The sequence below is a fragment of the Pinus tabuliformis genome, chromosome 4_1, assembly GCF_031772625.1.
Source record: "Pinus tabuliformis cultivar Carrire ecotype Pingquan chromosome 4_1, CPIR1, whole genome shotgun sequence".
In the NCBI taxonomy this organism is placed as follows: domain Eukaryota; kingdom Viridiplantae; phylum Streptophyta; class Pinopsida; order Pinales; family Pinaceae; genus Pinus; species Pinus tabuliformis.
The window spans coordinates 979,929,246-980,073,424 of NC_142303.1; the positions used below are offsets into that span (position 1 = coordinate 979,929,246).

A 144,179-nucleotide genomic window follows, 5' to 3' on the forward strand; every position below is an offset into this window, starting at 1 on the left:
AGTTCAGAAATTTTATTGAAATTTCAATTATCATTTAAATATATATATATATATATATATAATATTTAAATCAAAACTTTATTTTTCAATCAATTTTATTTAAATTTAATTATAACATATTTAAATTATTAACTCTATACCATTAAAAATATTCCATTATAAAAAAATAATCATTTATGTATTAAAAATAATAAAAATTCAGAATATCACTAAATTACTTTAAAATAAATAAATATCTAATACTCAAACATTTACAGTCCACCTTTCGAATACATCCACCTAGAGAGAGAGAGTCAACAATTACTATGGATTGAAAAAACACCCTACTCTTTAATCGAACTTTCGTTAAAAGGAAAAAACAATGGAACAAAACTGCGCCCACTGTTTTGAGTCGTAGTCCAACAGTAATTGATTTCCCAGCAAACGGGTTTTCGAACAGTAATTGATTTCCCAGCAAACGGGTTTTCGACGTTGGTCAGCCGGATAAATTGGCTCATCTCCGAAGGTATCAGCACATTTGCTAACAAAGATATTAGACGTTTTCAGCAGGGCAAGGTCAACGAGGATGGCGGAAGTGAAGAAAATAATGGTGGCCGTGGACGACAGTGAATTCAGTCATTATGCTCTGCAATGGGCTTTAAACAACCTGCATCTTTATGGAAGCGCTGTTTCTCTTGTGATATTTCACGCTCAACCAGTGGTAGCCTTCAACACCGCTGCACCAATGGGGATAACAAGTATGCTTGTTTTTCCAATTATTGCTTTTATTTCTAACCTATCACCTGGATTTGTTCATGGAGTGCACAGCTTAGCTAATAAGAATTGATATATTTTTGCATCATTTAAAATTCTTTTATTTCTTTTTTTCCCAATCAATGGGTCTTTACATGCATGTGGATAGCATCATAGGCAAGCTGTCAGCATGGATTAATGTTTTCATCTCATCATCTATAGGATTCTCTTTGGGCACTTCTGAACAGCTGAATTTCCAATAACCTCATTGTTAACAATCAATTAAATAAATCTGGTGTATTTAAATCTTTGATATATAAATAAAATGCAGTTGTCGAACAAGGCTTCAAATTTGCTAGGAAAACCATGGAAATTCTGGCATGATTTTGATTAAATTTTGCTTAAATTTTTGCAAATTCAAGTTAGACTTGTCAAGCTGCAAGATTTTAGGTGCTCCTAGGGTTTTTGATGGTGCTGAAGATTCAAACACTCTTACTGCCAGGTTTTTTGAAAAAAAATTGCCAGATTCCGCCTTGGTAGACAACGCTTAACAAAAGTAGATAATAATAGAATACCGAGTAATGGAGTAGTTTTAAGTGTGACTTTTTGGAGTTTCTAGATAATAATAGAATACGAAGTAATGGAGTAGTTTTAAGTGTGACTTTTTGGAGTTTCTGGCTGAATCCTGGCGGGAATCCAAAGCAAAAATTTGTGGCCAAATCTTAATTTGTGTTGTTTCAACTGATTTTTTTGACTGTGCATATGGATTCAACACCCTCAAAAACCTTTGGGGCACTTCGATTGTGAAGAGTTCTCCTGTGAAAATTGTTATTTCAATGAATCCCTGTCAGATTCTAGACAAATTAGATCGGAAAATAAACCAAAAAACTGCCAAAAAAATCGCACTTAAAGACTACTCGATAGAATACATGGATAGTATGCAACCTATACGATGCATATCCGGAAATCAGTGGTTCTGCTCCAGACTTTTTACTCCAACTTCTGCAATCATGTTGGTCTCTGATTTTGATTTTGAATTTGAAACTCAGGGCTGAAACATAACTTCATCTTTTCTTAGGCACCCACAGTGTCGTCATAGGTTGGGAAGTCTACATCAGCCACTTATGAATTTGGATTTTTAATCATCATGGTCCTGCTACTTACAATTTCGCTCAAATGGGTCTTACAGGTTTATGAAATTCAGTGAAGTGTTCTAGCCTCTAGGGTTAGATCAAGCGCTGCCATGGTAACTTGTGATCTTGCCTTCAAGGCTTTGATTCCTCATATTCATGAGCTTATGTGTCCCATCAGCTACCCCTGACAGATCATGCTTAACTGTCTTTCACAGTTTCCTGCACCCCTCTTTTATCCTTCCCTTCTTCCCTCAAGATCGCCCGGATAGAACCTCACACTGCCATTCATTTTGATCATTCCTATTCTGCCACCTACTCCGTTCACCTTTCTTGGCTTATTCCTATCCCTCGCTTCTTTTCCCTTCTCAATGTTGTTTCCAATTTTGATTTCTTCTCTCATATTCTTTGAGAAGCGGCTCTTAACTCTTTTCCCTACTCCGTCTATAACCCCGAGTTTATTTGTTTTGCTGGGTATTGCCGTATGGAATATGGATGACTAAATCTATGCACAAACGTCTTCACTGCTTATCATCCGTAGGGAGTATTGTTGTTTGCCGTATCAAAGAAACTGAAGTTCCTTATGTCAAGAAGATTGGAACTAATTTCGATCCTTCGTACCTCCCCCAAGGCCTTTTGGCATGCTGTCCTTCTAAAAAGGCGTGCCTCTTAGTGTTGATCCTCAATCTAGGGTCTCTCGAGCTGCCACACTCTATGATATTACTGACCAACCCTCTTCCACTCCAACTTCATGTTGTTTATTTACTCCGGAGAATGTCGGGGGAGTTAATAAGGAATTGAGCACTAGTAACATTGCCTACGGCGAGGGTTTAAAGTCAAGGTCCTTAAGCCTGATATTGATTCTCCCTGCTTCCTTTTGCAGACTTCTTCAATGAGATGGTTTGTTAGGGTTTCCCACCCTCTTGGAACTCGGGTATCGTTCATTCTATTTATAAGCCACTTGACAAAACTATTATGTTTGGACATACCTTTGCCAAATTATATGATGCTATTCTTGACATTTTTCTTCTTGAGCGGTTGTGTGACTTTAGAGCTAGACTCCATCTTGGCTTTAAGAACAATTACCAAATGATTGGCCACATCTTCACTCTCTAGGCATAGAGGAGGAAGTTAGAGCACGATATTGTAAGGCTTTTTTTGTTGTTTTGTGGACTTTAGTAGGGCATTTGATTTGGTTTCTGGGCATTTCTTGTTCAAGGGCATTTCTGACATTGGTATTTTTAGAGCAAGAAATTGTTGGCATTGGGAAGTGTTATTAGACAATTATGAGTTAGCGTCAAACAAAACAGTGTCTCTTTGTTTTCATTATGAGTTTTGAGTCAATTGGGATGTACTTTTTCCTTGGCCTTATTTAGGATTTATATTAATGCTCTTAAGGAATTTGGCAGGAAAATCAGAGTGATTATTGATGGGTGTTTCATGCATCATGTCTTAATTTCCTTGTTCTTTTTGTTGATAATGTGGTTTTTATCTTTTCTTACTCGATGGTCTACAGAGATAGTTGGATGGTCTTGCATGTTTTTGCGACATTTTCAAATTTGTGGTGAACCTTAACTAAATTAGCGTTAAGGTTATGATCTTTAACCCGTCTAATCATGCATTGCCCAAACTCCATTTCTTCTTCAAAAGGAGAGCCAATGGATATAACTATGGCTTATATTCATTTGAGTGTATAGTTCATTTATGACTTGTTGTTAATTTTAGGCAACAATAGTATGTTCTATGCTTTTAGGGCAATTTTACTTGAATTTCTTTATTAGCTCAGTATCAATATTCAGATTAGCAATCACATCAAAATGATAGTAAAATGTAGATAAAACATAAACATAATCAGTAGAAGACAAGCCAAGACAAAAGGACACAAGATGTGGCACTAGCCAGGGACAAACCTCAATGTGGGGAAACCCTTGATCAAATCTTCTTCTAGTCTTCAATAGTTTAGCAAAGAGAGATAGTACAATTTACAAATCTGATAATTTATAACAGCAGCAAAAGAGCACTAACCAGAAAAGTCAACACTGGCCAACAGGGCAGATTTGACCCTCAACAAATTGGTCAACTTCGGTCTACAAACAACAAGATGAATCAACCCTCAAAACAACCCAAAAACTGCCTAGTCAAATCTGGTCAAACAACCAACCTGCGGTTAGGCCTAGCTACAGTCAACGCTGGTCAAAGTCAACGTTTGGCCTCGATTTCTGTGCCTAGAAATGCGGCCTGTCCAAACAGAAATATGTCACCCAAAAAAGCTGTCAAACAGGTCAATGCTGCTGGTCAATGCATGGTCAAATTGCCCCAGAATTTGGTCAACGCCCAAAACAAAAATTTCGTCCTCCTGAAATTTCGGCGTCTTGAAATTTCGCTGTCCTGGAATTTCAGCCTCCTGAAATTTCGCTGTCCTGGAATTTCAGCCTCCTGAAATTTCGCTGTCCTGAAATTTCAGTCATGTGGAGAGAGAGAGGCGAAAAATCCGTACCCAATCAATGAAGAGAGAGAGAGAGAGAAGTGTGAAGATGAGTGTGTCCAAATGAGGCTAAGTCACCTTCTATTTATATGCAACGTTGAGGATGAATAGACGTGACTATTGGGCTTCTGAGCCTACATAAGTTTGCTGGCCGACCTTGACAATTTGACCATAATCAAAATAAATTCATAACTTCATTTGTACATTTCAGAGTCGGATGATCTTTAGATCAATCCTACACCTCTTGGAGAGAGGAATCCAAGAAAAATATCAGCTGTCATAAATAAGATGACCCATGTGGAGTTTGGCCCTAGTTGCCAATTTTAACACTCCCTCTCAACTAGGGAGAACTCCATTTGCTAATCCATCTGCCAATCTGTACTATCTCTACCATCAATGCACTGCTCTGCATTGCTGAACTATGAAGAAGAAGAAGTGATCGAGAATGTATCACATTCGCTACTGACCCGAAGACAGTCCCAATCAAAGGAGAGTGTGTCATACCAATCTTACTGACCCGAAGACAGTCCCAATCAAAGGAGAGTGTGTCATACCAATCTTACTGACCCGAAGTCAGTTCCCATTGATCCCAAATCAATATCGATCATCCTAGCATAGGGAGTATGGTAGTACACGATGCGTCCATCGATAGTACTATGGTCCCTATCCTCAATTCCCTACTCATTGGCCAGATGAGAGGTACTTCCCATGAGTTCCAGACTGGATGGGTAGGATGTCTCCGCAGGAGAAGGATGAACCACTCTTCCTGCCTACATGTCGCAAAGGGGTATCGCAGGGGAAGGCTGAACCACTCACCCTGTACACAACAAACCACTAGGGGAAGGCTGGACCACTCACCCTATGGTTGCTCATCGCTCCAAGAAGTACCCCAAGCTCCCCGGAGCTCCCAGAGCTCAATGTCCATATCATACAAGACCCTCACAAGAGGATCTCTCCACGACTCCAAGTCGTTCTCGGAAGGCCAAGAACTTGACCTTCCCCAGGGGCTTTGTCAGAATATCGATGACCTGCTCATCAGTCCCAATGTGGTGGAGCCTTATTGCTCCTTGTTGTACCATATCTCAGATAAAGTGGTACCTGATATCTATATGCTTGGAGCTATCATGAAACATGGGATTCTTTGATAATCGGATCCCACTCTGGTTGTCGCAGAGGATCATGGTGGTATCTAGCACATGTCCAAACAACTCATTGAAGAGCTTCGTCAACTAGACAACTTCACAGGAGGCCATACTAACAGCTATGTATTCGGCCTCGGTGGTGCTCAAGGCAACCGATTTTTGCTTCTTGCTCATCCAGGGTATCGAAATAAAACCCAAAGAAAGACAACATCCAAAAGTGCTCTTGCGATCCACCACACTGCCAACCCAATCAGCATCAGAATAACCATGCAGCCTCACATCTCCGGCAGTGTATCTCATTCCATGAGTGATTGTGCCTCGAAGATATCTCAGAAGATTCTTGGCACCAATCCAATGTATATGATGAGGCTCAACCATATATTGGCTCAATGTGTTAACTGCAAAACGTATGTCTGGACGAGAGTCCACCAAGAACATCAGTGCGATGAGTTGACGATACTCAGAAGCATTTCTTAATTCAAGTCCAGCAACACTACCACATAACTTCTTAAAGTTAAGTTCCATCAGAGTAGTCACAGGCTTGCAGTCCACCATCCCATATCTTCTAATATCTTCACAACATATTTTCCTTGAGAGAGGAAAATTTCACTTGGATTTTGCCAGACCTCCAACCCTAGGAAATAGTGCATCGGTCCTAGGTCCTTCATCTCAAATTCAGAAGCCAACTCCCTCTTACATTTGTGAATGAGAGGGTCTGCACTTCCATCAACTCCATGCTTGATTTTGTAGAGCCACTTAGAGGTGACAACCAATTTGTCCTGGGGTTTAGGGACCACATCCAAGACATCATTCTTCATAATTGACTCGTATTCTTCATTCATAGCATCCTTCCATACTTGATGCTTCACGTCTTCTTCGAATGATGAAAGCTCATTTTGAATGATAGTGCTCATGGCGGTCAAATATCCTTGATACTTGTTTGACTTCTTGCTTTCACGGAAAGCCCCTCTTTGGTGCAATGTGTCTCTTGGCATCTTTGAGAGTCTCCCTAAGCAATGAGGGTCTCCTTTTTGAGGAAGAGGGCTCATGAGGAGGAGGATCAATAGGATCCATAGGTTCATCAACATCAGGCATCGTTTCGTCCTTCCTTAAGCTAGGAAGGTTGTTGATCTTCCTGAGGGCCATGTCTTCGTCAAAGGTGACATCATGACTTATCTCAACTTCCTTTTGACCAACCACATCAATTTTATATCCCTTAGAATTTTCACTATAGCCCACAAAGATTACTTTCTTCCCATATGTACCCAATTTGCTTCTTTTCTCTTTCAGCACATGAAAATATACGAGACTTCCAAAAATTATAATGAGAGACATCGAGTTTCTTACCAGTGAACATTTCTTCGGGAGTCTTGGAGTCCAATGTTTGATGAGGGCATCGGTTTTGAACATACACGACGATATTTGCAACTTCAGCCCATACGAACTTCGAAAGGCCTTGATCATGAAGCATGGCACAAACTGCTTCTACAATAGAGTGATTCTTCCTTTCAGCCACACCATTCTGCTTAGGAGTGTATGGTGTTGTAGTCTTCCTCTTAATGCCAGCGTCTCTGCAATAATCTTGGAATTCATTGGATTCGTACTCGGTCCCATTATCAATTCTCAATATCTTGATTTTCTTCTCGGATTGGTTTTCGATCAAGGCTTTGAAGTGTCGGAACCAGGTGAACACTTCATCCTTCTTCTTCAAGAAGTAGATCCAGGTCTTGCGAGAATAATCATCCGTAAAGGTGAGATAATATAAGTATCCTCCCAAAGAGTTTACGGGCATCATACCAGATATGTCGGAGTGGATCAATTGCAATATATCTGTGGTCTTGCTATTACTTGAGGGGAATGATCCCCTTGTAAGTTTTCCTTCGGCACATCTTGGACATACACCTTCATGCTCTACTTTGAACTCGGGCATACCTGCCACCATTTGTCTCACATTGGGTAGGGCCTTATAATGAAGAAATGCAAACCTACGGTGCCATAGTTCAGATTGTAGAGATGTGTCGCAAGACATGGCTCCCAATGGACTTCCTCCAACTTGATACAAAGTGTCAACCCTGAACCCAAGAGTAAAAGCATCTTTAAAATTTCTTTTCCAAACACGTACCTTTCCATGGAAATGACCTTTAGACCTTGCATTATTTGTCCTTTTGGCATGAGCGGAGAATGCAACGAGGTTGCTTCTATTAGAAGGCATTTCTTGCTCCACCATTCTTGTTTCTTCTTGAATGCATCTCGACATCAATTCTTCAAACCCTGGAATTCGATCATTGTTGAGGACGGTGGTTCTAAATACATACCACTCAGGTGGGAGTCCTCCAAGGGTGGTGAGAGTAAGTTCCCTGTCAGGAATGACTTCTCCAATCGAGAGTAGATCATTCTTGATCTCAGTAATCCTCAAGAAATAGGATTGAATATCCTCGTCCTTGCCCTTCTTAATATCCTTCAAATTATTCTTGGGAAATAGAAGCTGATTAGCATTATTAGCATTACTAACCTTGAACATGCCAACCAACTTGTTGTAGATCTCCTTGGAGGTCTTCAATTCAGAGATGTAGGCCACTAGATGCTTGTTAATGGAAGCCTTAATAATCTTCTTTGCTTGACTTCAGCCCTATTGTACTTGGTCTTCGCAGTAGCAGGTGCATTTGAAGGAGGTTCAGGGATTTTATCCTACACATAGTCCATCACTTCTTTTTCTTCCAAGGTCAAATCAAGAGACATCTTCCATCCATGATAGTCAGATTTATCATGGAGCTTGTCTTTAGTCGGGAAGTAGGATGAGGAACCCATTGAACCTTTTGTCCTTGTCCAACTGTCTTTGGTGATCGCTCTTTCATTCTTGCTTGAGCCTTGTCTTCACCTCCATTCTGATACCATGTTAATTTTAGGCAACAATGCTATGTTCTATGCTTTTAGAGCAATTTTACTTCAATTTCTTTATTAGCCCAGTATCAATATTCAGATTAGCAATCACATCAACATGATAGGAAAACGTAGATAGAACATAAACATAAATAGTAGAAGACAAGCCAAGACAAGAGGACACAAGATGTGGCACCAACCAGGGACAAACCCCAATGTGGGGAAACCCATGATCAAATCTTCTTTTAGTCTTCAATAGTTCAGTAGAGAGAGATAGTACAATTTACAAATTTGATAATTTATAACAACAACAAAAGAGCCCTAACTAAAAAAGTCAACGCTGGTCAACAAAGCAGATTCGACCCTCAACAAATTGGTCAACTTCGGCCTCCAAACAACAAGATGAATCAGCCCTCCAAACAACCCAAAAACTGCCTTGTCAAATCTGGTCAAACAACCAACTTGCGGTCAGGCCTTGCTACAGTCAACGCTGGTCAAAGTCAATGTTTGGCCCCGATTTCTGTGCCTAGAAATGCGGCCTGCCCAAACAGAAATACGTCACCCAAAAACACAGTCAAACAGGTCAACGCTGCTGGTCAACGCATGGTCAAACTGTCCCAGAGTTTGGTCAACGCCCAAAACAAAAATTTCGTCCTGAAATTTCGGCCTCCTGAAATTTTGTTGTCCTGAAGTTTCGGCTGGGTTGGGAGAGAGAGGCACAAAAATTCGTACCCAATCAATGAGGAGAGAGAGAGAGAAGTGTGAAGATGAGTGTATCCAAATGAGGCTAAGTCACCATCTATTTATATGCAGCGTTGAGGATGAATAGACGTGACTGTTGGGCTTCTGAGCCGACATAAGTTCGCTGGCCGACCTTGACAATTTGACCATAATCAAAATAAATTCATAACCTCATTTGTACATGTCAGAATCAGATGATCTTTAGATCAATCCTACACCTCTCGGAGAGAGGAATCCAAGAAAAATATCAGCTGTCATAAATAAGATGACCAGTGTGGAGTTTGGCCCTAGTTGCCAATTTTAACACTTGTGTCCTAGTCTCCTGATTGTAAAGTAAATGCTTCCTTATTTTTTTTCTAAACATTAGTGCTTTCAAATCCATTTTAATGATATGTAGACAAAAATGCATCTTTTTGATATTATTGTTGAAGGATTTTTCAGTGTGACGTTAAATCTGCATTCATAGAACTTCAACCCTACATTTGAAATTGAAATCTTCCGAAACACCTACCAAACTTTGAATTTTGCAAATGCCAAAATGTTGTGGGTAATTTTCACGAGTGTAGACACCGCATATTAAAATGTTTGGATCATTCCAACCTAAGTTATCGGAAATGTCTAGGAAAATGGAGGGGTATGCCATTTCCCATTTCAGACACTGAAATAGTAGGGATATAGCTTGGAAATGGCACTTAAAATTTCCAAGACGTATCCTAAAACCTGAAACATTTCCGTGTTGTATCTTAGTCGTTTCCAACCATTTTAGCATAATCCTAAAAAAAAATTCTGATTTTTGAAGCGTTTTAGCTGCTGCAGGGCAAGTTTCTAGCTAGGGAAAGTGAATTTTTGACATGGAATAAATAAATCTTAATCACACCATGAAACCCTAACCTAAATTGATCCTCAAAACTTACACATAAAAATTCAAAGCTAATAAATCAGGATTGAAACTTTAACCCTAAATTGATGAATGTTAGTTTGAATTTTTATGACTTTCTCTCTCACATTTTTTTTTTCTCATTGTATTTTTCTAAAATGGTCGAGGCTTACTTTTAATTGTAAAAATTCTAGTGAAAACATTAATTACTCATTTCACAAGAAGAATCTTTAAGACATTTAGCTGAAAACAATAATGCTTAATCACATAATGTTAATTGTAGGCAACAATGGTATGTTCTATGCTTTAGAGCAATTTTACTTCAATTTCTTTATTAGCCTAGTATCAATATTCAGATTAGCAATCACATCAACATGATAGTAAAATGCAGATAGAACATAAACATAAACAGTAGAAGACAAACCAAGACAAGAGGACACAAGAAGTGGCACCAGCCAGGGACAAACCCCAATGTGGGGAAACCCTTGATCAAATCTTCTTTTAGTCTTCAATAGTTCAGTAGAGAGAGATAGTACTGTTTACAAATCTGATAATTTATAATAGCAGCAAAAGAGCCCTAACCAGAAAAGTCTGGTCAACAGGGCAGATTTGACCCTCAGCAAATCGGTCAACTTCAGTGAACTTCAACCTTCAAACAACAAGATAAAACAGTCCTCAAAACAGTCAAATTAAGCCCAGTCAAAGTTTGGTCAAACAACCCACCTGCAGTCAGCACTAGCTGCAGTCAACGCTGATCAACAATCAACATTTAGCCTTGATTTCTGTGCCCAGAAATGCGAACTGCCCAAACAGAGATAGCCATCACAAAAACACAATCAAAGTAGGTCAACACATGTTGGTCAATGCTTGGTCAAACTGTCCAGAAATTTGGTCTCCTGAAATTTCGGCCTCCTGAAATTTTACTATCGTGAAATTTCGCTCTACTGAAATTTCGGACGTGTGGAGAGAGAGAGGCCCAGAAATTAGTACCCAATCAATGAGGAGAGAGAGAGAGAAGTGTGAATATGAGTGTGTCCAAATGAGGCTAAGTCACCTTCTATTTATATGCAACGTTAAGGATGAATAGACGTGACTGTTGAGCTTTTGAGCCTACATAAGTTCGCTGGCTGACCTTGACAATTTGACCATAATCAAAATAAATTCATAACTTCATTTGTACATGTTAGAATTAGATGATCTTTAGATCAATCCTAGACCTCTCGGAGAGAGGAATCCAAGAAAAATATCAGATGTCATAAATAAGATGAATCATGTGGAGTTTGGCCCTAGTTGCCAATTTTAACACTCCCTTTCAACTAGGGAGAACTCCATCTGCCAATCCATCTACCAATCTGTACTATCTCTGCCATCAATGCACTGCTCTGTTGAACTATGAAGAAGAAGAAGTGATTGAGAATGTATCATACCATTTTCTACTGACTCGACGTCAGTCCCAATCAAAGGAGAGTGTGTCATACCAGTCTTACTGACCCGAAGTTAGTTCCAATCAAAAGACAGTGTCTCATACCACTCTTATTGACCTGAAGTCAGTTCCAATTGATCTTAGATCAATATCGTACATCCTAACATAGGGAGTACGGTAGTACACGATGGGTCCATCGGTAGTACTATTGTCCGTATCCTCATTTCCCTACTCATTGGCCAGATGAGAGGTACTTCCCATGAGACCTAGACTGCATGGGTAGGATGTCTTAGCAGGAGAAGGATGAACCACTCATCCTGCCTACATGTTGCCAAGGGGCATCGCAGGGGAAGGCTGAACCACTCACCATGTACACAACAAACCACTAGGGGAAGGCTGAACCACTCACCCTATGGTTGCTCATCGCTCCAAGAAGTACCCCAAGCCCCTGGCGCTCCCAGAGTTCAATGTCCATCTCATACAAGACCCTCATAAGAGGGTCTCTCCACGACTCCAAGTCGTTCTCGGAAGGCCAAGAACTTGACCTTCCCTAGGGGATTTGTCAGAATATCGGCGACCTGCTCATCAATCCCAATGTGAAGGAGCCTTATTGCTTCTCATTGTACCATATTCCGGATAAAGTGGTACCTGATATCTATATGCTTGGAGCGATCATGAAACATGGGATTCTCTAATAATCGAATCCCACTCTGGTTGTCACAGAGGATCATGGTGGTATTCAACACATGTCCAAACAGCTCATTGAAGAGCTTCCTCAACCAGACAACTTCACAGGAAGCCATAGTAGCAATTATATATTCGGCCTCGACGGTGCTCAAGGCAACCGATTTCTGCTTCCTGCTCATCCAGGATATCGAAGCAAAACCCAAAGAAAACCAACATCTTGAAGTGCTCTTGCGATCCACCACACTACCAGCCCAATCAGTCCATGAGTGATTGTGCCTCGAAGATATCTCAGAAGATTCTTGGCACCAATCCAATGGATATGATGAGGCTCAACCATATATTGGCTCAATGTGTTAATTGCAAAACATATGTTCGGATGGGAGTTCATCAAGAACATCAGTGCTCCTATGAGTTGATGATACTCAGAAGCATTTCCCAATTCAGGTCCAACAACACTACCACATAAATTCTTAAAGTTAAGTTCCATCGAAGTAGTCATAGGCTTGCAGTCCACCATCCCAAATCTTTCCAATATCTTCACGACATATTTTCCTTGGGAGAGGAAAATTTCACCTGGCTTTTGCCAGACCTCCAACCCTAGGAAATAGTGCATCGTTCCTAGGTCTTTCATCTCAAATTCAGAACCCAACTCCCTCTTACATTTGTGAATGAGAGGTTCTGCACTTCCATCAGCTCCATGCTTGATTTTGTAGAGCCACTTAGAGGTGACAACCGATTTGTCCTGGGGTCTAGGGACCACATCCCAGACATCATTCTTCATAATTGACTCGTATTCTTCATTCATAGCATCCTTCCATACTTGATGCTTCACGACTTCTTCGAATGATGAAGGCTCATTTTGAATGATAGTGCTCATGGCGGTCAAATATCCTTGATACCTGTTCGACTTCTTGCTTTCACGGAAAGTCCCCCTTGGTGCAATGTGTCTCTCGGCATCTTCGAGAGTCTCCCTAAGCCATGAGGGTCTCCTTTTGGAGGAGGAGGGCTCATGAGGAGGAGGATCAATAGGATCCATAGGTTCATCAACATTAGGCATCGTTTCGTCTTCTTTTGCACCCTGATTTCTGGTGTCAGCTTCTTTGTCCTTCCTTAGGATAGGAAGGTTGTTGATCTTCCTGAGGGCCATATCTTCGTCGAAGGTGACATCATGACTTATCTCAACTTCCTTTTGACCAGCCACATAAATTCTATATCCCTTAGAATTTTCACTATAGCCCACAAAGATTCCTTTCTTCCTAGATGCACCCAATTTTTTTCTTTTCTCTTTCGGTAATTGAAAATATATGGGACTTCCAAAAGTTCTAAAATGAGAGACATCAGGTTTCTTACCAGTGAACATTTCTTCGGGAGTCTTGGAGTCCAATGCTTGATGAGGGCATGGGTTTTGAACATACATGGCTGTATTTGCAGCTTCAGCCCATATGAACTTCGGAAAGCCTTGATCATGAAGCATGGAACGCACTGCTTCTACAATAGAGCGATTCTTCTTTTCAGCCACACCATTCTGCTCAGGAGTGTATGGTGTTGTAGTCTCCCTCTTAATGCCAACTTCTCTGCAATAATCTTGGAATTCATTGGATTCGTACTTGGTCCCATTATCAGTCCCCAATATCTTGATTTTCTTCTCAGATTAGTTTCTGATCAAGGCTTTGAAGTGTCGGAACTAGGTGAACACTTCATCCTTCTTCTTAAAGAAGTAGATCCAGGTCTTGCGAGAATAATCATCCGTAAAGGTGATATAATATAAGTATCCTCCCAAAGAGTTTACGGGCATCATATGCTCTACTTTGAACTCGGACATACCTGTCACCATTTGTCTCACATCGGGTAGGGCCTTATAATGAGGATGGGCAAACCTCCGGTGCCATAGTTCAGATTGTAGAGATGTGTTGCAAGACATGGTTCCCAATGGACTTCCTCCAACTTGATACAAAGTATCAACCCTGAACCCAAGAGTAAAAGCATCTTTAAAATTTCTTTTCCAAACATGTACCTTTCCATCGATGAATGCCACTTTGAATCCTTTGTCCTCCATGGCTGAAATGAACACCAGGTTCTTCTTGAGATCAGGTACACATAGTACTTCCAAATGAATAGTGTTACCTTGATTCAATTGAAGGGTAACATTCCCTACTCCCTTCACGAGATAGGTGGCATCGTTTCCAAGGATGATCTCCAAGTTTGTCTCCTTTTCTACCAGATTAGAGAGGGCTTCCTTGTATCCGATGAAGTCCCTTGAGGCACCACTATCAATCAACCAATTTCCCAAAGTGTCCGGAGGAGAGGCAGTGGAGAGGGCTGATATAAAATAGTACTCTTTTTGTTTATTGTTAACAACATTTGATTCTTCATACCTGGAGTTCCTTGATTTCTTAGAGGGTCGACCATTTCCTTGATGTCCCGCATTCCTTTTTCCTTTGCCATTGGACCTGCCATTCCTTTGATCGTTGTTGTTGAAGTTGCCCCTGGAATGATTGTGATCATCATCATGCGATGTGTCCCTTCTATTTGGACACTCCCTTGCATAGTGGCCAAATTTATTGCAAACAAAGCACCTTCCCTTCCTTCCTCCCTTAGATCCAGGCTTTCCATGGAAATGACCTTTAGACCCTGCATTATTTCTCCTTTTGGCATGAGTGGAGAATGCAGTGGGGTTGCTTCTATTAGAAGGCATTTCTTGCTCCACCATTTTTGTTTCTTCTTGAATGCATCTTGACATCAATTCTTCAAACCCTGGAATTCGATCATTGTTGAGGACGATGGTTCTAAATACATACCACTCAGGTGGAAGTCCTCCAAGCGTGGTGAGAGTAAGTTCCCTATCAAGAATGACTTCTCCAATCGAGAGTAGATCATTCTTGATCTCAGTAATCCTCAAGAAATATGATTGAATATCCTCGTCCCTGCCCTTTCTTAATATCCTTCAACTTATTCTTGAGAAATAGAATTTGATTAGCATTACTAACCTTGAACATGCTGACCAACTTGTCGTAGATCTCCTTGGAGGTCTTCAATTCGGAGATGTAGGCCACCAAATGCTTGTCAATGGAATCCCTGATCTTCTTTGCTTTGACTTCAACCCTATTGTACTTGGTCTTCGCAACAGTCGGTGCATTTGAAGGAGGTTGAGGGATTTTACTTTGCACATGGTCCATCACTTCTTTTTCTTCTAAGGTCAAACCAAGAGACATCTTCCATCCATGATAGACAGATTTTTCATGGATCTTGTCTTTAGCCGGGAAGTAGGATGAGGAACCCATTGAACCTTTTGTCCTTGTCCAACTGTCTTTGGTGATTGCTCTTTCACTCTTGCTTGGGCTTTGTCTTCACCTCAGCTCTGATACCATGTTAATTTTAGGCAACAATGGTATGTTCTATGCTTTAGAGCAATTTTACTTCAATTTCTTTATTAGCCCAGTATCAATATTCAGATTAGCAATCACATCAACATGATAGTAAAATGCAGATAGAACATAAACATAAACAATAGAAGACAAGCCAAGACAAGAGGACACAAGATGTGGCACCAGCTAGGAACAAACCCCAATGTGGGGAAACCCTTGATCAAATCTACTTTTAGTCTTCAATAGTTAAGCTGAGAGAGATAATACAGTTTACAAATTTGATAATTTATAACAGCAACAAAAGAGCCCCAACCAGAAAAGTGAATGCTGGTCAACAGGGTAGATTTGACCCTCAACAAATCGGTCAACTTTAGTTAACTTCGGCCTTCAAACAACAAGATAAAACAACCCTCAAAATAGTCAAATTCAACCCAGTCAAAGTCTGGTCAACAACCAACAACCCACTTGTGGTCAACGCTGGTCAACAATCAACGTTTAGCCTTGATTTTGTGCCCAGAAATGCGCCCTGTCCAAACAGAGATAGCCCTCACAAAAATGCAGTCAAAGGAGGTCAATGCATGCTGGTCAACGCTTGGTCAAACTGTCTAGAAATTCGGTATCCTGAAATTTCGCTATCCTAAAATTTTGGCCTCTTGAAATTTCGGCCTCCTGAAATTTCGGCCTCCTGAAATTTCGGCCTCTTGAGATTTCGGCCTCCTGAAATTTCACTCTCCTGAAATTTCAGACGTGTGGAGAGAGGTAGGCCCAGAAATCTGTACCCAATCAATGAGGAGAGAGAGAGAAGTGTGAAGATGAGTGTGTCCAAATGAGGCTAAGTTACCTTCTATTTATATGCAACATTGAGGATGAATAGACGTGACTATTGAGCTTCTGAGCCTGCATAAGTTCGCTGGCCGACCTTGACAATTTGACCATAATCAAAATAAATTCATAACTTCATTTGTACATGTCATAATCAGATGATCTTTAGATCAATCCTACACCTCTCAGAGAGAGGAATCCAAGAAAAATATCAGTTGTCATAAATAAGATTACCCATGTGGAGTTTGGCCCTAGTTGCCAAATATAACACATAAAGTACTCAAGTAATTTTGGTCAATGACTAGGGGAAAACCTAGAGAATGATGGTTTTATTTTCTTCTTCTTCTCGGAATTTACACAGAAGAATTATCAGAGAACTCACAACAGAATTAATGAAAAAATTACAGCAAAGCCTAGCTGTACTATCATAAATGCACTGTCCTTTTTCCTAGAAGTTTGTGCCAGTAGACCGTACAACAGTAGAGCATAATTCCTCGTTGAATTTCCTACCCAATCTTCTCAGTTGCTATGCTGATAATAAACGTAGATGACAACACCGTACCTTATGGTTGACATCAACACTGTATGGTCCTTGTGCCAAAACTGCAGCAGAAAACTTGTCCTCCTCCATAAATTCAGCCTCCTTCAACCCTGTTACGTGCTTCCAACCCCTAAGGGGAGGTGGCATTTCCAAGGTCAACCACTCAATCAATAGGTGTTAGTGTAATATGAGTGGCAATCTAAGTCACTTGACACGAGGACACGGGACATGAAAATTCGAGTGTCCGACACGGGCACGTTGACCCCTTGGAACAAGACACGTTATATATATATATAATAAAATAATATATAACTTGTCCTATATATATATTAATACTAAATAGATATTTCTTACTCAAATTCTTATTCATGATACAAATTTAGACATTGATCTAGATTCTACATTGTAAATTTAAAATTTGTGAGTTTTACAAAGTAACATTATGCATACAAATACAATTGTGATGGATTTATCAATGATCCAATAGGAGAAAGACAAGAAACTGCAATTTTCTCATTAAGTCATTAGAATCGAAATTCCCATATGTGCTCCAATTCCTTTCGCAACAAGAGGACGAAGTCACTTGAGAGAGGAGCCTCATGTATAACTGTTGTAGAGGAGGGCTTGTTGCCCCATGAGTTGCCCACCAAGAATAGGGCTTCTTAGCCCCCTTGTCTCTAATCACATCATAACCTGCAAATTGCCCAGTGCTAGTAGAAAACTCTGCAAAGGCATCTTTCACCTCATCAAGGGATGCTCTATCCTGAAAAATCTGCCTCAATGCATCCTTCCTCCCCTTTGAAATTTCACCATCTATGTGAGGAGGTAATCTGCGAGAAGGTCCACCATTCAACCACTCATGGTTGTAGTATTTTGGGTTCAATGAGTGAGCCAAACAATGCAAAGGTGTGCAATTCTTGTCCCATCTGTTGACAAGAATATCCTGTGTGGTGGTGAAGAAGGCCTCAGATGATGTCTCATACTCGAGGCACTCACTCTATAAAATAATGGTCCTCACAGACTCAATCATGGAATTCCATCCCTTATAAACCTCCCCTAGGATGGGTTGGTTTGTATCTGCAAATCGTAGCAAAGTAATGATAGGATCCATGATCTTAATAGTGAGATCTACGCTCTCCCACCAAGCATCATCTAACATTGTGTCCTTCACTCTTTTTGAGGCTGCTTGATCTGTCTTTCTCCAAAAAAAACAAAACTCCGAAATAACCATGGCCCCAAGAGCGAGTTTGACCTCCCTTAATCTCTTCAACATGATGAATGAAGAGGAAAACCGTGTATTTACAATCTTCAACAATGATAGATGGGTGTACTCCAGGACACTCTCCAGGACACGCTGGACACGCTGGACATGAGAATTGGACACATGTTCGATTCATGGGATTCGAGACACTGGGGGGGGACGCATCCAAATTCATAGGTGGCAATAGAGGAGAAAAGGCTTCATGGCCAAATGCCATGGTTAAGGGGACCCATTGATGGGGGAGTCCACATCCTAAGTGTATAGATGTAAATGGAGGGAGCAATCATGGAGGCATGAGTTACCCTACTCAGCCTGTGTTTTCAAGCCCTGTAGTGCGTCTTTTACTTCTTTTTAATAATGCTTTTATTTTGGGTGCATAGCTCAAGGGTTAGAGCTTGCGCTTTATGTTGTAGCATTTAATATTACCCCTTAAGCTGAGACCGTTCATTGATCATTAGGGTTGGGACATGCAAAGGTTCATTTTTGATGAAATGGAGCATCAGTGCTCAAGAATTGGGTGATGGCCAAATGAGGAGGATAAAGCTCATGTTATGCTTTTTCCCATGCGCTAACTTATGTCTTGACCATCTTTTACATTTTGATTTTTTTTTCTTTCATTGTGGCCGTATTATGCTTTTCCATTCTTTTAGTTACATCAACCTCTAGAGCCATGTTTCCCGACCCTACTTAAGGATTGTGGACAAGAGGGTGCCAAATCCCAATGAACCAATGACAACTTAGACCCGAAGAATGGAGGTGGTATAAGGGGTTTGTAATGTGGTATGGAAAGTGTCAAGTATGATGTAGGGGTAGATGAATATGCTATCTCAATCCAAGTTTTCCAAGTAGTGTCCCTCTTATAACCCTAAGGCTTTGAGGGAGGTCCCACTAGATTAGGGCTAATTATTCACCTCTTGGTAAGGTGAGAGGACAAATTTATAGTCAAGATCGGTCAATCTTCCAGATCACTCGTTTATCCATATGAAATACCCAAATCAAACAAGTATAAGCACCTGATTGCAAAATGATCAAAGTACCCTTTGAATAACATCCCACCTTCATCCAAGAGGAAATGCTAGATGGTGAGAGGTATGTGGCTGATGCAGATGACGGAAGCAATGTTGTGAACATCTCGATAACATCCCGATTTTATCTCGAAATCACGATTTTTTGGCCTAGCTGATGTTTGCCGATTTTTAAAGTTATTTTTATGGTATCTTAATTTTGCCGATGTTTGCCGATTTTTTACCGATATTTTCCGAATTTTCCGAATTATCTGGTTTTCCAAACCCTTGCCGATTTTATCTTGATGCCGATGTTCACAACGCTGGGCGGAGGCACATGGCATATCATCATCAATAAGTGAATATCAGGGGCTGCTGGCTAGCTTGCTGTCAAATGTAGGAGAAAAAAATTCTGATATGGGGTTACCCATTTTGGTGGGTAATAGGGTTCATATCCACTAGGAGGAGTTAGAGTAAATGAAGCACCAAGAATGGCACCTGCAAGCACTAGTTTTGCAGTTTGGCTAGCTCGTGCTTTTGCTAGTATTACTACTATCACTGTAATTGTAGATGCCCCTAAGGAGTTTAAAGACTCTGAGCTAAAGGATGACTTTGTACCTCTAGCTGAAGATCATGTTGATATCTAGCAGTGGTGATGAGTTTGATGATTGATCATGTTGATCAATGATTTGTACTAAGTACTACATAGTACACCCATTGCTTGTAGCATGTTTTTTGGACTCTAGAGGTCATTTATAGCCTCATTGATTATGCACTTCGCTGTTGATATGCATTGAAGTTGGGTGCCATTTTCATGTATTCACACTTATATGGTATGTACCTAGGTTGCATTGAAATGATACGGGAATAGAGACGGATATGGGGTTTGAAACAGATACGACAAATTTTCAAAAAATCCAGATACGACACAGCGATGAAATCCTTCCTCCCCTGTGAAGTTTCACCATCTATGTGAGGAGGTAATCTGGGGAAGGTCCACCATTCAGCCACTCATGGTTGTAGTATTTTGGGTTCAATGAGTGAGCCAAACAATGCAAAGGTGTGCAATTCTTGTCCCATCTGCTAACAAGAATATCTTGTATGGTGGTGAAGAAGGCCTTTGATGACGTCTCATACTTGGGGCACTCACTCTATAAAATAATGGTCCTCACGGACTCAATCATGGAATCCCATCCCTTATAAACCTCTCTTAGGATGGGTTGGTCTGTATCTGCAAATCGTAGCAAAGTAATGATAGGGTCCATGATCTTAATAGTGAGATCTATGCTCTCCCACCAAGCATCATCTAACATTGTGTCCTTCACTCTTTTTGAGGCTGCTTGATTTGTCTTTCTCCAAAAAGGCCAAAACTCTAAAATAACCATGGTTCCAAGAGCGGTCTTGACCTCCCTTAACCTCTTCAACATGATGAATGAAGAGGCAAACTGTGTATCTACACTCTTCAACAATGATAGATGGGTGTAATCTAGGACACTCTCCAGGACATGTTGGACACACTCCAGGACACACTAGACACGAGAATTAGACACGTGTCCTAGAGAACTGTGTCCGATTCGTGGGATTCGAGACACCAGGGGGGGAGGACGAATCTGGTTTCATAGGTGGCAATAGAGGAGAAAAGGCTTCATGGCCAAATGCCATGGTCAAGGGGACCAACTGATGGGGATTCCACATCCTAAGTGTATAGATGTAAATGGAGGGAGAAATCATGGAGGCATGAGTTACCCTACTCAGCTTGTTTTTTCCACCCTCGTAGTGCGTCTTTTACTTCTTTTTAATAATGCTTTTATTTTGGGTTCATAGCTCAAGGGTTAGAGCTTGCGCTTTATGATGTAGCATTTAATATTACTCCTTAAGAGGAGACTGTTCATCGTTCATTAGGGTTGGGACATGCAAAGGTTCATTTTTGATGAAATGGAACATCCAGTGCTCAAGAACTGGGTGATGGCCAAATGAGGAGGGTAGAGCTCATGCTATGCTTTTTCCCACGCGCTATCTTATGTCTCCACCATCTTTTGCATTTTGATTTTCTTTTTTTTTCTTTCTTTCATTGTGGCCATATTATGCTTTTCCATTCTTTTAGTTACATCAACATCCAGAGCCATGTTTCCTGACCCTACTTAAGGATTGTGGACAAGAGGGCGCCAAATCCCAATGAACCAATGACAAGTTAGACCCGAAGAATGGAGGTGGTATAAGGGGCTTGTAATGTGGTATGGAAGGTGTCAAGTATGATGTAGGGGTAGATGAATATGCTATCTCAATCCAAGTTTTCCAAGTAATGTCCCTTTTATAACCATAAGGCTTTGAGGGAGGTCCCACTAGATTAGGGCTAATGATTCACCCCCTGGTAAGGTGAGAGGACAAATTTATAGTCAAGATCGGTCAATCTTCCAGATCACCCGTTTATCGATATGAAATACCCAAATCAAATAAGTATAAGCACCTGATTGCAAAATGATCAAAGTACCCTTTGAATAGCATCCCACCTTCATCCAAGAGGAGAAAAAAGTTCTCGTATGGGGTTACCCATTTTGGTGCGTAATAGGATTCATATCCACTAGGAGGAGCTAGAGTAAACGAAACACCAAGAATGGCACCTGCAAGCACTAGTTTTGCAGTTTGGCTAGCTCGTGCTTTTGCTAGTATTGCTATTACTACTGTAATTGTAGATGCCCCTAAGGAGTTTGAAGACTCTGAACTAAAGGATGACTTTGTACCTCATGCTGAAGATCCCATTTCTAGCAGTATCGATGAGTTTGATGATTGATCATGTTGATCAATGATTTGTACTAAGTACTACATAGTACACCCATTGCTTGTAGCATGTTTTTTGGACTCTAGAGGTCATTTATAGCCTCATTGATTATGCACTTTGCTGTTGATATGCATTGTAGTTGGGTGCCATTTTCATGTATTCACACTTATATGGTATATACCTAGGTTGCATTGAAATGATACGGGAATAGAGATGGATACGACAAATTTTCAAAAAATCTGGATACAACACGACAAGGAAACGATATATATATATATATATATATATATATATGACAAAATAAAAATTTCATATTACCATTTATAAAATTCCGTTTCAATAGCTCAATATTTGATGATATATGTAAGAGTTGCACATTGCAGCCGTGACATTTGCAAAACTTTTTTCTTTTTATTGATATAGTAAATGGGAATACAACATTATCTTGACATTGCAAAAACCTATTTGTGAGAGATTTTTCGGTTCGAGGTTATCATCCATTCCTAGTACAACTCAAAATTACCATTATCATCCATTCTCAATACAACTCAAAATTATCAACTCATTACAAAATTAAATTTATGATCTTGCTATGCTCTTGCTCCTACATGATCAAAGTATATAGAAACATGTTTTCTACATTTTTTTTTCCTACATGATTGAAACACCTCACATAATGCTCTGAAAGGATAAGCAACATTAAAGAGAATGATTCAGAGTAAGTGTCAACATCCTATGGGGCAGAAAAGTTCAATAAGCCTTTGAAGGAGAAAAGTTTCCTTCCAAACTACTAATTAATGGTAGAGTGTTAGATGCCTAGTTAGAGTGGAATGTGGAGCATAGCCAGGTCTTGATGGAGTTTTCTATCTCTACTATTCGCCTTAAAAGTGAGGAGAGACGCAAGGTACGGTCAGGTAGTCCACTTTCTTTTTGGATTCGGAAACGGATCCAAAAAAAATTAAAAACTGTTTCAACATTTCCATTTTTGGACCTGACATTTTCAATTTCTTCAAACGGCTCAAAAACGTTTTGAAGGCGGATCTTATGCGAATTGTACCTGTTTCCGTTTCAGAAACTCGGAACGACATTTCCGACAGTTTAGGGTGACGTTTCCAGTAACTTAGGTATATACATAAGTAGACTTCCCATATTTTGTCTTTAATGGTTTTCAATAAACAATTTTTTAATGTATTTTTTAGTAAATCGAGTCATTAAAATTAGATTGGTCTAAGTCAATATGAGTTTGAACTTCAATGGATTCCGAGTTTAAGTGAGTTTTTAAAATGTGGCATTGAAGTAGACATGAAAGACAAAGGAGGTTGGTAGGTTGTTGATGCAATATTCCTTTTACAAAAGGTTTTGACTTTGAAGATTCTTAAGAGAGTTTAGGGTACAAAAAGTAGTGATATAGTGTCATGTGAGTGGCCTCCTAGAGAACTACACCTACACTGGAGTAGGCTACACATGCACCTCATCTTCACCTTCTCCTTCAGAACAATCCTCTCTCTAAAACCTATTTAGTGCTCCTTTCCTAAAACTGGAAAATAAATCATAAATAGAAAAGCAACCCAAAATAGAACTGAACTGAAATAGGAAATTAAATTGAACTGTAATGTCTTCTCCAAATTGATGGGCCAATGGAGGATGAAATAGCCTATCCGACCGCATGGGCTATAGTCTTGATAAAAGGGTAAAAACCCAATTTTTCCTATGTTGGGGCAACATTGGGCAAACGTTGGGTCTGATGGGGCTAAAACAACTTAAATTAGGGGTTGCACCCACAACCCCTCACATTTTGGAGCCCATGGAAAGTGTATAAATAGAGAAGAGTTGAGATCAAATGAATCATCATCAATTGTGGATCAGATCATCTGTTTTCTTGAACTATAGCTTTGAGGATTTTAAGACCGCTTCTCTCCTACCAATTTCGGTGGTGAATGATTCCACCCTAGCTAGTAAACTTCTTTTCATTTTTTATCTTTCTTATTATGTTCCGGCACAATAGGGGAAATTCTTTTCTAAAGGGATCAGATTCTATGATTGAAGTTTGTGGCACTGAAATTCATCTAAGGAAGATACCTGAGTTCTCTGTGGCATATTGACGGGTTTTCTAAAGCAGACGAGGTCATTTGTAGGCAATAAAACGAAGTTTGTGGTAACAAAACATGGTTTGGGACGAGTTGTCCAAGTTCTGAGGCAAGGTGAGACCTGCCGAGGTTGATCTTGTTATGTCTTGGGCAGACCAAATGCATCTTTTGCAGATGAACGTCCTCCTGTAATGGTCCTATGAGAAACACGAAGTATCCTTCTATAGCCCTGAAGTTCCCAAGGCTCGAATCTTGTAGAGAGTAGAAGGCCAGAGAATACAACAGTCTCGAAATTGGTTGTGAAAGCACAAGAGTGGGTAATATGAAGGCAAAGATCAACTACGGACCTGAGGTAGTTTAGGAAATCATCTCGACAAAATTCGCATAAGGTCCATCAGTTTGTGGAAGTTGATCAAATCTTTGGTTAGGGTACTACTGCACTATCAAATTCATTCTAGCCAACCATTATTGAGCGTAGATTGTATTGTTGTGTGTATTTGTTGAACAATAACATTGTACAGACTTGGATTATACAGTTGTGCAGATATGTTGAACAATAACACTGTATTGTGGGTTTATTTCATTGTTGATCGAAGGATTGAATCTATTGAATGATAACTTTGCTTTGTTGAGAAAGCCAACACTATTCATGGAAGAATACATTATTTGTATTGGATTAAACTATTGTATCAAAGAAGAAATTTTGTTGAAACCTTAGTGCCCTAAGAAACCCTAGGATAAAATTACCCTAGATCATTATAATGGTATCAGAGTGAAGGCATCCTGCCAGCCTGTGAATTGTATGTGTCCAGAAGATACAAGAAACATCATAGTAAGAAGAAAGAGGAACACTCATCAGTCAACCATGGGGAATAAAACAGGACACGCAGAACAGGTTCTTGGTGTCCTACTAAATGGAATACTCCAACAGCAGCAACAAATGACCAACGTGCTAATGCAAGGACAACAATAGATGGCCTAGGTTATTGTCCCAACCATAAATGAGTTGGGTAGCCGTTGTGTGAACATAGGGAACACAGCTAGTACTAAAGGAAACAACAACCGTAGCCCTACCCTGCTCCTCCAATACTGTTGTTGTAACAAACCACCGAACAACAAATGGAAGGAGCTACAAACCACTACTCCCTCAATTTTTTAACCATAAATAGGCAGCAACCCAAGCAACAACAAAACCGAACAGACTCTTTGACAAATACTTTTGGGAGTATGCAACACTGGAAGAAAACACTCGAGTAGCCATGACTTTTTCGAGAATAAAACAACATCAGATACTAGAATAGACCTAAGGAACAACAAAATTTTGATCCGCAAGGTAAGTAAACTTATCCTCCCCTTCGTAAGAGCTTGGGTGCAAAAAATGGTCCCCTACGTTAGGCTCTGTTACCCCACCATTTTGTGGGTGATATCCCTAGATTTTTTTTTTTTTTTTAGAAGATGGTCTTCAACTGGCAGTCAACAGCCCCTTGCAGCCACCAACTAGCTCGTTGTGCCATTTCTCCGCCACCTGAGCCAACCATGTGGTCCCTCACCCATATGTCATGGTTGTATGTTTGAAGGCGGGCCTCCCAAACCTAAAGTTACGCCTTGTCATTTGCTATGGAGACTTATGGGCATGGATTAATGGGGGGATTCAGTGGAAAGAGTGGGTTAGGTTTGTGTTCTTGTCCCCTAGACCTCTTTTGGATGTTAACCTTGGACCTTAGTCCTGTGGTTTGGTTGTGTGGTCCCGCTCCCTCATCCACATATATTACTCTCCTCCCACTCATTATAACCCCATTCATCATTCCTCCCACTTGGGTCCACATTCCTCCACTGGGTCCACATAGGGTTAGCCTTCCCCTTCCCCTTGCCCACACCTTGGGTCGGGCTTGGAACGATGCCCCGGAGGTTGATGTAGATGAAAAGAAAAGTAAAAGTATGGCTGGGACAAACACATTTAGCACGTGGGCAAAAGCCAATACATGAGCTCTACCCCGTTATCATGTCCATCACCCTTTAGGGTAGGGCAGTTCATTTCCCACCATGGGTTGGGACAATCATGGGTTTCATACTCTTATCCTTTGAGCCCCGAGCAATGAATCAAAGAAAAATCATAAAAGGCAAAAGGCATATAAACAAGGGTGGAAAAATCAAGGCCGGGGCACTTCGTGTACCACGATTGCTCCCTCCTATAGATTATATACCCAAGTGTGGGCTTCCCTTTTGCTAGCTACCCTAGTACCCCAACATGTGGCCTAGGGTTGCCCCTTTTCATTCCCTACTCCATTCATTTCTTTATCACATGCCTCCACCCTTTGAAGGATGTACCTTGGACATACTATCCCCTTTAAAGGTAGAAACCACCTAGTAGGATACTTGGTTAACCCTAATTGGAGCTTGGAGATATTAACACATTCCAAAGCCCACTATGGAAGGGCATGCCATTATGAAGTGCCCACCTCTTGTCCATGGTTTGTAAGCTCTTTAACTCAATCTCCTTTGACTTTTTGTACTGGAAGGCTAGGGGACCCATTGGATCTTATGCAGGATTGTAGATGGTCTCCATTTTGGGTTTGGTCTCCCTATACGGGGTCTTAACCCTCTCGAGGGCTACATTGGCACATGTAGGGTGTTGTTGTAGTGGCTATAACCACCCTCCAAAATTTTGGCCTGCACCAATTTCGGAGCCTCCCTTGAAGAGTTTCACTTGATGATTGCACACACTTGGGTTCACTCCGTGAGCTCGTGTGAGTCTTTACATCCACCTTGCTTGTTCATTGCATTCAAGTCTCTGCATGCTAATGTCTAAGTCATGCTTGCGACCATGTTCTGGTTATGCTCAAAGTCTTCGCTTCGTATGTGCTTGTTGTGTTCGCTATGAAAGCATCTGTCGCACTCACACATGGAGTCACATTCACTGTTGCGCAAGCGTCGTCTCGATCAATGAACGATCAATCACGAGTGTCGCACTTGTCACTTACACCGTCGGTCAGTCATGTTGAACATGTGTGTTTGGATGGTTTGGTCGTTTCGTCGTCAAGTCATGCGAGTGTGTGTTCGTATGATCACCTATGCATCTTTCGATTGTTCACACACTTAGCCATTTTTTGTTAAAAGTTCTGACGACCAGACTCCCCTCTGACAGCCGGACCATCACCCTGCCATCGACTCGATCGACTGTCAACCAGAACAACGCAGAAGCACCAAGCTAGTATTTTCAAGTTGCGCTGCCCGCAAGCAATTCAATCAGCTCTCATGTTGGCCACTCAGACAGTCGGACCTGATAGTCACCCCGGGATTGACTCCCCTCAAAAATTGCGCAGAGGCCACTGACCTCACCTGCTCAACTGACTGAGGAAATTGTGCAGACAGGCCGGACAGACACCAAGTGCCTGTCCCTGTCTCCCTCAGAAAATTGCACAGTTTTCCCAGTCAGTCATCCCGACAGTCGACCAACTGTTCATCTCAGAAATTGCAGTGTTCATGAGCAGGCCTTCCGTTGCCCATCAGTCAGCTCAGCTTAGAAATTGCGCAGAGATGATCAGCAGGCCGGCCTCCCGGCCTGAGTGCAGTTTTCTTTGCAAGTAGATCCTAGCAGCAGACTTCTAGTTTCCTTTGGGATTTGCGTAGTTTTGCTGCCAGTCCCCCGGGCAGCCAACTGGCAGTTCCCTTTGGGAATTGCGCAGTTTTGGCTGCTAGTGACCCAACAGCCAACTGGTAGTTCCCTCTGGGAATTGCGCAGTTTTGGATGCTAGTCTCCCGGGCAGTTCCCTAGAAAAACTACGCAATCCCTGCCTGCTGACCCTTCATGCAACCCGACCCGTTCCTCTGGAAAATTGTGCAAATCTGGCTGTCCAGCTCCGTTGCCCATTCGTTCTGAAAAATGCGCAGAGCATGCTTGCCTTGCCTTCCAGCAGCCCGAATTGTTCCTCCCAAAATTTGCGCAATTTTGCCTCCCAGCCGAGCCAGACCTTGCAGATAGTCACTGTCAACTCAGATTGCTTGTCTCCATCTCTCAGTGACTCTTGCACAGTTTTCATCAGTAGTTGCCTGGAGCCATCATCCCGCATCACAGCCTTGCTGCCTCTCCCGGTCACCTGCATCCGAATGATCATGTGTCATGGTAGACTAGGAGGTTTTGGATTTGATGTCGTCTCGTCATGTGTCATTGCAGGTACAAGTACACCAACAAACATGGCAAGACGACGAAAGGGATGAACGAAGGGAGCACATGCAGAATGACAGGTTCACCAGCGGACGAACGAACGAAGCATGCGAAGCGAACAAGCGTGATGAACATGCTCCTTCGCGAACAGATGAGCCTGTCAAGCCTTCCAGCTTGCAAGCAAAGAACAACATGCTAAAGCTTCATCAAGCGAACCAAGGACCATCGAAGACTCCGCGCACTTCGCCATGCGGAGGTGAAGCTATGATACACCATGAAGACACCCACCACCCAGCGGCACTATAGCTCAACATGCACTTCAGCAGCAGCACGAATGTACCAACATTGTCATGTCAAGTCATGTTGAGTCACGTCATGAGTCATGTCGCTCACATCTCCACTATGGGCTTGATGTCAATTAATGTGATGTAACGTGGAAGTCCAAGAGACCGACTTGTGAACAAAGAGTCATGTAAGTCGAAGAGTCATGGAAGTCAAATGGTCATGAGGGTAGTCGAATAGCCACAAGGGTCAGTTTCACCCTTGGCTATAAATACCCCCTCATTTGTACATGCAAAGGACTTTTTCACCTCAGCTCCTCCTACATAGCCAAGGTGTGTGTTGAGAGCCATGGACCTCCATAGCTGTAGACAACACTCCATGGATATCTAGAGATGTTCAAAGATTTCTCGCGATTCACCTATTGGATGAGGAAGATGCACCCGGTTCACCATGCCCAGCTGGCCCCACAGTTGTACCATACACTTGGCAGATGACCCAGGACTTGTGTGTTGATGCGGCATCACTTACACCATCATCAGATCCCTTACAGATGGTCTACTGTCATCTTTGACCTACTTGGAGGCCCATAAGGTTATTTGTGTGCCCTCACGCCCATAGGGAGCACTATAGGTTTATTATTTGGAGAACAAGGGGCCAACTCCTTTTCCACTACTTTTGGGAGTCCTATTCATCATTGTGGCACTTGTGGACTTCATCAGGCTTCTTAGAAGGCCCAGTTACATGTATTATTGATCATTCGACCTCTTGAGAGGCTTATTCTTTTGTTTATGAGTTAGTTTGGTGGGCTTGTCACCAAAAGTTAGTTGTTTTGCATGTTATTTTATTTTAGGGGCTAATGTAGGCCCAATTAGCTAAATCGAAGTCATTAGAAATGTATAAATAGAAGTGACGAGGATTCATTTTAGCATTATCACTTGGATTTGGAACTAGTATCTCTTTAGATATTTTCGCTATCCTTCTTGGAGGACGTATTTTTGGATCATGGAATGAATTTTGATGTTTGGATAATTTTCACGTCTTGGAGCTTCTTGATGGCAAGTTTTTGGATGGTTGGATATATTGTTATACATGTAAGTATATTTTAATGCTATTCTTTCTTTCTAGTTTTGTCACATACATTGTTGCTAGGATTTCACTATACTAGGTCTTATTTGCTGCATCTCTTATGCGAAGTTGTGGAAATTTTGTTTCTGGATAGTGAATGCTTCATGTATGGGCCATGTATAATGAATGAATGTTCCTAGGGATGTCTCATTACTGAAATTCATCTTGACAAGCCACTCTCCAAGACACCATCAAGAAGACTCACGATATGGAAAATGCATCAATGAAATTTAAGGCACCTCTCAAGCCTTTCGTCCCTCAAAAAGATAAGGAGAAGAAGCCCTTCCAACGTGATTGGCCCAAAAAGGGCAAGTTGGATGAGGAAACCTGAAGCAAACTAAGGCGAAAGAAGCTTTGTTTCACTTGCAAGGAGCCATGTGAGCTAGGACATCGATTTTTAGGCAAAGGAAAGATCCACTACATTGAAGTGGTCTCTAATGATGAGGATGAAGAATGAGAACCCACCCCGAAAGATGAGCCTAGCAGCTCAGAGAAAGAACAATCCCATGAAGAAGCTAAATTAGAGGAAAAGCCACGTGAAGAGAAGAAGACCCAACCACAAGTTACGATTGCATCCCTATCAGGAACCCCCAGGTATTATACCTTAAGGATCAGGGGAGTTGTCAAGGGACAATGCATCACAGTGTTGGTTGATGGAGGAGCTACGCACAATTTCATTGATGCAACATTAGTTGCAAAGAGAGGGCTTCCCACAGAAGAGTTTGAAGGCCTTGATGTGATTGTAGCTAATGGGTACAACTTGGATTGCACATAAATGATCCCAGGTTTGAGGGTAACACTTGGTAATTATACTTTTACTAGCGATTTTTATGTAATAGATCTTGCAGATATCAATATGGTATTGGGGGTTTAGTGGTTGTATTCGTTGGGAAAGCACACTATGGACTACCAAGCGATGGAGATGGAATTTAAAGCCCCTAATGGCAGTAAAGTAGTTTTGAGAGGCATGGAAAATGGTAGCCCACAAGTTGTTTCCGCCAGAAGAATGGAGGCCATATTTAGGCATGGAGATGTAGCATATGCTGCAAAATGCATGATTACAAGCCAAAAGACACCCAACAATGGCAATCCACAATACAAAGTAGACATTCAACGAGTCCTAGACAAGCATGGCCAGGTATTTGGTGATATTCCTGCAAGGTTACCTCCTAAAATAGGATTTGAACATACTATAGAGTTGGAAGAAGGGGCCAAGCCCCTGACCACTACCCCATATCGACACCCAAAGAAATACAAGGACGAGACAGAAAAGGAAATCCAAGAATTGTTAGCGATGGGCCACCTCAAGTCTATTTGCCTTGTCAATGGTCTGGATTAAAAATAAGGATGGAACATGGAGGATTTGTATTGACTACCGGGCACTCAACAAAAAGACCATCAAGAACAAGTATCCTATCTCTAGGATTGATGAGTTACTAGATGAACTACATGGAGTAGTTTACTTTTCAAAGATTGGTCTACGATCAGGCTATCATCAAATCCGGGTTCAAGAGCAAGATGTGCCGGAGACAACATTCTGATGCCACTATGGATACTTTGAGTTTTTGGTCATGCCATTTGGTCTAACCAATGCTCCCGCCACATTCCAATCTTGCATGAATAACATCTTCAACAAGCAATTGAGGAAATTCTTACTAGTATTTTTTGACGACCTTCTCATATACAACAAGACATGGGAAGATCACTTGGGGCACTAGATGAAATTTTGAGCATAATGCAACAACAATATCTCTATGTCACAACATCAAAATGCGAATTTGGAATGATAGAGATTCTCTATCTGGGACACATAATTAGTACGAGAGGGGTGCAAGTACACCAAGAAAAGATTCAGGCAATATTGGACTGGGCAACACCCAAGAATTTGACCAAGTTGTAGGGATTTTTGGGAATTTGTAGCTATTATCGACGATTCGTCAAAGGCTTCTCTCAACTAAGTGCACCATTGACAGATTTGACAAAGAAAGGAGCATTCAAGTGGGTAGAGGAATTAGATAAAACCTTTAATAAGCTTAAAGAAGTAATGAGCTCATGTCCAGTTTTGGCCCTCCCCAACTTCAGTGAACCCTTTTTGTTAGAATGTGATGCATCAGGGGAAGGAATAGGAGAAGTGTTAATGCAAAAGGGCCATCCATTATATTCGAGAGTCGGAAACTCCAAGACACAAAGAGACTTTACTCCATATATGACAAGGAAATGCTGGCTATTATGCACGCCTTGGAAAAGTTCAAGCAATACTTGGTGGGAAACAGGTTCGTAGTGAAGACAAACCACAACAACTTGCGCCATTTCTTGGAACAAAAGGACATGAACGAACGACAACAGAAGTGGTAAGCAAGCTTCAAGCTTATGATTTTGTTATTGAATGCGTAAAAGGGAAAAAGAATATTGTGGCCAATGCACTCTCCAAAAAACCAGTAGCATGTTCTTTCGTGGAGCTCACAGAAGATTGGAGGACTTGGTGGAATATTCCAAGAACAAATTCGCTTGTGCTCTGACGAATAGACTCATCCAAGATGACAAGTACAAGATAGTTAATGATATTATTTACTGTAAGGATAGGATATACTTGGTTCCTGAATCTATGCTTAAGGATAAAATCTTGAAGGTTGCACTTGATGTACCATCAGTTGGACACCAGGGATTCTTCAAAACTGATCGATAGATCAAGGAACGATTTTCATGGAAAAGTCTCAAAGATGACGTATTAAAATACATTAAGGAATGCATGACATGCCAATAGAATAAGGTTGAGCACTCGTATCCTATAGGTTTACTCCAACCTTTACCAATTCTAGAACAAAAATGGGAAAGCATCTCAATGGACTTCATTACAGGACTACCCAAAGCACAAGGCAAAGATTGCATCTATACAGTGGTTGACAGGTTGACGAAATTTGCACATTTCTTTGCGATTCCCACTGATTACTTGGCCAAATAGGTAGCATAACTTTTCTTCAGGGAAGTTTTCAAGCTTCACAGACTACCTAAAAATATAGTCAATGATTGAGATAGCAAATTTATGGGGGCATTTTGGCAGGAACTCTTTAAGCTAGTCGGGACAAAATTAACCCAAAGTACCAACAATCATCCTCAAATAGATTGCCAAACAAAGATCGTGAACAAATGTATTGAGGGATACGTATGTAACTACGTGACTGATCAACATAAGGCATGGATCAAATGGCTATACCTCAGGGAGCATTGTTACAACACCACTTATCATTTGTCTATTGGGATGACACCTTTTAGAGCACTGTACAGTTATGATGCTCCATCCTTTCTTGACATTGTCTTTGGAGACAACAGGGCCCCATTAGCTAAAGATTGGATACAAGAAAGCCAGGATATTCTTAGGACACTCAGAGAAAACATGCAGGTTGGCCAAAATTGACAAAAGATGTACGCAAATCAACATCGATCAGAACGTAGTTTTGAGGTAGGAGACCTCGTATTTCTGAGATTGCAACCATATAGGCAATCTACACTCAAGAAAAGCGGTGCATAAATGCTGAAGCCGAGGTTTTATGGACCCTACAAAGTTCTTAAGAAAATAGGAGAAGTGGCGTATGAGTTAGAACTGCCAAAAGAAAGTAGAATTCATAATGTCTTCCATGTTTCCTGTCTCAAGAAGGTTGTCGGGCAGCAAGTCACTACTTCTATTGAACTGCCTCCTTTGGATGAAGTGGGACAATTGGAGATAATCCCATAAGTAATCATGGCAGTACGAGAGAAGAAACTAAGAGGTAGAGTAATTTAAGAATATCCTATTAGATGGAAGAATATGCAAAAAGAAGATGCCACATGGGAAGGAGAATGAGTCTTACAACACCCCAATTTGCAATTGCTTGAGGGTAAGCAATTTCGAGAAGGGGGACTGTAATGTCCTCTCCAAATTGATGGGCTAATGGAGGATGAAATAGCAAATTTGACCTCGTAGGATATAGTCTTGATAAAAGGGGTAAAAACCTGATTCTTCCTATGTTGGGGCAACATTGGGCAAAAGTTGGGTCGGTTGGGGCTTAAAAACCCTAAATTAGGGATTGCACCCACAACCCCTCACATTTTGGAGCCCATGGAAAGTCTATAAATAGAGGAGAGTTGAGATAAAATGAATCATCATCAATTGTGGATCAAAACATCTTTTTTCTTGAGCTATAGCTTTGAGGGTTTTAATACCCCTTCTCTCCTATCAATTTCGGTGGTGAAAGATTCCACCCTAGTTGGTAAACTTCTTTTCATCTTTTATCTTTCTTATTATGTTCTATAAGAGCAGGGAAAATTCCTTTCCAAAGGGATTGAATTCTATGATTGAAGTCTATGACACTGAAATTCAGCGAAGGAAGATGCCCGAGTTCTCTATGGCATATTGACAGGTTTTTTAAGGCAGTCGAGGTCTTTTATAGGCAGTAAAACAAAGTCTGTGGCAACAAAATGTGGTCTGTGACAATTTGTCCAAGTTTCGAGGCAAGGTGAGACCTCCCAAGGCTGATCTTGTGATGTCCTGGACAGACCGAATGTATCACTTGCGGATGAACATTGTCCTGTAATGGTCTTGTGAGAGATACGAAGTATCCTTCCGTAGGCCCGAAGTTCCTGAGGCTCGACTCTTGTAGCATTAGAGGACTTTTGAGGTCTAAAATGGGCCTCCTAAGGAATTATAAAATAATAGTGGAAATAATAAAATAAGATTAGATTACATCATCAAATTTTATAGGGAAAAAAGAAAAAACTAATTTTTCCACTCGTATTTTCAACTTATCTCCTTATGGGTTTACTCAAATTTTGAGTGGAAACACTCATTGGATGCAGAATTTAATTCTTTATCCAAGGAGTACCTATGTTGCATACTTTCGATGGACCCTACTACACGAAAAATGAGAAATACATGGGTACTCCTTGGATGAGGAATTAAATTTTGCCTCCAACGAGTGCAATCACGTTTTTCATGTAGCAGGGTCCATCGAAAGTATGCAACATGGGTACTCCCTGGATGAGGAATTAAATTTTGCATCCAACAAGTACTCCTGCTCGAAATTTGAGTAAAACCTTAGGGAGATAAGTTTAAAATACGAGTTGAAAAATTAGTTTTATTATTTTATTATTTTTTAATATTTTTACTTTTTTACCCCAAAAATGGTGAATCATCCCCCATTGTTGACATCATCATCTTGAATCTTGTTGGTTCTTACAAAGTTTATTTTGGCTGTACATTTTTCTTAGGAGGCCCATTTTAGACCTCAAAATTCCCCTAATGCAAATTAGAAGACCGGAGATTACAACAGTCTCGAAATTGTTGTGAAGGCACAGGAGCAGGTAATACGAAGACAGAGATCAACTGCGGACCTGAGGCAATTTAGGAAATCATCCTAACAGAATTCGCATATGGTTTATCAGTTTGTGGAAGTTGATTGGATCTCTGGTTAGGGTACGAATGCACTATCAAATTCATTCTGGCCAATCATTATTGAGCATAGATTGTACTGTTGTGTGTATCCGTTGAACAATAACATTGTACTGACTTGGATTATACGGTTGTGCGGATATGTTGAACAATAACACTGTACTGTTGGGTTGATTGTGCTGTTGATTGATGGATTAAATCTATTGAATGATAACTTTGCTATGTTGATTTTATTGCATCGTTGAGAAAGCCAGCACTGTTCATTGAAGAATACATTATTTGTATTGGATTAAACTGTTGTGTCAAAGAAGAAATTTTGTTGAAACCCTAGTGCCCTAAGAAACCCTAGGATAAAAGTACCCTAGATCATTACATGAATTGAAATCTCCTAAATCTGGAATGACAGTGAATTGAAGGTGACAAAACTGGGAAGGTCTAACACAGGTGCATGCTGAAGGCATGCATGCACCGACTACTCCCCTACTTAACTGTGCCTCCTTCACACTTTGTTGTGCACAAGAACCCAGGCAGGCTGCTAGACAGACCTACTGCTATATGAGCCTGTTGTTGTTTGCATCCAAGTCTTGCACACCTTCAAATGTACCTGCTAAACTGACAAATGTGCCCAAGACAAGAATGCTTACAGAACAAACACTAACACTCCCTCTTACCAAGGAAAGTGTTATCTGCCAAACACATGATGCTCCCTCTCCCTCTACATCTCAAACCTCCACCTGCTAGGGGCTAGATCAAATTGATGACCCCCTGCAAACCTAAAGAAACATGACACCATATCACTACTTTTTGTACTCTAAACTCTCTTAAGAATCTTCAAATTCAAAACCTTCTGTGAGAGGAATATTGCATCAAAAACCTACCAATTTCCTTTGTCCTTCATGTCTACTCCAATGCAACATTAAAATTCAGACTTAGACTCGAAATCCATTGAAGGTCAACTCAGAGCCAGTGCATGCATGTATGCATGCAGGCTGGGCACTCTAAACTAGATGCTTAGGATTAGCATAAAATCCTGGCCTTCTCTGTAAAAAGAGGCATGGTTTTCTTTGTTATTCATTCAGTTCAGTAGAGAGCAGTGAGTGATTAGAATTAGGATTTGAAGCTTCCACTGTTTCCTGTTTTCAAAGTAATAAAACTGTGATGTGATTTGAATATCGGTTTTGTTGTACTTTCTGTTATAATTTTAAGTTTGAAATGTTTCAGTTCCTAGTAAAAATCAGATTATAGTTTTGATAGTACTTTTAGTTTTCTGTATCCTATGTTGGTAGTTTAAATCAAATTTCTAGGACTGCCACGGTGTACTGCTAATTTCGACATTCTGAGTGTATGATTATGTGAAGGATGAACAAAAACAATATTACCAACAGCAATAATGCAGGCTAACTAGACTTTAACTTACGAACTGGAGATTTATTTTCAGTGTAACCATTATATATTTTATATCTGCTTTGTCACCTTTCTATGTTGCATTTGAAAATAGAAGGCTATATATTTATGCAACCTAGGGGTGGATTACAGTAACTGCTGAAAATTCATTTATATTTACATATTAAATACACGATTAACTGTTATATGGCATCTAGAGTTATTGGTTATTGATCATAATTTGATCAAATACATGTTATTGATACGAAAACAGAAGGAAGCTACATAATGATATTCTGTTTATGGACAGCTCCTGGATTAATTGAAACGATTTTGGTTCAACAGAAGCAGGTTTCTCAAGCAATCCTTTCTCGTGCTAAAGAGATGTGTGCTCAGAAAAATGTAAGTACAATGAGATCATTTTCCTGCAGGTGCAGCTATTTTATTACACTAAAAGGAATTAAGAGTGGATCAGTAACGCAAAAATGCTCTCTGATGTATACAAATGATGAAATATGTATATTTCTGTTTTTGGTTGCTTCTCTCTGTTTTAATATTTGATACGCTTTGCAAGTATTTTCTTGTCAATGCTTTCTTTTAGATTTCAAATCAGAATCGCCTAAATCTGTTACTTTGGGATAACATATACAGTTACACATAAGCCTTATAAGATTTATTTGTAGATTATGTATCTTAAACTGAAGATGGGAAGGTGCAATTTCAGGCTTTAAAGGTTTGTCTATGCTCTTTGTGGGTCTGATCCCTTGCAAGTGATCTCTATCTTCATGACCAAGTCCTTGTAAGCTGCAGTGATTGAGTGCAAAGTTACTCGAATAGTGGGTGTGACTGGCATTGGCAGAAGGATTGAATGCCAGTGCAGCACTCTGCCTAAAACTAGGAATTGGGGAATAGGAACTCTAACCTTAATTTTTTTTTTTAAATGAAATATATTGGGCTTCTCATTTGGCATCTCCTATTGATACCATTCCAAGCATGTTTTAATATAATAGACATACACACACATATATTACATAATAAATTTAATAATCAATTCTATAAATATATAACATAATATATATAGCTGTATGTTAATATATAGAACTAATATACAGAAGTTTTTATATAGATATATATAATATAAGTTTATAACTTCGTAATAACCTAAAGGCTAAAACTATAAGAGAAATATTAAAAGTGTTGAAAGTGCACTGCTATATAACTATCATATAATTATAAAAAATCATGGAAAATTCATCCATTCATAAAGTCTGATCATTTATGTAAGGTTTTACATATTTTGGTGCTTTGTAGTATGTACATTCCTCGAACTCGTGTTTAGGCATTTCTTCCAATTGAACCACATGCAAGCTGAGCATATATTTGGATTCCTTGCAAAAATTTGAGTTTGATGAGATTGATTTCACTGACATACGAGATATTGCTATTTTTAGGCATGCTATTCTTGGTAGTGATCTGATAGTAGTTCCCTTTCCTTTTTTGTCTTTCCAAATTTTTAGGAGGCAGAAGACATTTTTGACATGCCTATATTTAGTAGTGCTATTTTTAGCAAGTGTAGGCACTAGATTTCTGGTCCCAGAGAGAAAATGGTAACTGGTATGAACTAATTAAATGGAAGTTTTTCAGTGTGACACATGGTATCCTTTCTAGGTTTGTATCATCAAGAAAACCCTAGGTCACCCTCCTTTAGTATATTTTGCAGTTGGTTAAAATAATTTTTTGATGCCAATTCTATTTTCACTAGGTGTCTTGTCATCATTTTTTGAAAATGGTGCGCTTAGCTTAATTTGGGTGATTTCTAATTCCTCTTTGTTAACTTCGGGGCACTGGAAGTTTGGGAATTGTTTATTTTTGAGCAGTTTGACCTCATCGATTAGTTTGCATGTGAGATGGAAATTTATCATTGGACAAGTCAGCTGATTTTAGAGTTTGTAGTTTTGTATCCTTCGGATTCTTCCTAGAGGAAGAATCCTAACATCTCCAACGGGAAAACCTAAGGACACAACAGACAAGCTGCCCACTATCACCTTGGCAGTCTTTCCCCTCACTTCTAGTTTTTGGAAGATGGTTTCCTACCTAAGGGAGGAATTCCCTAGACTAAACCGTAAGCCTATCATTTTAGTGCAAGTGAGTAAAGGTGGTTAGAATTTGATTATGTAATTGTGGTTAGTAAAAGATTTATTAATTAGAGTGTCTAAAATGGTAAAGTTTTTTCGCAGTGTTTATTGTGTATGAGCACTCGTGTGATAAAAGAAAATTAACCATTGAGCATTATTCCTAAGATCATTTATCTGCGATTCTGCAAGTGCTTCTGAAATAAAAGGTGTCTTGGGTAAGACACACAAAAAAGAGACACTGGCTTCCAATCAAAGGGTGTGCCTTGTGATACAACCTTCAGATACAGCAATAGGCTCAAAGAGTAGTATTCGGCCCAATATGTCAAAGCATCAACCAAGGAGGATAGACCATACCCTTGGCCATACTACCTGATCACCATGGTATGAGAGAGTAATCTTCCCAAATGCTGTTTTTGGTGCACTGTAATAGTCCAACAGTGGAATGGATGGTTTGAGGATGCTTAGGGGGACTTCCGATATACTTAAGGTATGTGGAAGTAATGTCCATATTTAGGTTTTTCTAGTGCAACACTATTTGAATGGGTGCCTACAGTGGTTAATTGGACCTCCAACAAGGTGACCCTTAAGAGTTTGTGTGGCTTCTTGAAGTCTCTGGTATCCTTGCATGTATATTTCCCAAGCTATAGTTTTAAAACAGATCTTATTATTATTTATAGATGTCAGAACATGTCTTTTAGTGTCAAATTGACTAAGGGTCCTGGCCATGAAAAATATTATTTATCATGAAATCCATCATAACTTGCATTGTAAAAATAATGTGCTCAAAGATACATAAACAAGAAATTAAAGTGCATGAAAATGACTTTGAAATAAATATAAACATTTTAAATTTTTGTCGAATTAGTGCTGATATGACTAAGATAAATTTCTACAAATAATCAGAATCATTAATGAGTAGAAATAAGCATTTAGGAAAATAAAACTCAGGAAATTTATTCATGACATAAGTGGACAACAAGCACATGAACTGCAGAAATATTCAAAGAACATTGTGCTAAGCTATCTCACATGAACATTTAATAAAAAAAATGTTACCAACAAATTAGAGAATCAAGTTTATGTTAAGCACGAAAAAATAAATTAACCAAAATGCTGTTAAACTTAAACAAATGCTAAAAAATTTGGATGAATAAAATACCATGAACATGAAATCCCATTTAATCCAATAGAAGCATATGGAATTTAGTATTTTGATAAGCATTATTGTTAACCTCAAATGCGAATTTTAAAGTAAAAGAAGTGCTGAAATAAAATGTCAAACCAAGTAATGCATATGAAATTTACAGCACTAAAATTTTTGAAATTCCTAAAGAAAATCTCCAAGTTTATTCTTTAGATGATTTAGAATCCAGAAACACCTAATTTGGAAATTAAGCAAAACCAATTCAACTAAGCAACTAATGTTCTAGTGTAAAGATCTACTTGACTTGAAATTCGCCTCTCTGGAGCCAGGGAAAACTTTTTCTGTTAATATTTATGGTCCTTGTAAGGATAGAGTAGCCTTTTGGGAGGGCTTGTTAGCTCCATAATTTTAAAAACCAGAACAGGTGACCAGACCGGTCCACCTAATAAACCAGGTTTCAAACCGGAACTGGTCAAACTAGGACTGGTCAGGTCTAAATGAACCGATTTTTAAAAATATACATTAAATAATTATTTTTTAATGAAAAAACTATTTTGAAGATTTAAAACCATGATTCCAAACCAATAGAGACAAAATATGCAAAGTTTGCTCATTTATATACCATGTAAAGGTGAATATATCAAAATGGCACTGAGTGCAATACATATCAGCAACAAAATACATAATCAATGAGGCTCTAAATGGCCTCTAGAGTTCGAAAACATTGCTCTAAGCTATGGGGCCACTGACCTACTACAAGTCTACATATCAGTGATCAACAACATGATCACTCCTCATCATGATCAAACTTATCACCACTACTAGACAAGGGATCATCAACATGAGCTACATAAATAATATGGCTCAGAGTTTGAGGACTCCTAAAACTCTACAACTTTAGTAGTAGTACTAGCAAAAATAGACATCAAAACTACAAATCACTGATCAACATGGTCACTCATGAAACTCATCATTGATTCAACGGTACTAGAAATGGGATCATCAACAAGAGATACATAAACACCATCTAGCTCAAAGTCTTCAGACTTGGATTACTCAACCTTATAACATGATAGAACTTGAAAAGGTTTAACATGCCTAACCAATGAGTTTGGTTTGAGTGAAGGGTTCATCTCCTCAACCTTATAATGTGGTAGAAAAAGATTAGCATGCCTAACTAATTGTTTTCCTTTGAGTGAAGGGTACATTCTTGTTAAGGCCATGGTAGAGGAGTTCAACAATCAATACCACCAACATCAACAAAGTTCAACAATCAATGACACCAACATCAAGGTTCTTAAAGGGCTTCATGCTCTTGATGTCAATCTCATACCCTCACGCATGATAGAATCAAATGGAAACATTGCAAACCCCCAAACCATTAAATCCTGAAAACCATTAAGTCTGTTGAATTTTGAGTGAAATCTAAAATTCTAGTTTCTCCATATGAAATCCAATGAGGTCGAAACCACTCTCAAACATCCTGAGTCATTTCATGGTAATGTTAAAAATTTAAGTAAAATGATGAAAATGAAAAATAAAGGAAATGTCACTTTTACTTTAAGAATTTAACATTACCATTAATTGCCAACATTGCTAGGGTTGAGATGTGTCAGGCAAATGAGAGGGTAGGCATGTTTTTCTCAGAGGAACTATTTTTGGAGGAAAACAACCCCAAATTTCCCTCAAAACAGCGTAAAAACTTAGAAAACTGCATTCTGTGGGGTCTATAACTGCCTTGGCAATAAACCGACCGGTTTGACCATAAATCGGCCGATTCCTTCATAAACCGGCCGGTTTGGTTTGGTTTTTGTGAAATTTTGGTGAAATGGACCCTTCAACCGGGTTTTTTGGCTGGTTTGACTTGGTCACCCAATGAACCAGCCGGTTTGACCAATTTTTAAAACACTGGTTAGCTCAAGATTTCTTGAGGGGAAGCAATTTTATTTTAGGTGGGGATTTTAATTTCACAATAAGTTGAGCAGAGATTTGGGGAAGTGCCGCTAGAGCAGATCCCTTGGCTGTTTTCTATTATAAATACGTGGGAGGAGGTTGGCTTGGTGGATGTTGAATCCATCAAAATGTTTTCTACTTGGAGGAACATGAGCATAGAGGAAGATAGGGTGGCTAAGGGATTAGATTGGTTTTCAATCTCAAATTCTCGTATGAGTGATCAAGTAAAAATAAGATGGGTTGATGTTGGTGGGGAATTAGGTCATCTGCCAGTTTTTATTCAGTTGGAAAAAGAGGAACCCAAACCTTGAGGTCCATTTAAATTTAATCCTCCCTGGCTGGAGGATGAAGAGATTTTTAGTTTGGTCAAATCTGAATGGAAACCCTTTGATGTCTCCTTAAGGGAATCAGATAGCATTCAGTTTGCTTCTAGTCTCCAAGTAGTTAAAAGGGAAGTATCAATTTGGGCACATGAGGATGAGCACTCAATTGCAGAATTTTATACTAAAAATATATATGGTGTTATTGATGAGAATGAGCAAAAATGAGGGTGTTGCAATAGAACAAGAGAAACATTCTTCTATATAAATAGGTTCTTTAGAGTAGGAGCGGGGAACGACATTTTCAAAAGCTCCCAGGTTGGGAGCGAATTTTTATATGATGTATATTTTTATATATTTTGATGCATATATGTCAACAAAAACATGTAGAATGATAAATTAGATACAAAAAACATAAAAACATGGATTAAACCATATAACATCAATCATATAGAAGTTATAATCTTCATCAACCACATGTCCACAAGTTAGTAACATACAACATATTGAGTCTCATGATTAATCAATCTTAAAGTTTCAAGCTTTCAAAATTCGATATATAACATTTGTCATCATTGATCACTAAAGTTGTACTTGTAAGTTGTAACCATTAACATTACCAAGTAACCAAACCATAACAAAGAATGTCTAACATGAAATGAAATGTTTCAACTTTGAACTTTCACAAAGCATCATATTCATAATTCATTACCAATGAGTTATAATTGCCAACTTCAAACTTCAAACTTAAATTGTCATATATTGTTTACAAAAAATATCATAATAAATATGAAGGAGTCAACAATTATAAAAACTACTAGAAACTAGAAAAGACAAGTAAATCTATTACCTACTACTTGGGCCTCTTGCCACAAGAAGTGTCTAATTTTTGAGAAGCTCGTGGTCTATTGGGAGTCTCGTCCTGCATAGTTAGAGGCAGAGGCTGTAGATGGAGGTGGTGGCAACAAAGCTTGTGGAACTTGAGCACTACTACTGGATGATGGAGGTGGCATGGCTACTGTTGTTGCTTCATTATCATCTTCAAAAGTTCTGTTTCCAATTCTTCTAATGTATAGCTCCATCCTCCAAATTATCTTTCTCTGGGTTGTTGTCCCAAGTCATATATGATGTATCAGCACGAGCCTGCTCATAATAATGTGTCAACAACCTGAAGTTGTAGTGCACAAAAACCAAGGCTTTTGTCCAGTTTTCATTGAAGTAGTTTCTTCTCACATTGTGGATGAAGCTATAGGTGCTCCAACACCTCTGTGCAGAAGAAGTATTAACAACCTATGAAAGCACTTTCATTGCCAATTTTGCCAAAAGTCCCTCGCTGCCATACATGTTCCACCATGTGACAACATCCATTTTGTCCCCATCTTCCATTGCATGCAAAGAACTAAACACTCTAGTGCTATTGAAATATTTGCCTAATTCTCCACGCAATCTAGCACACTCCTCCTTGTCAGGAACCAACTTGTCTAATGATGTCATCTACCCAACTTGTACTTATGGATTTGTATGGGGTTTGGTCCTAACCCCACCCCTAGGTGCATGTTTTCCCAACCAAGATGGAGAGTAGTGTTTTGTCATAAGGATTTATTCCAAGGCATGTAGTGGAACATTAATTTTATCCCACCGCGCACACACAAAATTGTGAACATGATCATGCAAGTTGGGATCTTTTAGCTGAAAAATATCTTTTATTTCCCCCAATATATCCATCTGCTCATACACCTCCCCAATCATTGGTGCATATGTATCTGCAAAATGGATCATGTTATAAATGGGCTTTGTGTATTGCAAAAGATCCCTCACACATGCCCAAAACAGACCATCAAGAGCGGTCTCCTACACCTCTTCAAAACCTTCCCTGTCAGGTGCGGTTGGAGCCCTATCCTTTAATACCTGCCAATGTTGACTGGATACCATGTTAGCCAATGACTCTCTTACCTTCAAAAGGCACCTAAAGGTGAGGTAATAGCTAGCAAATCTAGTCTTCCCAAGCTTCAATAGCTCCAACCTTGAGTGAGTATGGAAAAGCCCATGAGTATTGCTATGTAGTATGATTGGTAATAAATTTTATCATTCTCTTGCCTCCTTTGTATGAATCACCAATCCATCTGTATTGAGGTTCCTTGATCTTATTAATATCATGCATCAAAAGGTTCATTGTGTGAATCAAACATCCAAACCAAAATATGTTGGGGTATTTATCCTCAATGATTGCTCCCACACAATTAGAAGCATTATCAGTGATGACTTGGATGACATTGTATGGCCCAATACTTTCAATTGTTTGAAGTAATGGTTGTGCAATGTTGATGGCGGTCTTGAAATTTTCTGAGTAATCATGTGCTGAAAGGAAGACTGCACTAGTAGTAGATACACCAAGAATACTTATCAATGGCATGCCTTTTACATTTGTCTAGCCATTAGATACAATGGATACACCATAGTCATTCCAAGAATTTTTCAATTTACCCAAACCAGTGTTATTTTGGCTGTTTCATGATCAAGTCCCATGGTTATAGCTTTGTTATACCCAGGGCTCTTATATCCTTTAGGGGCCTTATTGATGGTGGAAACCATTTCATGACAATAAGGTGAGCGAAGAACATTGAATGGTATCCCACATGCATAGAGAGATCGGAAATTTTTTACATCCACATTATCCCTACACCCTTGATCAATTAAATATGGTATGGTTCTATGCCTTAAAGGGATTTATATGCCTTTGTTGTATCCACTACCATGGGTGGATGCTAATGGAGTTCTTAGTCTATGTGATTTTGGGCTACTACTGTCATGTTGAAAGTCACCCTTTGATCTTTTAGATTGTATTGGGCTTCCTGCTCTTCCCTTAGTATTTGGCTCTTTGTTGTTGTGACACACTTTCACAAGTTTTGATTCCTATTTGCTTAGTTCTATCCCTTGCCATTTTCCCATAGATATTCTTTCTGGCACGGGGGTATGAACTTGTGAAAGTGATTTTGTAATGCGGGCACGTAAATTTAGTGGTTCCACCCCCTTTCCCTCTTGAAAGCCTAGTAACATATTTCCACAAGGGGTTTTGGTCTACTTTGGTTTTTTTGCCATCATCATCTCCACTCTCATTATCCTCCTTCTCCTCTTCCTCTTGGTACTCCTCTTCTCCAGGGTTTCCTAATCCACCATTACCCACTTCATCATCTTCTCCAGGGTTTCCTAATCCACCATTACCCACTTCATCATCTTCATCATTCCTCCTCTTTCTACTCCCCAACACCATCATAACCAAAAAAGGAACCAACAAGAGAATGCCAAGCCACATACCATCATGTTTGGTGAAGTTATAGTTTCTTTCCTGTAATAAAATGGGGGAATGGGAATGAGAAAGAGAGAAAAGAACATCTTTCATTCAACAATGAACATATAAAAAACACAAATGCTACATGGAAAAATAAAAAGAATGGGATTAGAGTCATAGACCCTACCTCTTTGGCTCTCCAATGGTGCCTTCAATCCCAAGCTCCAATCTCCCTTGCAAGCCCCTCAAGCAACCCTCTCAATCTTCCTCTCACTCACCTCCTCAACTCAAGCTCCAAAATCCCTCTCTTGCTCTCTCAATCATGCAAATGATGCGTTGTGGGAGGGGAGGAGGCCTTTTAATTCTTTTGCCCCCCCACTCCCTCTGCCCAAAAAATCGAGCGTGCTTTTCTTTCCATGGGGAGCGATTTTTTGCAAGCTGGAGCGGCCGGGAGCAACCGCTCTCGTATTGCTCCTTGATTTAATAATTCGCTCCGTGAGTGAACGGGAGCAGAATGGGAGCGATTGCTCCCCAACTGCTCCCGGAAAGGCACGGAGCAAATTTCTATTAAGGGAGTGCATTTCAAGAGTGGATTCAGGGAGGGGAGGGCGCTTCCCCACAACCTTGCTTTAGAGGCTTTTGTGGTTGTCCAAGGGTAATGAGAAGACTTTTTCTTTTGTAATTTTGTAAATTATAGGAAAAATATAAAACCAATTTGGGAATTTCAAAGAGATGATAGATCTAAAGCACAAAGTTTTAAGGACTTTGCTGCTTTAGGAGTGCCTCGTTTTGGGAAGATATATGATGGGGAGGATAAAGAAAACATTGTAGCAGTAGTTAAGATGGCTTGTTACTTTCCTAGTTTTGTTGATGGGGCAACAAACAGGAGAGGGATGGAGGAAATTTAAAAATATGAATCACAGTTGGTTCTTCATAGTTTTCAAAAGGACAAGAGTCATGGTCTTGATGCTTGGACAATGGTGTTTTTCTTGGGTTTCTGTGATTTGATAAGAATAGTTGAGGAGTCAAGGAGCACTGGGGAGGTTTAGGGTACCTTCAATTTTACTTTGACTGTGTTAGTCCCAAAGGGGCCAGGACAATTCTGGTTCATTTGACAATTTCAGGCCTATCTCCCTTTGTAACATTATTTACAGGATAATAGCTAAGATAATCACTTTGAAGGTTAACAAACTTCCTTTTGAGTCAATCTTCAATAAACAATTTGTGTTCCTTAAGGGTGGGCAAATTTGTGATGCAATTGGGGTAGCACAAGAAGGGATGCATCATGCACCTGATAAACATAATTAAATTATTGGCCATGGATTTGTAGTCAGACCTGTCCAAGGCATAGCTTGGGAAAATTGTTTGTATTAGTCTTATCTTGATTCACATTAGATTTTGTGTTCATATTGTGAACTAGATTATGAAATAACTCACATCAATGTCTTTTGCAGTCCTTTTTGTTGACTGGAATGGTTAGATTTTGAATTAAAAAGAGTTGCAACATCAATGATCAACCTAATAATAAAAAAAGAGAGGCTGATCACAGATCCAAAATGTCAAAAGGATGTCCAAAAAACTTGAAGTTTGGCAACTAAATCCATTGATATTTCCTTCCCAAAGGAATACCAAATGTACTAACTAGTATAAATCTAGTAGGAAGTTCCTATTATCAAAGGGACTTTGCAAAAAATATTAAAACCTGTGGTTAAGGAAAAACATGACCATTGTGGGCTTGATTTTGATTCTCTTGAATGGGTTTGGCTTCTTGCTCCATTCACCACTTATCCATGTTTGTTAGAGCTTATTGCATTGAATCTTATTCTCTTGCTTCATCTTGGATTGATCTTATTGACCTTTTCTGAAAGGATATTATTGATTGATAGATTTTGGCGAGACTCATCACAATTTGGTGTGACATTTTGCATTTTACTTCAAGATTCTCAATTTGATGTCTCTATTGAGTCACTATATCCAAAAACTTGTACACTTAGAATTGCATATATCCTCTTAAGAGAGCATTCTAGAAGTTGCTGTGAAAATGGAAGTTTATTTATCACAAAGAAGAATCTCGTGCTGCCTCATAACCCCAAAACATGCATAATATCACAAAGGGGCCAATGTCCAGGATGGCTATGATTTTCCATAAGTCCCAACTTCCAATTTGCAAGAGAAGATTTAGTACATTTGCACACACCACAAACCCCTATCGACACTGGTGTCACCAAGACCTAAGAACAAGGTGTGAAACAATTCCTCATAGGAACTGAGACAGCTAATCCACTACCTCCATGATTGAAAGTCAATACATTCACCAAAACATGGAAATTGACCGACTGGGCTCGAGAGAAGACTGAATCTATACGTGTCTAGGCATAATTCACATTGCCAAGGGAGAAAACCACATAGATCGTTATTAAAATCTGACTTACATCCAACATATTACCAATTCATGGCATATGAAACTACTTCGACTTCAAGTGTGAAGTGTGTGAGCATATCGAAGGGCTATACTGCATTAAAAATTCTCCCTTCTTTAATTTGAAAAGCCACTTGGCAATGGATGAAACATACTTAACATTTGTTGGATAGTTCATCCCTTAACATAATTAAGGGATGATTGAAAAATTAGTCCCCTCTTTTGTTCTAAACTTCTTGAACTCTAGGTGAGAGGTCTCGTTGGTTAAATGACCTGCTTGGTGATTGTGTGCTTTGTTGAAGTTTCTAAGTTTACTTAGTTAGAAACCCTTCATGCACTTTTTTTGATTTATTCCTACCTACTTGTTATTTTTCCTTAACAAGTTATTTACAAAGTAAATACTGAAAATAAACACCAGTGCATGCTCAACATATTACAGGTCAGCAACTAAAAGAAACAAGAACAAACACACCACATGACACCATTATTTTTGGACTAATGTCCCCGGAAAAACCCAATGTGGGAAAACCTGTGCAACTATCTGAGGGTTTTCTTATTAAGCAATATCAGAGTACAATCTGGGTGCTGAAACTGGCCTACCCAACAAAGAATTTCCTTAGTAGCTATGCCTCAGTTTGAGAGAAATCTCCTGGCTAAAACCCTGGAAAATCCTTCCGGTAGTTCCTCAACACAAAACTGCTCTGCAACCCCAGCGTTTGCCCAATTTGGACTGCGTCAGCCTCTCCTAGTCCATCGCTGGCCTTGCGTCAACCTTCCTTGGCCTGCGTCAGCTCTGGGAGCCTCTGCGTCAGCTACGCTGGCCCCTCTGTTGCTCTGTGCATCACTTCGCTGCCTCTGCGTGGCCCTGCGTGAGCCCTTCCTGGCTCTGCATCACTCTCCTTGGCTGCTGCGCTGCTCTCTCGGCACAATCTCTGCCTTCTCTGTTTCTCTGTACTCAATGCCCCTCAGCTGCTCTCCCGATCACTGATTCTATCTCTCTTAGCAAACCCCGCTCTAGAGAATAGAATGACTGATCACTCTGGTGTGTTCTCCAAGTGACCCTCAAGCCTCCTCTTATACTTTTCCTGTTGACATCTCAACGGCCGAGATTAAGTCCCTAATCAACGACTAAGATTAGATCTGGCTTGATCCATGTCTTTTGGACCATTCTAACACAGATTCATATTAATACACATTAATATTTTATTTTCCCTAAGTTTAGACTTAGGGACTCCATTAAAAATATTAATTATTTTAATATCTCCTGATCTGTTTAGAATCTGCCCAAACCCTTTCTGGGTATTGGATATCTCATGTGCCCCAACCTCTCCACCAAATTTCGTGGCTAGAGCACATCCGATGCTACCCCAAATCAACATGCTTCTAGGACATGGAAATACTCAACTTAATAGAATCTATTTGCCTCTACTTGTATTCTTGTGATGAGACTTGCCAAGATGCTATCAGAGAAAGGACGTTATTGTTGCATACATATAATGATGATTGCATAGTCTCCAATGACTAACGAGTTCCTAATTCACCGTGGGTCTATAAGTTTTAATCCTTGATATAGAGTGAGAGTTTTAAATCAGTTATTGGTTGCTTCTGCAAGACCTCATTCAAAGGTACTTTCTTATCATCCATCGGGATCAAAAAGATCCCTTTGGAACTTGCAACACCTTCTTTTGTAGTCTTAACCAATGGATTAACATTTGATTTTTTAGACCCATAAGAGGATTTAGAAAGGGTTGCCCTTTGTCACCTCTTCTCTTTCCAATAATAGCAGAAAGCCTCAGTAAGGCCTTATTGGAGGCAAGAAGAACTAGATCTCTACAAGGTAGAAAACTTGGAAGATATGTCCATTTGACACATATGCTTTTTGCAGATGATGTTCTATTGCTTCATGATTTTCAAAGAAAGATGCAAGTAAATTAAAAGAAATATTAGAGCTATACTCCCTGCTACTAGTACGAAGGTTGATTTGCAAAAGACTTCTATTGCTTTTAATGGGGTGGTAGATGAGCAAGTTAAAACTTAAGTTCAATCTACAATTATTCTCTTATTAGTTGATTGACTTGTAGGAGGCAGGCTTGCATTTTATTTGGGGGTTGGATTGATAGTTCTTGTAGGTAGTTGTGCCTTGTGTAATTGTAGTCTCTTTCCTCTCAATGCTCCTTTGTTGCACATCGTAATATTTTTCATAAAACTAAAGTTAAGACATATGCCTTGACTGACATTTATGCTTATGTGTTATGGTTGCTTTATTTGGATGAATGTTATGTTCCTTGCTTTGCTATGTGTTGGCTGAGTATTGAAATATTTGCTGAGTATGGTTGGGTTGTTTTAAGGCCGAGGTTGGATGTGTGCCTATTATTGGATGAACTTGGTTTTGTTGGACTTAGTTGTGCATCTAACATATTGTAGTATAAGGCAAAGTTATGGGCAGATTTTAAGTGAAGATATGTAGTTTGGTTGTAGCAAGGGCATTTTGGCCAAACCCTTGTGGGTGAGGCAAGGTAGTGTTGCATGAATGGATATGACCAAAAAATGAAAAAAGAATTGGGTAAGGCTCTTAGTTCTGTGACATGGTATGGAAGTTTTAAATTTCATGTTATGCCTTTTGGTTTGTGTAATATTCCTGCTACCTTTTGCACCACATTGAAGAGTTGCACCATTGAGAGACCTCATATTGATTGTAGATAGACCAAAGATGGAAGTGGACAAGATACTTGCACGTTTGACAACCCATTTTCATAATAATAAAAAACATCGGTACCTTGTCAACTAGAAAGACAAACTTGAAGAGGTTAATAGTTGGGAAAGGAAAGAGGGATTGTGGCAGTATGAAGAGAAGATCTTGTTAAGTTTTGAACCAAACACTTGACAATTAATTCCTAGCAGATTTATCGTAGATCTACTGAATAAAAGCACAACTAGGTTCTTAACAAAATATTCAATGGAAGAAAAATATTAACAAATCTCAATCACATTTGACACACACACATTCTGCCCAATCAAATCAATTCTTCATTAACTCGTAATCAGAACCTACTTGGGCTCCCATCTCTTGATAATGGTCCATTTGAGGAATTTATAAATACAACATATGCTGGATATGATCCAACTAATCAAGCCCTAGATCTATCCTTGATCTACTTCACTAATCTAGATCTCCTATGCTACACCCCTATACCTTCCTCGAACTTGGCACGCTTGAGTATCTCATTCCTCACTTGAGAGAATCTCTTTCTAAACGTCTTATGTCGTTGTATGGTGTGTCTTTCTCCTCTCCTTAATCTAGATTTTATAACTTCTCATCCCTAACCTTAATCTCCAAAGTGATGGATGGTCGAGATTAGATATCGCCTCACTTGAAATGAATGGTTGAGATTAAAAAAAATCACTAAAGTAAATACTTTACTTTTCGTAAGTTTTCTTAGCTCAATAGCCAACATAATTAATTATGTGCTTTTCCTTAGTTAGACATAGGCTAAGTTATGTAGGTTTTAACCTTGTACAAAAATTACTTGCAAACGAATTCTTCAAACATAAAAATATACAATGGCGAGAACATAAAACAAATATACATAGATTTTCCCCTAGATCCCAAAACCGGGACTACCAGATTGATTTTTCATTATATTCCTTTTAATGTTACCCCAATCCACTAACCTTGGATTAGAACATAATTGTAGTTCCCTTGACCAAATCTACAAAATACCATGGGCAGAAAACCATCATGACCAAAACCATGTGCAAAAACCATGCACAAAACCATGGGTTGGTCCACCTACCATCTTTGGGTCCGCATAATATATATATATATATATATATTTTGGGGCACTGCCCCAGGCCCCATGACACGTGGATAGAATATAACACACACCCAACATTCTCCCACTTGTTGTTTTCTTTCTACACAGGGGGGCGCAAGAGAGCTTAGCCATTGGTCTAGGGCTGTAATGCCCATTGTTTCTCTACACCGAGAAAACTTCTCAGTGCTCACAGACTTTGCCAATGCATTTGCAACATTCTTCAAAGTGTCCACCCTTACCAAAAACACCTTTTTGTCTTCAACCATATCCCTCACAAAATGATATTGAATATCAATGTGCTTCGTCTTCGAATGATAAGCAAGGTTATTTGCCAATAAAATTGCACTTTGGCTGTCACAATCTATCCTTATAGCTCGCTATGCCAACCCCATACGTGAACACAATCTCTGCAACCAAACTTCTTCCTTGCTTGCATGAGTGCCTTCCATGTATTTAGCCTCTGTAGTTGAAAGTGCCACTACAAACTGTCTCTTGCTCATGCAACTGATTGCTCCTCCAAATAGGTTAAACACATACCCACTTGTAGATCTTCTCTGATCTAGATCTCCAGCTCAGTTTGCATCAACAAAGCCATAGATGTCCAAAACTTTGTCCAATCTTGGTCTTCCTTGGTAGCACAAACCATAATCACTAGTGTCACGCAAATACCTGAAAACCCGCATCATTGTTGTCCAATGCCCCTTCCCTAGTTTGACATAAACCTGCTCAATACTTCCATTGCATGTGAAATGTCTGGTTTAGTATAGACCATTGCATACATCAGGATACCAACCACACTCGCATATGGAACATGTGACATGTCCTCTTCCTCTTTTTGTGTCTTGGGACACTGTTCAATAGATTACTTTACACCTACAGGAATAGGAACCTTGACCGATTTACTATCTTGGATATTAAACCTCTGCAATATTGTCTCAACATACTTTCTCTGGTTTAACCAAAACTTCCTCTTTTCCCGATCTCATTTAATTTCCATGCCCAAAATATAGTTTGCAGCACCAAGATCCTTGATGTCGAATTTGGAGGACAATTGGGTTTTCAAATCTTGGATAATTGCTTTTTAATTTCCAATCAACAACATATCATCCACATACAAGACCACATACAAGACCAAATAAATAACATGGTCACCAACTAATTTAAAATACACAGTGATCCGCTTTGCTTCTTGTGAAGCCAAGTCCCCATATATATGTATCAAATTTCTGATACCACATCCTTGATTACTATTTTAACCCATACAAAGACTTTTTTTAACCTGCATACTAGTTCTTTCTTACTCTTCACCGCAAAGCCTGGTTGCTTCATTTAGATTTCTTCTTCCAGATTCCCATGAAGAAATGATGTGAAGGTTCTACCTCAAAATCAAGAGCAACAACAATAGATAAAAGTAATCTAATAGAAACTAACTTGGCAACAAGAGAAAAAATATCACCAAAATAGCACCTGGGAATAACCTTTTGCTACCAATCGAGCTTTGTATTTCTCCACCTTGCCTTCTGCATTCTTCTTCTTCTTAAACACCCATTTGCTGCCAATGGGTTTCCGTCCATTCGACAACTCTACTAGATCCCAAGCCTCATTTTTGTCCTAAGATGTAATTTCTTCAACCATGGTCTCCTTCTAGAGTTTTCCATCTTCTGAATCCACTGCCTCCCTGACAATTTTGGGATCATCATTAGTAATAGATAAAGAAAAATTTGAACAAAAACTAGATGGGCTATACCTTTATGGTTTCTCTCTCTCGAATTGATCTTGTCAAAGCTGGACTTTGTGGCTCTTCCTCTTCTGATCCATATTTTGTTGTAGAGTCCGATTCTTCCTCGTTCAGTTCAAACTCTATCTTTTTAGGTTCCTTTGATAGGAATTCATGTTTCATAACGTCTTTCACTTCTCTAATCACCACATCTCAGCTGTACACAACCTTCTTTGTTTATTGGTTCCAAAGCTTATAACCATTATAACCATTTAAACCATCCTTATACCCAATAAATATGCACCTTTTAGATTTACTATCCAACTTGGTTCTTTTCTCCTTTGGAACATGTACATATGCATCACAACCAAATACCCTCAGATGTGAAAGAGAGGGTTTCTTACTAGTCCATACCTCATGTGGAGTCTTATCCTCCAATGCCGATGAAGGTGATCTGTTGACTAGGTAATATGTAGTATCCACTGCCTCTACCCAGAATTCCTTCTCTAATATAGCGCCATTGAGCATGCTTCTTGCCTTTTCCATCAACGTCTTGTTCATTATTTCTGCAACTCCATATTGCTGTTGTGTGTATGGAGTAGTTCTTTGTCATACTATACCACACTTCTTACAGAACTCTTCAAATTCCTTCTTGCAAAACTCTCCACCATTATTTGTTCCCAACACCTTAATTTTCTTCTCTGTTTGATTTTCCACCAGAGCCTTAAATTCTTTAAACCTGTCAAAAACTTCATATCTCTTCTTGACGAAATATATCCATGTATTCACCGAGAAGTCATCTATAAATGATACATAGTACACAAATTTACTTAGAGATGGAACTGAAATAGGTCCAAACACATTACCGTGCACAAACTCTAATATCCCTTTTGCCCTCTTAGCACCAAAGGGGAAATTTATCTGATTCTGCTTCCCATATACACAATGTTCACAAAAATTGAAATCCAAAGAACAATTAGACATACCTTCTGCCATACCATTACCATGTAGTATTCGAAGGCCCTTCTCTCCAATATGTCCAAGTTTTTGATGCCACAACATGGTCTCTTCTCCTAAGACCACTAGATTTTCAACTCCACTTTCAGGAACCACACAATTGTTGCATCCATCAATAATAGTGCTACCTAAAAGCTTGTACAGAGTTCCAATCCGAACTCCTTGCATCAATACCAGTGCTCCCTGAACCATCTTGTAGGTATCTTTCTCGGATACTATTTTTACCCCTGCATCATCCATCTTGATTACAAATATCAGATTTCTGACCAATGGAGGAATATGTAGAACACCATGAAGTGTTCTAATCCTTCCACCTTGCAACTTCAATTTGACTTTTCCACGTTCCATGATTTTGGTCTTCCTGTCATCCCCTAGGAAGACATCACCACCATCATATTTCTTGTACTCGCAGAACCCCTCCCTATGGGGAGTGAAGTGAAGGGATGCACCTGAGTCAATGAACTATGCCTCATGATCTACATGTGTACTTGAAGAAGAAGCCAAGTACACATCTGTGCCTTCATCTGAGGTGGTTTTCGCCTCTGCAGAAGGAGCATCATCAAATCCCTTTCATTTCATAGGAGTGTTAGATTTACAATAATTTTTTTTGTGCCCTTATTTTCCGCATTTCCAGCATACCTTTATAGGTTTTCCTAGATATTTAGATCTCCCTCTACATTTAGACCTCCCACTTGAGGACTTATTTCTATTTCTGTTCTGGGGCCATCCTCTTATAGACAAGGCATCTCCATTCTGGTTCTCCATATTTTTCCATCTCATCACCTTCGACAACAAGGATGATACTATTTCGTCAAACTTTAAGGTAGTTGTATTGCTACCTATAACAACAACCAGACTATCCCACAAATCTCGTAGAAAACACAATAGACTGATGCACTTATCTTCATCTGAAATTTTAATATCAACATATAACAACTGGCTCACCATAGTATTAAAGGCGTTTAGATGCTCTGTCACCAAGTCTCCATCCTTCATTTTGTTGAGAAATCTAAGGGCTTGATATGTTAATGATTTCTCTATCTTAGATAATTGCTTGTGAAGTATTTTTATCCTTTTACTTATTCAAACAAGATCTTTTCATATGTGTATGTTTATTAACTTCATCAACCAACTATCATGCATAATAAGCAAAAGAACAATAACATAAGATATAGGCAGCAACCAGGGAAAAACCTCTCCAACCTGAGAGGAAAACCCACGGTAATTCTTCTTATAGAATCTTCACTTGACAAAATTTCCAAGACCCATACAAAGACCCTTTGACCAAAGTGTCTCCAAGATCAAGGCTAGAACCTTCTGCTACTGCTGTCCTCTGACCTGCTGTACCATAGATCAGATCTGCAACTATAGATGGAAGGATTAGCTTCCCTCTCCCTTCCTTCTTCCTCCAAGCTTCACTTGTCCAAAATAGTTCATTTTGCAAGCTTATTGTCCTCAACACTTGCCTTTAGACAAGATGATCTGCGTCCTTGATGTGAACTGTTCAACAACCGTAGCAACAAACCTGAATATGTCACTGTCTTCACACGTGTGAGTGAGCTATTTGATCTTGTAGCCTCCTCCTTGCCTCGCTATGCTTGGAGCTTCCTTCTAGACCAACGATCGTACTCTTTAGGCCTCAAATCAACCCTTTTCATGAAGATGACCTAGGACTGTAATGCAACCCTAATTGTGACTTGTTCCTTCGCACGTGTGAGAGGTTTAGGGCTCTTCTAGCCCTCCTAAACCTTCGCTCTACTTGTCTCTGCTCTTCAAATAAATATGCCCTTCAAATAGACCCAAGATCGAACTCTTTCCTTGCTAATGAGAGCATATAAGATGATGCCCTAGCCTCACACGTGTGGACAGATTTCCTGCGGTTATAGATGGCAGAACAAACTTCCTTCTTGTTGACCTGCGGCTCCTTGAATTGACCCTTTCTTCGCACCCTTAGATAGACTTCTTCGCATAGGAGAGAGACCGAATTGATGTGATGAGAGTGTGTTCGAATGAGGGAGGAGAGGCCCTTATTTATAGTCCTCTCAACGCTGCTCATTAGGCCGACATGACTTGTCTTTAGGCCGAGTTACATAATTGATTTAGCTGACATGAATATAATGTTGAAAATAGCAACAAGAAATGATAAAAATAGAAATGCTAAAAATAACATTCAGAATATTCCAATTTTGATTTGTCCTTGAATTAGAATTGTGATTTAAAATTCGAATTTAGTCTCACCAGCTACTTGAAAAATAATTAATTAATTCATCTTCAGTTAATTAGTTGGAGAAATTCAAACATGAAGTCTTTGTGAAGTCATGCAACAATTATCCCTTTGATTGAGGAAGTTATCCCTTAATTAAGGAGATAAAGATAAGTTCTATTTGAGTTGTAATTAGTTAGCTCAGTTAACTGAGTTAAGTCCAATTAAATTAGTTCCAAACAGTTTGAGGAACTAATTGTGAGTGTAGTCAGTTAATGCATGCATGCATCAAACTAGTGTACTCCAGATAACTGAGGATTCTCTCATAAATAACTCATGCATGTCTATTCAGAGAAAGACCCAGTTGAGATTAAAGACATGGACATTGTACTATTAGTTGGAAGAATTTTCCTATAAAGGAAACTCATCCATGCAGAAGGAACAAGGTTCTTAGAGGATTGCGCAGTTTTACAGGGTGTGAGATCAGTGTTACACTTGGTAACAGTAAGATCACCCAGGAGAAACAGCGCAAGGAAATAGGAGGCTTGGAGGGCAGAGGAGAAGGCTTGTGAGAAGATTTGATTGCCTGTGAGCATCCAGGAGGATTGTACTGAGAGCTGGCTAGGTATGAGAGCTAAGGCTTTGTATAATTCTGATGTATTTCCACCTCGTATGATAATACAGATAGTGGGGTTTTTAGTTGAGGCTTTCCCCAGAGTATTCTTTTGTGTTTCATGTGATTGATTCTTCTTCACTGTTATATGTGTTCCGCTTGACCTTGCTCAAATCTATTAAGCTTCCGCAAGTTTGATTGTAGAAGTAGATTAAGTATTTTGGTTTAGTACATTGCATAATCAGATTAATCTACAGTGAGAATTTCTGCATATAATATATTTTTGCCGAAATTACAATGCCTTTTTATCTTTCGCTTGGAGGAGACTTTTACTAGCTATTTGTACTTGAACTTGGAGGAGATATTCCACATGGTTCTGCCCTTGATCTTGGAGACACAAACTATATAGTTTACAAGTGTAATTGTTTACATCAATGACACAAACCTATCACCTAGCCTAGAGCTCTTCAATGGGAGCTACTACAAACAAATTTTGAGCATGAAACCCATGACTCAAATTTACAAAATATTTTGCTAGATACAATTTACATCATTTACATTGGCATGTGTCATTATGAAGACCGAACCTAGTTACACTTTCTTCAACACTCCCTCTTAACTAGGGAGGTATTCATGCATACATGGTACTTGGACAATTTTTCAAGTTCACAGAAGAATTCTCATAAGAAGATCGGATTTGCATTCCATCTGTTATAGCATCATTTCAACCAACATTGTTTTAATATAGCAAGGCCTTGACCAACATCTCTATCTCTCACTTAGATCATAACACAATTTTGGCGAGACCAATGAATGATAGACACACATCATCATTGTCTCTCTTAGGGTCATACCCACCCGGGTGTTCTCCAAGTATGCCCTACTAGGACTATTCTCATCTTGGGTTCCCAACCCTCAAGAATATCGATCCTCTTGCCCACTCTTATCTTGGATGCCCTACCACATCCTCAAAGAGTGTCAGATGCCAGATGATTACACAATCCTCCATTCTTTCTTCCAAACTGAAGACAAGAATGTCGTGTCTAACTCTCCCTCTTAACTAGGGATGAGTTCCAAGTTTCTCTTTACTCAGAAACTTACTCGTGTTCCTTTACTCATAGGAACCTTTCAGAGCTCCCTCTTAAACATGGACTCTATCATTAATACTTTATAGGGTCTTCTAGTTGACTGATGATCCAAGACCTCAATGTCATCAATTTCTTCATATGTAGGGTTTAGCCATCCATCACTTTCCTCCATCATGTCATTCCTTCTTTCCTGGAAAGTATCCTCCTTGGATTTACATCTGGGGCTTCCTTCATAGGGCCATCTATCTCCACCTTTCTTTCAACGGTGATTGCTCTAAGATACATAGTTGTGACATCCTTCACAACTCTTCTTACCATGGCCCTGCACACATACCCAGACTTATCCCAAAAGGTCAGAAACCAAAAACAAATCACATATTACCTTTTTGGTGATGGCCTTTTCCAATGACATCTTCCTGTAGGCATCAACACCTTGCATACATGTTGACACATCTCCCAAAGATATCTGTTGTCAAGGGTCTTCATTTTTTCAGACTTCCATCAGAGTCTCCATATCTTTCTGGGATATTTACTAGTCAAATCTTCCTGATTCTCTGGATGTTGATTGCCTTCATTATGGGTGCATATTTCACGATCTCTACCATCCTCACACCTTCCATTCCCAGGAGATTTTAAATCAGAGTTTCTTAATTCTAGTCAGCCACCTCATACTCCATATGAGGACATATTATGTTGATTTCATCTGGTGTGACTTAAGTCTTCTTGCATCCTTTCAGAGGAGGAGATCCTTTTTCTCTTGATCATGCTTGATCCATGTTACCTACAACCATATGACATGATATTATAATATTAAACACAAGTATACATACCTCATTTGTCTTGAATCATACCATGATTCTTGCAGCGGACTTCTTGAGGGATCTTTGACCTGCAACGGAGTTGTCTTGATCCTTACAGGTTCTCTTAGCACCATCGTTCTGACTTATATGAACCTGGATTCTTCACAGAGGATATTTGCCTATAAAAACTCTTCAAAGATTCAGAGAACCAAAGTGTTCTCATCTTAGGGTTTCCTACACATAGCAATTTCATTCCTTCCTAGAATCCTTACATAAAGAAATACAACATACTTTAATCATAACCATTAACAGTATTTCCAGAGGATTCAACATATCCTCATACATCAATTGTTCATCCATGGATGGTACGGAATACATAATCAGTACATCCTTTAAAAAGTTACTTAAACAACACACAAGAATGTTCATGAATCACAACATGTCACAAAATGCTATGCAATCTGCTATGCAACTAAGACCTATGAAAGAAAACAGGAGGTGATATTTTAATCATAGTAAAGATCCTGTGGCTCCTCCTTCTTCGACTTCTTTTCATTGTCTTGTATTTCCTGGGCGACATGAGCTGTTTCATGTTTCCTCTTGCCATTCTTCTTTCGCTTGGGACAATCTCTTCGGTAGTGTCCATATTCGTGACATTCAAAGCATTGAATCTTTGACATGTCTTTCTTGGGATGTTGCTGGTGACCAGATCTCTCAAACTTTTTGAACTTTCCTTTTCTCTTGAACCTGGCAGCAAATGCTTGCTCCTTGGATCCAACTGCAATATCTTCCTTGGCCTTTAATCTGGCTTCTTCCACTTTGCATATTGCCCACAGATCATTGAGTGAGGATGCCTCCTTTTTAGCCCATATGCTGGCTGTAAAGTTTCCCCATTCCTCAAGTAGTGCATTCAACACTATAGTAGTCATCTCTTGATCAGACATGATTTCTCCTCGATCCTGCAACTGATCTCTTATTTCAGAAACCCTTATGAAGTATGGAGCTATACCTTCTTCTTTGTTGATCTTCATCTTGTACAACTCATTCCTTAAAGAGATCCCTTCTCCTGCAGTGCTGACGGAGAATAGGTCTATCAATTTGTCATAGATTTCCTTCGCTGTTTCAAGCTTGGCTACATAAGGAATCAAAGAGTCCTTGATAGATTCTATGAGAATCTTTTGAGCTCTAACTTCGTTCTTGTTATACTTAGCCAATTCTTGACTATCAGTAGGAACAACAATTTTCTTTTGTACATGTTCAATAACTTCTTGTTCTTTCAAATTGAGGTCAGTTCTCTTCTTCCAAGTAAGGAAGTTGGCAACTCCAACTAACTTATTGCTTTCCTTGCAAGAAGACATCTTTTTCAAGATTAGTTTTGCTCAAATAAATAAGATACTTGATGTGATGGTCCTTGAAGCTTGAATTTGGATGGATGTCTTGTATGAGCTTGAGGAAGCTTGTCTATCCTTGAATGCTAGGGAACCTGATATTTTATCCTTGAGGATCTGCTCTTCAACTAAAGTGAGAAGATTCTTGATACCTTCCTCTTATAGATCTGCCCGAATAGTAGATATTTCTTCTATTTGATAGATCTCGGAGTTTCAGAATGTGGATCGGAATCTAGCTTTGCCTTCAACTTTAACTGCCTTGCCTCTTCATTAATTCTCTTTATCAACCCTTCCCTGATGTACTAACCTTGCTCTGATACCATGTTGAGAAATCTAAGGGATTGATATGTTAATCATTTCTCTATCTTGGATGACTGCTTGTGAAGTATTTTTTTCCTTTTACTTCTTCAAACAAGATCTTTTCATATGTGTATGTTTATTAACTTCATCAACCAACTATCATGCATAATAAGCAAAAGAACAGTAACACAAGAGCAGCAGCCAGGGCAAAACCTCTGCAACTTGAGAGGAAAACCCGTAATTCTTCTTATAGAATCCTCACTTGACAAAATTTCCAAAACCCATACAAAGACCATTTGACCAAAGTGTCTCTAAGATCAAGGCTAGAACCTTCTGCTACTGCTGTCCTCTGACCTGCTCTACCATAGATCAGATCTGCAACTATAGATGGAAGGGTTAGCTTCCCTTTCCCTTCCTTCTTCCTCTGAGCTTCACTTGTCCAAAATAGTTCACTTGTCAAACTTGTTGTCTTCAACGCTTGCCTTTAGACAAGATGATCTGCTTCCTTGATGTGAACTGTTTAGTAACCCTAGCAACAAACTTGAAGATGTCACTGTCTTCGCACTTGTGAGTGAGCTACTTGATCTTGTAGCCTCCTCCTTGCCTTGCTATGCTTGGAGCTTCCATCTAGACCAACAACAGAACTCTTTAGGCCTCAAATCAACCATTTTCATGAAGATGACCTAGGACTGTAATGCAGCCCTAATTGTGACCTGTTCCTTCGCACGTGTGAGAGGTTTAGGGCTCTTCTAGCCCTCCTAAACCTTCGCTTTACTTGTCTATGCTCTTCAAATAAATCTGCCCTTCAAATAGACCCAAGATCGAAATCTTTCCTTGCTAATGAGAGAATATAAGATGATGACCTAACCTCGCACGTGTGGACAAATTTCCTGCGGTTATAGATGGCAGAACATACTTCCTTCTTGTTGACCCGTGGCTCCTTGAATTGACCCTTTCTTTGCACCCTTAGACAAACTTCTTCACATAGGAGAGAGACCGAATTGATGTGATGAGAGTGTGTTCGAATGAGGGAGGAGAGGCCCTTATTTATAGTCCTCTCAAGGCTGCTCATTAGGCTGACATGACTTGTCTTTAGGCCGACTTACATAATTGATTTAGCTGACATGAATATAATATATTTTTGCCGAAATTACAATGCCTTTTTATCTTCACTTGGAGGAGACTTTTACTAGCCATTTGTACTTGAACTTGGAGGAGATATTCCACATGGTTTTTCCCTTAATCTTGGAGACACAAACTATATAGTTTACAAGTGTAATTGTTTACATCAATGACACAAACCTATCACCTAGCCTAGAGCTCTTCAATGGGAGCTACTACAAACAAATTTTGAGCATGAAACCCATGACTCAAATTTACAAAATATTTTGCTAGATACAATTTACATCATTTACATTGGAATGTGTCATTATGAAGATCGAACCTAGTTACACTTTCTTCAACACATTCTCAGGTTATAGAACTCTTTCCACAAGAACAATTTGTTCATCGGAGACTTAGATTGATAAAAAGTCCCTAACTTGTCCCACAAAGCCTTTGTTGTAGCTTTTCCTGAAACATTCAGTAATACTGAATCTGAGATATACAACCGTATTGTGCTCTTTTGCCTTTCGATCCAACTTCGCCTAGTCTTATGTTGACATTGCCGTTGGTTTAGTACCCGGATCTATCGCGATCCACTAATCTTTATCCACCAAAAGATCTTCCATATTGAGCTTTGACAACTCAAAACTTTGTCCATTAAATTTCTCGATCTCGATCTTTCCACTATTCGCCATCTCCTTTCACCACAAGAATCAATCCCGCAGATCTCTGACTGTAACAGGGTCTACCACAAGCCCAAGCAAAACCCATCAGCAACAAAGGTGTCCCTTTGAAGCCGAAACAACTCTAATACCAAATGTAGGTTTTAACCCTGTACAAAAATTACTTGCAAACGAATACTTAAAACAGAAAAATATACAATGGTGAGAACATAAAACAAATATACGTAGAGATTTTCCCTTGGATTCGAAAACCAGGACTACCAGATTGATTTTTCATTTAATACCTTTCAATGTTACAATACATATACATGCCGAAGCATTCATAAACCCCAATCCACTAACCCTGAATTAGAACATAACCGTAGTTCCCTCGACTGGATCTACAAAATACCATGGGCATAAAACCATCATGCCTAAAACCATGTGCAAAAACCATGCATAAAACCATGGGTAGGTCCACCTACCATCTTTGGGTCTGCCCCTCATCCTTGTTTCCGCATAAAATATTTTTTTTCCCAAGGCGCTGCCTTGGACTCCATGACACGTGGAACGAATATAAGACACACCCAACAAGTTACAAAAAACAACTTACTCAATACTTAAGTATCCTAAAGAGACTTTGGACGACTTCTGCATGCCTAGACGACTTCTGCACACCTTTGTTGTAGCTTTTTCTATCACCTGTCGTACAAGTGCTTCAGAAGATATAGAAGCCTCCTAGAGACATCGTTCGGGTTGAAAGAAGACCAGTGCCTAGGGCATTCGAGAGGAGTGCTTTTGAAGATTATCTAAGGGATTTTTGCTGCACTCCATATGTCATGTAATTTGGAAAGATATAATTCAGGGGCTTGGTTCAATAGTCCTTCATCAAGGTAAACTCAAGCAAACACATAGATCTAAATACTTAGGGGGTAAATATGGCTAATCTTAAAGAGAAATGTCTTGGTTCTGGTGGCTGACACACAATAATAGGCAACTTAATATGGCGTTGTAGTAAAAATGAAGAGGCGAAAAGAAAGGAGGGAATTCGATGCAAGAGGGCTTGATACAACATAAAATCCTAAGCAACAAGTTCCAATAGAATTATGGAATAATGAGAAGATGAAAATGCAGAAATAGTGGAGCGCAAATTAAGGTTTCATGCTCTATGCCTCATAGACACATTTATCACCAAACAACAATTACTAAATCTGTGCACACACAGGTACTGTAGTCTATAAACTAACACAAGTAAATATGTCATTTGCACAGGTACTGTTCACTAGTTAGCAACATAGATACATCCATAAAAGAGAGTGAAACCAGCAGCTTCATTACATAATTTCAGAAGAGGAAATACATACATGAAGTGATATACAAAGGGGAAAACATACTGCGCATTTCTCTTATTGGAATCAACAAAACTGCTTCATTAATCCTTCAAAATTGAGTCCTTATCACGAGTCCATTACATTTAGCAATATATAGCTCAAGCCCCCCATAAACAGGAAAATAGAACTAATGTGGAACCACATAATTCGAGCCTCTTGGATGTAGAATTCAAGAACCTCAGTTAAGTGTCTCTTCCCTCTTTTTATAAGGAGAGGGAGAGCTTTGAAAAACAATTACAAAAATATCTTAGCCAAGTCCCAACTATCTGATTGACTAGCTGTCTCACCATACGAATGCTTGCTGCCCAAATCATTACAAAGGATTTGATTCCTTCTTTAAAATGCAAGAAATTACAGAATAAAAGACAAAAGGAAAACTGAATGATGATTTGAGGAAAATATCTCCTTGCTATTCCTGTGATGGCCTCTGATCAGGCCACGTCTCTGCCACGATGCTCCTCTTCAGTCACTCGGCCGGTTCTCTTGTCGCTTTCCCCTTAATCGCTTGAACTTCCCACTTTCTAGAGCTGGGAGTGATCAGTTGTGGTGGCGTTAGTGGTGTCGTAGAATCACAACTGCCGATTCATCCATCTCTTACCTCTCTGTATTGCACTATTTGAGTGCTATATAAGAGCTTTGCCTTATCATAACTTTATTATTAAAAGACATGCCGAAACAGTGAGTTTCAATGCCCTTGGCCCCCTTTGTTTAGTCCCTTTCTATTGTCCTCCATGGGACTGAGGGTCGTGACCGAAGGCTTAGCCTTGAGGCGCTAGGGCATTTTGTTCCTGCTCGGGGGCCGTTTTTCCTTTGTAAAGTGCTTTGCACCCCTAGTTCTTTAAGTTCTTCTAGCGACTGTGTGCCAGCCCAATATTGGAGCCCTTCTCATCAATGATTTCCAATCGGGGAAATAACTTTGGAGTTGTGACATTCCCACTTCTCCAATATGTGACCTCCGATATGATGTCATCATTTCCATGTGGCACCTCATGAGTGGTGACATGTGTCACCTCGTTTTGCCCCCCTTAGGTCCCTCAAAACACCAAAACTGCTTGCCACATGTCATGTCGTACTGCCACGTCATGCTGATGTCAGATGCCACTGTAGTTTTATCGGAATCAATCATATGCTGCCACATGTCTTTATCAGAGCCAATCATACGCTGCCACGTGTAGCTTATTGGAACCAATCAAATGTCGCCACGTGTCCTGCTAGAGGAGAGAGAAAAGGGTCCGCCCGCCTTTGGTTTTGCGATGAAATCCTTTGTAAACCTTTATTGGCATTCTCCAACGGTTTTAAACGCTGTCGGAACTTTTACGATATCGCAACTTTTAAAAGGTTTACACTTAGAAGTTGCAATTTTCCGATCGCTGACCTTTCGATGTGTCGATGCTATAACATGCGATCTCCTCCAGGCTCCGATGTTGCGATTGCCGATCTGCTATCTCCGATATATCAGACCTCTGATATGTGGAGCGCTGATATGCCATGCTACTCTGATGTGCGATCGCCAATCTCCCATGTCGCTGGATCTTCGATATGCAATCTCTAATATCAGACCTGCAATATTCCTTCTTTCTTAAGGCTTGAATTCTTGAAACTTTAGAAAACCATATCTTTTGTTCCAGGAGTCCATTTTGGACTTCTACATATCGTTGGAAAGCTTGTTCAAAGCACTTTCCAATGGAGAGGGTCCGATGTAGGCTTTTGAGTGCTTCTGTGGCTTGGAAGATGACTGTAAACTTCTCTACTCTTTTGTCGCTGAAAACACATTTTGCAGTAAGTGACAACATTGGCTCCAACTGGGGACAATGCCTTGCTAACAAGGTGCTGAGAACCTGCAAACTAGTAGCCTTCACCATTGGGCATGGAGTAAAAAATATAATGAATTTATAAAACCAAATCTCCATGGAACTTTATCTGTTGGGAGTCTAAAACTGAAATGCAAAAATATAAACTCTAACAATTGGAAATTAAATGCTAGACTCCTACTTAGGCATGGGGCTCAAGTCACCCAAGTGAGGTCAACCTTCCAATGGTACCAGGTCAACATTTGGCTGCTGGACCTATTGCCTCCATGCTGCTGAAATTTAAAAATCAAAACAAGCACGCACCATGAAAAATATTTAATCAAAAAACTTGATACATACCCCAGAAACAACATCTGCTGTTGACCTAAGAATGTTTTCATGTAGTTAGCTACAGGGTCATAGAACCGGCGAGAGAAAATTGCAGCTGCCTCATTTTCTTGAAAAGTCTCCAGGGATGAATCTTTCTGAAAAAGGCAGCCACAAACATTGCTTGGCTCTTCAAATTTGGGCTCCTCTTGAAGAAGTTCTTGTTGGTCATCTTCTCCCCACTTGCTGATAAGCAACTCCCTTTGAACATCTGCAACAATCTCATCCTCCTCTGAATCATCTGAATCATAGATCGGAGAATCTTTATCGACTTCAATAGCAACTTCTTGAACTTGTTCTCTATTTGAAGGATGTGGATTGTAAACTGGAGCCTCTTTATTAACCTCCTGGTGGGCCTCCTCTTTTTGTGCATCTTCCCATGACTGGGACTGTTGTAGTCCTGCATTGCTCAACATCCCATCAGAGTCATATGAATCATAAGAAGGAGAATCATACAATTCGACAGAATAAGATCTTTGAGGGTTTGTTTGCAGCTCGATGATGTCTCCTTCTTCTCTTTCTTGATCACTGGGTGATGCTTCTTGATGCGAGTAGATATCTTCTTGGAGTGGAGCCCCACAAATATCTTCAGTAGGATCATTAACCTTAGAAATATTTTCAACATTAAAATGTGCACAACAATATTCAAACAAAGCATCCGGTGGATATAATCTTTTGCAATAATGATTAAATGCTATGTGAAATCTCTTTAAGGAAGATATGCTGCCACGAGGTATTGTTCTGTACCAAACTCTAGCATCTTCATCTAAAGAATACATGAACAATTTCATTTTCACATATTTAAAAACGATACCTTGTTGTTCCATGCATTCACGAAAATCCTTGAGGTGTTGGTCCGACCTTCTATCTATTTTTCCACTGAATGTAGGCAAATAGGTATACCATTCATGAATTGAAGGGACATGATGGGGTAACCAGCAACAAAAGAAAAATCCAGTGGGGAAAATTTGTTGGCCAAGAACGCAAGAATGCCCATTTTAAAAAACCCTTTAGGTGAGTGATCTAAAGTTCGAATGTAGGGGAAGTTTTCTGCTGTTTAGCATCAGAGCGAGTATGAGACATCTTGAAAGCCAGGATGATCAAATAAGGATATAGATAGTGGAGTTGCCAAGGTGTTTACAATAAGATTCAAACAGTGGAGTCGCCAAGGTGAGAGATCTTCAACCCACACTTCCCTTGCTCACTTGACAGAGGGAATGTAAAAATTGTCGTATCCAGGGAAACTTATTCTGTTTGGTTCCTCGGAAATGACGCCAGAAAGATGTTGTATCTTTTTCTATCACTCATTACACAAGTGCTTCAAAAGATATATAAGCCTCCTAGAGACAACCTCTGGGTTGAAGGAAGACCAGTGCCTAGGGCATCCGAGAGGAGTGCCTTTGACAATTATCTGAGGGATTTCTGCTGCACTCCATGTCACGTAATTTGGAAAGATATAATTTAGGGGCTTGGTTCAATAGTCCTTCATCAAGGTAAACTCAAGCAAACACATAGATCTAAATACTTAGGGGGTAAATATGGCTAATCTCAAAGAGAAATGTCTTAGTTCTGGTGGTCGACACACAACAATAGGCAACTTAATATTGGCGTTGTAGTAAAAATGAAGAGGAGGAAAGAAAGGAGGGAATTCGATGCAAGAGGGTTGGATACAACATAGAATCCTAAGCAACAAGTTCCAACAGAAGTATGGAAGAATGAGGAGGTGAAAACGCAGAAATAATGGAGCGCAAATTAAGGTTTCATGCTCTATGCCTCATGGACACATTTATCGCCAAACAACCATTAGTAAATTTGTGCACACATAGGTACTGCAAGCTATATAATAACACAAGTAAATCTGTAATTTGCACAAGTACTGTTCACTACTTAGTAGCATAGATACATCAACAAAAGAGAGTGAAACTGACAACTTCATTACACAATTTCAGAAGAGGAAATACATACATGAAGTGATATACAATGGGGAAAACATATTGCGCATTGCTTTGATTGGAATAAAAAAACTGCTTCATCAATCCTTCAAGATTGAGTCCCTATCACTAGTCCATTACATTTAGCAATATATAGCTCAAGCCCCTCATGAACAGGCAAATAGAACCAATGTGGAACCACAAAATTCAAGCCTCTTGGATGCAAAATTTGGGAATCGCAGTTAAGTGTCTCTTCCCTCTTTTTATAAGGAGAGGGAGAGCTTTAAAAAGCAGTTACAAAAATATCTTAGCCAAGTCCCAGCTGTCTGATCGACTAGCTGTCTCGGCGTGCGAAGGCATGTTGCCCAAATCATTACAAAGGATTTGATTCCTTCTTTAAAATGCAAGAAATTACAGAATAAAAGACAAGAGGAAATCTGAATGATGATTGAGGAAAATATCTCCCTACCATTCCTGTGATGGCCTCTGATCAGGCCACGTCTTTCCCACGATGCTCCTCTTCAGTCACTTGGCTGGTTCGCTTGTCGCTTTTCCCTTAAGCGCTTGAACTTCCCACTTTCTAGAGTTGGGAGTGATCAGTTGTGGTGGCCTTAGTGGTGTTGTGGAATCACAACTGCCGATTCATCCATCTCTTACCTCTTTGTATTATAATATCAGAGTGCTATATAGGAGCTTTGCCTTATCAAAACTATATTATTAAAAGACATGCCTAAACAGTGAGTTCTGATGCCCTTGGCCCCCTTTGTTTAGCCCCTTTCTATTTTCCTCCATGGGACCGAGGGTCGTGACCGAAGGCTTGGCCTTAAGGTGCTAGGGCATTTTGTTCCTGCCTGGGGGTCATTTTTCCTTTGTAAAGTGCTTTGCGCCCCTGGTCCTTTAAGTTCTTCTAGCGACCGTGTGCCAGCCTAATATCAGAGCCCATCTCATCGGCAGTTTCCAATCGGGGAAATAACTTTGGAGTTGCGACATTCCCACTTCTCCGATATGCGACCTCTGACATGATGTCATCATTTTCACGTGGCACCTCATGAGTGGTGACACGTGTCACCCTGATTTACCCCCTTATGCCCCTCAAAATGCCAAAACTTCCTGCCATGTGTCCTGCTGTATTGCCACATCATGCTAACTTCAGATCCACTATAGCTTTATTGGAACCAATCATACGCTGCCACGTGTCTTTATCAGAGACAATCATATGCTGCCACGTGTAACTTATCGGAACCAATCAGATGTTGCCATGTGTCTTGCTAGAGGAGAGAGAAAAGGGCGCATCTGCCTTTGGTTTTGCGATGAAATCCTTTGTAAACCTTTATCGTCGTTCCCCAATGGTTTTAAACGCAATCAAAACTTTTACGATATCACAACTTTTAAAAGGTTTACGCTTAAGAAGTTGCGATTCTTCGATCGCCAATCTTCCAATGTGCCGATGCTCCGACATGCGATCTCCTCCATGATCCGATGTTGCGACCGTTGATCTACTATCTCTGATATATCGGACCTCTGATATGCGATGCAACGATATGCCACGCTGCTCTGATGTGCGATCGCCGATCTCTAATGTCGCTGGACCTCTGATATGCGATCTCCAATATTGGACCTCCGATATTCCTTTGTTCCTAAGGCTTGAATCCTTGAAGCTTTAGAAGACTGTATCTTTTGATCTAGGAGTCCATTTTTGGACTTCTACATATCGTTGGAAAGCTTGTTCAGAGCACTTTCCAATGGAGAGGGTCTCATGTAGGTTTTGAGTCCTTCCGTGGCTTGGAAGATGACTGCAAACTTCACTGCTCTTTTGCACTTTGGATAACTGAAAACACATTTTGCAGTAAGTGACAACAGGTAGGTCTGCCTACCATCTTTGGGTCCGCCCCCCATCCTTGGATCCGCATATAATAAAAATTTTCGCAGGGCGCTGCTATGGATCCCATGACGTGTGGAAAGAATATAACACACACCCAACAAGTTACAAAAAACAATTTACTCAATACTTGAGTAAGTATCCTAAAGAGACTTTGAATGACTTCTGCACACCTAGAAGAAGCTGCTCGAGCTACAAACATAAACACTCACTCTAGCGAGGGAGGTACTTCTGCTTCCTAGAACTGACTATGATCATGGAGTTGCATCCTCTACCATGGTTGCACCCTTTGAACTAGATGCCTTCCCTTCCACTTGCTTTCCTCAAAGACCTACTCCCTTTGGACTTGTTCCTGTAGGTCTCTTGCTCCTAAACATCTTGTAAAATCATCCCATACCATGAAACCTTCTTGATAGACTTGGAAGGATCTATTGAATGGTCCTCTCTACCTGAACTTGAAGGCTAATTCCCTTTATTCTGCTCAACCTTCAAAAATCTTGCTCCTTGTTCTTTGTCATTGTCTTGCTGCTTACCATTGCTCGAATAGGCTGGCCCTTTAGCTTATACAAGTTTCCCTCTCTAACTCTGATGATGTGGCCATCGTCTACGCTAGATCCCATTGGTTTGATTTGTCCCTGTCCATTTTGGAATGCTACAACGCCCCTTCTTCTCTATCATAGAGATTGAGAGCAAACTTCTCTTGAGTTTTGCAACCATAACACGTCCCTAACTCTCAACACGCCTTTTGATTCAAGCTAGAATATCACTTCCCTAGCTCCCTTCCTTGCATGTTTGGTATCATCACCAAACCACACATGCATATATGAGTCCTAATCTGTGATGTTGTTAAACAACTCCTATACTCTTATCATATGACGTGTGGCTCCACTATCTATCCAATAACCATGCACTAGCTCGTATGGTGCTCAAGGAAAGGTAGAAAGCAAGTGTGAATTTTGTCTCAAAATTCCTAGCAAACTCTTCCAATTGAGCTTCTACTAGCATAGCTACAACTGGTTGTGTGCCTTTTTCGTGCTTATTCCTCTATGGACATTGTGAAGCATAATGTCATGTCTTATGACATGCAAAACACTTGACCTTAGACAAGTCTTTCTTCTTCTTTGATTGTGAGGCTGACTCCTCACACCCGCTCAAACCTTTTATTTTTCTCTTTACTGTCTTACCAACAAGAGCCAAGTTCTTGTCACCTTCTTTCTTCTTGGCCTTGGCCTTTGATTGCTCCCTCATATCCTCCTTAATGTAGTCATCCCATAGCCTATTGAATGAGGGTTGAATCTCCCAAGCACAAAATCCTTTGATGAATGGATCCCACATCTCTGGGAAGCTGTTCAACTTTATGTTCACTAACTCTACGTCGACTTTCCCCCCCTTTTTCGTAAGCTGATCACGAATTTGAGTGATCTTCATCAAGTAACTCATCACCGAGTTTGGTCATCTGCATAGACCAGAGCTTGTCCCTTAACACCATTTTCCTGTTAATGGTCTTGCTTTGGTATAGACCTACCAAAGCATCGAGCATCTCCTTGGCTATCTTCTTCTTAAACAAGTGAGGGATCAAATGGTCCTTCACTGCATCCAAGAGCACCCTTTGTGCCTTTATCTCTCTCTTTGTTAAGGTGGCCTTCTCCTTGGCATCTATCAACTCTAAGATCACTTTCTCAACAATCTCCTAGAGATCGTTTTCCTTGAGAACTAAGGTGACCCTAGCCTTCCAAGGTAGGATATTTGAGGTTCCATCCAGTGTGTCTTCAAAAATGAGACCCATTGTAGTCATCTTACCAATTTTTTTCGAACATATGTGCTTAGTCTGTCAAGCACACTTAATTGACAGAAATTTGTCTTGTCCTTTAGGCACTCAAGTCTGCTGCCAATCCCCCAATTGGTACAGTCTTCCCGCAATTGGTATAGTCTTCCTTTCTCCCTCTGATAGTTACCTCCGCCAATCATGTTGGCTACAATTTGGTAATATTGCTGTTCCACACAACCCTTGTTCAGTCAGATAAAAAATCACAACCTCCACATGGCCCTGTTGGCTTACTATACAATCTATCATACGCTTACGAACACCACCTTTGTCACTTATATGACTTAATTTATATGAGCTATGTTTGATCTTGTTCTACAACTGTTGGAGTTATTGTCCCATACATACAATCCTTGCCATTTTCTCGCCTTGCGGCTCTGGGCGATTGGTCCCTCTCACAGGCTATGGCTTTGCCTGTCACTTGGTCGAATTTGTGGTTATGCTTACGATGACTACATCTTTGATTTGATCAGGGCCTGTTGTGTTTCTTTAACTCACAACTCTTGGTTCACTCCTGTGTTGAGCGGTGGCTTACATGCTCTGCTTTGGCCTTGACAATTGTTGCTATCGTGCTCTACCCTAGCCTCGATAGCTGCTGCTACTGTGCTCTACCCAACATCTTCATCAATGGCCAACCCTACGACCATGGCCTTGACATCACTCTCCCAATGGCTCGACGCCTCTCTGTTCCCACAACATGACAAAGGTGTTGGCTCTCGTGGTGAATGGTGGTTGCGCCAATTGGTTTGTCTTGCCTCCACTGTGATCTCCCTGTGTGCTATCGACCCAGTCCTGCAGCTTGTTGACAGTTGGCTTTTGTCAGCAGCCGACCTTGATCCACAGTCGAGCTAGACAACTCTGCCTGAGCTTTGCACCCTGCTGACTGCCACTCGTGGCTCGGGATCCCTCTGTCGGTTGGTTGTTAGCTATGGTTTGGTTGGCTATGGCCATTGTCCTATTGGCTACAAAACCACTTTTTTTTGTTTATTGTTATTATTTTTAATTTTGTCTCTATCTTAGCCACTATGCCATACCATTGTAAACCTCGCGATTTTTCATTTATTTTCAGCCTGTTTATTACTACAGTTGAACGCACTGTACGATGTATGTCCTACGTGTTCTTAGCCTCTTTGCACAACAAAATTTTTTGCCACCTAAGGTTGCGGTCGAACCCAACCCCCCTTACACTGCTTGCACGAAACTGGCCCAGTGTGATCTTGAGATTGGTTTCTCAGAGTTTTCGCTCTAGTATGATGTTAAATTCTGAACCCAACCATTGATAGTGAATTTCTAGTGGAGTTATCATATATCTATTGAATAAAAGCACAACTAGGTTCTTAACAAAATATTTAGGGGAAGCAAAATATTAAACAATCTTAATCACATACTTGACACACAAATTCTACCCAATAAATTTAGTTCTTCATTAAATCTTAATCAAAACCTACTTGGTCTCTAGTCATGGAATAATGGCCCAAAGGAGAATTTACAAATACAACATACCCTAGATATCTGATCCAATTGATCAAGCCCTATATTAACCCTTGATCGATTTGGATTATTTGGATCTCCTATGTTGCACCCTTACACCTTCCTCGGACCTAGTACACTTGAGTATCTTACTCCTCACTTGGGAAAATCTCTTTCTCAATGTCTTGCAATGATTTGGATCTCCTAAGTTGCACCCTTGCACCTTCCTCAAAATGAGTGCACTTGAATATCTCACTCATCACTTGGGAAAATCTCTTTCTTAATGTCTTGTGTTGTTGTATGGTGTCTTTCTCCTCTCCTTAGTATTGCTTTTATAACTTCTCATTGAGCTAAATCTCTAACCCTAATCACCAAAGTGATGGATGACCGAGATTAGATTTCACCTCACTTGAGATCAATGGTAGAGGTTAAAACGTAATCACTAAAGTAGATTCCTTACATTTCCTAAGTTTCTTTAGCTCAATAGCCAACATAATTAATTATTTCCTTTTCCTTAGTTAGACTTAGGCTAAGTTACAAAAGGAAACTAACTCAATATTTGAGGGAGTATTTTAAGGAGACGTGGGTGATTTCTGCATGCTTAGAGACCTAGGCCTGTGTACAAGTACCTGCTCGAGCTACAAACATCAACATATACGAGAGCTCAAGAAGTAGAATCTTGGAGCACTTTAGTGGGGGAGGATGATGTAAGGCCTTTGACTGTGGATTGTAGTAGGCGACCTACTTAGGTGGGCACAAGAGGTTGCCACAAAAGGTTGCAATACAAAATGTTGCCTACCCGATCAATGGATGAAGTGTTGAACCATTCCACATTGCCTTTATATGAGTTGGGATGCCTTAACAAATTACGCAAATGTGCAAACCACAAAGTTCGAGTGTCCCTTGGTGGATGTACCTTTGAGCACACTTGGGTGCACTTGTTGGATGTTGACTGTCAACAGACAAGGCATTGAATGAAACAATGTTAATAGATGCCACTTGGGTCCACCCTAGATTTGAAGGGGCTTGCAAGTGCAAGGCAAGTCTCATAGAAGAAGAAAAATGCATTCAAGGTGATCAAACATCATAGAAGCATTTATCATTTACACAAGTATAAAAGAGCTATGCAATAGTCTAAGTTTTGGGGTTGACACACTACTTAGGTGGGCACAAAGGGTTGCCACAAAAGCTTGTAATACCAAACGTTTCCTACTCAATTATTGGATGAAGTGGTGAACCATTCCAAGTTTCCTTTATATGAGTTGGGATGCCTTAATGCATGAGTCAAATGTGTGAACCATAGGGTTCAAGTGTCCCTTGGTGGATGTACCTTTGAGCACACTTGGGAGCACTTGTTGGATGTTGACCGTTAACCAACAAGGAATTGAATGACACAAAGTTAATACATGCCACTTGGGTCCACCTTAGAGTTGAAGGGGCTTGCAAGTGCAAGGAAAGTCTCATATAAGAAGAAGAATGCCTTAGCAGTGCTAAGTCATCATACAAGAATTTATCATTTACACAAGTATAAAAAACTATGCAATAGTGCTAAGTTATGGGGTTGGCATAGAAGTCGAATTACACTCGTTGAGTGAAAGGAATAAGATAGGACTTGCTTCAAGGGTTGGATTGGTAGTACTTCTGAGGCAATGGTGTCTTATGTAATAGTTTGTAAATGAGCCATAGGTAGTTGGTCACACTCCTCTATTATACATTGTAACATTCTTCATATTAATAAGATCAAGGCATCTTCCTTGGGTGGTCTATACATATATATTGTGGTAGGAGTGAAGAGGCATAGTCTAGTTGTAGTAAGCATGAACTAACCAAATGGCTATGGTTGAGACAAGGTAGTGTCACATGACCAGATATGATGATAGGAAAATTTTTGGGCAAGACTCTTATGGCTGTTACAATGCCCCTTTGGTAAAGTGCTTGGCCATAGCAAAAGGTAAATACTTAGGATACTTGAGGATTAAGAATATCCACCATTTTTGGAAAGCTTTGGTAGGCAAGTGCTTATGGAGGCTCATATTAAATATAAGGGATTGTAGAGCTTGGTTAACGTCCAAAAATTCATTGAACATTTTACAGTAAAAGAATGTTTAGAAGTGTCTCTAGGAATGTCCATAATGGACCAAAAATCCAACACTAGTTATCTACAATCCAAGATTAGGATACAAATAATGTTTTCCATTAATAGTTTTGAAGAAATTCAATGGTGGTGGAAAACACTATGGAAGATCAAGTTTCCTCTAAAGAAAGAATTTTTATGTGGTTGGCCATAATGAACAAGGCCCTTACTTGGGAAGTACCATGAAAGATGAAATGGGAAGGTCCCAATAGGTGCACTTTATGCAAGGAGTAGGACACTATAAGTCACGTGCCAATTTCTTTTGTCTATTCTAAACATGTTTGGGGATGAAATTGACAATTTGACAAGTTAAGAGGAGGTTGGCAAGGTGAGTCAATAGTAGATTGTTTCAAACATTGCTAGATGAAGCCAAACTAAAAGAATATAAACCATTTCTTTGAAGATTTAGAGTAGCCAGGGGTATTTGGATTTCTAGGAGTGCAACATATTTGAGCATAGATTCAATCCTTCTTTCCATTGTGCCTCCTAAAGTAGATCTATTTGTGCTAGTTATAAATCCATTCCAAAGGTCTCTTCTCAATGGTAGCTTACACATGAGCTAGTCAAGGTGTTCATCCTAGTTGTGGGGCAAGGGAAACATTTATCTGAATGACACTCATTTCTTTATGTTCAAGGCAAGCTTGTGAGTGGTCTCTAATAGATGCACTTAAAACTACTTTAGAAATTATTTGTAGAGAAAGGAATATCCAAACTTCAGATTTTTGGCTATTTTATTATGGTGTTTAATTATATGAGAAGGAAATTCAAGATGGAAGATTTGTTCTTGAGCCTCATATTTGAGGACGTAAAACAAGTGCAATTCATTTTTAACTCCATTTGTTTTTCTCATGTCTACAGAGAGCTCAACTCTCAATTTGATTCTCTCTTCCAGAAAGGCCAATAGCTTGATGTTGGAGTTTGGAAAATGTTTGAATCTAACGATGGCCAAGTTCATGAACATATTCATTACATTTTTTACTAAACAACAATGCTGTTCAATATTTCGTGATAGTCTTCTCAATTTTTTTTTAGTTCATAGTTGAGATAACATACCTCTCCAAGTTCTAGGCTTTGTGCATACTATTTAGTTTTATTTGGCTCTACGGTTACCCTTTTGAAGGTTACTTAAAGGATCGTTGAACAAGTTTTTAACATATTTTGACATCGTTTCAAACATGGTTTGATATATATGTATGAATCTTTAAAAAAGGCTAAAGACTAGTTATGCGATCATTTATGATCTATTTAGATATGCTATGTCAAAGGCCAATCCTTTAGATGGTCTCCAAATACAATATGCATATGCAAAATGTAACTTCTTTTCATCTTGAATAGAATTTATGATTTTTTTTCCAAGGAAAAAATGTTAGTCTACTCCATTTTGATGTTTTGGGGGAGCAAGTGCTTGACATGTAATGACGACAATTTGGCTAAAATATTGCAAGCGTGGTTAACTCCTAATTGGTAATGTGATTAGGTTCCCTAGCTTTGGGGATGAATGAAACATTTTCCTTTGTTAATCAACAAACCTAAATATTTATTTTTTATGACTTGTAGTTGTGTAAGAGATCATGTGGCATCGAACACCAAGTGGCCTTGTAGAACTCACATGGGAATTCATTAAGGCCCAAATATTTTTTTCATGTCATTTCCAATAGGCGGCTTATATATCATCCAAAGTTAGGGATCAATCCCATATGACTTTATGGGACTTTCATACCCTACAACTCATAATGTTGAATCAAATTTGCATGGTCACCCTATGTTGTTCATCCTTTCCATGAGATTGTAACACCATTTTAATAATGGTTGAATTCCATCTCAATTTTGGCATGCTACGCAGTTTTACCCTGATTTATTTTCAATGCCAAAATCCTCTTAGTTGTCACTTTGGTGGTCATAGCTATTAAAAAAAACTCTCAAAAGGCTTGTTTTATGTCTTATGTCCTAAGCTAGTGTAGTTCCACACCCTTTTGATGTTGTTGATGCAATTTAGATTTTTCCAACTCCGAAATGTTTAATGAGTAATGGGATCTCAATTTGAATAGCTTCCTCATATCCTAAGATTAGATGAGAGTTCCCAAGTAATGAAAAATTGATTAAATTATCATGTTGCATGTTTGCAATCACTGCAAGTGGGTTCAAATTCTCAACGTCATTACCATTTTATTCTTTGCCACTGACTTTGTAAACAACTTCTCTTTCACACAACTTCTTAAATATTTGTTCCCTTAGAATCAATCTCCTACATAGGGTGGCTCCTAAAACACATCGTTTTCTCCTCTTAGGCTAGCAAATGAACTTTTGAGTTGAGGTCCTGGAAAAAATAATCTCCCATTGACTTGTGCCAATTTTGAATGCAATTGAAACACGCTATAGGAGACAACTTTGTCTTTTTTGTTTGAAACTATTACACTCCATTTCTTATGTTTGTTGTTGCATGAAATGAAAGTTAGACACATTTTCATTTGGATATGGTGTGTGAATATATTGTCAAATTTCTAATGACTATTTGTTGAGAGAACTTGTTGAATGGGCACACATAAGCAAACCTCCATCAAAGCCCAAAGAATTTTCATCCACCATTTCAAAGATGGTGGCTTATAGCTCATTCAAAATTGGGGATTGATGTATAATATTTTGAAAACCTACAAGGCACAATGTTTATGCAATTTTACATGACTAGACTATGTTCTTTGTTTATTCCATGATAGTGCAACACCATTTTATAATAGTTGAGAAATTCATCTTGGATTTTGCTATGATGGGTAGATTTATCCCCAAGCATTTTCAATGCCAAAATCCTTTTAGTCAACGTTTTGGTGGTTAGAGATATGAAAGAAATCATTGGAGGTATTTCTCCACATCCTAATCTGTTGTAGCTAGGTTCAAATTTGGGCACCTTTGGCTTTTTCTATATTAAGTTTGTAATATTTTAAAGCTTAGTCACTCACTCTTGCTAGTCTTCATCAAATAACTTGCTTTGGGGCTTCTTGTTAACCTTTTCTAGCCTAAGTGATTGCTATGTTGACCCTCCTTTGTAAATATGTAAAATCTCTGCCATACTATGGAGGAAAGTAGTGGTCCTAGTTATAGCCTTATAGCCATGTTGTTTCCACTCTTTTGATGTTATTGATGCAACTTGGTTTCCAAATTTCAATTGAGCAACATTCAAAAAGTGAGGGGACCTTAATGTGCATAAATTGTATCCTAAATTTAGATGAGAGGTTCCAACTAGCATAAAGCTATCTTAACCCCATATTTATTAATCACTAAGAGGGATTAAAAAAATCTAGGTAATTGAAACTAAATTTCTTATTCCATTGATAGGTATTTTCCATTTCTTAGTACAAGAGAGAGATTTTGGGTATAACATCCACACACACACACACACACACACATATATATATATAGAGAGAGAGAGTATTGCATGGATATAAATATTTTGATGTGAATAATGTGAGCGATAAACTAAATATTCTAATGTCCATGTTTATGTCAAGTGACACTTTACAACACAACATAGAGATGTTGTAGTGGTTTGTAAAATGAAGTGTTAAATCAAAATATAATAATAATAAAACATAATGTTGACTCAGTTAAAAAAGTAATACAAATAAAATTGATTCAATGCAATTTGTTATATTGTAATTTTGCTTTTATTAATAAAATTACAAACAATTTTTTTGAAGAAAAAATCATAATATGCATTTCACATTTAAATAAATTTCAATAATAATGTTTCATATTCATTATCATAATATTTTAGAACATATAATTAATAAACACATAAAGACATACTAAATTTAGTTAATAAACATATAATTATAAATGATAATATATATATATATATATCTATTTTACCATATAAATTAAAATAATGATTTATATCCATAAATGTTATATTTCAGAATTTCATATTAAATTTAATTTATATATATATAAAACACTGATTTATACTCATAACTGTTATATTTCAAAATTTCATATTTAAATTATATATATATATATATATATATATATATATATATATATATATGTCATTAATTTTTTTATAAAATATGTCAACGAAGAATGCCAAAAATATATGAATATATGTTTTATTAGGATTTTATTAGAATTAAAAATAAAAATATTTCTAAATATAAAGATTTGAAATTATATAATATTATTAAGAACCAACATAGATCCACTTTAACTCTAAATCTACCAAGCGTGGAGTGGAACCAAATCTCTCGATGTGCAAACTTTTTCTCAAGTTTTTCACTAAAAAAGATGTTTGCATCTAGAGAGTTTGATTCGTCTCTAGGCTTGGTAGATCCAGAGTTAAGACGAATCTATGCAGGGTAATTGAGCCGAGATGCTCAGCCCAGGGGATGTGTAAGTTTGTCTGTCCTTTAAAATAAAAATAAAGATAATGTTGGCTATAATAAAAAAATTGAATAGAAAGAAAGAAAGAAAGAAAGAAAGGAAGAAATTATTTTAACGTCCACGAGGCTAAAGATACCATATGGGACATATTGCTTCTTCATCTGCTTGATGTATTCGACCCTTTTTCTGTGAAGCTTCAAAATAAATGCTCCTAGCTTCTCGATAAACCCCTCGCCAAATATATTATCCCAAGAGCTAGCTGCCAAGCGTATCTGCATAACTTTCCCTGTTGTCTTTGAAGGCCTCACATTCTAAAATGAAATGTTTTTTTGTTTCCATTTTTTCGGAAAAACAAAAAATGCATACTCTTTCCTCCCACGCTTCCTTTGGCCTTTTCCAGTGCCCTGTTTCACAATGGAGTTGATGAGAATTAGTCCTTAACTGAGCAATAAGAATTTTGGCTCTCCAAGAGATATTGGCCTCTATGTATGCTTTTGGTTGATGACTATGAGTGGGATTAAACACTTCAATATGGTAAGATGTTTAAATCTTATACTTTTCAAAAATATTTCAACAAGAGAGTTAAATAAACTATTTGAATATTTATGTATATATCTATATATAGAAAAAAAATTGTTAAAATAAAACATTTTAATGTTGTATATAAAAAAATATTCCATGTGGGTTATCAATAAAATATTTTAATAAGAATTAATATTGACATATGCTTAAATATATATTAATAATAAAAAACCATTTTATTTTTTGTGATAATGTGTCTTGATGTAAAATATTTTAATGTCAATTAAGTATATATTGTATATTATTTAAAAAAATTATGTATATATCATGAAAAAATTGAGTATATATCATTTAAAACATTTATTTGGTTCTATATATATTCTATTTAGCATTCAAAAATACAATTTACACAATGAAAAATAACACATTGTATTTTGCACGTAAAGAAAATAACTGACAACGAACAAAAAAAGATTAGACTCTATTCATAGTTGATTGCACCACATGGTGCTTTACAACCTAATATGGGCGAGAACATTACACGACAAAAAAAAAACCATGTATATACACATTTACATTACAAAAAACAGATAATTAAATAGACAAATAATTGCATATGTACATGAAAACATCTAAAAATAAACCTAGACACTGAGAGAGATTTATTAAGATGTAATTTTTTTATCATTTCATATGATGAAATTAATACATGACATGGAATGAAATGAGAAAATAATTTACACAAAGAAATTTGTGTTGGAAACCAAGATATCACTGAGAAGGGGGTAGGGCGGGGGCGGGGTTGAATTTAACAATGATTTAGCCAATCAAAGACATTTAATCACAAAATAATGCATCATTCATTTAGAGCTTGAACACAAGATATTTAACTGGAAACCAATATGAGAGAAAACCACAAATCTTCTTTTGATTATAATATTAATGCAAACACCATCAGATTTTGTAGGTAACAACCCACCCCCTTTACTTTGCAAGTGACCCTAGGAGGAAAAAGTGTTCCATTCTTTTCGAGTGCATTTTGTTCTATAGATGAGCAGAGCAATCGAGAGGGATAAAGAGAGAACTAGCCCATGGTCCATAGACATTACTTTTTTGTACTCAACTTTTTTTGTATTTAGAGAGAGAGCATAGTGACCTCACCTTCTAGCTTGGTTTTCTCCCAAAAAGGTTTCCCAAGTTATATCTTGTGTCAAACATGGTTTGTGAGTTTTTAATTCACTATTATGTATTTTCTTCATGGTTATACTTTGCATGCATACACAATAAACAATAATTTACAGATCCAAAAATCTAAATATAAATAAACCCTCATATTGTAGATTTTGAATTTTCAAGTATAATTTATTAGATCTATTATGACGAAATGTCCAGTGGAATACCCACGATAGTTTATGAATAATTTTTTAGCTGCCCCTAATTGATTTTTCTTGTTTGTATGAGTGAAATAATGATTTTATGTTTGATTACAAGAGTTTTTATGTAGTTTCTCTAGTATTAGTACGATAATGATAGATCTAAGTCTCATACACCAATTTGGCTTGGTCGTGACCTTATTATTATTATTATTTGTTGAAAAGTGTAACTAGATTTGGTTTTCATAATGACATGTAATTGTGATTTTTGTAAATGATGTAATGAAGAAAATAAAATTATTATTGTAAGCCTTGCTTCATGGGTTTCATGAGAAAGTGATTTTATTTTAGATGTCTCCAATTGAGAGCCTTAGGATTTGTCATTTAAGTCAAAGAGTCAATGTCATGTATGAAGAACTCTTCTTGAGCATATGTCAAATAAATAGAAGTCTATGTAGCCCTCCAACGACAAGCTCATAGTCCTCTTCCTATGTTGGCCTACAAGATGAAATTATGGCTCATGTCGGCTCACTCAAGAAGACACACCTATTCGAAGTACCATGTCGGCTTATTAATATGCACCAACAACTATAAATAGAAACCTTCACCCAATCCACAGAGACAAAATTTCAGTTATATCTCTATGAAGTTTTTGGTGGCAACAAAAGTTCAAACTTCGCATATCTCTGAGAATTCGCAAGAACGAAAGTTCGGTTTATCCTCTACATTCAGATGGGCAGTGGCAATATATAGTTTGAATGATAGTGCAGAAGAAAGTTCGAGGAAGGTACAACAATGAAGAAGTGAAGAGATGATCTCAGTCAACATAATTTAGATCTCTTTTGTTGTATTTCGGATTGGCAGTGACACATGAGATAATAGTTTGGAATGACAAAGTGTTAAAGGGAAATCGGATTCCTCTAAAGAGGCAACAAAGCTTAGATCACAATGACAGTAATCTATGAAGCGGATACAATCAAAATATAGATGTTACCTTACAGTACCTCTGTCTCAGTGTTATACGAAGTGCAGTAAGGTATTTTTGATGACATGATAGTTCCTTGTCATGAGAAGAGATGATCTCAGATTACGCTATGAAGAAGGTCGAAGTGGAAGAGAAGATGAGAAGACGAAAAAAAAAGGACGTGTCTTGGTCTTGGAGAGGCTACTAGGTCAAGGGTCTTGGTCTTGGTATTCGTTAATTGGAATCTCTATAAGAAGAATTTGTGCAGGTTTTCCTCTCAAAGAGTGAGAGTTTTGGCCCTTGCTCATAACCTACACCCTGTGTCTCTTGTCTATTTATGTTCATGCATTGGTTCTGTTTGATGAAGAAGAACACTAATAATATAACATAAAGATGATCCTAATCTAAACAAGTAAAAAGCATTCACAAACAATCACTAATCGAAGAGAAATCACCTAACGCTAATGCCTTAGATTTCTCAACATGGTATCAGAGCTAAGGTGCTAAAGTCAAAGGAAGGACATCTAGTCAAAGAGACACTCAAGGATCGAGTTTCAAGAAAGGCATCTATGCAAATTGGAGGTTATCAAAGCAAAAGATCAAGATCTACATTGAAGAATAAAACCCTAGATCGAAGAAGTAGTCGCCAACAACAAAAGTTTTGGATCCTCTAGTCATCATCAAAAGACCACAAAGACCCTCAAAACAAGGTAGCTCAAAGGACTTTAAAGATGAAGATCACATCATCTTGAAGAAAGTCGAAACCCTAGAAGCAATTTTGATCTGCACTCATTCACTACGAAAGTAGTTGAAGTATCTTGAAAGCGAGAAGGCATTATCATCATCTTCAAAGCTATAAGGCAAGTTTCGTCTCATTGAAGCAAGGATCGTCTCCTTGTCCTTGAAGAAGATCATCTGAGGAAGCAACAAAACATACTCATTAATCACCATCATCAAAAGGAGCTAGATCAAAAGGCGTTGTCATCATAAAAGGAGCAATCTTCTTTATTGAAGAAAGGCTTTTTCATTTGGAAGAAGATCATCCAAAAGGGAGCACTAATACATCTTCTTCAACCATTATCAAAGTGATCAAGTTGAAGATTTCATCTTCACTTGTCAAGTAAGTATCTTTCATTCTTTAATCAAATTTGGTAAAATGACTTCATGTTTGCAAGGAGACCTATGCGCTGGCTGGGTCATCGAAATTCCTTGCATTAAAAAGGAGGATAGATATAGTCCTCAAAGAAATTGAAGTCATTGAACATATCAATGAAAAGGTCTCCTTTGAATACATGGAAAGGGATACTTATGAAAGGTCCCCTCATATAGCAATATTGGAGACATCAAAGAGATGTATATGATAAGCTCGTAAGACTATTCTCTCAAGATGTGATAAAGAAGGTCACGTGACTTAGATCTAATGTACACAAAATTTAAGGTATCAAAGAGTGAAGGGATATCTTCATAAGATCTCAACTGCGATATCTGGGAGAGATGATAAGAAGATAATCATCATTGTTCTAAATGCACTAACTGATGAACAAGGTAACAAATATCCACTGGGATAAGAAAGTTACCTCATTCGACAACCTGTGGTTTCTATGCAAGATAGAAGAAGACAAGTTGAGGGCAAAAGTGTTGAAGGTTAAAGGACTCAAACATTTGCAGGGAGGAAAGGGAAGTTTGGAAAATTTGTTCCTCGGAAAAGAAAGAAGAACATAGCTGAGATTCAATGCTATGGATGTAAAAATTATGGACGTTACAGGAAAGATTGTCCTAAAGAGACAATATCAAAAGAGGAAGTGAAGAATCCCAAATCACTGAAGAAGTGGAGCTGAAGAGAAGAAGTCCAAGAAAAGAGGAAGTAAGAGATTTCTACTATGTTGAGATAGTCTCCCTCAGAAAAGGTCTTGTCATAGCTCCTAAATCTTTTGTTATAGAATATGGCTATAATAAATAATATGATGCATCGTGGCATCATGGAAGCATTAGAAACAAGAGCTTGTGACATAGGGAATCATGAAGGAAAGACGAAACAAAATCCATAGCAGTCAAATATGAAGGATATAGCTCTTGGGAACCTCATTGCAAACTTAAGGAAAGGAAGAAGTCATCCAGGACAAGGTTCATCATACATCAAGTCAAAAAGGAAACATCTACCAGATAGGGATATACAAGATCCTCAAGATTCTCTGATGGAATCCTCATTAGAGGGTTCACCGATCTAGAAAGGAAGCAAGTGTTTCATTAGGGACTCCAACTTGTGTGTAATGATCCTAAATAGGAAATACAAGTGATAACAACAAATATTCTACGTGGCAAAATACAAAAACGAAATGTTCAGCAGACACCCATATAAAAACTGTAAATGGAGAACTTCTGAGCCATTTTATTATTTTTCTGCAAGCCAAATACAATAGATGATGGAATGGTGCACCTGGGCTTGTCTCAGTGGACAAGTAGGACCAAACCCAGGTAGGAAAAGGGCTGAGTTGAAGGCTGCCCAACTGTTGCACCACTCTACACTACGTTGCCCCGAAAACTGCGGCTCTACTGAAGTTCGAATGGCTGGAATGGGTACTAAAACCACCCAAAAAATTATATCATTTTAACCCCGAACTCCTTGGCCAAAACCCAGAAAACCCAGAAGGGATTTTAGCTGGTTTTGACTTTGGTTTTTCGACCCCCTTGGAGCCTCACCCCAGCTATGGCTGCCAAATTCGAGCTGTTGGAAACTGGCTGCAAATCCACTTGCAAACTCCTCCAAAATGTTGGGTTTACCCTTACTATCCAACTCCTAACTCCTTGAATGAACTCTTGGCCCGACCCAGCTGCTCTCTAAGCACCACGAAATTCTGTTGTGTGGCTTCCATGGTGTCTCTCAGCCTAGAAATGCGAATTGTTGAATGCTAGCTCAGTTGGCTGAAAGCTCCAGCGAAAATGCCTGTCCAACGCTGCTACCCCAACGCCCTCACCTCTTGGCAAGTTGTGTGATCCTTGCTGGTCTCAAACTCCCTCTGCGTGATTCCTGGTTGCCCAGAAATACGCACTCCCTTCCTCTGTGTTGTTGCTGATGTGTGTCACTGCCCCGAAACTCCTGAAAACTCCTGTAGAACAACCTCCCTAGGGCGGGCACGGATGGTCCCCCGAAGTAGAGGTTGAATCTCCCGCGTGAGAGACTCGTGGCTAAACAGCCGGTAGACTCGCTAAACAACAGAGTGAACAAATGTGTGTTTGTTTGCAAATGTCAAAGATGAAAACAAAATGAGAGCTGATCTCTCTTTATAACTCCTTGGGCCCCCTTAGCCTCATGTGGGCCCCTCCATCCACCCATTTGATTTTCCCTCCAAGCATATTGATTGGCTAATTCGAACTCCTATGTGGGTGACCCCCACATTCCACTAACAGCTAAATAAAGTTGATTTGGCCCTTAAGTCCCTAAGTCAAAAGTGTGGGGCCCTCTTCCTTAGTAAAAAATGTGCAAAATTGTGTAGCAGCACCCTATTACTAATGTGTTTGAGAAGGGACATGACAGTCCTCCCCTCCCAAATGTTGCTTGCCCTCGAGAAACCTCAAAGCTGGGTACTCCAAAATATGCTCACCCTCCCAGGTAGCATCCTCATTTGGTAAGTTCTTCCAATGCGCCAAACATCACTTGTCCTCAAGCAATGGTTGAAAAAACATCCTCACATCCTCTCTGACTGTGGACCCCCACTATCATTTCAAACTTCACTAGGGTCCCAAATGTGCCATTGGATCATCCCTGATCGTTGTACTATCCTATAGTGAGGGAGTCCCTCGATACCAGGATCCCAAGCCAACCTGATTAATGTGAAGCCCCCATTACTCCACTCACTATCCTGCCAGATATGGGCATTAGAACCCCTGTGTCTATCACCAATAAGTAGAGCATCCTGACGATGTAAAACTTTGCCCAAATCCTCATGAAGCTGCTCTACCGAATAGTCCACCCCATGCACTTTGATTGTGGGCCCTTGAAGATACATCTCAATCCCTATGTGAAGGAAGCCTCTCTTGCATGAGCTCCTCTTGAAATCCTCTTGCTGGCCATCCTGCCATGTTGATGAAGTCTCCCACACCCTTAGCGAATCACTGAAACCTGATGGAGAATCTTGATGACCCTCCCCTATAGAAACCAGCTCACCCCTATGGGTATCTAAACTGCTAAGTACTATGACGCTAGGGTCTCATGCCCAACGCAACAAGAAACTGTCCTGCTGACCCCGCGACACCCTGGTCATCACTAACTGTCTAACATGCTCGTACCAGAGCCTCCTCTCACATAGGTCTCGACCACAATCTATGCGATGATCGAGGTTAGGCCCAACCTGCCAAAGCGACCCAATAGTGTCAGCGCCTATCCCTCCATGGCTGGCCCCAATCTTGAGCAACAATCTACCTCGCCCTATGGTGAGGGCTTCGGTGATTCCCCATGTGTCTGCCTGTGAATGAATCAATTCGCATGTTATCCTGCCCATGCTCGTTGAGGAGTGGAGTATCCCACCAATCCACTGGATCCCTGGATCCCATAATCATACTAGAGGTCCACAACCCCCAAACCTCTCTGCCCGTCGTTGTAATATGCTGCTAGTTGTTGGGACTCCTTTGTGCCCCGTCTTTGACTCCTGTATGTATCCAATAGGTAAGAACTGAGCATCAAGAACCCATGTTGCGAATAACCAACTGCTCCACGCCTGCCAAATCACACAGCAAGATCTACTATCCCAACTCCTGATGATGTGCTCTAGTCCTGCTGGAAGCCTAGGCATCATCCTTCCAAAAAGGGCTACCATCCCTCCCACCTCATGCTCACCTAATGTCTCAAGTTGTCGAGTTGGAAAAGCACCATACAACTCCCTCTCGGTCACCTCCCCAAGTGTGAGCTTAGGGGTGGAACATATGCTACCTTGACAATCAACCATGTTATCCTTAAGCCTGTATCTGTCAACTCGTGCACCTACCAAGTGTCTCAACTGGAGAGTCTCCTCCCAGCCCATGACATGCGATGTCTCATCCAACTTCCTAGGGTGAGCCTCCCATGCCCTGCTGCCTGAGTGGAGAGTGTCAAGGGGCAACAACCAAGCACTATGTGACTGTAAGAAACACCGGAGGAGGATGGGTGGGTATGTCCCGAAGGGTATGATCAACAGTTTGCTAGAATGCTCAAGAGTAATCCTATGGATGTCCCTGTCTCTGCTTTGGATCTGCTGACAACCCCCTCGAGGCCCTATCTCCGCTAAACATGGTGTCACCAGATGCTCAACCATGTCCTCATTGATCCTAGGTGAGATGCATATAATGGTACACCTATTGCCCTTGTCCATAAGTCTCCTTGGAGGTAACGCTCCAAGCATCCACTGCACTGCATCATCTGCCACTACATACCACTCAGTATCACCGCACTCATCGACATGCCATTGTATACCACAACCTGTCTTTGTAAACCATGGAATACCCTCGGCTATAGCCATACCATCCTGTATCGTCCATTGTCTTGCCCGTGTCACTGCACGTCCTCAATGTGATGCGAGTATCTCCATACTCCTCTGCAGGCCAATGCTCCTTGCTGCATAGCCCTGCACACCACTAGGTGCTATGGCCTAGAATTGGGTCTGTATGCATCAGGCCACATCCCTCTATATAAAATTGGACGCTACGACCTCACTTTGTGCAGTCTTGTGTACCACTGTCTACTATCATACCACCCTGTAAGATATGGTATCCCGCATGTGCCAAAGTGTCTGCCACTCTGATAGTGACCCCACCATGACACACGTCATGTCCCCTCGTCCATCCTGGTAGACCTGAGCACCCTAACTCCACTCCTGCTAGGGGGGATATCTCTGTTGTGCTGATCCTCTGTGACCCCTGAGTCCTAAACCTCAATGGGAGAACATCATCTCCATACAATATCCGGTCTGGTGGCATACCCATGCCACCTCCTCCAACCAGCTCCTGCTAGAGAATGCTAATCATCTTGCACCCCCATGCGCAATTAACATGCAAAAACAACCAATGGAGTCTTCTCACAAACCACTTGGCCACTAGCATCAACTGGAACTCCCCTAAGGAATGCATGCACTCAGGCACGAGGTTGACTACCTCATCAATGCCATAGTCATCCCGCATGTTTGATATCGGATAGGGAGCCTAGCCTGGATCCCAATGCCAACCTGAGCCTCCAGCACCCTCAATGTCTGAGAGCTCCAACTGAGCTTTACTCCGGACAACGACCATCTCCATGAGTCTAACCCACTCCACTGGGTACCAACTCAGAATCTCTCACCATCCAACCCTAAGAGAGGGATAGAATGCACAAACTCTAGCACATAGAACAAGCCCTCCATCCTGCGAGTGTTGCACCCTGCGTAACTCATGTCGCCTCAACTCACCATCCTGGTCAACACATAAAATTTGTCGGGGAGTCTCTACATCTCTCTCTCCGTGGTGAAAAGGTAGTCTAGCAATGTTTCAAGCCCCATCTATATAAGCCCAGAGAGAGCTATTATCTCGAAGTATTGCAACTCTGTTGATGGTCTGTGCATCTAACAACTCTAAGTTAGTGGTGGGCCCCAAAGAAGACTGCTCGTCCTCCTCCACCATGGGCTCAACATGAGTCACAAACTGCTCTTCCATGACTAGCTCACGCCCCTCTATGTGCTCTCCATGTTGTTGTAGGTGGTTGTCATCCCGCAACTCTATCGTAGATCTGGGTGCCTCTATACCTATTGGCTCCTCATCAAGGGTGGTGATGTCTCTCAGCACCTCATCATCCTGTCATGCATTGCTATCCTCTGAAAACTTAGTCACGACCCTAGATATCTTATCAACGGATGTCACCTTCTCAATGGTGGACATGTCTGTGTCTCTTGATACCTCATCAATGGATGGTCCTATAGGTGTATGCTCTACTTTCTCCCCCAAGGTGTCAACTAGTGCTATCAAAGAGGCCTCCAACAATGGTGACTCTTGTGCCACACTGGGTATACCAATGTGATCCTCAGACTCCCGCGTGTCCTCTGCCTCATGTTCAATCTCCTCCTCAGGCCTCTGATATCTAAGACGAGGTCTCCACCAGCAAAATCATCTTCTTGACTCATCCTCTAACTGTCTCTGGCCTGCCTGCTCCTTTTTAGGAGATCTGGTGCCCTGATTCTGTCGGCTTTCCCCACATAGTGTAGATGGTTGCATTCCCACGTCTTGTGCAACTCTAGTGTCTATGTTGTAAGGACAAGGATGGATCTAGTCTGACACCTTCCTCAACTGAGCCAACCTCTCATCGCTCTAGCGGATTCCACCCCAGAATTCCTGCCTACTAAATCTCCCTTGAGCCATGGGTAGTGTACGGTGTAACTCGTCACTGTGCATACATGCCCAAATTTCCCATGATCTTATTGGTCACCTACAGTTGGGCCAAGATCATGCTTTGATACCACTGTAATGATCCTAAATAGGAAATACAAGTGATAACAACAAATATTCTACGTAGCAAAATACAAAAACGAAATGTTCAGCAAACACGCATATAAAAACTGTAAATGGAGAACTTTTGAGCCATTTTATTAATTTTTTGCAAGCCAAATACAATAGGTGATAGAATGGTGCACTTGGGAGTGTCTCAATGGACAAGCAGGACCAAACCCAGGTAAGAAAAGGGTTGAGTTGAAGGCTGCCCAGATGTTGCACCACTCTGCACTGCCCAGAAAATTGCTGCTCTATTGAAGTTCGAATGGCTGGAATGGGTACTAAAACCACCCAGAAAGTTATATCATTTTAACCCCGAACTCCTTGGCCAAAACCCAGAAAAAACCCAGAAGGGATTTTAGCTAGTTTTGACTTTGGTTTTTCAATCCCCTTGGAGCCTCGCCCCAACTATCGCTGCCAAATTCGACCAGCTGGAAACTGGTTGCAAATCCACCTGCAAACTCCTCCAAAATGTTGGGTTTACCCTTGCTATCCAAATCCTAACTCCTCAAATGAACTCTTGGCCCGACCCAGCTGCTCTCCAAGCACCACGAAATTCTGCTGTGTCACCTCCGTGCTATCTCTCAGCCTAGAAATGCAGATTGCTGAATGCTGGCTCAACTGGCTGAAAGCTCCATCGAAAATGCCTGTCCAACGTTGCTACTCCAGCTCCCTCACCTCTTGGCAAGTTGTGTGATCCCTGCTGGTCTCAAACTCCCTCTGCGTGATTCCTGGCTGCCCAGAAATATGCACTCCCTTCCTCTGCGTTGTTGCTAATGTGTGTCACTGCCCTGAAACTCCTGAAAACTCCTATAGAACAACCTCCCTAGGGTGGGCACGGATGGTCCCCCGAAGTAGAGGTTGAATGTACCGTGTGAGAGACTTGTGGCTAAACAACCGATAGACTTGCTAAACAACAGAGTGAACAAATGTGTGTTTGTTTGCAAATGTTAAAGATGAAAACAAAATGAGAGCTGATCTCTGTTTATAACTCCTTCGGCCCCCTTAGCCTCATGTGGGCCCCTCCATCCACCCATTCGATTTTCCCTTCGAGCATATCGATTGTTTAATTCGAACTCCTATGTGGGTGGCCCTCACATTCCCGTAGTAGCTAAATAAAGTCGATTTGCCCCCTAAGTCCCCAAGTCAAAAGTGTGGGGCCCTCTTCCTTAGTAAAAAATGTGCAAAATTGTGTAGCAGTACCCTGTTACTAATGTGTTTGAGAAGGGACATGACATTGTGGAGTTCATGGGATGATGGTACGATGACATAAGAGATGTAGTAGATAAAAGGGTTGAAGATCTTTTCAATTAAGGGAGCTGTTGAAAGAAGCCTAGATGACCTAAAGGTAAATGAGTTATGTATGCTTCTATTTAATATTATAATGTCATGTCGTATGGTATGGTTGCAGGTGAAAAGTATCTCCTCCTCTGAAAGGATGCAGGAAGACATAGGTCACACTTAATGAAATCAACATAATATGTCCTCATATGAAGTATGAGGTGGTTGACTACAATTAAGGAACTCTGATTGGAAGCTCCTAGGAATGAAATGTGTGAAGAAATGAAGGAAGAGATCATTAGATATGCAACTATGGTAAAAGCAATCAACATCCAAAGACCAAGGAAAATTTGACTAGGAAATCTCCCGAAAAGATATGAAGACTCTAATGGAAGTCTGAAAAAGATGGAGACCCTTGACAATGGATAGCTTTGGGAGATGTGTCAACATGCAAGATGTTGATGCACACTGGAAGATGTCATGATGAAAGACCGTCACAAAGGTAATTTTGATTTAAGTGTTCATTTCTTATTTTTGAACAAATATTTGGATGGGCTTATGCAGGACTACCAAAGGGCAGAACTATGGATGAATTCCAAGAGGACCATATAGAAGGATGTAAGATCCTTTCGAAAATATGGCATGAAGAAAGCAACATGACATGAAGCAAAGCCATATGAAGATTGATGGATCACTTTTTAATGAAAGGAATGATGACATGATTGACTCGTGGATGAAAGTGATGGATGGTTTGTGCCCTATGTAGAAACCACAAAAGATGAAGACTCTTGGACAAAGAAATTCATGACATTGAAGGAAGGAGCTCTTCAAGCAGCTGGTCGAGTTGCTGATGTAGGTACCTAATTAAGAGGGAGCCTAAAAGCAAGTTTCTTACTTGGAAGAAACTTGTAAATTCCTAAGCCAAGAGGGAGCTTAGGTACATTCCTTCTGTAGGAATGAGTACATTCCGTTATTGGAATTGATATGTCCTCCCTAATTGGGAGGGAGAGTTAGACACATCATTCTGGTATTCACCTGGGCATACAGAATGGAGGATTGAGTAATCATCTGGCATCCGATACTCTTTGAGGATGAGATAGGGCATCCAAGATAAGAGCAATCGTGAACCGATATTCTTTGAAGATTGGCTATCCAAGATAATAATAGTCCAAAGTATGGAGTATGTAACTTGAGAGACAATGATCATGGTGTCTATGAATCATTGGTTTCACCAGCATTGTGCTCTAATCATGTGGATAGAGTTGTTAGTCAAGGCATTGCTATGTGACAATGTTGGTTGATATGATGCTAGACAGATGGGTTACCAATCCGATTCTTCTTATGAGAAATTCTTCAGATTGAGAATGACCAAGTACCATTATGAATACCTCCCTTGTTAAGAGGGAGTGTTGAAAAGTGTAACTAGGTTCGGTCTTCATAATGACATGTAATTGTGACTTTTGTAAATGATGTAATTAAGAAATAAAATTATTATTGTAAGCCTTGCTTCATGGGTTTCATGAGAAAGTGATTTTATTTTAGATGGCTCCCATTGAGAGGCTTAGGATTTGTCATTTAAGTCAAAGAGTCAATGTCATGTACGAAGAGCTCTTCTTGAGCATATGTCAAATAAATAGAAGTCTATGTAGCCCTCCAACAACAAGCATACAATCCTCTTCTTATGTCGGCTTGCAAGATGAAATTATGGCTCATGTTGGTTCACTCAAGAAGACACACCTATTCGAAGTATCATGTTGGCTTATTAATATGCGACAACAACTATAAATAGCAACCTCTGCCCAATCCACAGAGACAAAATTTCGGTTATATCTCTCTGAAGTTTTTGGTGGCAAAAAAAGTTTAGATTTCGCATATCTCTGAGAATTTGCAAGAACAAAAGTTCGGATTATCCTCTACATTCAGATGGGCAATCACAGTATATAGTTCAGATGATAGTGTAGAAGAAAGTTCGAGGAAGGTACAACAACGAAGAAGTGGGAGTTGATCTTAGTCAACAAAATTCAGTCTTCTTTCTCTGTGTTTCAGATGGGCAGTGGCACATGAGATAACAGTTTGGAATGACGATGTGTTGAAGGGAAATCAGATCCCTCTAAAAAGGAAACAAAGTTTGGATCACAGTGACAATAATCTATGAAGTGGATACAATCACAGTATAGATGTTACCTTACAGTTCCTCTGTCTCGGTGTTATATCAAGTGCAGTGAGGTATTTTTGGTGACATGACAGTTCGTTGTCATGAGAAGAGATGATCTCAGTTTATGCTATGAAGAAGGTCGAAGTGGAAGAGAAGACGAGAAGATGAAAAAAAAGGGACTTGTGTCTTAGTCTTGGAGAGGCTACTAGGTCAAGGGTCTTGGTCTTGGTATTCATCAATTGGAATCTCTAAAAAAGAATTTGTGCGGGTTTTCCTCTCAAAGAGTGAGAGGCCCTGGCTCATAGCCTACATGCTGTGTCTCTTGTCTATTTATGTTCATGCATTGGTAACTGTTTGATGAAGAAGATCACTAATAATCTAACATGAAGAAGATCTTAATCTAAACAAGTAAAAAACATTCACAAACAGTCATTAGTCGAAGAGAAATCACCTAATGCTAATGCCCTAGATTTCTCAACATTATTATTATAAAATGGATCTATTTCTTATTTTGATTAGGAAACAAATATGTTTTGTGGTTGGATATGAAATCTCAAATGTGTGGTTACCAAGGTTATGGTGTTTTCCATACATTCATACTTTAATATGAATGCAATTGGGTTTGGTTCTTTCAAGTGTTGGGTTTTGATGAGAGAGCTCCATCATTTTTATTTATCAAAAGATTATGAATTTCTTCAAAATGCACGATCTATATATTATTATTGAATTTCTTCAAAATGCACGATCTATATATTATTATTGAATTTCTTCAAAATGCACGATCTATATATTATTATTGCTTGAAGTGTTAAAATTCTCTCAAATTCCTATTGAAAAATGGATTTATACTTGCTTTAATATTTATAAGGTCCCTTTTTAGTCCAAGTCATCATGTAAGATGAGATCAATTATCTTTTTTCAATATATGGTTATAGTTATTTGACCAAGTTACTTGAAAAATTTTCAAAAATGGTTCAACACTAATCATTGAAATTACGTAAATAGTGATTGTACATAATTACACCAAATCATTGACTAATTTTGGGTTAGTAATAAAAACAATTAAATATGTTTGATATTTGAAAAGTAATATAAAATATGTATGTCCATAGCATTACTGGGTTGAACCATACTTTATAGTTAAGCTAGAATTAAAAAATCTTAAATATCACACAAAACTTGCCTAAACAAAAAAATGTTTTTATATTAATAACAAAAAAATTAACAAAAATACATATAATAGAATATTTAAACATTTTTTAAAACTAAACCTGTAATAAAAAAATAGGCACCCTTTAAAACTAAACTGTCATAAAAAAAAAATACATTAACAATTAAGAGTGCTCATCAAATTAATTTATAGGAATAGGATGTGATTACAATTTTTTTTTTGTTATTTTCAATCTAATTTTGACATTTATATTTATTTTTCTGGTTCTCGTATGTTTTTTCCTATTTCCAATTTATATGTTTTAATTTCTATTTTAGAAACCACCTCTATCCAGCTACATTATGTTTTTTGTTTTTATTTTTAATTTGACATTTATATTTATTTTTCTGGTTCTCGTATGTTTTTTCCTATTTCCAATTCATATGTTTTAATTTCCATTTTAGAAACCACCTCTATCAAGCTACATTATGTTTTTTATTTTTATTTTTAAATCTGTTTGTTTCGATTAGACTTATCTGCTTTTAATCAAGTATGCATTATCTTCGGCTCAGTTCTCTTACATCTTGGTTGCTCTCGTGCACTGCTTCATATAACATGCATCGATGTCGTGAAATCGCTATGACATGAGAGTTTTAAGAAACAATTCGAACCAATTTTCTTTCTCGACAAAATTCTTCCTTTATTATATTGATGATAGCAACCCTGTGTTTGGTATGTTCTGAAATGTAAAACTATTTTTCTTTAGTGTGTTGGATGTACCCAACAATACGAGATTCAGACAACAATCCGCTGTAAAAGTTTAGTTTATTGTGTTTCCATTGGTCTAATTTCCCTGTTGCTGTGCATTTTTCAAAGAGGATTTTAGAAATAGTAAATATTGCTTCCTATCTAAAAAGATAGCTATGTGGACGCTAGGAAATGTACGCGCATTTGATGTTTTACTCGTTATTTTGCAGGTGATTGTAGAGACTGTGTCCGAAATAGGAGATCCTAAAGATGCGATCTGCGATGCGGTTGAGAAATTTAAAATTGACCTTCTTATCACAGGAAACCATGGCTACGGAATGCTAAAGAGGTAAGATCAACTTCCTAACCTTATTTTGTAGTTGAATCAAAAACTTGAAAACAAAAAGCACTAAATCAATATTACAAAGGAAGTTCTGGGTTTTATAAGAAACTCGAATCTGAACTTGTTTATTAGTGATGGTTACTCTTAAATAGTAATAATAATAATATTTAAAATTTAATATAGTATTTTAATAATAATATTAAAAATCTAATTTAATTTTAAGGCTATTGTTAAACTAAACATTAAATTGATATATGTTTAATGGAGGTAGTTTAATTAGTGATCGCTTTCGTTATAAAGTATTGTGTAAAACAGAAGATTCAGAGTTTAAATTCTTCATTGATCAAATCAACAAAAAAAAATATTAAATTAATGTATAATTTTTTTGTTTGTAAAATAAAAAATACTTCTTCAGAATTATTCAACTATTAAAATCTAACAAATATACATATTCTATCTATATAAATTTAAACATATAACCTTTTTCTTAAAAGCAAATATTCTTAACTGTACTTTTATATCTCAAATTAAGATATGAAAATTGCTTTTTGACACGTCGAATATAATGCAGTAGTTTTCAAGAAACTGTATCTCATGGAAATTCAACTAAATAGAAATTGGATTAGATTTGTTTAGATTTGTTAATGAGTAGAATAAGACAGTAGGAAAAACGCATGCTTATTAGATCTTTACAATAACTACAAGTATACATGAAATGGATAGTAACTAGTTCATTGAATAGGGCTTCTCTAGACACCTCTTTTCTGAGAAATTTTCTGATAATTTGATATTTTTATCTAGGATTGTAAAACCATTAATCACTCCTATTATGAGTAAACCCATTTTACAGAGTTGACTTGAATAATAGAAAAATCAAATGAAAAGTTGATTGTTTGTTTTCTGAGTAGATGATAAAAGCGTAAGGTGGGTATATATCCATCAATCAAATTCTTTCACGCACCAGATATCTCTGCCGAAGTTTTCCTCTTTTGTTGTAGCACGTAGGAGAATGATATGGAAAACTTATGTATGACATGCTAGTTGGTCCTATATTCCATTAAGAGTAGTTTTTTGTTGGGTTAAAATAAAAACTTCTCTTTGGAGTATGTATATTTGTTTCATAATATTGATTCATTTGACTTCAAAGTTTCAACCATGTCCTTGAAAAATACTTGCACAAAATTAATGAACTTTGTTATTGCTGTAGTTATAGTTTAACCCTGTCTGGTCATTACAGTGATGTTCTTATCTTTACAATCATGAGCCTTCTAAATGTCCCATCTATTTTGTAATACGCTGTCTTCTTGTTTGTTTCTGATAGTTAGCTTTGGGTTTTTTTTTAATTATTTTGATGTCAAAGTCAACCCAAAAAAATGTGAAAACCTTCTAAATGTCCTATCTATTTTTTAATACACCATCTTCTTGTCCTTTTATGTTATTTTTTTTTTAAATTAATAATGTTAAGGTCAACCGGAAAAAACTGTCGAAGCAAACATATGATACAATTACCTATATAACATGCTAAACACAAAATATGCTAATGTGCATTTTATAGTGATATCAAAATGGTAGTATGATAGCATTTTTGATGTATTGGTTTCAAGTGCTGAGTCCTGACTTCCTGGTTTATGGATTTTTATGTTGCAGGGCCTTTTTGGGAAGTGTGAGCAATTATTGTGTTCAGCATGCAAAATGCCCTGTTCTCGTCACCAAGAAGCCCTCCTAAAGTTGTAGAAGTTGTACAATAAATAATTATAATGCTACAGGTTAACCTGCAAAAGTTTTAGTAGGTTTTGAAGTTTCCATCTCTAAGTGTATATAAAGTTTATTTTTTTAAGCTGGAGACCACGTGGTTAAAAATCTTGGATGAGAACAATGCAATATAACCAGATATGGCATCCTCCCATGTTATGTATTGACATGTAAAGGTTTTACTGGGGGTTTTAAAACTTCCGTCTCCTGAGTGTGTATAGAGTTTATTTTTTAGTTGGATGGGAGCAATGGATTTTAACCAGATATTGCACCCTACTACCAATAGTGAATATTGAGAACTTATTTTTAATAATTTAATTTTCTCAATTATTTTGAGAGTTGGTGGTAACTTATTTTTAATAATTTAATATTCTCAATCATTTTGCAAGTTGGTGGTAATATATGTTATAAAAGCTTAAATTTAGATATTTTTTCTCCTTAAAGTTCTTGAGAAGAAGTTAATGCTATTATCAGAAGTTGTTTACTGTCAGTTTTTTTGGTTGAAGGATGGAAATATGATGTGTGATCTTTTCTTTTTGTTTGAATATGGAAAAATATGATATTTCCATATATGTAAGCGAACAGTACCACCTTGTTTATATACATTTATACACAGTTTTTTCGAAAATGAAAACTGTTGAAAATCCATAGAAATATATCCCCAAAACACCAAAAAAATAGACTAGAAATGACTGTCAGAAAAACTAAAAAAAAATACGAATGGGAATGAAAGAGGTTAATTAGTTCCTTATATTTCTGAATGTTTGCTAGGTTGTTGTGGTGTGTAACTTTAGAAATTGGATAGATGTTTGATTTGTTTACTAATTCTAATGTTCTAATTCTTGATTTAGTTGTAACCGTCTAACTCAAATTTAACAAGAAGTAATTCCTAACGTTTAAGGTATTTTTATTTTAAATGTATATTATGATTGTCATTTATTCTGAAGTTTGAATTTCCATTGATGTGTTTTTATCGACGTATTCTTCAAATTCCAAGCCATAATTAAAAAAAATGCTTAGTGTAAATAAAAAACAGTGAGGCCATAAGTCTACGTTATTACAGTCAGGGTTACAAGGGCAGCAAAGAAGTTAGAATAGACTTTAGCAGAGATACTAAGCATTATCAATACACAATGTTTAGTGTAAATAAAAAACAGTGAGGCCATTAAGTCTACGTTATTACAGTCAGGGTTACAAGGGCAGCAAAGAAGGTAGAATAGACTTTAGCAGAGATACTAAGCATTATCAATACACAAAAACAAGGGCTGGAATGAGGTTGGAAGGCACTTTACCAGAGATGCTCAGTATCATTAATACACAAAAAAGGGGATGCAATAAGGTTGGAATAAGCTCATTTATACACCAAAAGTGGCTGCAATGAGGTTGGAATGCTCTTTGGAAAGGATGCTCAGCATCATTTACAAAACCAAAAAATTCCTTTCCTATCATTTATTTTACACAGATAACTTAGAAAACTTATCAAATGGCATATGTGAGAAAAGGAATTTGTCAATAGATAGGATACCAACAACTATAAATAACTAGCAGCAGCAAATTATAGCCCATTTTCTTTGATACTACTTGCGATAACACATTTCCCAGGCCCCTATTCTAATGTCCAGGAGCCTTTGTGATCCCACTTTAGCTTTCCTTTGTGATCCCACTTTCGCTTCATTGTCTTTTGCACGTCGGATAATTAAATTTTACATAATACTCTCTTAACAAAAAGAAGCTCCAATTTATTAACATAAAATTTATATTAATATATATTTAGTTAACCAACATAAAATTATAAATGAATTAAAATTTTTTAATGAAAAATTATACTAATTACAATTATTTAACATAAAGTGAGTTAACTTTTTAAACATTGTGAGACTCCTTCTTTGCGTTGCTTTTTCTTAAAAATAATTGTTAAATTATACAAATTACAATTATTTAACGTAAACATTGAGAGACCCTCTCTCCTTACGTTGCTTTTCCCTAAAAGTAATTGTTATGTTGGATGTTGAAGTGTTTCAAAGCCTTGTTGTATATCATTTTCTAATGGAAAATTCTTTCATTGAATTAGGTATCTTGATAGTACCTTTGTCAACTTCTCTCAAGTTGCCAAAAGGTGGTGTAAAATTAGAATGTCCATTATCTAGGATTATTTGGAATTTAACCATTTTGCCTTAGCACTTGTTAGCTTTGGGTTGATCCAAATGTGATTACACCATATGCTAGAGGTGCCTTCATGTGATGTGGGGTGCACGGTGAAAACCTAGCCCCTTCGTTGTATTTAAACCTTTTTGTTCATGACATTTGGAGAGCTTTATATAGGTGGTTGCTTGACATTGGAGCTGGTACTAGAGTGCCAAACTCGATGATGAAGTGATTTTCTTATGTAAAATTGGTATCTTCTACATGGTATGCGTGTTGAGGAAGATGGTTTTCCTGCGTGGGTGTCAATTTTACCTTGGTAGAGAAGTGTTAGGCACTAAGATGAAGGGCACTTAGCCTAGGCGTGCCTTATGAAAATGAGTGCTTGACACAAGCATTGCTTAAGGGCACTTTGCTTGGGATTGTATGTGGACCGACATATGTTGCAAAGGAGTGTTGGAGCATTAGATGCTTGTTTTGGAGAGTGAGGAGCTTTATGATGAGGAGCACTTGACACTTAAGTTGATGCTTGAAGAGTGCGAGTCTTCCCTAAACGCATGTCCACCTTTGAGAGTGCTTCACTTGGAGACCTTATCCCGATGATTAGATTAGATTTTTTGTCAACCTAGTCCACTTTGTTCGAAAAAAACTTATGCCTTATGGTGTGACGTCACTTAAAGAAGTCAATATGACTAGTAGTAGGTGAGGATTAACAATCTACTAAAAGATTCCCCCTAAATTTACAAATGGGAGCAATATAAAGGCAAGCATTATAAAAATTCAGATCACCTTGCCCATTGTCCTATTTTTGTTCTTTTTAGGTTCTTATAACATTGCAACAACTTGGCTCCCACTTTTGGACAATCTTACCAATATCTCTTCTTTCCCTTTTAGTTCCATTGTAGATATAACTTTTATTTTCGATAAGTAGGAGTCTACAACCACTTTGTTTAGCCACTCCTTATGTTGATTTTCTTTTTAGGTGAAAACATTGTAATTTGACTGCCCACTAAGGTTGCTCAAATTTTCACTTGAAAATAAATACTTCCAATTTGGTGGTCCATCCAAATAATGAAACATTGCCCTAGCAGCTATTACACTTTTCTAGAGCATGCATAAAAGCCAACATTTCCTTATCATAGATTAAAACATTTTCTCCTTTTCACTTAACGTCCCACTTTCAAAGGCAATTGACCACTAAATTTTCACGAGGACAAGACCTATGGATGTTGGATGCATCACATTCAACTGCAAAGGTATGTGAGAAATCTGGAAGTGGGAGCACATAGATGGAAGTTAATTACCTTCATTTTATCGAACAAAATTATTTGTTGCTTTTGTCCATTTGAATTAGTCCTCCTTTTTAAAATTAATGTGAGGTGCATGAAGCCTCCACTTCCCTTAATAAGTCCTTTGTAGAAGCCACAAAGCTCATTGAACCCTCTAAATCTTATCACATTCTTTGGAGTGAGCCAATCAACACTTGCTTGATCTTAGTTGCGCCAAAACTAATTTCATCCCTAATTTTGATGTGTGATATCAAGCATAGAAGTTCACTCTTACAAATTCACATTGTGATTATTTTTTAAAAAAGAGACCCAAGTCTAGAAATTCTAAAACAATTTCCAATGATGCAAATGATCCTCGACATTATTGTCATAAATGAGAATATTGTGAAAGGAGACCAAAATAAAGTTTCTTAAATATGATTTGAAGATTTGTTTCATCATACCTTGAAATTTGGTTGATGTATTGGTTAATTCAAAAGGCATCACATGCAACTTGTAATGAGCATGATAAGCTTTAAAGGTTGTTCTAGGTTGGTTACATTTCACCAACGTTACTTGAAGATGTCTTTGTAAACATTGTTAGGTCGTATAATTCTACTCAAAATTCATGTATACATGAAATGGAGAATGTATTTTAGTTGGTACTCTTATTTAAATATCCAAGGAGAGATTTAAATGGAATTTTACTAGGCACTATATAACCCATATCCTATAATTGTTGCACTATTGTCTCTCTCTTACTCTCAAATAACTTTGTCCCTCTAGGAGAAACAAAATTGAGTTTGGACGCAAGTTTCAATGCAATGATCTATTATTTTATGTTCTCAAGTGGCATTGGATGGGTTAGATTCTTCAAGACATCTACATATACATCCAACAATTGTTGTACTTCCCTTTTTATTATTGGTTTATATGCCATTACCTTGGAATGCAATACTTTCATGGAATTACAATGTACAACAAACCATAGTTTACCCTTAGCAAGCTAACTTGTCATTTTCTTTATGGAAATCAACTTGTTTTCACTACCTTGCAACCCTCGACATGATAAATTATTTCCTTCAAATTTGATTATAAATCTCTTAGGGCCACAATGGCCCTTGCAAAAACTACACCACAAGTGACAAAACTTATCTCATAAACGTTCAGCTATAATTTTTCGTTGAACCACCCCTTCACAATCCATCATAATGTCATTGGTCATTTCCATTTGGAAAATTGGCACCGTGTTGACAATAATATTGATACTAGTTTGGAATCTACAAAATTATGAGTGTTTCTAGAAGCTATAATTGCAACCATAACCACCCATTAATTGTAATGTACCTAGGGAGGATAATATGATATGTCTAGGGGGACAAGGATTGTAATGTGGCCATAATAAGGGAATAGACCCACTATGTAATTAAAAGAAAAAAATATAATAATAAAGGATAATTAACATGAGGCCCCTAGGAATACTCATGTGAAAGTATAAATACATAGAGTATCATTGTATTGGATATGTGTTGGATTGTATTGCCTTGAAGCAAGCATTACTTGTGGAGTGATTCCTTCCATAATGAGTATTTTTTGGTGTTATCTTACTTTTAAGGGTTCTATCTATATTCTTGTACTATCATGGTGAATGTTTTGGATGTATTTTGGTGTTTAAGGGTTTACTTTTTTAGAGGAGTTCAGAGCTTGGGTTGAATTCTCTAAATTCTACACATAAAGTTTAAAAATAAACTCGAACGTTGTCATCGTTTTATTTTCCCATAAAAAATAAACAAACAAAAAAAAAATCTCACTTCATTCTCAAGAAAGAGCTATGATACCAGTTGTAGTAAAACTTCAAAGGTATAAGAACAATCCAACATAAAACTTAAAAAATAAATCCTTAAACGTGAAAATATATTTAATACACTCACCATGACAACACAAGAATATAGAGAGAAGAACTGTTAATGTAAGGTAACACCATTAAATACTCTTTATGGACAGAATCACACCACAAGGCATGCTTGCTACAAAACAACACAATCCAACATATATTCAATATCAATGATACTCGTGTATTTATACTTTTCCATTAGTATTCCTAGGGGTCTTATGTGAACTACCCATTATCATTATATTTTTTTCCTTTTAATATTATGTAGTGGGTTTATTCCATTATTATGACCACATTGCATTTATTATCCCCTTGGATACCTTTCTAGGTACATTATAATCTATGTGATTGCGTGGACCGTGATGAACATTAACGACTCCTCAATTGATAATTTAGTTAGCATTGAATTCTCTTGATTATGGATACATAACATTGTGATCTATGATGATGCTTCAATATGATCAATCTTTGTAATGATGTGATTGAGCTCATATACACTTGTTAAATAACATTACTATTGGTGTTAATATGTTACTTACTTATGATGACGATGATTTATCTATATTGGTATCTTAAAATGAATAATCTATTTCAAGTAAATACATCGATGAAAAGATGAAGATATGCACTCAAGGGAAGGGCTCATGACTCAGTGAGGATGGCCATCATATCCTAGAGCTTAGGAAGCCATGGGTAAGGGGAAACTTGAGAAAATGACATCTAAAGTTAACTTAGTAAAAAGGAAAAATAGAATTCTAACTTTCTTTTACCATATTCTTAGAACTTATAGATTCACCCTCCACCTCAGTTTTTCACTTGTGTGAGAAGGAAAAGGATAAGAGTCAAATATTAAGAAGATGTTAGATTAGGAAGGACTATAAAATAAGTTTCCTATGCATTGATGGGGTTTGCTGGCTCATGAGGAAATGTTTTGATATTTTGTCATTATTGTGCTAAAACTTGTTATTTGAATTCTATACTTGGTAGAGAAGACAAATGATTTCCTTAACCTAGTATGAGAAAGATAATGGGTTGGAAGTGTACCTAACCAACTGAGGGTACTTATGCCCATATTGTGCTTGGCTACTTGTTTCATTCTTTTGGTTCCTTCAAATTCACTATAAATTGTGACTACATGTACCAAGGGCAAGGGTAGTAGTAATATCCTCACAAAGGGGTGTCATTGTCAAGCGTGGTTGTGATCAGTAGGGGAAAGGTTAGTAGTAAGACCCCCACACACCATATCTTGTGAGGTTTTGAGAGTGTTGTAGCCTAGGAACCTCTCCATCACATTGAGGTTGATTAATTGGGAGTCTAATATGTGATAGTATTCTAGAATAATGTGACTTACTAAGGGTGCCACTACCAAGTATGTCTCTTGACTAGTCAAGAGCATACATTGAGGGATATAGTAGTAGTGGCCTCACCCCATCGAGCCTCGGCCCTACTTGGGGGGGGAACACTTGTGAAGGTGGTCACGTTGGTTGGATGGAAAATCAATCCTTCTTGTGATTTACCCTTATTAATTGAAGATTGAATCATGGGATTTTGAATCACTTTTGGATGAACACTTGGAATTTAGAGAGCTAACGGGCATAAGTACTAGTTACCATGCTTTAATTGTGTATCGTTTCCTGCGTTGATTGGATTCTTATAGTTGTTATATGTTTTATGGGATCACTTATCTCCTTATCTTGTGTACTTTTTGAATTAAATATATGCACTCAAATGGGTTAGATATGGTTTTATAGTGTTTATTATGGTCTTAAAGGGAAAAATTTGTAGTTAAGGAATCACTCGAATGATTGTCCCAAGAGACATTTTTGTTAATACTAGAGGAATCTTGTGACTAATACTAACTACTTTTTATTTTTGGATAGTAAGATAACTTCTCAACATTATGTTATTGTTGGATTTTGTTGGACCATATACTAATTTATTTATTTTGGTGTTATATTGCCTTTCACGATGATTGCTTTTTTCTGTTTTGTTGGTCTAACGCACGGGGATTTGAACTTTGAATCTCATGCTTTAGATATTACTTCATAACAAGGCGATCACCAATTGAGCTACACCCCATGGGCCCTTTCATGATGATTTAGAAACAAATAAAAAAACAAAAAGATTTTTAACATTTGAGAAAAGCTAAGAGGATTGAACTTATTATTTTAGAAAATTATTTGATTTCAAAAAAAAAATGTTTGAGTTCATATTGAAATTTTGATGTAGATGAGCTCAATCACACTAAGGTTATCAACAATTCAAGAAGGAGAGAATATCACATACCTTTTTTCCCTATGTTATGCATTAATATTTAAAAAGAGAATATAAAACAAAAATGGATGTATCAACCCCTGATTATGTTTTCATCTAGAAAATAATAATTATATGGAAGGGTCATGACTTTTGGTTATTGAGACCCTTTCTCTACTTTTTATATAATTATTTATTATTAATTTGTGTACAAGGGAAATATGGAGATGTGTTGTTGATAAGGGAGAGGACTCTATCTCTTAGTAGAAGATGTGAACATGACTAGGTACTTTATGTGGGTGGTGACCTAGTGGAATTATTTCCTCTCTAGCGTGGGAAAATTTGGTGGTATCTAATAGAGACATATGTGGCAAAGCCAAACTATGTAATAAATAAGTGTTTTGTACTTGCATTCCCATTTATATGAATAAAAAGAAGTATTCCAATTATGTGGTTAAGTTGAACAATGATTTCATGTTATTTATGCCTTTGTGATGCACATTTTTCCTTGTTTGACTTTTTATCAATATGTATCTTCATGTTGAAAATCACATCAAATAAATGATGTGTGTACCTTGTATTTAAGTGGAAAAAAATTTATTGTGTAAGGAATGAACTAAACAAGAGATTCTAAACTGGGGAAAATGTCACCTTAAAAAGTTGGTCATTAGATAACCAAGGCTTAGGGTTTCAATCATTTATTTAATTTGTTAAGCTAACTAAACTATTTATTACAGGCTTCAAATTCAATCTTAGGAGTTTTGTGGATTTCATTTCAAGGAGAAAAAATCATACCATATTAGTTATTATTTCTTTTATTCTCCCAAGGAAAACCTAATGGAACACTCTTCGAGTACTTCCCCACTAGTCATTATTAATAAACAAGGTAAACCAATGGTCTTGATTATGGAACCTAACCCCAATGGGATCAAGAGAGTTGCATTCATGACCTCCCTTACTTCGAGGGAGAGATGACATTTGGCTTATCATCACTTGAGCTAACCTTCCCAAATCAAAACAATCCTTAATACTCCAAACTAAAATGGAAATAAAATTCTAATTTTAGGAATTAAGTTTGTGAATATTATTGTTATTATTGTAAGATGTATGTTCTTATTTCATTAACTTAAAAAAGGAAATAAATTGAACTTTGGAAAAGTAAAGTGAAAAAAAATGGAAGCAAGAAATAACAAGGTGATAAATTTGGCAACTAGGGCCAAACATCACTTTGGACAACTCTTATGAGGCAACTAATAATTTTTCTTGGATTCCTCTTTCCGAGAGGTGTAAGATTGATCTAAAGATCATCCCATTCTGACATGTACAAATGAAGTTATGAATTTATTTTGATTATGGACAAATTGTCAAGGTCGACCAACCATCAAATTAGTCTCCTCCAGCCTTCAACGTTGCATATAAATACAAGGTGCATGCTCCTCATTTTCACATCTCATCCCATTCATCTTTCTCTCTGTCATCTTGATTAGGTATGGATTTCTGGGCCTCTCTCTCTCCACACGTGCGAATGGAAGACTGTCTTTTCTAGTTGTTGCATTGACCAGATTTGACTGAAATTTTAGGAGGCCGAAATTTTAGGAGATCGAAATTTCAGGAGGCTGAAATTTCAGGAGGTTGAATTTGACCAACGTTGACTCTGTTTGAATTCGGTTTTGTGAGGGAGACTTCTGTTTGGGCAGGGCGCTGTTCTGGGCACAAAAATTGAGACAGTTTGACCCCTACAATGACTTCCCTAATTCAAGTTGCTGCGTTGAATTTTGTTGACCATATTTGACTGGTTATTTGCAGACTGTTTTGGGCTTCATTATCTTGTTTTGGAGTCCGAGTTGACCAAGTTTGACCGAGCTATTTTGGAGGTCAATTTCAGACCTGTTGACCAACGTTGACTTTTTGGTTAGGGCTTTCTATTTTTGTTGTTTTGACTGATCAATTTGGGCAAGTGAATAATGTAAATTGTACTCTCTCTCTGTGCTGAAATTTTGAAAAATTATAAGAAGAATTGATCAAGGGTTTCCCCACAATGGGGTTTGTTCGTCGCTAGTGCCATATCTTGTGTCCTTTGTGTTGGCTTGTTTTCTACTATTATTGCTTATGTTCCATCTGCATTTTACTATCGTGTTGGTGTGATTGCTATACTAGATATGATATTGGGATAATAAAAAAAATTGAAGTAAAATTTCTCTAAGCATAGAACATACCATTGTTATCTTAAAATTAACATGGTTTTAGAGTTGAGGTGAAGACAAAGCCCAAGCAAGAGTGAAGAGCAATCACTAAGAGTAGCAATCACTGATCAAGAAAAAGTTTCAATGGCATCCACATCCTACTTAAAGTCTGATGATAAGCTTCATGATAAGTTTGATTATCATGAATGGAAGATGTCTCTTGATTTGACTTTAGAAGAGCAAGATGTCATGGATTATGTGTAGGGAACGATTATGGAACCTCCTTCAAATGCACCGGCTGTTGCTAAGACAAAGTAAAAGAAGGGTGAAGTCAAAGCCAAGAATATCATAATGGATTCTATTCATAAGCACTTAGTTGCTTACATCTCCGATTTGAATACATCAAAGAAGATATATGACAGGTCGATTGGCATGTTCAAATCTAGCAATGCAAATCAAATTATTTTCCTCAAGAACAAGCTGAAGGATTTAAAGAAGGGAAAAGGTGAGGATATTCAATCCTACTTCATGAGGATTACTGAGATAAAAAGTGATCTTCTTTCGATTGGTGAAGCTATTACTAACAGGGAGCTCACTCTCATTTCCCTTGGAGGTCTTCCTCCTGAATGACATGTGTTCAACACTACGATTCTCAATAACGATAGAATTCCAGGTTTTGAAGGATTGATGGCTATATGTTCTCAAGAAGAAACAAGGATGATGGAATTGGAGATGCCTTAGAATAGGAATAATCCTACCGCATTCTCCGCTCATGCCAAGACGAAGAACAATGCAGGTTCAAAGAAGCAAAGTCAAGGAAGACCAAGATATGGAAGGAAGGGAAGATGCTTCATTTGCAACAAGTTTGGTCACTATGCCAGGGAGTGTACAAATAGAAGGGGCACATCTCATGATGATGATCAAAATCATTCCAAGGGCAACAACAACAATCAAAGGAATGGAAGGTTCAACAATAAAGGGAAAAGGAATGCTTCCGCTACTCAACTTAGAAATGATCGAGCTTCTAAAAGAACAAGAAACTCCAGGTATGATGAGTCTAATGTTGTAAATTATAAGCAAAAGGAATTTTATCTTATATCTGCCCTCTCTATTGCCTCTCCTCTGGATACTTTGGGAAATTGGTTGATTGATAGTGGTGCCTCAAGGCACTTCACCGGGTACAAGGAAGCTCTTTCAAATCTGATAGAGAAGGATACAAATTTGGAAATTATTCTTGGAGACAATGCCACCTATCCCGTGAAGGGAGTTGGGAATGTTACCCTTCAATTGAATCAAGGTAACACCGTTCATCTTTAAGAAGAACTATATGTACATGATCTAAAGAAGAATCTAGTGGCTATCTCAGTGATGGAAGACAAAGGATTCAAGGTGGCATTCATCGATGTAAAGGTACGTGTGTTGATAAGAAATTTGAAAGAAGCATTTACTCTTGGATTCAGGGTTCACAGTTTATATCAAGTTGGAGGAAATCCACTAGGATCTATGTCTTGCGACACATCTCTTCAATCCAAACTATGGCACTGAAGGTTTTCTCATCTTCACTATAAGGCTCTACCTGAAGCAAGGAAGATGGTTACAGGTATGCCTGAATTCAAAATAGAGCATGAAGGTGTATGTCAGGGATGCGCCGAGGGAAAACATACAAGGGGACCATTCCCCTCAAGTGATAGAAAGACCACAAATATTTTTCAATTGGTTCATTTTGATCTATCTTGTATGTTGTCTGTGACATCATTAGGAGGATAATTATATCATGTTGTCTTTGTGGATGAATTTTCTCGCAAAACTTGGATATATTTCTTGAAGAAGAAGGACAAAATATTATGATGGTTCCATGCCTTCAAATCTTTGGTGGAAAATCAAAATGGAAGAAGATCAAGATATTGAGGATCGATAATGGAACTGAGTATGAGTCAAATCAATTCAATGACTATTGTAGGGAAGTTGGCATTAAGAGGGAGACCACTACTGCATATACTCCTGAGAAAAATGGTGTTGCTAAAAGGAAGAATTGTTCCATTATAGAAGCCACTTGTGCCATGCTTCATGATCAAGGACTTCCAAAGTTCCTGTGGGGAGAAGCTGCCAACACTGTTGTGTACATTCAAAATCGATGCCCTCATCAAGCATTGGACTCCAAAACTCCCAAAGAAGTTTTCACCGGTAAGAAACCTGATGTTTCTCATGTTATAATTTTTGGTAGTCTCATATACTTTCATGTGCCGAAAGAAAAGATAAGTAAATTGGAGGCATCTAGGAAGAAAGGAACTTTTGTGGGCTACAATGAAACTTCTAAGGCATATAGAATCTATGTTCCTGGTCAAAGAGAAGTAGAGTTGAGTCACAATGTCACCTTCGATGAGGATGCTGCCCTAAGGAAGATTAGAAACCTCCCTATTACAAGGAAGGATGAAGAAGCAGATGCAGGAAATTAGGAAGATTCGCAGGATGAGCTGATGCCCGATGTTGAAGAACTGATGGATCCCATTGATCCTCCTCCTCATGAGCCCTCCTCGTCCAAAAGGAGACCCTCATGGATGAGGGAAACTCTCGAAGATGCCGAGAGACATGTTGCATTGAGGGGGACATTTCATGAAAGAAAGAAGCCTAATAGGTACCAAGGGTACTTAACTACTATGAGCACCATTATTCAGTCTGAACCTTTCTCATTCGAAGAAGCTGTGAAGCAACAAGTATGGGAGGATGATATGAACGAAGAGTACGAGTCAACTATGAAGAATGATGTCTGGGATGTGGTTCCTAGACCCCAGGAAAAATATATTGTCACCTCTAAATGGATCTACAAAATCAAGCATGGTGCTGATGGAAGTGCTGAGAAGTTCAAGGCCAGATTTGTTGCTCGAGGCTTCTCTAAAAAGGAAGGTGTAGGTTATGATGAGATATTTGCACCTGTTGCTTGCTACACCACCATACATTCGACTAGATCCCTTGTTGCCTCGCAAGGATGGAATCTACACTATATGGATGTCAAGATTGCCTTCTTGCATGGTTCACTTAAGGAGGAAGTCTATGTGGAACAACCTGAGGGGTTTGAAGTTCATGATTGTCAGACACATGTATGTAGGTTGAAGAAACCCCTTTATGGGTTGAAGCAAGCACCCCGAGATTGGTATGAGAGGATCAATAACTATTTGATGAAGCTGGGATTTACAAGAAGTGAAGCTGCTCTGAACATTTACTTTAAGGTTGAGAATGATAGACCTCTCGTCTTGGTACTCTATGTGGACGATCGCTTTATGACATGTGCAAACCCTCTTATTCATCAATGTAAGAGAGAGTTAGCTTCCGAATTTGATATGAAGGACCTAGGACTGATGCATTACTTCCTAGGCTTGGAGGTCTGGCAAAAGCTAGGGGAGATTTTTATTTCTCATGGAAAATATGTTGTGAAGCTACTTGAAATATTTGGGATGGTGGACTGCAATTCTGTGACTGCTCCGATGGAACTTAACTTCAAGAAGTTATGCAGAAGTGCTACCAAACCTGATTTTGGAAATCCTTCTTAGTATCGTCAACTCATAGGGGCCCTGATGTTCTTGGTGAACTCACGTATAGACATATGTTTTGTAGTGAACACATTGAGTCAGTTTATGGTCAAGCCACATTATACACATTGAATTTTTGCCTAGAATCTCTTGATATATCTCTGAGGCACAATCACTTATGGACTGAGATACACTATCGGTAATGTGAGGCTCCATGGTTACTCTGATGGAGACTGGGTTAGCAGTGTGGTGGATCGATAAGTTACATCAGGATGTTGCCTCTCTCTATGTTCTTCTTCAATATCATGGATGAGAAGGAAGCAAAAGTCGGTTTCTTTAAGCACTGCTAAGGCTGAATATATTGCTGCTAGTTTGGCCTCCTATAAAGATGTTTGGTTAAGGAATCTCTTTAGTGAGCTGTTTGGAAATGTGCTGGATACTACCGTGGTATTCTGTTACAATCAGACTAGGATTCATCTTTCTGAGAATCCTGTGTTTCATGATCGCTCTAAGCATATTGATATCATGTACCACTTTATCTAGGATATGGTATAGTGGGGAGAAATAAGGCTCCATCATATTGGGACAAATGAGCAGGTTGCTGATATTCATATGAAGCCCCTTCAGGAAGGTCAAATTCTTAACCTTCTGTGAATGACTTGGAGTCGTGGAGAGACCCTCTTATGAGGGTCCTGTATGATATGGATAGTGAGCTCTAGGAGCTCCGGGGGGCTTGGGGTACTTCTTGGAGTGATGAGTGACCATAGGCTGACTCACCCTCCCCTTGTGGTACGCTATGTATAGGGTGAATGGTTCACTTTCCCATGTGATACCCCATGGTGGCATATGCATAGGCTGAGTGGTTCACCCTCCCTTATGACATATTATTAGGATGAATGGTTCACCTTCTCCTACCGACACATCCTACTCATGCAATCTAGGACTCATGGGAAGTACCTCTCATCTGGCTAATGAGTAGGGAAATGAGGATAGGGACCATAGTACTACCGATGGGCGCATCGTGTACTACTGTACTCCCTATGCTAGGATGTTGATATTGATCTGGGATCAATGGAAAGTGACTTCCGGTCAGTTACGAGTGGTATGACACACTCTATTCTTGGAGACTGACTTCGGGTCAGTGGAGAATGGTATGATCCATTCTTGATCATTTCTTCTTTCTTCATAGTTCAGTAAAGCAGATCAGAGAAGATGGAACAAATTGTAAGACAATTTGGCAGGTGATGTTCTCCCTAGTTGAGAGGGAGTGCTAAATTTGGAAACTAGGGCCAAACATCACTTTGGATAGCTCTTATGAGGCAACTGATATTTTTCTTGGATTCCTCTTTTTGAGAGGTGTAGGATTGATCTAAAGATCATCCCATTTAGACATGTACAAATGAAGTTATGAATTTATTTTGATTATGGACAAATTGTCAAGGTCGGCCAACAATCAAATTAGCCTCCTCTAGCCTTCAATGTTGCATATAAATACAAGGTGCCTCCTCCTCATTTTTGCATTTCATCTCATTCATATTTCTCTCTCTCATTTTGATTGGGTACAAATTTTTGGGCCTCTCTCTCTCCACACGAGCTAAAGGAAGACTGTCTTTTCTAGCTACTATGTTGACCAGATTTGACCGAAATATCAAGAGGCCAAAATTTTAGGAGACCGAAATTTCTGGAGGATGAATTTGACCAGTGTTGGCTTTGTTTGAAGTCAGTTTTATGAGGGAGACTTATGTTTGGACATGTCACTATTTTGGGCACAAAATCGAGGCAATTTGACCCCTGCGTTGACTGCCCTAATTCAGGTTGCTGCATTGACTTTTGTTGACTAGATTTGACTAGTTACTTTTAGACTGTTTTGGGCTGCATTATCTTGCTATTTGAGGCCGAGTTGATCAAGGTTGACGAGCTGTTTTGGAGGTAAATTTCAGCCTTGTTAACCAACGTTGACTTTATGGTTAGGGCTTTCTGTTTTTGCTGTTTTGACTGACCAATTTGGGCAAGTGAATATTGTAAATTGTACTCTCCCTCTCTGTTGAACTTTTGAAGAATTATAAGAAGAATTGATCAAGAGTTTTCCCACATTGGGGTTTGTCCCTGACTGGTGCCATATCTTGTGTCCTCTTGTGTCGGCTTGTCTTCTACTGTTATTGTTGATTTTCTATTTGTATTTTACTATCATGTTGATGTGGTTTCTATACTGGATATTATATTGGGCCAATAAAGAAAATTGAAGTAAAAGTGCTCTAAGCATAGAACATACCATTGTTATCCTAAAATTAACACAACAAAATACAAATAAATGAATAAAGGAAGCAAAACATAACAAAGGAATGGCATAAAGGAAAACTAATAATAAGTAGAAAGTAAAAATAAATAATGTCCATAATAAAGAAATCAATAGTTAGTAACACTAACAAATAAAATATAACTTCTAAAGGATTCCCATGGTTATATATAATTTACTATAGGTTTGATTGGTTCTTTTCTCCTCTAATGCATCATTTCATGACTAATCTGTTCAATTTTCTTCAAAGTCACTCATTTGCAAAACATGGTTCTAATACACTCCGTAACAACTCAATCCATAATGAGCTTCCAAGAAGGTTGTTACTTGGTGGAAAGGGTCTTTCTTATGTCAATTGCAAATTCGAGAATATTTTAGAAATATGATGACTAGGAGAAAAGTAAAATATTTGACTACAATCAGATCCATCAAAATTTTAGAATATTTTAGAACCTACAATCGAGTTATGCTCAGATGGTGGAAAGAACCCCCTCCCCCCCCTATTTCATAACTATATATAAAATGCATTACTTTTCTGCAAACAAAGATTTCAAATAAAAAAAAGGAATTACTCACAATTTTTCTATACATACATGTATTTCCTTACCTCAATGAACATCACTAGTTGGTTGAAACTAGTCCTTCAACTGCAATAGAAAATGTGGGGGAAATAACACCTAAGGGTTGAATTTCCTCGCAACCAATAAAAGCAACACCGAATATGTATTTCCCTGTGAGTGGGGGTGGAGGGAAATAATGGAGAAAACATAATGTTATAATATAAGGGCTTCAACTCAATGTGATACACATAGGTTTCACTCCCTAAAGGTTCACTCCATCCAAAACTGTCAATCATTATTCACATGGAGTTCAACAATTGTGTGTTGGAGACGCTTCTAACTTAGAGCAACACCTTTCCTCTAAGGGTTTGGTGGCAAGAAATTCTATTCTTTCTTTTAATATCATACTACCTCTAGTAGAGGGGTTCTTATTCCAAAAACAAGCCATGTTCAACAATGGGTTTTAGTATTTCACTTGGGATAGGTACAACCGAAACCTCTCGAGCCTACTTAGGTAATGCTTGAGTACTGTTTAAATATTCCATTTCCACAAATGGTCAAGTGACGAATTCACCTCTCCCAAGTAAGAATACCTTTAATAACTCAATCAAAAAGACCCTAAAGGTACTCATTGGTTCCACTTTCCTTGAAAACCAGAATAGATGTTTCATTTCTCTAGTTTTACTCCTAATATTCCTCTTTTCATCTTCTTTAAAAAATTCACCCGACCCACCCCCACTAGAAAAGTAAGTAGTATCTTGAAAAAGTAAGGTGGACTTAGGCTTACGGATAAAAATGCTTAAGTCACATAATAAGAATTTAAAAGGTTAGTTCCTACCCCACTTGGGCCTTCAATCCTATTTCAGGTTATGAACTATAATTTAAGGTGTTTAAATAAAAAATCCATGTTCCATTGCTTCAACGTGTCCTAACTACTAGAGCTCATTAACCAAAATTACTTTACCTAGGATGCCATTTATATCACAATAGTAATACTCATTTGGGTTAACTCCCAACATATGAATTGATATTCCAACTTGTTTAGTAGCAAATTGCAAGGTTTAGAATTGGAGTATGGAGCTCTAGAGCATGATAGGGTTTACACTTTGTGGATATTTGTCTTACGCCACCGTCGATGAGATCAAACATGCGACAAGCATAGAAGGAATGTTCAAGTGTGGGGCCGAAGTGGATTGGATTCTCCATGGAATTGGTTGCACTTTGCTATCAGAAATGCTTGCTGTGATAAGGTCATCTCTTTGATACTCTGCATCCTTGGTACAGGCGGTCATGCATAGGAGCAACGATGAGGAAGAGCCCAATTCTTGGGACCTGATTTTTGAAGGCAATCTTGAACATTAATCATTTCTATGAAAACCCTTTTTTAGTGATGGTCAAGATCTTTAAACATATGTCGCATGCAACTTGGAAGCCTTCAAAATGGTGGTCTAGGGTAGAGGTTGTGTGGAGAGATCCTAAGTGGATGTGGCACAATGTCTCACAACAGATACTAGAATGGGTAACAACTGGGTTACTAACAACATGGTACATAATGGCCATGGTCAACTTCATATGGGGTCTTGACGATGTGGGGATCGGAAAGTAGAAATATCCGAGGGGTCTATGCCCAATGTAATGGTGTTAGGTTCACATATGAAATTTTCCCAGACAAATATGGGGTTTGTGGTTCCATCCCCTAGTTCTTTTCTCCCAGATCTGGCCAAAAGATTGACAATGGAAGAAAAATTATGGATTTTCTTAAAACATTACAACGGGAAAACTTCTATTTTCTAGATCTGAGATTCAAATCTAGTGGAAAACATGAAGTGAAACATTCAGAACAAACTGGCTATACTTGCAATATCACAATGTTATTTTATATGAAGGGAAATTATTACAAGATTTCCTGCAGATGAAAGATTATGGCATTGCAAGGAACTCCACCATAATTTTAATTTTGAAGCTATGGGGTGGAGCTCTAGGCTTCGAAAACATTAATGGATCAACTTCATTCAAGGATGTAGTGAAAGGGAATAATTCCATCCTGTCTAACTAGATCCAAAACAAACCAAGAACCTACATCATAGATCAAATGGAATAAGCTCTAAACATGGAATTAAACCTACAATAGGTAAATTCTCTTTTTTTTGTTCTCCAACCTAGGGTTGTTATATGAGATTCAATGGTTTTCTAGATGAAATCTAATGCATTACAAATTGGTCTTCTCCACTTGGATCCCTAATTGTGATCTATATTTATGTTCCAAAGGTTTTTTTGTAGTTCAATTTGATACACATAAAACTTTGGATTTCATTGCTGATGAGGGACCATGGTTTTGGGGTGTAGCAGGGTTCTTCATTACCCCATGGTTCCAAAATTTTGATGCCACAAACATGGTAGTCTCAACAATGTCAATATAGGTGAGACTACCCAATCTTCCACTTCCCTTTTGGCACCACAAGGTCCCAAAGGATAGTGGAAACATTTTGGGAAAATTCAAAAATATTTATCTTGAAATAACAAAAAGAGGCATCTTTAACTTTGCCAGAATTTGTGTAGAAATAGATCTGAGCAAAGGCTTACTAGATAATATCCTACTGAAGCATAAAAAATTTCAGTGGACTCAGGTACTAGATTATGAGAACACGATATTCAGATTTTGAATTTGCTTTCAAACAGGATGCCTCTAGAACTCATGCCCACAGGCAAAAAATAATCCCAAAAAGAAAAAGAGGCTAGCCCAAAATCCAAGAGGATAACAAACATCTGATCCACATATTTCAGAAGAGGAAGAGGAAGAGACAATATAGAATCAGACAAATGTGGATGCTTAGGCACAATAACGAAATCAAGTTAAAAGTGGTGGTGTGTCCCTGTATGGTACCAAAACAAACATCCAAAATGGTACAAAAATAGTAATGACCCCGAAAACAGAGCAATATGAAAAGGAAACACTTAATGAAAAGGGTATGGGGGGTATCAAGAGATGCCATACATCTCAGGGATCTGAGTTTTTACAAAGATGTTAGAAAATCAAAAAGGCAGAAATATTTTCTTATACTTGATAATTACTTGTGATGTTATTGAATTCTTATTAAGTTTTATTTATATCTTCTTTCTTTAGTTCATCAAGCAATTACTAAAGCAAAATAACATAAAGCAATGGCCACCAGATATAAGCACTATGCCAGGGAAATACCCCCCTCGAGGGGAAAAGCCAATCAAAATTATCTTCCTTTTAATAGTATTCTTTGAGACTCTTCACCCTAGACAAAGACCAAACCTCCCGTCCACACCAAGTCAGCCTCCTAGATCTTCAACCTCTTTTCTAGAAAATTTGACTATGTAGCAACTCCCAGTATCAGACAACTTCTGACAACAACAAAACTTGGAAGACTTTGATCTCCCAAACTCGGGCATGAAACAGAGAGAGAGAGGCACCAAAATTTCATTTTTCTTCTTCTCCTTAGAATCCACCCAACTCACACTTCCTTTGGCTTCCTTAGACCCACTTTGCACTTCTTCAACTTCCTTAGATATATCAAACTAGCTTGATATGTGATGCTCCAAATGAATTTGAATTGCTTCTATTTATAGGCTTTAAGGGAGGTTGAATTGATGTCCTTAGGCCAACTTAAGCTCTTCTAAGCCGACTTCATGTGGAGGATACATAAATTATATTTGACTCAATACTAAACGTTTTTACATGGTTCAAAATCCCAAGAAGGGTCTCTTTAAAAGTACAATGACTTTATTGACTCAAAATAAATCCTGGAAGTCCACAATGGGGAATTTGACTAATATAATGATGACCCAAGCATGAAACACATGCTTTAATAAGTCATTGTTACAATAATTTTCTTTTCTTTATTCTTTTGAAAAGTACATATGATTACTCAAATACAATGATAAAGACCAAACCTAGTTACATTTTTCAACACTCCCTCTTAACTAGGGAGGTATTCATAATATACAAATACAATGCAAGATATCAAACTATATGAACAATGAAGAAATTTAGGCACCACAATGCCATGGGCAGGATTCCTGACTAGGGAAATCTATCCATTGGTCTCTCATCAATTTAGGCATCATAATGCCATGGACTAGATTCTCGACAAGGGAAATCTATCCATTGGTCTCTCATCAATTTAGGCACCACAATGCCATGGACTAGATTCCTGACCAAATAATTCTATCCATTGGTCTCTCAATAGTCTAGGCATCGCAATGCCATGGATAGATTCCTAACCAAGGAAATCTATCCAGGTGGAACTAAGATGGACTCAAGCTTTCGGCCTCTCTAGGTACCATCAGGATTAATTTCTAACCATCAACCTGGGGATCCAGGTGTTTTTCAAAAAATAAAGCTCAATAACCAACACCACCTTTCCAACCTCGGGATCTAGACATCAACATAATGTTCCGACCATATGTCCTCCCAAGAAATGCTTCACTCACAAAGCCTCAACATTCCTTGATCCAATAGATCAAGGATAACCAATCTCTCCCAATCAAACTGATTGGTAACCATCATGCTACCAAAATCCTTCGAGAGATTCACTTGTATAAACACAACCCCAATCAATAATATACTTTCATATGTACATAATCAAATACAAACATTTGAGGTTTTTTAGACAACAGATGTTGCTCCTCAACATAGTAGGAATCTCAATCAAATATTCGACCGAAGATTCCTCAAACATACACTTTATTTTCCTACTTCATATACAACAACATATCTTCAAACATTCTCCAATCAAAACTATTCTATGCCCTCCCTCTCAACTAGGGAGATTTCCTTTATCCTGACTCCATCTTAATCTAGGGAGATCAACTTATTTACTTCGACATTAGAGAATCTTTTGTGGATTCCAAACATTTCATCAGAGTTGTCATCATCCACATCATTCTTATCAATGAACATCTTCACCATATTGAAGATTGTGTACCTGCACGACTTAGATAGAAAGTACAACCAAATATATAGAAGCATGAAGTTAGCCATATCAGAATTACAAAGCATTTTAATCTTATATATATTAGATACCTAAACTTAATTACAAACAGTAGACACATACTCTTCAACATCTTGCTAGGGACTTTTTCATAAAGACTACTTCATAACAAATTTTATTATATTTAGGGTTTCAATGTTTCTTCTAAGGTATGACATACCCTACTACAACATATAACAAACCCTAGAAATAATTCAGACAAATATAGATCTACAACGCATCTAACAACTTTCAGAATACATATGTTATACTTCCCACTAGGGTTTCACACAAATCCTAGATTTCATACATGAGAATTAATTAATCAAAACCAATCACAACTTAGTCATCAACATAACCAACATTCACTAAGGTTAGTTTCAAACACTAGATTTTTCAATCAAACATCAATCACAACTAAAACTCAGATTTCAATGATCTTACACAAATCTCAAATTACCACATTGTCATCATATATCAAATATTTTCACTTCTACTAAGGTTTAACTCCAAAACCCTAGAATTTCACAAATACTATATCCTAGAGAAACAAACATTGACTAGGGCTTAGTTCCAAACCCTAGGATACATCTAGGACTTCATCATCATGCATAGGCATTTCATATCATCTGTTGGTCAAACCTAACTTCACAAATATCAATAAGAGTTTAGACAAACAAACTTGATTAGACTAGGGTTTGATCGAACAAACACACATTCTAAGGAAATCATTTCTAATACATTATAGGGGTCTTTCTTACACATTCAACCAAATGAGTTAGGGTTTCAATATAAGAACATAACAAACCCAAAATTGCTAATTCTTCAAATATTTAGGATTTTAGACTTTATCATTCTAACAAGTTAGGTTTTCCTGATCATACCAAAATACTAAACATGACATCATCAACAAAAACTTCAAAATAACATTTCTCAATAACCCTAAGCAGTTTCAGGGTTTCATACATTCTCATTAGCATACCCTTAGGTTAGGGTTTTCTAGAGAATCTGTCTGGGGTTCTATAAAATCAGTCAAGAATATGAGTGGGGTAGATTTATCAAGTGATGAATCACCCAAAATAAGAATCAATATGATTCAATATAGCTAGACATAACAATGTTATTAATAGATTGTCAAATGAATAAAACATTTAAGGAAATAATTGTATTGTAGTTTAAGGCATACCTTGTTTCTTGACAAGCCTTGTTTTGGGTGGCTCTCTTCCATACCCCTTGAAGATATAGAAGATGTTTCCCTATTCAAGACAATAGAGGGAGAATGATGATTAGTATTAATATAATCAAAACTTAAATAAGTACATGAAACCAAAGATTGAAAGGAAAATAGATACTTATCTTTGGGAGATGTTAGGGGATCCCTCCAAAGATTTTGAGGGATACCTATAAACTTATAAAACAAAAGAAAATGTCTTTTCCAAAAACATGTTAAAACCTATAGATTATAAAACATCAAAAATACAAAATAGGACATCTAATACTAAAAAACAAAGGACTTAGTAGTGCAGGTTCGTTCTGTCAGATTCTTCGGGTTTGGATTTCTTTGGATCTTCTTCTTCAATAATGTTAGCATAATCTATTTCTTTCTTATTATTTATTGGGCTGTCGGGACAATCACTTATGTAGTGACCCTTCTTATGGCATTGATAGCATTCTACCTTGGTCCTTTCGATTTCTTTCCTTTATGTTGAGAAATGTAGGCATTTGAAACATCTTCAGAATTGGAAAATAATGAGATCCTTAATTCTTCCTGACTGCAAGCAGTCCATAGTTCTTCAAAAGCAGGAGCTTCCTTCCAACTATTAAGTTCTACAACAAATGCACCCCAAGAAGGTGGTAGACCTAATAGAGCAGTGATCACGAGTTCTTTTTCTGGAACGATTTCATCAATGGCCAAAAGATAATCCCCGATTCTTGCTACATTCACAAAGAAGGAAGCCATTGTGTCTTCTTTAGTCATATTTGTGGTCCTTAGTTCATTCTTCAAACTTGCTACTTGAGCAATGTTCTTAATAGTGAATAACTTTGATAAGGCATCATACATTTCCTGACCATGATTGATGTTGGCTATGAATGGGACAAGATTGTCCTTTATTCCTTCTACCAATTAGAGTCATGACCACGAATTCTAGTTCTCTGAACTTTACTTTGTCAACATCACTGGATTATTCCGTAGGCTTCTTTACTTTTCCTTCGACCAAGTCTAGAACCTTGTTCTTTTCAAGTATGAGGTAAATCCTCTTTTTCCAAGGCTTGTAGTTAGAGGCTCCTTCAAGTTTGCTTTCTCCCTTAATTCTGTTAGACATTGTATTTGAAGATGGTAGAATTATTTCCTTGAATAACCCTTTTGAATGATTCCTTGATTAAGTGCTTGAGACTACCTTTTTCTTCTTTCTTCACCAAAGCTCTGAAACCATGTTAGAAAATTAGAAAGGCAGAAAGATTTTCTTATACTTGATAATTACTTGTGATGTTATTGACTTCTTATTAAGTTTCTTTGTATCTTCTTTATTTAGTTCATAAATCAATTACCAAAGCAAAATCACATAAAGCAATGGGCACTAGATATAGGCACTATGCCAAGGAAAAAACCCCTCAAGGGGAAAACCAAGTCAAATTATCTTCCTTGGAATAGTATTCTTTGAGACTCTTCACCCTAGACAAAGACCAAACCTTCCCTCCACATCAATTCAACCTCCAAGATCTTCAATCTCTTTTCCATCAACTTCGACTATGTAGAAACTTCCGACATCAGGCTGCTTCCTACATTAGCAGTCTCCCAAACCAGGGAACGAAACATAGAGAGAGAGAGAGGTACCAAAATTTCTTTTTCCTTCTTCTCCTAAGACTCCACTCAAATCACACTTCCTTTGGCTTCCTTAGATCCACTTCACACTTCTCCGGGTTCCTTAGAGATATTGAACTAGCTTGAGATGCGACGCTCCAAATGAATTCGACTTGCTTCTATTTATAGGCTTCAAGGGAAGTCGAATTGATGTCCTTAGGCCGACTTGATCCCTTCTATGCTGACTTGGTGTGGAGGATACATAAATTATATTTGACTCAATAATAAGCCTTTTTACATGATTCAAAAGCCCAAGAAGGGTCTCTTTAAAAGTACAATGACTCTACTGACTCAGAATAAATCCTATAAGTCCACAATGGGGAATTTGAATAATATAATTATAACCCAAGCATGAAAGCCATGCTTTAATAAGTCATTGTTACAATAATAAAAAATATTTTCTTTATTCTTTGACAAGTACATATGATGACTCAAATACATTGATGAAGACCAAACTTGGATACATTTTTCATAAAAAGAAGTCCCAATGCATACAATGGGAAATGAAATGGCAGTGGTCCAAGTTGATCCAATCCCTGAGGGTTGGTAGATAGTACAAAAATAGAAAGACAAAAAGTAGAAGTTATGGGATCATTATGATACCTAATTTTGGCATATTCGTTGTAGAGTTTATAGTTTTTATTTATTTTTTCTCACTGTCTTAAGGCTATGACCAAATGCTTTTAGCATATACAAAATGTAATTTTGTTCTTTGTTTCAAGTTGAATAAAATTAAGATTAAAAAAAAACTCCCAACATCTAACCTAGGTAAATTTGGATCCAATATCATAAATTTGTTGTCATCATTTCTTAATATAATTGTTAGTTCCACAAAAGAACTTCTTATTTCATCATTCGAACTATAGTTACCATATAAGTGATATCAAAAGGAATTATACTAAACATAATAATAAACAAATCATAAATATAATAAATAATATACATCTTAGTAAACTAAATTAAGCAAAATATATATATATATATAAAAGAAACCTTGTGTGATTTGGATATGAAATTAATAAGGTCTCAACATATAATACTAGTATCCACAAACATGATGATGTCCCCAAAATGATAATTTAATGTATCAAGGTGTTATGAATGAATAAAGTGGTCTAGATATTTAGCAAAGGGAATAAATAAGCAAGATGCACAAAAAAACAAGGCAATATTTTTTTTTATCTAAATAAGTCACATACTCCAAGGGACTGCATAAATAAATTGTTGTTCGATTACTTAATGTGATACATGAAGATGTGATATGTTACTTATGTGCTTATACATTTGAGAATAAATCATTTAGTTTGTATTATTATAACTTGGTTGTTGCATCCGTCAAGGTGCATAGATTTAGAAATTGTTGTTAGAAAATTATATATTATAGAGCAATGGAACACATAAAATATATTGTAGAAATATAAACACAGAAAACACATAAAACAAGAGAGACACAGATATACGTGGTTCACCCAATTTTGGCTATGTCCATGGAGAAACAACCAGTCCTTCCTTTTATATTGTCCAACAAAATGAAGAGGTACAACTTCTAGCAGATCTGCTGTAATTCCCTCTTCGCTCTCACACAGTCTCCTCTCTCTTTCTCACTCAGAATACAGATCTACATAGACACAATACAATTCCCTCGTATATAGCGAGGGGTTGCCTTCTAGGGGAAAAAACCCTAAATTAAACATAACTTATACCGTCAGATCTCCGCCTAATGAATGGCCCAAATTGACTATGAAATTGCAACATTTTACAAGGAAATTTTACATATATTTTTAGCTTCGGGGACGCAACCCCCGATCACCCGCCGGGGGGGGGGGGGGGGGGCTCCCAAAGATCGCAGCCACCCCCCCTTGGACCCCCCTTACAATGCAAATATTAGGGGAGGCGTTGCCGCCACATTACGAACTAGGGTCCAATGTGGTGATACCTCTGAATAAAGAAGATAATTAGACTCCACACCCAAAAATTGTGGTTATAGCTAAGTTTGGTGGTGAAAGAACTCCCATTGCTCTATTCTTATAATTGTCAAGAATGAAGATGGATTTGAAGGAAAGGATAAATGATTTAATGAGAGAATATTACTCTAATGCATAAATTTTCAATAGCTTTAAATCCATAAACACCCCCCCCCCCCCCCATACGCACACACATATATTTGCATTCCACAACTATCCCATTATCTATTATGAGAAAAACGAAAGGAAGGAATACCTTGTTAGCTACTGTAAAAGAAATTTGTAAAATGGAAAAGGAAATGATGAGTTTAAAGGGAAGTCTACAATTGGGGAGAAAGGAAGAGTAATGCTACTACAAATCCAAAGAAGACTTTATTATTTACAAATCCAAATATTGAGTCTAAGGATGAAGATTCAAGTATGGACATGGAAATACCTAGAAAATTATTCAAAAAATTCCAAATGATAACCTTAATTTGAAGAAGAAGTTTGGGGAAAGAATCTCAGGGAAAAAGTGTAACAACCCTAGGTAAAAAATCCATGTGATGAAGTTAATAAAGGAAAAATAAGACCAGGGTCATGGGACACTTATTCCAAGGTAAATGTTGGGCGAAACATCCTAGTGTGGGTGTTCATTTGGTATTTTAAGGCTAAGGAATTTGACAAAGACAATGACAAAGGCTTTGAAAAGGCGAAGAGGAATTAATTAACATTTTATTTATGAAAATAAAGGAAATTAGGAGAAAATGAAGATGAAAGGTCATATGTTGCATGTGAGGAGGAAAATGAAAGAAAATAATGGAAAATTGAAGAAATTAGAGATCTTATTGATAAAAAGGATTTTAAGGATCAGTTCACAACCTTTTTTCAATTCATTTTTGAAACTCTCTCTCTATTCTTTCATACTATTGCACATTTAGAGTATTCTTGGAGTACTCTAGCATTCAATGAAGGACGAAAAAAGAAGGAAAAAAAAGAAAAGGGAAGCAAAGATCAAGCAAAGAAGAGTGGGATAAAGCGACTACAACAGGATTACTTACAAGTATCGAGTTGCATGTATGATTTCCTTGCTAGTTTTGGCATGCATGTTACATGCATGTTTGTATTTGGTTCTCTTGTCATCATTGGCATGGGTTTTTCTAGGTGTGACAATGGCTTTCAACTTTACCTTGCCATTTTTCGGATAGCCATGGTGTGATGGGGTTTCTCTTACTTGGTTGAGCTGGATTTGCGGATGCTTTCAAAACTAAGTGGGGTGGTCTGACGAAAAATCATAAGGCCTAGGAATCCCTTGAACAATAATGGCAGGATACATGGTAAAGCCTGGTTGTGAATACCCTCAGTGGGACTAGGAATTCTTTGAATGGTAATGGCGGGATAAACGGTAAATCCTAGAGGTGAATACCCTCGTTGGGGCTAGGAATCCGCTGAACATTAATAGCAGGATATGCAATAAGTCCTAGAGGGTGGACATGGAAAAATTCCTCACAGTTCAGGTGGAGAGATATGGAGGCATCCATGTTTGTTTAGGGCCTAGTGATCTCTTGACTGATATATGGTGGGATTGCAGTAAAGCTTATAGTGTATGTTTATTGTTTGGGCCTAGGAATCCCTTGGGCGGATACACGATAAAGCTTGAGGAAGCCCTGGTCAGTTTTGTTGTGAGTCCCACATTCATGCTTGGAATATGTCACGGGGTTGATTGGATGAAAGAAAGATTTGGTTCAACCCAATCTATGGTCAGGTGGCACGTGGAAGTCCTTGAACTAATTGCATTTTGCATATGTTAATAGCAGCTCTTTTCCTCTTGTGTTTTATATGTGAATTTGTTTGTTATTATGTAGCTATAATGGTTGTTTTGTCATTGTTGATTTGATGGTTATATGTTGGTTATAATCATGGTTTATGGCAAACTTGAGTTATGAATCTCATCATGTTTTGTTTCGTAAATGGAATGTTAATGAATGTATAACATAATAGATGATATTGCAGCTATTATGAGAGGGCATCAAACCTTCTTGACGAATCTCATATAAGTATGGGACCCCTATGTTCAGATTTGTTGTTATGATCTGTAGATTACATGTTCATGATGTGTTTGACGTATTGTCTGTCATGGATGTTAGGGGTCAGGTCAAGTCCTTGTTCAAGTTTTTGTATTAGTAGCCTTGTCTCAATGTTACTTATCATTTCTGGAAGTTTCATGAATTTATGAGCAGAGGCCTAAGTCCTGGCCTGAAAAAGTGGCTCAAAATCTTAGGTCGTTGGCACAAAACTGCCTAAAACTGGTCACAGTCACATGGAGGGCTTGCTGTGGAAGTGAATGGAGGGTCTCAGTCACATGGAAGGCTTATCATGGGAGCGAATGGGGGTCTAGTTCATTCAAGAAGAAATTTCTCTCAGGGGTTGGACACCTGGAGGGGCTGGTTGGCTCCTGAAGGTTACTGTAGCTCATGAGGAAGGTCAATTTGGCTTTGGTTTGTCGATTCCACTTCCTTAAGTATACTTGGGGAGTTGAATCATATTATATTAACTCTTCATCACATGTTTGCCTTGGTGGACTGGTTAGCTTGGGTAAATGTGGAAGGAGGGTGTTATAGAGTGGTAACAAGGTATGGTTAACCCCTTGGAATGGATGGGTGGAATGCGTTGTCATGCATACATGTTAGTTTCGTATGTTTTCTTTATGCTCGTGGTCTATGTACTTTTTGTGTATGCATGGTGGTGGTCATTATTGTAATTGTGTCGTCATGAGTAAGATGATGGTGATTTTTGTTGGATGTGGTCTTCTTGAGTGCATGTTGGTTATGCATTTTAGTTTCTATATGTTGTTATGCATGCATTGTCATGGTTATAGTTATCGTGCATGAGGTCATGGTAGGCGATTGGAATGGTCATGCATGATAATTGGATGATGATCGAGATGATGTTTATATACCACTATGATTATGTTTTAACATGTATTGTGTTAATATGGTTGATCTTGTAGACGAGATATCCTCGCTTGAGATATACTGAGGTATGTTGATTATGTTTATATTTTGGTGTAGCTGACATGGTATAATTGCAGGAAGATGATCAAAGATGACTAGAAAGATGGTAGAATACAGTTCACGAGACTCTCCCTATAGATCAGATGAGAAACATGGTGATGGGAACTCTCCTAACATAGCAGAAACATTGAGAAGTTTGAAGGAAGAAATAATAATTTGCAAAGAAGATAATGACAGAATCATTCAGGCACAAGAGAAACAAACAAAGGTTAATGAAGTTATCCTTCAGATTTTGTCATATTTGCAGAGACAATGATCACTTAGGATCAATCATGGATAGGAGGAAAGAACGAATGGGGAATGTGGTAATAGGTTTTATGGTGGTCACAGGTCAGATAGAGATGAAATGATCATACATGGAATGTTATTGGACACACCTGATAAGAGAGGAGATGGACATAGGTTCTATTCTAGTTTTGGTTCTGAGAGGTATCATGGTCATATCGTTATCAACCTTACGGGAGGAATGATAGGGGATATTTTCTAGATGAGTTTAAGAAAGCAAAGCCACCTACCTTTGATGGATATTTGAAGAAAACGGAAGATGTAGATGCATGGTACTTGGGATGAAGAAGTTCTTTGAACTGCATGATTACACAAAGAATATGAAGGCCATAATAGATATATTATACCTCAAAGGGAAAGCATACATCTGGTGGGAAGATGTAAATCTGGTTAGAGACATCAGGACAAAAGAGTTGAGTTGGAATGAATTCAAGAGACTTTTCAGGAAGAAATATTTTTTATAAAGGTACTATGACAATAAAGTGAAAAAGTTCTATTTGCTAAATATGGGATCGATGATGGATGAGGAGTGTATGACCAAGTTCCTGGGGTTGTTGAGGTATGTACCGTATCTTAAATATGAGAAAGCCAAAGTTCAGAGATTTGTCAGTGGAATACCATTAGCATTTAAAGATTTGATTGAGTATGATGAGCCTCAGTCACTTGAAGAAGTCATTGGTAAGCTGAAGCATTTTTATGAGCAATAAAAGCTCAAGACATAGCCATAACAAGGTTGTAAGGGGAAAGACAAGATTAAGGGTAAATGGTAGCCAAAGTGAATAAGACCTTAATATGCAAGTGAGAAAGATAATGTTGTTACTTACAAGAAGTTTAATGTAGTTGGACAGGGAAATGGGTCACAACCTAGAGGGCAGTAGAATAAATGTTATGGCAAGGGACAGTTCCAGTGTTGGATATGTGGCAAGGAGCATGTCAAGACTAATTTTCCGTCGTATCAAGGTGGTAGGCCTTAGATTTATAGTGCACAAGAAGTGTAGACAGTTAGGGATGTTGGGAAGAGCATTCCTTGGATCTATGCATCATTGGATAATAGGTAGGTGGATCACCAGGGATCTATTATTGATATGGACGATAAGCTTTGTGATCAAGTTGTTTCTATTTTGATCGACCTTGGATCTAATTATAATTATGTTAATCCTGACCTGGTGGATAAGTGTGGTTTGAATAAATAAGTGCAAGGAGAATCTTGGTTAGCGCAATTGGATACAAGTACAAAGAAAAGAGTTCATCATTGGGTAAGAGCTTGTGCATTTGAGTTGAATGGTATGCCTACATAAGCGCATTTGAATGCGCTTCCATTAGGATCATATAATATTATTTTGGGTATGGATTGGTTGTATATTCATAGTACCAAGGTGGATTGTTATAACAAGGCTATCGAATGCTTGGATGACAATGGAGAACAAAGAATTTTGTAGGGTAAGAAGAAAGCTACATCAGTCATAATGGTTACAACTATGAATGAAAAGCGCAGTCGCAAAAAAGGGTGTGTGTTATTTGCAATGCATATTTCTAGTGATAGAGGTAAGGATGTTAAGGATGCAGAGGTATTAAGAAAGTACCCGGTTATACAGTTGTTTCAAGATGTGTTTCCTGCATAGATTTTAGAGTTGTTGCCTCATAGAGAAGTGGAATTTTCCTTTGAGTTGGTACCAGGGCAACACCAACATCAAAGGAACCATACAGGATGAGAACACCAGAGTTAGTAGAGTTGAAGTTGTAGTTGAAGGACATGCTTGACAAGGGATACATTAGGCCAACTGTATCTCCTTAAGGCACACCGGTATTTTTTGTGTTATGATCTTGACCTACGAGAAATTCCAGAATACAAGATATGCGAATAAATACAACCCAGAATACAAAATAAAATGAGAAAAAACAACAAGTATTTTATTATTCAGAGATAGATCCAATGTTCACTTGCCTATTTGAGGGAGAAACCTCCAACAGAGTAGAGCTCGATTACAAATAAGATTTGATGATCTTTCCTTTCTAACAATGACTATTTGTAGCTAAATGACCTCCAACAACCTAACGACTAGTGTTCCTTTGCATAACATGGGTTAACCACTTTATATATTAATTATGGCATGTTTGCAACTAATTGTGGTCCCTTTCTTAAATCCAGGTCAACCAATTACAATATTAATATGAGATTTATTGACTCTTTAACTAACTATGACTATGACTCAGCCCCACTGGGTTTATTACATAAATAAAGGGGTTAGGGTTGGACCCTAACATGCCCTCCCCCATCAAAAGTAGCCTTGTCCTCAAGGCTGAATATGTGGAAACTGCTGAAGAATAGTGGCTGGTTCCCAGGTCTCATCTTTTGGAGAGGTGTCTTTCCACTTGACAAGGACTTCCTTGATCGTGCGGCTGCGCATATATCTTTCACAAGTCGAGGACCTATTCTAGTTGGAGCCAGAGTGAACCTTCCTCATCCAATTCGATAAACTGGTTTGAATTTTGCAATTGTTCCCCACCACTTTCTTGAGGCATGATACATGGAAGACTGGGTGGATTTTTGAGGTTGGTGGCAAGGCCAGCGTGTAGGCTACTGCTCCAATGCCCTGAAGTATTTGATAAGGTCGATAGAATTTTGGAGCTAGTTTTTGGAAGCTCTTTTTTTTAGTGATGTTTGCTTATATGGTTGTAGCCACAGGAATACCTGATCCCCTTCTTGAAATGTGCACTCTGAATGATGCTGGTTTGCATGTTGCTTCATTCAATTCTGAGCTTGATGGAGATTATCTTTGAGACGACATAGCATGACAGCATAGTTCTATAGGAGTTGATCAACTACATGCACCTTATAACATCCAGGGATATAAGAAATAGGGGAAGGTGGGAGTTGGCCATAGACAGCTTCATATGGAGTCATCTTGGTGGCTTCATGATAGTTAGTATTTGTTACACAATATTTTGTCGCTCCTTCTGCACTTCCTTGTGAAATACCCTTAAGTGCTCGAAACATGACAATTATACAATATACTCATCCATGTATACAACTCAGATCCCTCCTAAGACTTTGATTAGAAAATGCCTTGAGCTTTTCTTGAAGAAATACTATTAAAACCCAAAAATGAGGATCATCGCTCTTATAAGGCTTAAAATAGTGATGGTTTTCTATTGCACTGTACTTGACCAGCGATGGCATTGCTCTGTTCCCTTGCATACCCGCGATGATCCCAAAAAGGTAATTTTTCCAAAGAGGATGAGAAGCTTCGTGATCTAGAAGCTTCCAGAGCGACGAGTTGGAGGTTGTTTCGCATAAATGAGGCCGAATTCTATCAACTTGGCCTCTTTGTATTATCCCTATGAGCTACCTCCTTGAGATGAGGGCCTAATTCTATCTTTGGAGAGGTCCTAACTCCCTTTCCCAACTTATAAATTCATCCTCTCCAATTCCCAAATGGTTGGTCTATGTCTATTTGCACCCTTATGCTAAGCTCGTGCCTAGAGGCTATTCATTAGACTTGAAGAAGGAGTGCTTGGAGAGTTCTTGGCTTGGAATTGGATTACCACTCAAGTAGATCCTTTCAACATCAAGGCTTTGGTTGTAAGATTCCCTTTATTTCTTAATAATATACAACTGTTGGTTCATCTTCCCAAAATATATATGTTCATGTATTATTTAACTTGACATTCCTTCATTAGTTAAGTAGGTTGTTATTGGATTTTCTATTAGTTTTGGCATGCTTTGTTGTCTCTTGATCACTTATTCAGGTATATAAAAACTGAGAGAAGCAGGAACAAGTCCGTGACACAAGCGGTTCAAGGCCCTCAACAAAAGAAATCATAATAGCATCAGAATGAGGTAGGTCATCTCTTTCATTCTTCTTTTCAATTATAACCTAGGAAGATGTCTAGTTGATTGTCACTTCAGTTGCTAGACCCACTCATTGGGCTAGAGGGATCATCTTTGTTTGCAGAGAGGATTAACCTTGTCAACAAAATGGAAACTCCACTAGGGAGCATATGATCCTTTCCTTCTCATTCTTCACCTTGTCTTTTGACGAGTTTGATCAACCATTCATTCTTAGACTTCATTGCTTGTCTATAGTTAGTCTCACTTTCTGGTAGATGCATGAAGGTTGTTGATTTGAGATGTTCTGGAAGATTATGTGCTTTTTATTTTATTTTCTTTTCTTGCTCATCATGTATTTAGCACTAGTAGTCGTGATGATATCGTGGGTTTGTTTATTACAATAGCGATGATCACTGCTTTTTGCTTAATAGGTGCGATGATTGCAGAAGTTAAAGAAATTTAGGGTTTGTCTTCTTGTTTTCAGTTCTTTTTTCCTTCTCCCAGTGATTTACCAGTGTGATCTTAGTTGACTTTGTTATTGTCTGATTCCAATCACCTTTTAACTTGGTTTGAGTATGCTTGAAGTTTGATTAGCCTTTTAGGGTTTCTAGGTCTTCTAGGTCATCCTTCATCCGCTTGTTGGTCTTCTCATCAAAGATCAATTACCTGTGTTAAAGAGTCTTTTGTGTGTTCGAACATCCTTTGCAGATCGCTTTTGGTTCTTGTGTCTGAAGTTGTTTTCATTAGTGTCGGATTGAGCAGACACTATGAAAGTCACTTAAGTTCTATTTGACAAACAATAGATTACAAATTGATTGTCTCATTTGAAACAAAAGGGAGTGTTTTCTTTGAGTTTTGTGTTTCGAAAAGTGAAAGTGAAAGTATTTATTTTTTCGAAGTTTTCGAATCATTTTTTGCATTCAAATCATTAATGTGAAAGAGATTTTCATGTTGGTTGGCTTGCTTGCATTCTGTTTTACTTTTTGCACTAGATTACATTGATTGCACTAAAGTGAAAAGAAGAAAAAAAATCGTCATTATGTCTTAAGGTAGTTTTGCTTTAAGGTTTGTTTTGGCATTGCATTTGCTTATCATATGAAAGATTAGATTTCATGTTTTGCATTTAGAATTTGAAAATTGTCATGGATGCACTTTTGCATTGGTTTGATGCATGATTTGAGTGATCTTCTTCCATAGATAGATATCTTTCATCGAATTGAAGGATTTCATTTCATCATCTAGTTGCATTTTAGGAACAAGTAACATCGTTAAGTCCTTGAAATTGAAACATAATTCCAAGATAAAATTTAAAATCTATCCATTAATCTAAGGAGAATTTGAAACATTAACATTCATTCTTAGTGGTCTAGGCTAGAGATGTGTTCTGGCGTCTATAAAACTTAGCAGCTATCATTCGCTTTGGAATTAGACAACGCTAACATGGACTTGTGCTCCCTGTACCATCGCATATATAAAGGGAGACCCTTATAGGTTGCAAACCTTTATCCATAGGAAGCTGAGTCTGCCATCCTATAAACGCGATACACCAAACACAACATTCGAGGAGATTCCCTACACGTACATCACGTCCTTGGTAAATTTATTTGCTGAGGTGTATATTGTAGTTCATGGTTACTTGGTACACCTTTTACCTAGATTCACTTGAGTAGTCATTTCGATATTTGCTGACTCTGTAAATTTGAAAAGATCATCGAGCAAATTGTCCTTTCAAGCTCACTAAACCATCGAAAACGACTAGAGTCACCTTTTCATCCTTTTCTTAACTCTTAAAAGATGAAAAGGAAAAGTTTTTGTTTCTAAAAATAACTACCCATGATAAGCTTGTCGAACCCAAGCAGTTGCTTCTTGGACCAATATTGAGTAATTCCCTGTTAATTTCAAGATTAATAAATCCCTAAGCAAATCTCCTTTCCTTTTTTTCTTTTGAGATGAATTCATCGTGGCTGAACCATTGATTTCATCTCATAGTTCCCCTTCGTTGTCTGATACTGAAGGGTCCTCCCAAGGAGTTTATCGGAGCTTTCTCGGTCACTTTCAGATCAAGGTTTTGAACTTGGGATTGTTCCAGAATCCAAGTATCCAACTTCTGTCTTCTCGTCCACCTCCATCGGATTCTTGGTCACCATAAGAATATGATCCTGATACCCCTGATAATCCTATTTAGACCCCTGAAAGTCTGCAGAGGCTTGTTATTTATTCGTCAAATCAATTATTCAATTATGTTGTGATATATCCTCAACATCGTTACAGTCCTTACGATCGGCTTGTTATTCCTTTGGAGTTATCTCCTTGCACATCTCAGGTTCCTCGTCACCATTTGTTTCCATCTATGGAGTCAGAAGGTGAAATCCAAACCTCTTCTCCGGGTCATTTGGAAGTTTCCGCTACCCATACTCCTCATGTTGATGATAAGCAAGGATATGAATTTCCTCCAGAAGGCTTTCCTTACACAGGAAGAGTCGCATCTCTCACTTTCCATGAAAATAGTGGACCCATGTTTCCACATGGTTACACAACCTTATCTCAGTTAGTTTCAGGTACTTCTAGTGCTTCGAATGCTACCTCTCGCACTTATGTAAAAATTGCTATTACCTCAGTTCTTGTTCAACCTATGATTACGTCACAATCTATCTTGTCATTTCAACTAAACCTTCCGGTATAACCGACTATTTCAGGTAAGGTTTCAGTTAGTTATTCCACCCCTCTGTCAAGTGGACAAAATGTGCCACCACCTGGGGTGTAGGATCTGAATACTTCTCTTGTGTGAGGTGAAACCAATGTGAGTGGATTACAAACTCACATGGTTGTAGTGAATCAACCTTATTATGGTAGTATTCCTAACCCTATTGATAAATACGGATCACGTAACATCCAATATCAGCAGCCTTTTATGGCTTAGTTTCTACTCCAATAGGCTTATGTCCCATATGGTTCACAATACTTGGTTAATCCGTCTTACATTCCTCAAGAATGAGCTTATGTCCAGCCTGGTAAATCCACTATTCTTGGTGGATATGGTCAGATTCAATTCGGGAATTATCAATACCCTCAGGGTATATCCATACCCTTGCAACAACAAGGACAACCTTTGCAAAAACAAGGGAAACCTTCGCATCAACAACATCAAACATTGTAGCAGCAAGGGAAACTATTACAGTAGCGGGGATGACCTTTGCCACAGTCTCAGCAGCCTTTGCAACCACAAGCTCAGTTTGTTCAGTAGTCTACACAACCTTTGTACTCGCAAGGCCAACGTTTGCAGCAGCAAGGTAAACCTTTACAACAACAAAGTCAACCTTTGTAGCAACAAGGTCAACCTTCATAGCAACAAGCTTTATATGCGTATCAACTAGGTCAACCTTTGCAAGCCCAAGATCAACCCCTACAGCAACAGGGTCAATCTCCTTTTATCCAACATTAACAGGTTCAACAACATTATAACCCATATGCCACATACAATGCTTATCAATGGCCTATGGTGGGTCAATATTAAACCTACCTTGGACCAAATCCATCTTATGGTCAAGGTAACCCTTAGTGGGGACAAAATCAGGTCCCGTATGGAAACAATCCTCCACTGTGGGGGAAAAATCCTTGCCAGCAAGGTTGGAACCCGTAGTTTGGGTCTCCTCAAAGGCCCTATATGCCGTTTAACACGCAATTTCCTTTATTGGATACGTTGGAGCTGCCCAATGTCTCGAGGCTCATGAATGATCCCATTCTTCATTCACCTTGCTGGCCTCCAGTTCCAACTAAAATTCCAAGTGATTGTCTCAAATTCCAAGTAAAGGCTAAGGAGGACCCGCAAGCCCATGTGATGACTTATCACCTACGGTGCTCCTCCAATTTGTATGTTGATGATTCGATATGTCTTCGCCTCTTTTAGAGAACCCTCACATGTGCTACCGCAAAATGGTATATCGAGTTGCCTCAAGGTACCTATGCTGACTTCAACTCTCTGGCTATGGCCTTCCTTACCCACTCGCAATTGCCGGTTTGGTATGAAAATAACACTCATTTGCTCACATACCTTAAGAAAGATATCATGACTGACATTTCCGATCATATCCATGAATGGAGACGTCAGCGTCGCCTCATCAAATTTGAGATTGTTGATGAGTTGTTGATTGAATGGTTCAAAAAATCATTCATTAGCAAGATTGCTAAGGATATAGCTATGGGTGGATGTGTCATTCAAGAGCAAGCTATCACCCATGCCCAGTATTTAGACTTAGTCTATTCGCAATCTGGCACGTTGTATGAGATGTTACTTGATGCTTCGAGATCATCTTCAAATCTGACATCATCAAAGTCTCCTGATGTACCACCTATGGATGGTGTGATTGGTTCTGTGTCTCAAACTTCCACGAAAGCTTCTTCGAGTAGAAATCTGTTTCAAACACTGGTTCCAATAATCCTTCGAAGAATTCATCCAGTCCTGGTAAAACCTCTGAGGTACATATTGTTCAGTCTACCACAACAGATAAAGCCTCTAAAGGTAAGAAAAAGGGCAAAGGTAAAGCCAAAGTCGATGCCCCAAAACAGGACCCACCCAAATCATCTATTGATGATTCTTCTAAAAGAAAGCCGAAATATCGTTACCTCATCTGTGAGGAAGATCATTACACCAAGGATTGTCCCCGACACTCTGAAGTTAATCGCTTGTTGAAAGGGACTCCGAATATTTTAAAAGAACCTTTTCCATCTCAGCAAACGCAATTGGTAGACCAACCACAATCCTTTGCCTCTTCTGGTTGCCAGATTTTCATGATGCATGGTTCATCACCTATTTCGATTGCTACTTGAACAAAGGACTGTCAAATCATGCATAAGCAGATGATGGAGAAAGAAGTCACCGATATCCCTTCTACTTCTACTCGTCTAGTTTTGGCCCGCTCCATATTGAGTGCCCTAACAGTGAGTTCGTAATCTGACCATCCCCCAAGGGTGTTCTTCAAAAATCATCTTATAATCCGAATGCTAGAGCTGCACATCATTACAATATTGTTGAGGATTTAACTCAAGCGCCTTCGTAAATGTTTGCATTGTAGGTTCTCCAAACCTATCCAATGCAGCGGAAGTCACTATTGTCTACTATAGGTTCTATTGATCCTTCCGATTCGAGTCTGATTATATTTGATCTTGAAAATCACATGCCTCGTCTTCCTCATCTGATTGCTTTTTTGATACAAGTTGTTATTAAGGAAAGACGATCCATTGGACTATTATTGATGAAGGTTCTTCTACCTGCATCATGTTTGTTTCATGTTGGAAGGCCATTAGCTCTCCTTCTCTTAACCAGTCCTCGAACACTTTGGAGGCCTTTGATGGCAAAGGCTCACGTCCATACGGTATTCTCACGAACTTTCTGATTACATTGGAAGGAAAGAACGTTGAATTAGAAGTAGACGTTGTAGATGCAAATCTCAACTACAACCTTCTTCTCGGGTGAAGCTGGACCCACACTATGTTTTGTGTGGTTTCTTCTTTTTTTTGGGCGCTTCTTTTTCCTCATGAAGGAAAAATTGTCACTCTTGATCAATTGTCTTTCTTCTCTTCTCGTTCATCAAATGGTAATGTCCCTTACGTGGGAAATTTTGAGATTCCTTATGAGAGTGTGGGGGCAGGTCTCTTCAAAGACTCTACTTTAATGGGTACTTTTACTCTCCCACCTCTGAATGTTAATTCAATCACATCTCGGTTTCTACGAATCCTTGGATATCCCTACCCTAGATCAAATTGATTCATTTGGCGGTTCTATGCCTTTAAGTCCATTAGAGAAAAATTATCAAGAAATCGTCTTACCTTCAGTGGCCACTTTAGAAAGTCATACTGTTTTCAGTATGAACCTAGACACTTATGTGCGATATCCTTGGCTTGGTTCTTGGGATTCTCTAGATCCTTTGAACGAGACATTCCCCACTGACGAGAGTATCATTGAGCTCATGTCTCTAGACGAAAATCCATGGAACAGTCTCCATCATTGTTCTTCATTTCTTCCCAGCCTCGGTGAGATGCCTTCATGTCTTGAAGCATTTGTTTCTCATCCTCCCACGCCTCCACTTCAAACACTTGTCTTGGTGCATGAAGTCTTGTCAGAGGGTAATATGGGGAATATCACTGCTGCTATGCCTCTTGACATTTCCATTAAACCTAGAATTGTCGAGAACATTCATATTGGGGTTTCTTGTTCTCTAGATGAGATCAGGGTTTACACTCAACTTTTTAAATAATTTCAAGACCTATTTGCATGGTCATATGACGAAATGCCTGGTATTGATCCAACAATAGTGGTGCATGAGATTCCACCTTATCTTGGTGCTAAGCTTGTTTGCCAATGGCTTCACCCCGTGCACCCTCAAAAGGCTATTTCTATCAAAGCAGAAGTGGAGAATATTTTAAAAGAAGGTTTTATTTATCCTATCCCATTGACAGATTGGGTGTCCAACATTGTCCCTATTGCCAAAAAGTAGGGTACGATCCGTGTCTGTGTTGATTACCACGATACCAATCATGCATATCCCAAGGACAATTATCCCACTCCATTTATCGATTAGATCATCGACAAATGCGTTGGGAGTGAGATTTTCTTGTTCATGGACAGTTTTTCTGGCCACAACCAGATCAACATTTCACCAAATGATCAACATAAAACAACCTTTATCTATCCCTGGGGCATTTTTTCTTATAAAATGCTTCCTTTCGGTTTAAATAATGCTAGCGCTACCTTCCAATGAGCAATGTCTTATGAATTTCATGAAATTCGACACATTTTTCAAGCTTACCTTGATGACTTACCAGCTCATTCTGCTAAGCATCATGACCATTCCGATCACCTAAGATCCATATTTTTGCGATGTCAGCATTATAACATCCATCTCAATCCACACAAGTGTGTGCTTTACGTTGAGTTTGGCCAACTCTTGGGTTTTGTGGTGTTTCGCGAAGGTATCCGAATTGATCGTTTGAAAGTACAGGCCATTGTCAACTTACCCCCCTACCTCATTGCTACAATTTCAAAGCCTGCAAGGAAAGGCTAACTTTCTCCATCGATTCGTCCCTAATTACGCCGAACTCGCCAAGGGTTTTACTTGCTTACTTAAGAAGGGGATCCATTTCATTTGGGATGAAGTTGCCCATAAATCCTTTGATGTTTTAAAAGACACGCTTATCAGTTCTCCTTTACTGCATCCCCCTTCTCGATACCGAGTCTCGATATGCCCATGTCAAGAAATTTGCCTTGGCAGCAGTCCATGTTGTCCAAAGATTTCGACACTATATCCTTTTACAGAAAACCATAGTGATTTCCGATTGCAACCCCATGACCTATATACTGACTTGTCAGTTGCTGGCGGGGAAATACTCCAATTGGATCGTTATCCTGCAAGAGTTTTATTTGGAGTTTACTCCCGCCAAATCAAAGAAATTGCTCGTTTTTGCTGAGTTGATCTGTGCCCTTCCATCCGCAAGCACTTCGACTGATTTTACTGAGTAGATTCTTGATGTAACTCTATTTCTAATCAGCACCCTTGACCCATGGTATGGAGATATTATCGTTTATCTTCAAACCCAAACCTTTCGATTTGAGTTGTCTCGATCTGACTGATGCTGCATCCGAAATCAGTCCCAACCCTATCGGATCCTTGGTGATACATTGTATCGGATTGGTGTGGACTCTATTCTTCGTAGGTGTCTCATCCTAGAAGAGGCTGAACGGGTCTTAAATGATTGCCACTCTGGTTCCTGTGGTGGTCATATGTCAGGATATGCCACTGCTTAGAAAATCCCCATGCTGGTTATTTTTGGCCTTCTATATTTAAAGACTGTATTCTTGTTTTCCAAAAATGCCACGAATGCCAGATTTTCAACCGCAAGTAGCATGCCCCACCTGCACCCCTACACCCAGTAGTTACCATTGGCCCATTCACTAAATGGGGCATTGATTTCATGACATGTAACACTTGCTCGGCCAGGGGGCATGGTTATATAATTGTCGCAGTCGACTATTATACTAAATGGGTCGAGGCGATGCCTACATACAATGATCATGGTATTGCTGCTACTCAGTTCCTTTTTAACCACATCATAACACGTTTTGGTGTTCTTGAAGCCATTGTGAATGAGCATGGATCACATTTTTGTCAGCACATGATGGCAGAGCTGATTGCTCAGTTGGGCCTTCGTTATGATAGCTCAACTCCTTATTATCCACAGGCCAATGGAAAAGTTGAGGCAGTTAACAAAGTTTTGATTACTATGCTTCAGCGTACCATTAGCACAAGAAGGATTTGCATTTAATGCTATTCTCATCTCTTTGGGCTTACAAAACTTCCACTAAGATGACCATCGGATTCACTCCATTCCAGCTGGTGTATGGTTTATAGGCAACTCTTCCAATCGAATGTGAAATCCCTTCGCTCAAACTAGCTATCAAACTTCTTCTGGATACCTCACCTAGAGAGGAACAACTACTGTATCTTGAGAGGCTTGATGAGACTCGTCGCATTTTTGTGATGGTCATCGAAGCTCAAAAGAAACGTGTCAAAGCTCATTTTTACCAAACCGTTTCTCTCTGCACTTTTGCTAAAGGAGACTTGGTCCTTCTTTACGATCAAGCCAACGATAAATTGGGAGCAAGAAAGTTCGAACCCATGTGGCATGGGCCCTACATCGTTAAGCGCGTATTACAAAAAGGTGCCTATGAGCTATGTGATTATGAAGGAAATGCATTGTCACAACCCCGTAATGGGTTGTATCTGAAGAAGTATTATGTGTGAAATTTTTGTAATGACTTTTGTACATTAGTGTGCATTTTTGAGTTTTGGTGTGTTTGTTTTCTTTGTAGACATATGTTTTTATGCTTACCCTGTGTTCCACTAAGTTTTCAAATGTCATCAAGCCATTACATTGGTTTTGCTGATGGTGCTTGTCGTAGCACACAAAACTTGTCTTCCGCGGCATGGGTACTCTATGACCCTAGTGACAAGCTGATTAACTTACAAGGTATATGCCATGGTCGAACAACCAATAATATTGTTGAATACAATGCAATTACTGAAATTTTGTCAAAAGCAATTGCTCTTGGCATTAGGGATTTAATTGTCAAGTTGGATTCACAGCTCGTTGTGTTACAGTTAAACAATCATTACTCAGTGAGAAATCCACAAAAATTGCGTATGTATCTATGTGTTAGATTACTGGAAAGAAATTTTGATTTCATCACATATCAACATATTCCACGTAATTTAATTACATTAACAGATGCATTAACAAATTTTGTTCTTGATAGGCATTTGTGTCATTTATAAAATTGATCATATTTTGTACACATAAGTAGAAAATAATATATATATATATCCTCAAGTTCTAGTTCCTGGCCTTTTATGATGAATATATCTCGATCTACATCCCAGAAACTGATCAAATAGGTCAACAATTCCATATGAGCCTTTAACCCTGTGGTCCTGAAGAAATTTAGCAGCCCGCAATTCCTCAGAGCGTTTATGCATTTAGGATTTTGAGCTGCTTGGTGGTCTTCAGCCTCATGGCCTCTTTCCTTCCATTATAAGACCATAATCTCTGCAAACATCATCTAACACCAATTAATGCTTTTTTCATTGATTAAAATCATAAATTTTTGCTTCAAAAGAGGGTTTCCTTTCCAAAAAATTTGCCTCGACACCATCGCGCTTGTTTTTACAAGCAGAGCGATGGCATCGTGGGAGCCTTTGGGCTCGAGCACGATCATCGCGGGTCCGATGACCATACCCGCGATAATCCCTGATGCACTAAAAATTAAAAATCCTCCCTTATAGCATAAGAATTACCGTTTAAAATGCATAAAAAATTGATAAAGTGCAAGAGCAAGGATGGCCCTCTTACATGTTGCAGACAGTTCACGAAATAGCACTCCGGATCTCCCGTAATAGCCACTTGAAAATCAAGAGAATTAGGGCACAAATGAACTTTCAAAGCTTACTATGGTAAAATGGTAAAAAATAAAATTACTTTTGGCTATTTATAAATTTTGCAAGTCATTTTTGTTAATATTTTCATAATATTTTAATGTTTTCTCTTGATATCAATGATGGGTGTGTTTCTTTGCGCAGTTACAAGTACCTTCAAGTGAGCAATGATCATTATTGACTGATTCTTGTGAGTTTTATTTTATCTCTTTTTTCAGACTCATTAAATAAACAAAAAAGGAACCCCCCTGGAGTCATCTTTGAGCTCTTTTCTGACTCTTGGAAACTAAAAAGATTGTCGAGTACTTGTCGTTTTGAACTCATTAAAGTAAATGAATCAGCATCATCTCAATATAAGTTTACCCCTTTTTCGGGCTGAGATTGACTATTTACGAAAAAGGTACACTTTGATCGACATGGTCAAGAGGTTCTCTCGGATATTGTTTTCTACCTTTTCGGATTCGAGAGACAAATTACGAAAAGGGACATGATGGAGTTTTCTTTTTTGTCTCTTTTTAAAACTCTCAAAATATGAAAAAGATACCGAGTTATTCTTGCGTCGAACTCGTAAAACTTTACGATGAAAGACTCGTCACCATGATGAGACAGAGCTTCTCCTTCCTAAGGCTCGTAAAACTTACTAGGATGGATTCATTTGAAGAATGAACTTACATGACAAACATATGCTAGCCCCTTCAAGCTTGTGGTAAAAATAATTGGGGTACTCGCTAGAAATGGTGGGGGAAAAATGAAGATGAAGCATTATTTTTATAAGTAGCATGTCGCTCTTGAACATGACACCCTTCTGCTCTCGTGTTGGGTTTGGGATATCCTCACTTAGTCACTTTTCCTCCCGGGTTTGTGTGATCCATTTTGCCTCTCATTTGACTATTCCATTTTGTCACCATGACCTTTAGTCCTATGTCGAGTTAGATGCTACCACACTCCGAAGTCATGTCGCCAATGTTCAAGAGAATTCCAATATGCAGTTATTTACCTATACATTGTTTAAGTCATTGTTACGGTCTTGAAAATTATTCCACTTTATTCCTTGTTTCATGGCGATGATGGGGGATTCATCATGCCCTCTTTCGATGGGTCGCTTCCTATCGACTTCAGCTCATTATCTAGGAAGATGACTTAGAAACTCCCTTTCAGTACCTTAGAGCTTGCATGCCTTAATGGCAAGTTCTTCGCATCCGACGATAGGTCTTCGCCATTGGCTTTTGATCGGGTGATTCCACGAGTGTTCAACTTCAGTTTCATTATCACATTCACGGATTGTACTGTTGTACCTTGAGAGCCATTTTCATTATTGGTGGTTTCTCTCATACCTGTTAATGGTCCACATCGTTGGCCGGTAATCAGGTGGTTTTCTAGCCTGTTCAACTTCAACACATTTATTCGCATGTTGATCGGGTCAAGATGGAGCGCAAGACCCTGATTCTTGTTTGTTATGACTCAGGCTGCATGGAGTTATATGTCATTCATGATTGTACACATGTTTCTACTATAAGGATGGTTGTGACCATACCGTGAGACTTTATATTTATGATGATCCTTGTTATTTGGATGGTTGTGCCCATACCATGGATCTTTTCATATAGTCTTCATCATCGTGGATTCATGTCTTGATCTCAGATATGTCTATTTATATGCATCCTTGATTTGAAGGTCTCATGATGGTGTGTGTCATCATCCTTGCAAAAGCTCGTAAAGCATCTCAGCCATCACTCCTCGTTCTGCCTTCATGCTTTAGGGGGCATCTATTACATAGTATTTTGTCATGCCTCCTGCACTTCCCTGTGACATACCCCGAAGTTCCCGAAACATTACCATTATATAGTATACTCATCCATGTCTACAGCTTAGATCCCTCCTAATACTTTGATTGGAATTTTCCTTGAGCTTTCCCTGAAGAAATAGCTCTTAAAACCCTAAAATGAGGATCATCGCTCTTATAAGGCTTAAAATAGCGATGGTCGCCTGTTGCACTGTACTTGACCAACGATGGCATCATTCTCTTCCCTTGCATACCCGCGATGATCCCTAATTTTCCCAAAGAGGATGAGAAGCTTCATGATCTAGAAGCTTCTAGAGCAATGAGTTGGAGGTTGTTTCGCATAGATGAGGTCGAATCCTCTCAAATTGGCCTCTTTGTCTTATCCCTATGAGCTACCTCCTTGAAATGAGGGCCTAATCCTCTCTTTGGAGAGGTCCTAACTCCCGTTCCTAGCGTACAAATTCATCGTCTCCCATTCCCAAATGGTTGGTCTATGTTTATTTTCACCCTTATGCTAAGCTCATGCCTAGAGGCTATTCATTAGACTTGGAGAAGGAGTGCTTGGAGAGTTCTTGGCTTGGAACTGGATTACCACTGAAGGAGATCTTTTCAACATCAAGGCTTTAGTTGTAAGCTTCCATTTATTTCTTAATAATATCAACTGCTGGTTCATCTTCCCAATATATATGTTCATCTATTATTTATCTTGACATTCCTTGATCAGTTAAGTAGGTTGTTATTGGTTTTGCTATTGGTTTTGGCATGCTTTTTTGTCTCTTGATCACTTGTGCAGGTAAATAAAAACTGAGAGAAGCGGGAACAAGTCTGTGACATAAGCGGTTCAAGGCCCTCAACAAAGGAAATCGAAACAACATTAGAACGAGGTAGGTCATCTCTTTCGTTCTTCTTTTCAATTATAACCTAGGAAGATGTCTAGTTGATTGTCACTTCAGTTGCTAGACCCACTCATTAGGCTAGAGGGATCGTCTCTATCTGCAGAGAGTATTAACCTTCTCAACAATATTATACCACCATTCAGCTAAAGGTAGCCACTGTACCCATTGATGCTGCTTTTTTGAAGTGAAGCACCTTAGATATGTCTCCAAACATTTGTTGACTGCTTTTATTGACCATCGTTTTGGGGATGATAGGAAGTACTTAGTAGGGGTTGGGTGCCTTGTAGCTTGAAAATTTCTTGCCAAAATTTGCTGGTGAAAGTTGGGTCGCGATCAGGGACAATGGAAGTTGGCATGCCATGTAGTTTGAAGATCTATTCCATGAAAGCTTGAGCCACCAAAGTGGGGGTAAATGGCTTGGGTAGAGCGCAAAAATGAGCATATTTAGAGAGTCTGTCCACACCCACCATGATGATGGATTTATTTCCCGAATTTGGGAGACCAATAATGAAATCCATGGAAACATCCATCTAGACAAAGGCAGGGAGTGGAAATGGCTATAAGGTTTCTGGTAACCTGACTATTTATCCTTTGTGGCATTGAGACATCACATTTAGCTACAAAAGTAAGAATGTCATTTTTCATGCCAGTCTAAAAGAAAGAACAATGAGTGCGAGCATAAGTCTTCTGAAATCTCAAATGCCATGGACTGGGAGATGAGTGAAACTATTCCAATATGTAGGTTTTGAGGGTGGATGTTGGCGATATAACTACTTGATCCTTGTAATGAAGAATATCATCCTTCCAAGAGTAGCTGACTGAGGAATTAGGATCTGCTCTCAAGTTATTAATAAGTTGGGAGAGAGAGGGGTGTGAAAACCATTCCTTGCAGGATTCTTCAATCCAATCTGGTATGGGAAAAGAGATTGATTGCAGGGTGTTTTCATCCTCAAATTGGAGCGATAAAGGATCAACTAGTACATTGTCCTGCCCTTTCTTGTAAATTATCTCATAATCATATCCCAACAATTTGGCCAGCCATTATTTTGATGTGGTGAGGATAGACATTGCTCCAAAAAATATTTGAGGATTTGATGGTTTGTGTGGATTTGGACACGTCACCCCAATAAGTATGGTTTCC

The 144,179-nt window shown here is 38.5% G+C and overlaps 1 protein-coding gene across 1 annotated transcript; it reads left to right on the forward strand.

Annotated features, from left to right (window-relative positions):
• The first annotated feature begins 351 nt into the window (after positions 1-351).
• Positions 352-97,583, forward strand: LOC149179408 (uncharacterized). Its single transcript, XM_089420651.1, has 4 exons — positions 352-737; positions 36,647-36,738; positions 95,389-95,507; positions 97,149-97,583. Exons 1-4 carry the CDS (start codon positions 566-568, stop codon positions 97,225-97,227), a joined length of 462 nt encoding a protein of 153 aa, XP_089276777.1. The 5' UTR covers positions 352-565; the 3' UTR covers positions 97,228-97,583.
• Positions 97,584-144,179: the final 46,596 nt, after the last annotated feature.

What these genes read in the sequence shown, in the direction of transcription:
- LOC149179408 (XM_089420651.1), top strand. Translation starts at nt 566, where the DNA reads ATGGCGGAAGTGAAGAAAATAATGGTGGCCGTGGACGACAGTGAATTC. An exon ending in TGCACCAATGGGGATAACAA is followed by an intron (nt 738 to 36,646) that starts GTATGCTTGTTT and finishes GTTTATGGACAG; the next exon opens with CTCCTGGATTAATTGAAACG. An exon ending in AGATGTGTGCTCAGAAAAAT is followed by an intron (nt 36,739 to 95,388) that starts GTAAGTACAATG and finishes GTTATTTTGCAG; the next exon opens with GTGATTGTAGAGACTGTGTC.